General features: G+C 40.9%; 5 protein-coding genes and 1 pseudogene across 5 annotated transcripts; 3 read left to right on the forward strand and 3 right to left on the reverse strand.

The window, feature by feature from the left end:
• Window positions 1–2,402: 2,402 nt before the first annotated feature.
• On the reverse strand, window positions 2,403–43,954 carry LOC133009740 (calcium-dependent secretion activator 1-like). Its single transcript, XM_061077273.1, has 2 exons — window positions 43,469–43,954; window positions 2,403–2,552 (listed from the first exon to the last, which is right to left on the reverse strand). Exons 1-2 carry the CDS (start codon window positions 43,808–43,810, stop codon window positions 2,403–2,405), a joined length of 492 nt encoding a protein of 163 aa, XP_060933256.1. The 5' UTR covers window positions 43,811–43,954.
• Window positions 43,955–47,159: 3,205 nt separating this feature from the next.
• On the reverse strand, window positions 47,160–62,476 carry slc13a1 (solute carrier family 13 member 1). Its single transcript, XM_061076969.1, has 15 exons — window positions 62,372–62,476; window positions 61,547–61,675; window positions 60,631–60,767; window positions 59,391–59,557; window positions 57,421–57,460; window positions 57,197–57,278; window positions 56,372–56,529; window positions 56,079–56,198; window positions 55,462–55,560; window positions 52,974–53,075; window positions 52,065–52,156; window positions 51,838–51,932; window positions 50,900–51,061; window positions 47,458–47,595; window positions 47,160–47,303 (listed from the first exon to the last, which is right to left on the reverse strand). Exons 1-15 carry the CDS (start codon window positions 62,474–62,476, stop codon window positions 47,160–47,162), a joined length of 1,770 nt encoding a protein of 589 aa, XP_060932952.1.
• On the forward strand, window positions 48,607–50,083 carry LOC133008933 (E3 ubiquitin-protein ligase TRIM39-like; annotated as a pseudogene).
• Window positions 62,477–66,032: 3,556 nt separating the features above from the next.
• Window positions 66,033–78,848, reverse strand: iqub (IQ motif and ubiquitin domain containing). The gene is made up of 12 exons (XM_061077274.1): window positions 78,704–78,848; window positions 77,504–77,638; window positions 75,766–75,933; window positions 75,015–75,190; window positions 70,890–71,045; window positions 69,253–69,463; window positions 68,886–69,061; window positions 67,681–67,851; window positions 67,118–67,294; window positions 66,767–67,015; window positions 66,441–66,626; window positions 66,033–66,218 (listed from the first exon to the last, which is right to left on the reverse strand). The coding sequence occupies exons 1-12, from the start codon at window positions 78,846–78,848 to the stop codon at window positions 66,033–66,035; spliced, it is 2,136 nt and encodes a 711-aa protein (XP_060933257.1).
• Window positions 78,849–83,088: 4,240 nt separating this feature from the next.
• On the forward strand, window positions 83,089–91,668 carry asb15a (ankyrin repeat and SOCS box containing 15a). Its single transcript, XM_061077275.1, has 10 exons — window positions 83,089–83,102; window positions 83,722–83,829; window positions 83,908–83,960; window positions 84,651–84,782; window positions 86,692–86,856; window positions 87,202–87,447; window positions 88,019–88,190; window positions 88,693–89,218; window positions 90,284–90,437; window positions 91,493–91,668. Exons 1-10 carry the CDS (start codon window positions 83,089–83,091, stop codon window positions 91,666–91,668), a joined length of 1,746 nt encoding a protein of 581 aa, XP_060933258.1.
• Window positions 91,669–96,432: 4,764 nt separating this feature from the next.
• Window positions 96,433–106,605, forward strand: lmod2a (leiomodin 2 (cardiac) a). The gene is made up of 2 exons (XM_061077277.1): window positions 96,433–96,708; window positions 105,334–106,605. The coding sequence occupies exons 1-2, from the start codon at window positions 96,433–96,435 to the stop codon at window positions 106,603–106,605; spliced, it is 1,548 nt and encodes a 515-aa protein (XP_060933260.1).
• The last annotated feature ends 37,574 nt before the right edge of the window (window positions 106,606–144,179 follow it).

Here is a 144,179-nt window from a genome sequence, read left to right on the forward strand (position 1 = left end):
AAAAGTGTTGACAAAGATAATACATAAGAAATGTTGAATTATCTTTCTATAATGTTGAATTCTGTCGTTTACATGTATTTTTCAACATTATCATCTTTCTCTTTATCTATTGTTTACAGATATTGCTTTTCCACAGAAAAATATCCTGCTCAATAAATACATTTGTCTGACTTACGACCTGTTCACAATGAAAATGTATATTTTATTAAAGAAACTTTCCTCTGTTTAAGACCCTCTACTAACTAAAAATGTGGAACTCTTATCATTTAAATTAATAACTATAACCAAAATTACCATATGGATAGTTAGCTAATTTGAAGGATATAGAGTTCTTGACAGTAGAGGTTGGCAAAGTACACTTAATGAAAAAACATTTGTGAAAGAAAAACATTTATTATGAAGATAATAAAGTATAAAAACACAAATTACTAACGGTGTACTTAATATATAAAGATGTGTATGTGAGTGTGTGTGTGTGTGTGTGTGTATCTGTGTGTCTGTGTGAGGGAGCGTGCTTCCAAAATGGCGGTTGGCCACTCCAAAGATAACGAGCCCCCCTCCTCCTTTGGAATGTTTACGACATGTAGCGGGGATCAGAGAGATGGGTGCTGAGATATGCGGGTGTGTGTGTTGATGCCAAATTAGAGAAAGTTACTAGATGCATGCAATGAAAGACTTAAGAGCATGAATAGCCTAGCCTATAATTATTAAGCCCAGTTGAAAAGGAAAAAAGGTTGATGTGCTGTTCGTCCAGTGAAGTCCTCTTGCTGGTTTGCGGCTCCTGTCTTTGTGGTTCTGATGTGCAGTACATCTCAGTTGCTGTTCAAAGTTCTCAGGCAGGACCCCTGCTTGAAGGTTGGTAGAGCTTGGATTGGGAGGAGGTTTCCTTGGTGAGGTGAGCTACGGGCTGCACATCTCTTCCATTTGAAGTTGAGTAGAAAAAGAGGTGACCTCTCGGTTGAAGAGATGAGTCGAAAAGAGTGAGCTGGAGAAGCCGAGGAAGAGGAAGAAGAGGGGGAGACCTGGGCTTATATTGGCCTGGTGACCTCATAGGTCATGGGGCCCAGAGTGACCAATAGTGGTTGAAATTTGTGTCCCCAGTCGGTTTTCACACCTCTGTGGCGTTGACGGGCCCTGGGAGACTGAGTTCTGGAGTCTCTGGTTTTCTCCAGAACATTTGTGTGTAAGTACAAGTTTGCAGCTATATTTGGCAAAACTGCACCACCTTACTGACATTGCCAGGCGTCAGTCTCAGCCAATATCTCTGGTATTTGATGTATCACTGATGTAGGCCTATTGACCTTGCATGCTTGGGCATTTGTTGTCAGCTCTGTGTTCTCGTCTGGACAGAGATATTTTGTAAAATGCAGGTTGTGTGGACTGAAATTTCTTTTTAAAGAAGATGGCAGAGAAAATAACAGTTTAAAAACATATCTGCAGTGGTATAGAAAAGGCCTTGATTTTCTGTTAAAAATGTTTGTTGGATGTAAACTATCTAGCAAACACAGGATGGTGACAAGTTTATGTCAGTATTTACATGAACCATGTTCAAAGAAGTTTGACATGACACAAACATTTTTAGAAGATGTATTCGCTGTAGTGCAACAGCACGAGTGAACATGTTGCAAATTGCGCTGCAAACACCAAGATCTTTAATGCTATTAATGGAAGCGTAAAAAAATAAAATAGAATAGTTCATTATGCGTCCTCAGATGGTGCCAATAGGTGAGCCCAGAGATTTGTTCTAAGGCAGCTGCAACCGCACCTTTGATTGTTACTTACTAATAGTTTAAAAAGATATATTTTAGTTGACGAAATATTAAAAATAAACGTAAGAGCAGGTCGGACTTGAGGCGGACACAGAAACTGAAGCTCGGTACAAACCAACTGTAGCTTCTGCTCTGATCAAGAAGCTGCGGCGCGGATCTCTGAGCAGCTGTGACCAGAGAGACTGTGTTTTCACTGTTTCCACTGTTAGAGAGCAGCCCTCTCAGTGACTGAGCGACTTTATGTAAACGAGCTCTCATCTCACTGTGTGCGTCTCTCTGATCGAGTGAGTGGGGCCGGAGGGGCGGAGCCCCGTGGCCTCTGTCTGTGTGCGCTGTCTGGGAGAACACACAAGCACAGGTCTAGTGCATGCACGTGGCTGTGCGCAACATTACATACCACCTCCAGTGTCGTTGGGGGTCGCCAGTATCTGGCACCGTTATTTTGTGGGGTGCAGGCTGAAAAGTTTGGGAACCCCTGATCTACGGTGTAGAACCACAGATACTCCCACACATGGTTGTGATTGTCTTCTCAGGATGACTTTGCTTGCTAGTGTCCATGGTATCAAATACCATCGCATCCCCAATAGGAGAAGAGCTCCAACTCAAAAAGTGCCAGCTGAGGACTCAGACCATTTACACAGAAAGTACAGTAAACATGGAGTCCCTTGCCTCATAGTAGCTCCTCACAGCGTTGCAGAAAGCTTCATCTGCCACAATCTGAGTCTCTCCGTTGAGGAAGACCAGGAATCGCTCCTTCACCGCCTGCAGCTGCTGCTTGTTCACCTGAGAGAGACAGGAGGTGAAGAAGGAGATAAAGAATAGAGATGGAGAGTTTGAGAGGGAGGAGAAATGTTAACATGAGAGAAAGTCATCAATTAGAGACAGAGGGTGAGCAGATGATGGAGAGGAAGAGGAAGGCAGGGTAGAAGAGAAATAGAACAAAAGTACAAGATTAGACTCATATTTAAAGTTTGATAACGTCATTACAGAGAAGAGCCATTTTCAAACAGGATGTCTTTTTTCAACAAAAGCTAAAATCTGTTCTGTTTCTTGAAAGGGATGGAGATTCTAAAAAGAAAGACAATGACTATTTTAACATAACACAAATTGTATGTATTTTACTTAACTGTTAATCCTTTTCAAAGTCATCCATTTTAGCCTGTATTTACGTTGATTTTCTTTCTTGTAGACAGCCATTAGTTTCAGTTCTCCTTTATAAAAACGTTAATCCCTTATTTCTTTGGTAAATTTATATTATTTCTCCATTTTGCGGCGCAGGAATTGTTTAAGCGTTAGTATATATGTCTGTAAATTTATACTGGTTACACAGCATAATCTGCTTTCTTTGGCATTGGTGCATCCAATGAAATCAACACGTCTGCGAGTTGTCGATTAAGTGATTTTACACAAATACACTTTGTCAAATTCATCTGCCTTCCTCTATGGAGTGGTGTGAAGTGGCATTAGATAACGCCCATTGCCAATACTGTTTCAGAACCTAGCTACTGTTTGCCACTGGAAATGCTAACACAGCTATCACACAGGAAAAGATACCCACAATCATTTCCACAGTAGAGCTCGAAAACCTAAATGCTGAGGCCTCACAGACTACAGCAAACGAAATAATGAAGAAAATAAATTAGAACATAAAGTAAGGACAGGGCGAAGACGGGCATATAGACTTCAGTGAGATGTTTCGACGGGGGAGACACCACTGGCAGTTGGAAGGGATGAAGAGATTGCTCTGTTTCTGCTTGACAGGTAGATAGATATAACTGATCTTCTGCTCACAGTTGGTTAGTATCGTGTTGTTTATGGTGGCTTATTCCAACTTGTTTTGGTCCAGAGTTCAAATATGACAGTCATTCCCCAGAATTGCATACCCCATATTTAATGAATCCAATGTTGGGAAAGTGCTTTTGTGAAACCCAAGGCCTCCCTTTCGTCCTACGTGTGTAGTCAAAAGCCTGAAACCACGTGTTCCTTTGTTCCTGACAAAACCAGAGCACAGGGAACTCAGTCTCCTAGGATTCCTCAACTTCAAACAGAGGTGTGAAAAGCCACAAGGGTCAACACCTGATTGGTTACTCTGGACCCCATGATATGTGAGGTCCCAGGCAATATAAGGCCAGGTCTCCCCCGATTTTTTCTCTTTCTACAATCCCTACAAGGCGGAAGGCAGTCCAGCCCCTTCTCCTGCATCGCAGAGGGGGAAGCCTAGCTGCTCCCGCTCAAATCTTCTCTTTCCATCCAACTCTACAAGAGGAGCGCAAAGGTGCAGCTTCCAGCTCATCTCATCAAGGAAACCTCCTCTCAAATCAAGCTCTACCAAACTCCTAGCAGCGTCTCGATGTCCTGCAGGAAAACTTCAACCAGCATCTGAGCTGCACAGCTCAACAGAACTGCTAAGGCAGAAACCATACGATCAGCCAAAACACTTCACAGAACTGCGAACTGAACTGCAACTTAATGTTCCCTTTTCTTTGGATGGGTAACACAACTGGGCTTAGTAATTATACTAGGCTAAGCAAGACTGTTTATTCGATTCTGTATGACGTTTATAAGTTTGATATGTGTTGTGATATTGTGGTTACAAGTTATTTGAATGTAAATGTTAGTTATGCTCTTCACATGCATTCTTTGCATATCTCTCTGACTCTTTCAATCTCTGACTTAACATCCACACAGACACATGCATAGTCTTCACCTCATTAGCTCAGACTTCCGCTACATGTCGTAAACATTCCAATAGGGGGGAAAGGTGATATCTTTTTGGCCAGTCACCATTTTGGGAAGAACTCTGACTTACATAGACACACACGCTATCATACACATCTTGGTTTAGTTAGTACATTGTTAGTAATTTGTGTTTTTATACTTTATTATATTCATAATAAATGTATTTCTTTCCCAAATGTTCTTTCATTAATGTTGCATAAGTGAATTTTGCCAACCTCTACACGGTCAAGAACTCCATAAACTTCACTGTTCATTATATAATCTTTAATAGTAAATATTGAGTTTCTAATTGAACTAGATCTAAATGAGACTGATCTTTACATTTGATTGTTGGTCCCTGATACCAGGGTGGTGCCCCGTCTTTTATAAATAATAATTCCAAATTTTAGTGTTCTTAATTGATAATTGTACTGTTTTCATTAATTATTCCATTATTCTTAATTGATAACTTTATCGTTTTAATAAATAATTGTATTATTTTTAATAAATAACTGTATGATTTTAATAATCATATTTTATGATTACACCATCTACACCAATGACCACCGCATCAGGACATTCTGTAAGAACAAAGTACAGCAGAAATTGATGAAATCTTAGAAAACAAAGCAAAAGTTCTGCTGCTGCTTTATCTACTGTGATCTTAATCAGGGGAATAACTTGCAGCATCTGTCAAATCAGACCACCAACATCAACGCATCTGAAACCTGCAGCTGTAGGTTATGGATAAAATGGAATGTGAACAATATAGCTCATATCAATGATCTAAAATATAGAAAATATACATTTCAGCTTTTATGTTATGAAAGTCCGGAGTCTGAACAACACCAAATAACATGTACCGAGCAAATCTGTAACTGAAGTTGGTTGATAAAAGTAGATGGGTTTAGAGTAGATTGGGCTTGTCTTGCAGCTGATGAAGATAGCTGGTGCCAGGAAGAGAGATGGCGTCTCAGTTTGTGAGTTAGCATATCTCTAAGCTCCTCTGCCCCGTTTACATCCACTATCTCTCAGATCCTCTGACCAGCTGCTCCTGTCTGTCCCTCTGTCGAGGTGAGGGGGAGATTGTGCATTCACAGTAGCTATTGCTATGGAAAGGTTTAACATTAGATGTTCTCTCCGCAGACACTTAGAAGTCTAAAGACCTACATGTTTTCTCAAGCAGTGTCCTTAAAGTCTGTTTTTAAAGAGATACTCCACACTTTTGGATTTGGTAAATGGATTTGTATTTATATAGCGCTTTTCTAGTCTGATGAAGACCACTCAAAGCGCTTTACAGTACAGTTTCACATTCACCCATTCACACACACATTCATGCATCTACTTGCAGCACTTTGTTATTCTATGGGGGGCTATTGAGGGTCAGCATCTTGCCCAAGGACACTTCGGCATGCAGATGGTTCAGACTGGGGATCGAACCGCCGACCTTCAGGTTGGAGGACGACCACTCTACCGCTCAGCCACAGCCGCCCTTATGCCACTTATGCATGTTTTCGTTTCGAAACCCTGTGACGCAATGAAAGTGAGGGCTGGCGTGCGCCGCCCGGGGCTCCGTGCACACCACTGGCCCGTCGTCCCTGCACCGTCGGGGGAGGTGGAGCTTGTGCGATAGGACTTGAAAGATTGTGAACTATGCAAAACGCATATCAAATTTGAACCACTTCGCCTACCCCCAGGGGTACACGTACCAATGCTATAGAGTCTATGCTCTTGAGACTGTGCTGGGAGTCACAGCAAATCTTCCTGCGAAAGCACATATGGATGTGGCATCGTAGAGGAGCTGGACTACCTCTGCAACCTGATTGGGCCACCTCATGCTACCAGTACTGATAAGGACACTAGCAGAACAAAAGACTAGGGAAGAATCAGTCAAGAAGGATAAGGAGAGAGCAATGGCCACCTCAAGCAAAAACCCCTTTTAGGGCTTGTCTTGCTTTAGCCTCTCGCTTGCGCCTGTTTTTCGCTTTCATTTGATTCACAATCCCTTGCGCTTCCTAAATGGAGAGATTGATATCCCTTATGTTTAACTGACATGGTGTTATAATGTGATGATTAAGTGTTCCCTTAAGTTTTTGGGGAAGTGTATAAGGTAACTGTCAAGAAAAGGTGCCGTATTTTCCGCACTATAAGGCGCACTTAAAAGCCTTACATTTTCTCAAAAAACGACAGTGCGCCTTATCATCCGGAGCGCCTTATATATGGATTAATTCTGGTTGTGCTTACTGACCTCGAAGCGATTTTGTTTGGTACACGGCGCTCTGTCAAAATTTTTTAGTACAACTTTGGTAAACTACAAAGCCGCACTGCTTGCAGCATTACGGCTACCGTCAGGAGCGTCGCGGAGTAATAAATACTGTGGCTTTTCCTCTGGTGCGGCGGGCGCGGGGCTGAGTCGCCTCCGTGGCCGCTGTGTTCTCTGGGGGGCTGTTCAGTGCTGGCTTGTCCTGCTCGTGGTTCTCCCTGGGCGCTGTGTCCGGCGGCGAGGCCGTGGTGGCCTTGGGTGGGTGAGCTTTGGGGCGGATGTGGACGTGGTGGTGCTCGGCGTCCGCGCTGCATGAGCGCGCTTCCCGGTGCGGGCGCCCGGACGGAGGCTGTTGTTTCCCAGCGGGACCTAGGTGGTGGCGCTGGCGGACTGACTGACTTTTGTTTCGCTTAATGCGGCTTATAGTCAGGTGCGCCTTATATATGAAAAAAGATCGAAAATAGACCATTCATTGACAGTGCGCCCTATAGTGCGGAAAATACGGTATAACCGGTGTTTTATTGCGCTGCCAAAAGGCGGAGTGAGAAATTATGTGCTGGGCGCACTGGTGCTAATACCAATATAAAAAGTTGGTCTGGAGCCCTGAAGGTGAAGTTACACTTGTACTGTGCCTGCTTTTGCATGCCTATAGGCCTGTTTCTTTATTTATTATAATATATTTTAGATTTAGTACCATTTTGATACACTTAATGTAGTTGTAGTATTGTACAGAATACTGATGATTTTAAAATAATTTATCTAATACACTTCACCTCTAAGCTCTAAGGGAAAGTAGTGTGAATAAGAAGAACGTTAAAACGAGGAACTTTAAGTTATAGATCAGTGCTGACTCTAACCCATTGGTTGTTATAGCAACACCGAAAAACGGAGCTGTTCTGAATATATATTATACAACACTAAAATAATTATGTTTATATTGTTGAGTTCACCATCTTCCCCAACTGTTACTGCACTTCGGATACTACAGATGAAAGCTTGCTCTTATCAGGATAGGAAATATCAGAAACAGCCACTGTGTTAGAATTATGTGCAGCTCTGTTCTGTTACTTAAATACTTTTAAGTATTTTGGGGAATCGATGACCTTGGAATCATCAACTCTTTTCAGACTTGACAGCAAACTTCAAGTGGTGACTTTCTCTTTCAAAAGCAGATTCATAACTTTAATGGAGTTTGATCTGCGTGCCTGTTCAGTCTTGCTCTGACTAGAAATACTCCACAACTCCAAACTAATTTCCTGTTCTTGTCGCATTTTAGAGCCTCTCCTACTTTTATCATGATCTCTTCTCAGATGATTGCTGCAGTAACGGTTCCACTCACACAGATGAATCTCTTCCAACAAATGAGAAAAGAAGCTGGATATTCACAGTGAATAACTTTCTGTTGGGTTTCAGTTGGATTTCTGTTTGCGGCTCCCCATTTACGTGGCTTTGTGCAGGAAATTGATTTGTCCCAGAGGGGTTTAATAAGAAGACAAGGAGCACTTTTACTCTATATCAGTGACACAAACCATTCAGGTGGCACTTTCATTCTCCCTTCAGGGCTGTCATTCTCCATGCCGGACACAAATTGCCATTTTATAAAAACCTCCCTACTACTCTAGAGCTGCTATATTTGAACTGGCCAACCATCAGCAAGTGCTGATACTCTGAGCAGCTTTCAGTGAGTAGCTGCTGTTGCTGCTGATGGTTTTTCATTTCCCTGCAACCTAGAGAGCTCTCCAGCTGGAGGACACCACAGAAACTCTCTTTTTCCATTAGTGTGGATGGTGATGAATAAAAGGTCATATTTTTTAAACCATTGTAGTGCTGGGCGATATTGGAGAAAATTCTTATAATGATAATTTGTCATATATCGTGATATAAACCTGCTGAATTCATATTTATTATAATCGATGAATGGGGCGTCGCTTCTTCTGCAACAATGACGTTAAAACACTGCGTTGCGTTGTAATCTGCGGGAAGAACTTCTGACTGCATGAGTGTGTGTGTTCGTCTTAGTTACACTTAACACACAAACTGATACTCTCATATGATATTCACTATTGAGTCATATATTCTAAAATAGTTATTAATCGATGATGTCGGATCATGACCCTGGATCGTTCTGGTCACTTTAACCCGGATGTTCTGAGTGTGCACGTTATGTAACGTCTCGTGTAGCCCGTTGATACATGTGTCTCATAAACAAACAGACAGTAAACGCCATTCCTGTACGTAGCCTAATAACTTGTGATCAGTGATGGTGTTTATGGTTACAGTGTCATGTGAGTGAGGAGGGGGAGTGAGGAGGAAACAGACTCCGACAGAGACTCTGACACAGGACAAATGGACCTTTAATGAGCAGCCTGTCCTGAAACAGCTGTAGTTATAATTATTCAGCGATGGGAAATCACTAAAACAATAAACGTAGCGGAAAACATGAATCGATTATGTTCTGTTACTGCATCGATGCAGAGTCTTACACCTCTTGACTTCTTGACAACTATCACTGCACAGCATCAGAATAAGCACTCTGCAAATATTTTACCAGTATACATCTGGTAATTGGAACAAAAAGGGTAAACCTGCTGTAGGATAGAAAACCTGATGACATAGGATTTAGATGTTTAGAAATTAGATACAGACTTTGTTTTAAATCAGAGGGATTCCCATTACCTCTTATTCCAGGGGACAGGACGGTCAATCATAAAAAAATCCAAAGAAATTCAAACTGCTTCCAGTCAAACTGGCAAAACTGATGAAATGTGAAAACAGACCACACATATCAAAAAGTCTATAATTAAAACTAAATGCCATGGCAAATGACAATTGAATCAGTAACCATAAGAGTAATTAAAGGCAGAAAAAAATCTCCAGGTGGATGTGAAAGCTTTATGACAGCTATACAGAAATAGATAACAATTAACCTCTATTTAACGTTAATCATGAGAGTCCAACAGCAGTAAATAAACACAAGTGTATCAACTTATAGTGATCGCTGATATAGTGATCAATCGTTTATTTGGATCAAAAAGCTTAATTATAAAAAATAATTTGGTTCACACAGTGTTCACTTAGTGCCAAACTGAGTGCACCCCGCATTCTCCTCCAGCTCTATATTGTCTAAGTTTACAAATAGCATTTTTATTTACTTTAGTACGATTTACACCTGCTGCATCTCTCACAGCATAAACATGAAAATAGACTGGGACCAACTACAATAGTTTGTCTATTAAGTGTGTCTCTCTTTGGATTATATCCTGTTATGTTATAAATGTATCATCATTTTTGTAATACTATGTTAATCTGTTAAAATAATGTATATGGCTTAATTAGAACTGTTGTTTACAATGAAGGAACATGTCAGCTTATGTTACTATTTGGTTGCCAACACATCTAGAGATTAAATCTAAAAGAATTGTAAAAAAGAATATCCCCAAAACTGACAGATGTAGTTTTCAAATCATGAGATCGGAAAAGGGTTTATGATACTTCTTAATACTTGCTTTAATAAAAATCAAGTTAATTTCAGTTTATATATGTGGAGCAAAATCTAACAAACATTTAAGCTCTAGGCTAAACTCCTGCTGTGCTTGTGATGTCTTTCGATAACACCAGGCTTTTGTTGACGTCAGATATTTTACCAGTTCTGTGAACCTAAGAAATGTATTATCAGACTGACAGATTGTATGAAAAAAAAAAACATGTTCACCTCTCACACAGAAACTTGAGGATTAGCACCACCAACAGTTTCTCTGATTGCCCTGGTGGCGTCTTTTGCTGATGTTCAGAAAGGTTTGTTCGAGGCTACAAATCAGATGCAGCTCCTGATTTTATAGACTCAGATGAAGTACGTCAATTTGAACAGCACCATCATAATAATATGTGATTCATACTGGTGAGTCACAGGGACTCCAGGTGAAGTATAGCAAACGTACCAAAAAGGACCCAGGGACAATTTTATTGGTCAACAGCGTTATATAAATCATTCTTTTAGTTGGGCAATTTGTACAGTGTCATGTCAAAAAACTCCTAAGAGAAAGACAGATATTCTGAGAACAGAAGATTCATGAGCACATACAAGAAGCCTGAGCAAAATGGAATTCAATCACCAGCAGGCCTGAATCTAGACTGCTCACAAGCTATGGTATGATAATAACAATAATAATTCTTTCAATTAGAGATATGACTATGACTATAAGAACATAGCCTAATTTAGAGTTTGCAAATAGTTCAAACGTGAAATATGAAAATGCCTATCTGTGAAATTGTTCAAAGAATGCAATGTTCGCTTTATAAATCGTAGTCCACCTGGAAACGTTTGTACTTGGATCTGCCTCCAAATCCGCCCTCTCCACGGCCCATTTTAAACCGTAAATGGTCAATGTAAATCACCTCATGAATATTAAATTATGCTGCTGACCAATGGGTTTCCACCGTGAGTCATGACGTGAGTCATGGCATTAAAGGGATTCTTACCTTTGTTGCATTTGAGAATTACAGCACATTCAAATCATCCCGCCTTCCTCCAATGCCCCACCCCCTCGTTCCCATCCGCGGTGTTTTTTTGAAGAAACTTTATTTACAAGCAGACTTACGACCTACTGCCTCCGCGCACGCACGTGAGTTTTTGTTTACCAAAGAAATGGATTCGGTAAGTTATATACATTTACATTCACATGCCTTGATGACGCGGGCCCGAATGCGCCACAAGAAGCAGACGGAAAACCTGCATGTCCATGCAGCAAACAGACAGGTCTGTCGGCCAATAAGGTCCTTCGGTCCGAAGAATTTTATTGGTTGAAGTTTTCACTAAATATTATGAGAGTGAAATAATTGTTTGTTTTTACTCCTGGTGGGTCTGTCTTGCATTTTAGAGTGTCATTACCTTATTAATACCAATTTAACCTTATCCAAAAAAAGTGTAAAAATGCAACAAAGGTAAGAGTCCCTTTAAGCGATGAGAAGAGGAAGCAAAACTGTCTGACACTGACATCGAGGTGTTCGTTAGTGAGGTGAAGAGATTTTATGGGACAGCAGTGATGTCAATGATAAAGAAAATACACTGATACTATGCTGCTGCGGATAATACAGTGAGTGAGAGTGAAAACGATAGGGAGCGGAGCCTGAAATAAAAACAGATCCATTAAAAGGTGGAGGTGGAAAAAAATAACACACTGTCAGAATGTGAGGGAACTTGTTGTATCTCATGTTCGTGCTGTAATCATCCAAAACTGCAGGATTATTCAATCGATCTGTGCGATACCGGCCTGCAGGGCCAGAAACTTGGACTATGGGCAGAAAAGGTCTCTGGTTCGACTCCACGGAGAAACAACAAAAAGACGAACCTGGAACCCTAACCCTAACCCTGGTTCAAAAATCCAAGAGGATTCTCCCTACCCTGTCTAGTGCCCCTGAGCAAGGCACCTTACTCCCCCAAAATCTGCTCCCCGGGCGCCGTACATGGCTGCTCACTGCTCTGTGTGTCCTGCACCAGATGGGTTAAAAGCAGAGGTTAAATTTCCCTAGAATTGCATGAGTGTGCTTGTGCATGTCTGTGCATGTGTTTGGGACAAATAAATGCATCTTAATCTTAATCTTAAATGAGACCCCTGGTACCTTAACTTTATACTGAGTGAGCGTTGGCAAACTGTCAAATGTTAAATACTGTAAGCTGTGCTTTCTAGCTTTTTATCTATTCAAATAAAACAACGACACAATTTAATGAGAAAATTACTGATTAGAATAATAATAGGCTTCCACTGTCATGTGACAATGCTCTGCATGCATAGTAAAAACGGAGCAGCATCTTACATACTTATACCGTCCAACTAGGGCTGGGTATCGCCAAATTGATTAGACTATGATTAACAAGGTCTCACTTCAATTCTTTTTCTGATTTAATTTGCTTCAATATCAATTCATTGAATTATATTTCATTGTTCAACTTTGCAATGCAACTTCTTACTTGGATGATTATATATATTAAGGTAGGGCTGTGAGGATATGTTATCCCAGAAATTATTGTGATAGATCAGAATAGTGTCATCATTCTTTAACCATTTTATACCACTGATATAATTGAAAATATCATAGCATGATACAACTTAAAAAGAGCAATTAACTTTTAATTTTTGAGAATTCACAGTCTGAAATTTGAATTTGAATTAAAAATATTAAAATAGGGGTACAGCATGTCCACTGTTGATCAGATATAATAACTTTTTCTACGGTTTGAGTCTGGTTCGTCTTTGGATTTTTGTTAAATCATTCCTGGCTTCTTAAATGTAATGGTTTTTTTCAGTTTCTATGATTTTTGTGTTCACAAGGCACTGCAGTCTCATGCCTCTTTATGGGCATTGATCGGGCATTTACCCATGCTTATTAGAAAAAACTTGCACACACCTTCAACCTGAAAGTGTTTATCTGTGTGAATTGTTCACACAGATGTGAACAATTCTGCAGTTTAAGAAGAACACTTCTTAACAAACGGAGAAGATATTGGTGAATGAAGCCCGATGAGAAGAACTCACACTGAAGCACAAAACATTTGTGCAGTAACAGAAAAGGATAATTTCTTATCATTCAACTTTTGCGCAACACCTTAAAAGATTTAACAAAACTTTAGTCACATAAGAAACCAACGGCACAATAGCTGCATGTGTCTAAGATTGCTGTGCAGAGCAGAAACCTTCCCTTTATAACTGCAGTGTCAGATTAAGTATTTATTATAAGTGATAAGGGTGCCACCATTAACACACAAAAATGAAGCAAATAGGTTTTTTGTCATGATGTTGGCCGTTTTGCAAGCTGTGATTGGTATGTACCTTTATACCATGCAATGCCAGTAAGAAGACTACTGAGAAAACATTACCAAATTAAAGAACATATGAAGTTAACAATGTAGCATTTCATCCATCAACTCCACAGAAAATCACACTTGCATGTAAATTACATTGCCAGAAATAAACTGAACATAGGTGGGTAAAAAATCCTACTGTTATGTAGTGAAAGCGTTGATTGATGTGAGACAGATTTATGTCACAGTATAACTCTGAGTTTTACCACTGTGCAACTGAAGTTTCAATTGTTAAGAACACCATGAGGTCATATACATACACCTGTGATGTTTAAGCTTCAACAATCCTCAACGAACCAGACATAAAGTCTCCCTCCATCCCGCTGCCTGGATGTTTCCCTGTGTTCTCAAATCTGTCTTTCAAGGTTGAAATGTAATTTTTCTACATTCCTCCGCATCACATTCTTAATACCTGTGTATGAGTCATTTCTTAAAACTTCGTCTCTTTCTCTACTCCTGTCTACAGATATCAGTGCTTCCTACCTTTATAAACACCTCCAAGTAGGCCCGCTACTGTCTGTCTACTACTTGACCAACAACCTGGAGTGATACATTTACACAAGTACTGAAGCCTCTATGGCAGTCAGGTCAGGGAAGCTCTGTGAGCCAGAAAAGGAATTACAAATATCAGTGTTTCCAGGGAATACTGACATTGAAGATGACAGCTGACTGACAGAATCAGACATCGAGACGTTTTGAGACATTTCAGTTTGCTGCAACATACTGTTGACATGATAGCAAATTTCAGGCGTCACAAGCACAGATCCTGGCATATGGTCCCTTTCAGACACATATAGGAAATTATTTGTCCATGTGATCAATTCAGGAAGTATGCAACTGAATGCCAAAGTATGATTAGGTTTAAAAAAAAAAAACTAGGCATTGTGACGGAGCTGCTCCGTAATGCATTTGTTTTATTTTCTTGTAAATATGTCCCGATGCACTTTGGGAGGCCGGCTTTAAATATATTGAAACCACCCAAAATGTTCAACTACGCCTGCGTTTTAACACCTGTTTGAGAAGTTTGTAAGTGAGCCCCCCGACAGGCATATTGCCAAGATATGGAATCTGGAATTTGGAATCTAAATTAATGTGGTTACTTTTGATCCGATAGGTGAATTAAGTCATCATCACAAACATTTAGTTATGTCTTTGTGAACAAAGGAACTGTAATGTTAAGAGATAGAAGAAAGTAAACACAAAGTTGAAAGCACAGTATGATCTCTAATTAGGGCTTGCTTTTCAGCATACTTATTCTTTTATAATGAAGCAAACTTAAATCAAACTGAACATAAATTGTCCCACACATAACCATTTCAGATTTCTTGCTTAGCTCTAGATCTGTCTCTGCATCCTCCGTCATGACTGCCCCTGGCCGCTCATCTGCTGCCTTTTCAAACCAGGGACAGGTGATTGGCCAACTGATCTCAGCTGTGCCAATCACCTGTCCCTGGTTCACCTGGAGGTGCTCTCAGAGCAGACTCCACACAAGCAGTATGGAGGCATGTTGAGGTTTTTGGCTGTTTTATTACATCTGAAGAGGGGTCTAGTTTTCTTCAAATGTATTTGATTTGGCTAAAATGCTGTTTACCCCTGAGACTCCAAAAGTGACTCAAACACTTCACCTTCATTAGCATAGCGGTGAGTAGATAATGAGTTTATTTAAATTTTTCAGTGAACAATCAGTTTAATGTGGTTCTGTCCTGGTCCTGAAGCAGCCTTATTAAACTGCTAAATCTATGAACGAGCAGAAAAAAATAAATGATTATGTTGTGTCACTGCATTGATGCAGTCGGCCACCTCTGTGCAGGAGCCCAAACATTAGCACCTGTGCTGCTGCTCCTACACTCTGTGCTGTCTGCGTCAACCTAACCTGGCTGAAACTCTATTCCAGCCACATGATTGGTTTGGCGCATTTCTATTCTCATTATCATTGACTGTTTGCATTGTCTGTCAAAACAGGATGGGATGAGTTCTATGGACATTATTTTGACCATGTCTTATACTTCTATCAAGGAAAATGTATATTGCGATAATTATCTTTATCTTTTTATCGCCCAGCCCTAAACCATTGATACCTTTGTCTCTGCCCTGTTTTGAAATGGTAGTTTTAGAACTAGTTTGCAGAAAGGTAGATGTTACGTATAACAGCAAAGGAGTTGCTACATATAACTTTAAGTATAATGTTGTAATGTAGTGATTTAATCTGAAATTCAACTTGATTGTCAAATTCGCACAATGTATCTATCTCTTATGTTTTTTCTGGGTTCAAATACACTCCTCAAAAAAACTAAAGGAACACTTTTTTATCAGGGTATGGCATGAATTAAATTGCACTTTTTTGATAATTATCTGGTCAGTTAAGTAGCAGAGGGGGTTGTTAATCAGTTTCAGCTGCATTGGTGTTGATGGAATTAACAACAGGTGCACTAGAGGGGCAACAATGAGACGACCCCCAAAATAGGAGTGGTTTTGCATGTGGAGGCCATTTCAAGTTTCTCCCTCTTGATCACTTTGACTGGTTTTCCATTAGTGTTGGCTTTAGCTAGAGTCATTATCTCTACTGGGAGCATGAGGCGATTTCTTAACCCTACAGAAGTTGCACAGATTGTCCAACTCCTCCAGGATGGCACATCCATGCGTGCCATTGCAAGGAGGTTTGATGTGTCTCCCAGCATAATCTCCAGAACATGGAGGAGATTCCAGGAGACAGGCAGTTACTCTAGGAGAGCTGGACAGGGCCGTAGAAGGTCCTCAACCCATCAACAGGACCGATATCTGCTGCTTTGTGCAAGGAGGAACAGGTTGAGCACTGCCCAAGCCCTACAGAATGACCTCCAGCAAGCCACTGGTGTGAATGTCTCTGCCCAAACAGTCAGAAACAGACTTCATGAGGGTGGCCTCAGGGTGCGACGTCCTGTAGTGTGCCCTGTGCTCACTGCCCAGCACCGTGGAGCTCGATTGGCATTTGCTATAGAACACCAGAATGGGCATGTCCGCCAGTGGCGCCCTGTGCTTTTCACAGATGAGAGCAGGTTCACCCTGAGCACCTGTGATAGACGTGAAAGGGTCTGGAGAAGCCAAGGAGAACGCTATGCTGCCTGCAACATCGTTCAGCATGACTGGTTTGGTGGTGGGTCAGTGATGGTCTGGGGAGGCATATCCATGGAGGGATGACAGACCTCTACAGGCTAGAGAACGGCAGTCTTACTGCCATTAGGTATTGGGATGAAATCCTTGAACCCATGGTCAGACCCTACGTGGTGCAGTAGGTCATGGGTTCCTCCTGAAGCACGATAATGCCCGGCCTCATGTGGCAAGGGTATGCAGGCAGTACCTGGAGGATGAAGAAATTGATGCAATTGAATGGCCCTCACGATCACCTGACCTAAACCCTATAGAACACCTCTGGGACATTATGTTTCGGTCCATCAGACGCCGCCAGGATGCTCCTCAGACTTTACAGGAGCTCACTGATGCCCTTAGACAGATCTGGGAGGACATCCCACAAGACACCATCCGTTGTCTCATTAGGAGCATGCCGCAACGTTGTCAAGCATGCATACAAGCACGTGGGGGCCACACAAGATATTGAGAAGTATTTTGAGTTGCAGAAATTGAATTTTGGCATAATGGACAAGCCTGCCACATCACTTTTTCACTATGATTTTCGGGGTGTCTATAAAGTTGAGCCCTCTGTAGGCTGAAAACTTTTATTTCCATCAAAGATGTCGCATCCTTTTGTTACTCAGACATTAAACTGTCCATATCAGTATAAATATCCAACATAATTTTTTTTCACAATGAGATCTGATGTGTTTTCAAAGTGTTCCTTTAAATTTTTTGAGCAGTGTATATTCATACCAACTTGTTAAGAAGGAAAAAGAAGTATATCGAGTAGATGGCGGTAATGCACCTTGACATTGTTGCCACCCACCAATAAACCAAAAAAACATTTGTATCACAGGCTGCTTTTTCCTCACTGTGTAATTCATCATTACTACTTTTCTTCTAAAAATGTATTGGTGGATGGCTCATTTCCCCTTGACTCAGGCGCAGATATCATCCTGTCTGGTAAGTGAGATTTCACTATGTGAAGATGTGCTGTGATGAATCAGTCCTCACCTGCCTCTTACACCATAACAAGGTCGAATAAAGGGTATGCACTGACATCTACTATACGACAATATGTTGCTCCAAAATCCACCCATATGTTATTTGGTTGGGTTAAGATCTAAGGCAGTGCTTTCACATCCACTAGTCATCAAATCATTCGCAGAGTGAAATAGATGAAAAGTTGAGGGTTCACACTGATCAAAATACATCATCAGGGGAACATTAATGTCTGTGACAATTGTCATGGCAATCCATACAGTCAGTCGACAGTCAGCAAGACATTTCCCTCAACAACCAGAAATGTCAAACATTTTGAGAAGTTGTTAGACAGGTAAAAACTCTCTTCAGATGGTAGATCAGGAAAAGGCAGGAGATCACTGAACCTTGAGTTCTTTCTGAATTTGTTTCTGCGGCTCATTGAAAAATACTTTAACTAGTTGGTCATGGTATGTTTTGAATGAATAATGGCAGGAGCTGTGTGTCAGCCAGGCAGGCATGATTATAGTAACTACATTTCCAGGATTGTGTGTCTTGGAATTGGATTATTCTGTGATGGCTGCTTTCTCAGCGTTTTCCTGAAACCGTTGTACACCAACTGCTGAATCTCGGCCTGCAGATAAAAAGGAACACTTTCAATGACAAGAACAGATTTTCTGCATTCAGAATTCACTGTCCTGTGCTAAAGTGACATCCAGCAGAGACATGAAGAGAGAGTTGACCTACACTGACAAGCATCAGTTGTGACTGACAGGGCTTCAGAGTTTCACTTTCTTGATTAAATACAGAGTCAGTGCAGCATGACAGCAAAGTAAACAGTGCACACCATTCAGTAATGATGGAACTCTTTGTTTAGCCTCTGTTCAGCCAATCATAAACTTCTTTTGACAGCTGTGTAGGTCAACCAATTACTTTGGTAAAGAAAGTAAACAGATATTAAGGAAAACGATTCAGTTATAGCATTCAGTGTCATCTAGTGGTCTAGTTGCAGATTGCAATCACCTTAATACCAATCACCTTCAGGCATTGAACACTTGCCGACACTTGTAGAGGACAACTAACAAACATCAATTATTCTGTGTGATTATACAATAATTAAAATGGTGTTGTGAATGGAATCTGAATATTTACATTTTCAACCTACATAATTTTATTTTAAATTTAAGGTAGTGCACACATGGCCTGATAATTATTTGGCTAGTATTTCCAAATTGCTGCTGTGGCTCAGGCATTCTTGAGCAGGTTATTCACTGTGCTGGCTGTGTGTATGGAATAGGTGAATCACAAAAGCACTATTCATTCAGTGCTGAATGAATGTCAGCAAATTCCGTTATACAAAGTGCTTTGTTAAGAGAAGAAAAAGTGCTCTATAAATACAGTCCATTCATCATAAATGTATTGGAAAAGCATCTACAGTAAGTTTGGAACATGTCCTTTGCTTGTTCAGTAAGTCCTGTTGGAGGGAAAAATCAAGAGCGTCAATGTGGGGAACACTTAAGCCCAGAGTTTGCCTTTCACACATACACAACACAGCACAGTTCACAACGGCATCAAATCTTACACATTCAGGCGAGAGATGGAGAAGCTGGGTGCAGCAGGCAGAGGCAGGAGCTGACGTATTAACTCCGCTGCGTAGATCACATGATTTTGTTTACAGCACCCTGGCAATGGAAAATATGGAGGTACTGCATATCCAGTGCATATCTGAAAGCAGCTTTAGAAACTCCAGTGGATAAAGATACAGATTTTGTCTACCTTCAAGACAGAATCAGCAACTGTGGTGTTGGTTTTATCAAAGGGTTACAGGATAAAAATTTTGGTAGATCTAAAGCTTCATTTATATTGTTTCTGCTTGGATGACAGTGCCAACAGCTGTTTGACATGAAAACCTGCATGTTTGAGTGGTAAACAGATGTTACTTGAGTAGTGGAATATGTCTAAAGCAACTTATTTTGAATGAGTGCCAGTGAACTGAGCCAATGATGTGGAAAAGCTTTCCACTGGGTCACAGCAGGTTACTAGAGCACAGCGAGGAGAAGGAAGGACGACAAAATAGGAGGATAGCAGGGGTAATGGAGGAGACCCAGCTAGAAGAAAAAAAACAGAGAAGAGGGGTGGGGGGGAGGAGAGTCAGAACTGCAGAGAGGGGAGGATGAGATTGAAAAGAGTGGACTGGAGAGAAGCGAGATGACGGCTGTGACTTCACTATTGCAGGGATAAAAATAGATATGAAGTGCTGCCATTTGAATCGATTGATCATTACTGTGTAGGGTCCATCAAGTCTGTTATTAGGTAAAAGCATCCAGAGAGCCGCAGCCTTGGTAACACAATTTAATTCAAACAACTTCATAACCAGCACATTACGCCCCAGTGTCACCTGTCGAGGCCTGAGAAGAGGCTGAGGAGATGTTATTTTATAAACCATCACACCAAATGAGTAGAGTACATTCCACACATCACCACTGAGGATGGTTTAATAAAGTGACTTTGCAGCTCCAGGCATTCGCTGCTACACTTATTTTAGCTGCTGTCATGTCCTTAGCATCAGCATCAGAAACCCAACAAAGAGAGAAGCTCATCTGTAATGCTGCTAAGTTTAGTTTCTGCATTGGTATGACAACAGGGCAATATTTTTTTCTGAAAACTATCTATGGAAAATACTTAACGGGAGTATATCAATCACAGCCTCAACAGAATTTCTTCCCCTCCAGTAAGAAAAGTAAAAAAAAACGAATTCATTCCAAGTCAGGCTCGCATTTGTGACAAGGTTGAGAACTAAATATCACCCTACAGTCAGTTGCTTGGTTCATTCAAAACATCTTCTGGTGAACAAACAATTCTGCTCCTCTGGCCTTTCTTATCACTCAAATGTCCAGCTGATCTTGATAAGCGCTTCTTCTCCAACAAGGAAATTAAAAGGAACAACACATTATATCAAAATCTGAGGGACCTCTTCTGTCTGTAACCTGCTTCTCCACACTCAAACTGGCAATGACATTATTAAGTTATTAATTGATGGTGTCCAATCATGAATCTGGATCATTCCTGTCCAGTGTCCATTTTAAGCCTGATGTCCTCCTGGCTGTGCAAAAACATGTTGGACTTATTTTTAATGTATTCAAATGAGTTTCTCATTAATTCTAGAGTATCACACAAAGTAATCCCTTCAGTACTGTATGGGTCACATTAATTCCTGATTAGTGTTTATCGTTAAAATGTAAAGTGAGGGCACGCCAGCAGGGGAGAGAAGATACTCTGGCATGGTACAAAGCAACTGAGCCTTAAGTATGTCTGCCTTAAGAGCTGCCTCTGCAAAATAAATAAGAGTATTAGTAAAAATAGCATTTTTGTGTGAGCTGTCGTTTATTAAATGCATTTTCTCTGACTATAAGACAGCTGAACAAAAAAAGAAAGAAAATAAAACCACAGAAATGGATCAGAGACCAACTCATACACATAAAATGACAGCTGCCACAGAATTTCATGATGATGAGCTGGAAAGGAACACCTACAAAATATAGACAGCCAGAGGAAATTATTCTGACCACATAAAGTTTAAATGCATTAATCAGGTTTAAATGATTAAGATCAGAAAATAAAGTCAAAGCTTGATAACTTGAATTACCGCTTGCGGTTTTTTGCCTCTGCCATCCAGTGCAGTTTCAGTCTACACATTTTCCACATTTATTATGAGGTCACCATGGTCTTTGACATTTACTTTTAAGTCCAAGAATGGTCAAAATATAGAAGCAATGCCCTAAATGTCACCAATTCACGTCACTATCATGATATATGTTCAAGAGGCAAAAATCATGCTTCGACCAAGTGAACAAGTGGGCCAACTTCAAAGGATATGAGTTCACAGTGATTTTGACCTTTGACCATGAAAGTATCATCATTTTGCCCTAAAAAAAAAGTGAACGTTTTACCAAAATTGAAAGGATTCCCTGGAGACTAGGGGTGTCATGATACCAAAAATTCAGTAGTCGGTGCCAATATCAGTAAAATAACACGATTCTCGATGCCAATTTCGATACCACGGTAAAAAAAAAGTGCATTATTTGGATGTTGTTAATGTCATATACGGTAATTCAATGTGCTTGCGCTGCGCATATACTGAGGGTTATACGGTAGTTGCGGTCGCATGTGAGTGACGCTTTGTTGTGAGACACGTTATGCATTAAATGATACATCTGCCTCACGCCGGGTTTACACCGGACGCTGAAGCGACGCCAAAGCGACTCGTAAGCGCAGCACCAAGCCTTAACCCCTTAAGGACGTATGTCGCGAATTCGCCTCAAACCCCTTCCGGTCTGAGTGCCGCCGAGGTGATGATTGTATCCCACTAATGCCTGATGGTGCAGATACTACACATACCTAGGAAGGTATTGGAACCACTCTGCCGCTCTCTAGTGGTCGGAGTGGATAATACATCCGGTGGAGGAAACCGGAAGTGCAGCTCCGGAGACTGTGTAGATTTAGCCTGCTACATGTGGGGATTTGAGCAAATTTGAGTAAGTTGTGCTAAAATAAAAAATACATACCAGCTCATTGGTTGCTTCTTATGCTAATATATATTGAAATAGACTGCATGTGATGAAAATTGATGATGTAATTAGCAGATTTCGGTTTGTAGCGAATTCGCTACATCAGGCACTTGGGGCTAAAAATAGACTTTTTAGGTGAAATATCGTATAAAATATAATTCCTGTGCATATACTTCACATTTTTTGAAGAATATAAGCATAAGTATTCGTATATGACTGTAAATCTGATGTTTCGTTCATCGAATATATATAATATATATAATAATGTATAATACCCAGGGACTACAGATGAAAATTGGATTATAGCTTACTCTGGTACTGCTAAGGAGCTGTGCATTGTTCTTATCAAACCAAAATAAATATAACTTTGCAGATATACAGACTATGTACAACTGTTTGTGCAGAGTAAGTGTGCAATATTGAATTATGTGCAAAACAGAATACAAATATAATGCTAGGATATAAATGCAATTTCTGCCCTTTATTGTCGGCAGAACTAAATGGACGCATCAACGTTCTACGGGAAGCGAGGGTTAGGGTTATATGATGGAACAGCAATGATTGTACAGAAACATGTTGTTATTCAATTTCAACCAAAAGCAGGATCAATATAATAATCTACATACCAGAGACTGGAAAATTTGTTAGCGACATTATGCCTAATGTCGCTTATTTGCCTCATACCTAAATTTATATCTATTGTATATGCTATATTAAAATTAACAATCTCCACTTAATTTAGCATCTCTATGACAGCCAAAAACACAAGTAATAATTTTTTTATATAATTGGAAATTAATTCAGGCAATAAGTGGTTAAATAACAGCTGGCTCCCATCCACTCCCATGCGCCGCTTCAGCTTCCGGTGTAAACAACTATGTGCCGGCGCGCTAAGGATTAGCGCGGAGCGGCGGCGTTGCTTCCGTGTCCGGTGTAAACCCGGCGTCAAACGCAAAGTACTCCCATACACGACTCTTTTTGCCTTTTTAATAAACAAGTCGAGGTGGGGCGAACGCTGCAGCCGCAGTTGCCGTCTTGGTTTTCAGAATGTAAACGTCGACTGGCGCAGCACTGATGTTAATGCTAAGTTGCTAACAGCTGCTGGGATCGAAGCTGACGGTGCCTACGGTACTTCAAAAACTTGGGCATCGGCATCGTTTTTTGTTATTTTAGTATCGAAAGGTATCGTAGGTATCGGTTCTCGTGACATCCCTACTGGAGACTTTACTGAGATAAGTTTTCACAAGGTAAATAATACATTTTATTAAGTCGCTGAGACCTTGACTGTTGACTACCAAAGTATAATCACTTTATGTAGGTGTCTAACTGAAAGTTATGATACCAAATAGGGCTGGGTGGTATATCAACTTTTTACACTGTCAATTTATTTTCAAAAGAAGGTTTAGGATAACTAAATAACGTTTATATTACAATAGAGCCGTTGCAGCCCAGACGCCGGTCTTCACAACAATCAACAATGACCTGGTTTGTAAAAGTAAAAAAAACATGGACAACAAAAGTGCTAAGTGGCGGAACATAACTAATGCGACTGTGCTCATGACAGCAGTCATCTGTAACTTGTCAAATCAGCCACCCATATAAATTTAGAGTATGTGCCTATTCAGACATTCATGGTTCAAATTGAAAGACCGAGAGCAGCTGACAAGAGCGTCTTCATTTGTCCTTTTTCTCACTCTGTCAAGACACTTATATCAGAATCATACCTGAATAGACGCTTTAAAATACGTATGGTCCCTGAGAACATACAATACAAGACAGTGTATATTTCAAACAGGGAAAGAAACCCAGTCTCGGTTTCAATAGAAGTTCTTGTGATATGACACATGGTTGACGTATGGTTGACACTTTGGTGACACGTGGTTGACATACAATGGAAAATTTTGGAATATAAAATACCAAGTAATATGTGTATCGCCATTCAGCCATAAAATAACAGTAATGTGATTTTGGGTCAATATTACCCAGGCCTAATACAAAATAAAAAATTTAAAAATCCCACACGGACTTCTTTATAAATTGTGTTCACAAGAATGCAGATTGAACACCTGAAAACAAAATGTCTCCCTGCCACTTGCTGTCGTCTGTGTGAAGGCATAAAAATCATTGTGAATATGATTTTAACCGAGAATCAAAGTGCTAAAAATGTTATTTCACTGCAGTTTGGAAAGTATACTTCAAAGTGTGCAATTTCTGATTTAATTCTGACTCAAGGGCTAACTGATTATAATTAAAATGAAATACAAGAGGGATGGGAAAAAATTTAACAAGACTGCTGTCATCGAAGAAGAAGAAAAATGTGTCACAGCAAACACAAAGAAATTAGTGGATCTAGAAATGATCAGAGAGAGAGAGTAGCTCTGATGACTGCACTGCTGAAAGATGATTCATGAGGACATGATGGCTTTTTTGCTGACAATGGCAATATGTTGAAGGTATTCTTCATGTGAGAATCGTAATGATAGACTCCAGGGCCTTTGACTCTCTGCCATAAAGATGAAAGATAAGGAAAGATGTCTGATAGCCCACAAAGGAGAGAAGTGTCACATGAAACAAGAAAGTGTTTCTATTCACATGCAAATTGGTTTTTATTAGATTTCTACATGTCTGCTTCATTTTAGTGCATTATGCACTTACACGGTTTATACATGAGCATAAAGGCAGGAAACAACACCTTTATTTATTCGCTTAAAACTACACTCAAGCAAGCATACTAAACAACTAAGTAGAGATGTTCCGGGTCGGGCATTATCAAGTACACAAATAGTGTTTTAAGCTCTCTCTTAGGACGACTTCAACTACAAATTTAAGTTTAATTGAGCAGTTGTTTTAAGTCAGCAGCTGCTATGTTGCATATGTATCTTGGTTCAAATCTACATACAGATGGGAAACAAATTAAAGGAAAAGAAACCAGTCCTGTCAGTTTTATCTACAGAATTTTATTGAAACGTCTCGTTTCGTACTTCCTCCCCCGTATGATGTTATTCGGGATCACACTCATCTCTCAGCCCCACCTAGCCGGTACCAGTCCAGCCTCCGAACCCGACACCCCCTCTCCCCACCACCACACCGAACGTGACACAAATAAACAACAATGAAGAAACACTTCAGCGTGGAGGGATGCAAGGAAGAGAATGTGTTCGTGCACATTCCTCCTACGAACGTTACATTCGAGACCAGCGGTTACGCTTTATTTCTTCTGACGTGCCGTGTCGCTGTGCTCAGTACAGAGTAACGTAAATGTTACTCAGGACTGAAACTCCATTTTGAATCTTCGTACTGTAACTCAAGACTTACTCCTACATTAGCCGACTGTCCTGCTAAAACTTGAATAAACATGAGGACAAAATTCGATTCTGAAAGATGCATCTCCATGAATTTCAATGAATCACATTCACGATTTTCTATATAACTGCACATGGCTGCTTTTTCATCAATTAATACAATCAGTCAGATAAACACATACTCAATTTTTATTTAGAAAGTGCTATAAAAAGTGTTATAGATTGTAGCTGTTACTACAATTGTGCCATAATTTGCAAAATAAGGTTTTTTTAAAATAAATCTGACTACAACAGTAAGTCTATGACGTTGGTCAGTGGTCTCCACACTGATATCACATTCATTCAGTTTAGACTTATGTGCTGCACCTAAGGCTTAAGAGGATAAACTCTGATTCTAGCCTTTACTGTATCAAGGTGGACACCCCTGGCCCCCCTTAACAGCGCCACTGCAATGAGACGCATTACTCCGCTGGTGAAAAAGTAACTCTGCTCCTCTGATGTTTAATCACTCACACTTGGTCCTGATCTTTATTAAAAACCTGCTGAATTCATATTTATGTTCCTGGATATGTATAAATGTTCCTGTGCTCATCACGTTACATCTTGTGTGAAGCAGGGGAATGCATGCGCGGTGTCTCTCAAACTCTAGAGAGAATAAAACAAATAAAGTATACGTCAGTCCTGTACATGTCGTAACAACTTGTGATCAGTGATGTTGTTTATTGTTAAAGTGTAAAGTGAACGCAAGGCAGATTTAGTTCTCCCATCCTGCTGGCTTCACATGTTCACACACTTTTGGACAAATAATGAGTTTTCAGATCAGGCAGGTGGCTCTGAATCCTAATGAGAATGTCAACTATTTCCACAACATATAATTGTACTGCTACTCTGCTCCACAGACAACTAACAACATTAAACAGAGGCAAAATAGCTGAAGGTATCCAAGTGTTTGGTGTCAACAAGGCCAATGTGGGCAGCTGCGACCTCAAGTTATATACTCTCTCGGTCTGTGTGTGAATGTGAAGCACTATTTTAGCTGTGTGCATACGTGTGTGTCGTTATCATCTGAGAGCAGAGGCGCTGTGGGGGATGAATTAGCTGTGACAAGCTGAGAGACAGTTTCCCTCAACAACCAAAATGAAGTCTCTTATGCTCACAATTTCAGTTCTCGTTCAGTGCTGTCAGTTAAATGGCAAGCTGTGTCATTCACTTCAGTAAATACTTATGTACTACCATAATACTTTTGAAAATAAACTCATTCACTCTTAGTTAGATTTTTTAATGAATCTAATTTTTGCTTAAGACAAAGATTTGAGGTAGGTGGCAGCATGTTGCTCTATGTTAAGTTGACACAGCCCAACTCGTCAAAGGCTCACTATAAAATTTTTGTATCTTCTCTACCAACTCTGTGAACAAACACAAATAACAAACCACAGTTTAGGTGGAAGTGTATCTTCTGTCACCTCCATATACCTGAGGTCTTGTGGTCAGAGGGTGATTGTTTTCTTGGTTCTGAGGAATTTTTGTTGAACTTTCCACATCAACCACCGTAACAAACCCTAGAATGTATATAAAGATGGACGACATGACATGATGGTTTACAGAATTTTATTGAAAATATAGTGTGTTTTAGTAAACATACAGCAGTATTTAAAGATGAGCATCCCCTCTATAAAAGGTAGTGTCCAACGACAACCTGTACCACATAAGATTAAAGGACGTGTCTCCTCATTCCTTTATTAGTATGGACTTAGTTTCATGCAATACTCTATCTCACTGCATGGAGAGCATATGAAATAATCCTTGTTTCCGGGGGTGATAATTATATTTGCATGGTGGAGGGATGGAGGGAAGAAAAAATTAACTGTTTGCTGCACAGACCCTAAAACTAACATTCAGCCAGATCTGACTTGGATCGATTGCTGGGTGATATGACTTCAGATCAATATCGCGATTATTTTAAACTTATCTAGATTATTGAACGATTATTTCACGCCAGCCCCCCATCGTGATCTGAAGCCATGAGAAAGATTAAGTTAGTGAGAGGCTATAAATGTGGCTTTCTGTTAATAGCACAGCCCTACTTGGATCTGAGGAATTCAGCTATGAAAGGCAAACTGTTGCTCATTCAAAAGGCATACATTTCTATTTCACAGACAGATGTCTGCAGTTTCTTTGTCCTTTACCTCTACTCAGTTAATAGTTCATGAAACACAACAATGCAAACACTGTGTGTTATTATTGCCAAAAATTATCATCTTGAAATTAATTCCAATACTATGTACTAATTTCAATACAATCCAATATCTCCAAACATTAGACCTGCAATGGACCCATTTGGTTAAAAAAAATCCTATGTTTTGGTTGGGGCTAAAATCTGCTCATCTGGGGGTTGGTGATAAATGAGCATTTAAGAGAAAAAATTAGATTAAAAGAAAAGCTGTGACCCAGCTGGAGCTTCACTTTTAGACTCAACATGATAGAGAAGCATCCTGTAATAAACAAAAAGAATAATTAAATAAAAGAATCACACTGTAATGATGCACAACAGCATAAACATGTGACTTGGTAAGTGCTCACGCTCCACTGCTTTAGATAGTACAATGAAACTCTGAAAGAGAACTGGTTGAGAGAACAGAATGTGTATGTGACGTGAATTTTACAGTTGCAGATTAAAAGTGACAATGTATTTGTTGGGGGAAAACACCCCTATTACTACCAGTACTACCTACTTATTTCACTGTGTGTCTGTCTGTATGCGGAACGGATTTTTTGTAAACCGCTATTATAACAAAGGGTTAATCTGAAATAGGTTTTTATGGCTTTACCACAGGCCAAGCAAACAGCTCACAGAACACTACTAAACACAACTTATCCTTTTATTTTTCTCAATGAAATGATTGGTCGTTTGGACCTTTCTAACCCTAACCGACCGAATGGCCTGAGCGAACACTGCCCGTGCTCTCATTGCAAATAGCCAGAGTTTTCGGCCTGGGAGACTTACACTTACATGTCTCGTGTTTTGATTAGCAGGTGAACTGCGTTTGTGACTTTTTTTAACGTGTTTAAATTAAGGCTGTCAATGTTAACGGGTTAACGCGTGTGATTAATCTGGAAACCTTAACGCGTTATTATTTTTTTTACGCAAATTAATCACATCACCAAGTCTGACCACAATCTCCTGCTGTAGTCCTCCAGCGCGGATGTTTACCTGCCAGCGGGTGAAGAAGGAGCGAAGTGATGAGTGAGGAGACGGACCCCGGTGTGCTTAACGGCAAATTTAGATTTAAAAAGCTTCCGAATGGGAGTGAAGATAAAACCAGAGTTGTTTGTACATTCTGCAGTGATGAACTGTCTTTCCACCGTAGTACAACGAGTCTGAAGTACCATCTCCGTGCAAAGCACATCTTTGCTAACACAAATGCTAACACCGAGACGAGTTCAAGCCGTGCTCGTCAAGCTACGCTGGTGGAGTGCAGCAGAGCCGGCTCTGTCAACAAGACGACAACAGCTAAGCTAACTAATGCTATCGCTAAATGGGTCGCAACAGACTGCAGACCCATCAACATCGTTGAAGACAAGGGGCTTCGAGACATTATCCAGATCGCCTCAGGGGACCCATCCTACAAAATGCCTTCGAGGGGAACTATTGTCACAAGAATCCATGAACTCTATGGAGGTGAAAAGGCAACGAAAGTGGAGCAGCTGGCACGAGCTTCTTTATTGCACTGACAGGAGACCAATGGACATCAGTAAGCAACCATAACTACCTCGGCATAACAGCTCATCTAATAGATGATAATTGGCAGCTGCACTCGTTTGCGTTAGGTGTAGTGAAAACAGAGGAGAGGCATTTCGCCGAAGCATGCGCTCGCCAGTTTCTTGACGTTCCTAAAGAGTGGGAGATAACGAACAGGGTCATCACTATTGGAACAGATAGTGCTTGTAATATGGTAGCGGCAGCCAGGAGTCTACCATTCGAGCATATGCCTGTGTAGGGCACATTATACAGTGGACGATCACAGTGTCTCTCCGTGACAGCGGGTTTGATGGTGCATTAGCCAAGTGCCGTAAAATAGTCGGACATTTTAAACACAGTCCTGCAAACAAAGCAGAGCTGAAAGTTCAGCAAGCTTCCCATGGACAGACAGAGGAGTCACTCATCCAGGATGTAGCCATACGCTGGAATTCAACACTGGAGATGATAAAGCGTATCCAGCACAACAAAGAGCCACTGAAGGCAACACTTGCCCAGCAGAGGCACAACTTGGCCACACTAACCTCAGCTGAATATGACAGGCTATCAAATTTGGAAACACTGCTGGAGCCATGCAGGTAAAGTGATTTTCCTAGTCTCAACTCATTTATTTTCTCCAATATATTTTCTTTTAGAAATAATTTTAGGCCTGTCCACTATATGGGTGTTATGAATGAAAAAAGTAGTCTATAATTCTGTCTTGTTTGTGTGTTTGAAGGTATGTTACTGAGCTCTTGGGGGGTGACAAATATGTGTCCTGCTCTGTGGTCCTGCCTGCACTCTGCCCCCTTCTGCGTACAATGGAGATTTCAGATGTTGACCCTGCCTACATAGTGCGCTTCAAGGCTGCATTCAAAGGGGACCTGAACACACGAAAGGAGAACACAAACCTGTCATGGTTAAAGCTAGCAACAGCTCTAGATCCCAGATTCAAGGACCTCAGGTGTGTGCCAAAAGCAGAGAGGGAAGAGGTGTGGCAAAAGCTGAGTCAGATGCTGAAGGACAGAGAAACTGAATCACATCCCTGCAGCGATGAAATGGAACCAGAACCACCAAAGAAGAAAGTGGCTCTCCTACTGTTGGGGTCAGAGTCAGAGTCTGATGAGGATGCAGATTCTAATGACAAAACTCTGGACAGGTATAGGGCAGAGCCCAGTGTCAGCATAGACACATGTCCACTTCAGTGGTGGTCAGCGCACACTGGTGCCCATGGTAGGATGGCACATCTTGCACAAAAGTACTTGGCCACACCTGCCTCAACAGTGCCATGTGAGAGACTATTTTCTTTGGCAGGACACATTGTACAGAAGAAGAGGTCAGCTTTGTCATCTGAAAATGTCAACAAGCTAGTTTTCCTGAGTAACTGGTTAAAAGAAAAGTAGACGATTAATTGGTTGACTGAAGTCATGTCACACAACACCTTTGCGCACAGTTATTGTTATTGAAATAAGTGTGTAAAAAGGACTGTTCACTTTGTTTCTTTTAAGACACTTATGACATTCAGTTTATAATTCAGCTTACAGCCCACTCAATGTAATGTTGACTTTATTTGGGTGAAATGTTAACTCAAAGTTTACAGACAAGCTGGTTAGGGTCAGTTTCTCATATGCTTGTCTTCTATTTAAGTTGGCAGCTCGTTATGGATGTTGTTGGCAAGGCCAAGCACTCCATGAGACTTTGTATTCATTCTAATGATGAGGCCCTTTAATCAGTCAAACCTCTATGCAGTCATAGAGTAGAGCCCAAATTCAGAGGCGTGTTTACTACAGTGGCACACAGGTGCCCGTGATGAGCAGGTTAAAAAAAAGACTGTTTGCATTGTATGGTGTTGTTGCTCTGTGAATTAAGATATTGTAATTGGCTGAGATGTAAAATAAAGTTTTAAAAAGCCCTAACCACTTTGTCATACATTTCTTTATTCAAACACCGTAATTGTAAATAGTATTATTTTAATTGTGTGATTAATCATGATTAATCAAAGCCTATTGACTTGATTAATTTTTTTAATCTATTAACAGCCCTAGTTTAAATACATGTCTCATAACTTGAACTGGCACATGCAAACATCAGCATCGCCTTTTTTCTCCTCAGTAGAAAGTGTCCATTTTCTGTGGTGTTTTTTCAAGCTTCCCTGTCAAATTAATATATTGATTGAATGAAAAAATCGAAATATCAGGTCGAGAAACTAGACTAAGCCCGAATCCGAATTACATGGTATTAAACTAAGATATTACAATTATTATCGTAATTTTTAAATCTGTATTAATTGCTAAAATTGTGGGTCTCTCTTCCAGCTTGCCGGTGATTCGCTAGGCATTCTGGGAAATCTCCATACCCTTTGGTTTAAAGTGAGGGTGTGAAAAATCTTTGTTTCTAAGGCTATACAGCCCTTGCATCTGTACATACCCCTTCATTAGGTATTGGGACAGCCTACCCCTACACGGGAACGTGTAAAACGAAGGGGACAGGCTAAAGCTTAGGGCCTCAGTCTCTACCCTCCCTCCACGTCTTCTCTCAGTGGTGAGCACACAGTCATCACAGTGATGTCAGACAGATGCTCCTATCCCAGCTTTGGTGGTTTTTCTTTGCTTCTCTGGAGGTGAGTGGTGATGATCAAAGGACTAAGCTACCAGTACCTTGAGTTTATAGCTAATTAGCCAAAAGACAAAAACAAATATAGTTAACATGTCTTGCTAATGTAAAGCTTGCGCTACTAGCTAATGTAATAAGTTTGGGCAAAACAGGCTAATGTGCTAAATAAAGTAACAGCAATGTACATGAAGTTGCTTTTCGAATAAACTGCTGGAAAGGGTCAAACGTAGCTATTGTCTTTTTACCCGATTTATAATCAATTAATCAAAAAAATGAATGAGGGATAATCGATGATTAAAATAATTGTTAGTTGCAGCCCTAATCCTGTTTGTTCTGTTCATCCCTTTACACTGATTTTGCTGCATGTCCTTGTGTCTGAAACATTTAATGTGAAATACAGCCACACTTTTGCCCACCAGCTTTTGTCATTCTCTTGTAGCAACTGGAGTTTGAGGTAGCTACTAGCTTACTGTAGGAGCCATATCAAAAGCTACCAAAGTTGAGAATTAAGGTGGCATGTGTGGCGATGTTTATGTTACCTGTACGCAGGAAAACTGTTTCCATAAAATCTCAGGTTTTATATATGAGGCACCGAAATCTGCGTTACAATTCGTATTAGTACGTCCCACCCAACCCTAGTATAATGACAGGTTTAAAATGGTATGTGGCCAAAAACCATGTAGTGGACAAAGTGATATGTGGACCTGAGTGTGGCACCTGACCTTAGCTGAGCATGAAAAAGGGTCAATTTTATATTTCATTTTAAATGAGTAAAATGTAATGAACTGAAAAGAATAAATAGTAGACTCAGAAATCAAACATTACAAATAATTATGTATCTGCTGAAGCCTTTATGGCTCCCAACCTCATTCACATGAGGTGCATGTTAAAAATGTTGTCAGACCAGGGTCAATCGATGGTCAGTGAAGCTCTTAGAGTTTGATAATGTGATCAAAACATTTCTTCAGATGATGAACTACCTCAAGCATAACCTTGTACTACTGAAGTGATTTCTTCAGTTTCTCATATCTGTCTCTTTTTCAAATTGATAGTGCAGATTTTGACAATTTTCAGGGTATGCTGATATACAGGATGACATCTGACTGAAAGAAACAGACACTGTAGTTTCTTAACTCAAACACTAAACTGCGCAATCTTTTTCATTCTGATAAATAAGTGCAACAATGTTAATCAAAGAATAAAGATATAGTTAAACATTCCAATGAAAGGCATACTTGACTATTATATAACAATGTAAACAAACTCCTTCCCTTTCCTCTCTTCCTCTGGAAGGAAACTAGCAGGAAGCAAAATAAACAACACACGGCTTTTCTCTCTATCTTTCCTGCCAGGCGTTTCCTGGTTGTTACTCCTGAGAGCTCTTTAGCTCTTCTCACCACAGAAACACACACATTGAGCGCTGACAATAACAGGCTGTCTTAATCTGTTAGTTTGTGTTGAATTTGTGTCAGAGAAAAGGATTCATCCCGGTGGTCAGACTAAGGGTGTAAGATAATAAACAAATACATTATATCTAGATATTTTTTCCGGGATTTTGTTGATAGCAACAAGATATCTGATCTATGCATTCCTCAAAAATTTGGAAAAGTGTTATATTGTTCTAGCGTGCAATTGCTGCAGCATTGATAATTTAATTTCAGCAAAGCTTTCTGATTGAAAACAGTGTATCTTGGATCAAATTAAAGATGCATAGTGTGAACACAGCTAAACTGATTGGGCTCAGAATTAATTACCACTCAACAGTACAGAGGGCACAGTTGCTCATCATAAGTTACATAGTGTTGTTTTAAAATGTGAGGCTGCCTTTGTTTCATTCATAAATTATAAGCTTCACTCATACAACAGATCAGAGTGAATTTTTTTATGTATCCACTCATACTTGTTAATTAATTGACAAGTGTGTTAAGAAGCTGGGTGTAAAACATGTTGCTTGCTCTTTCTAACTCTTTCACAATCATTTCCAGAGGCTTCACAGTGAGCCTGAGTCAACACCCGACAGACATTTCTCTGTTGTACAGATTGTAGTAGGAAGCTCGCCTTTCGTTGTTTTGTTTTTAGTTTTCAAAAAAACTACAGTAAAAACTTTGTTTCCTTCCGTCTTCTTTAAAATATCATGTAATCATTTTCTTACTCCCCTCTAATCCCCTGGACTTTATTTTGAGGACATAGCATCCGATCTCTCAATAACTTCTTTCAAATTAAAAAAAGGTCTAGGTTAACCTTTTCAAATATCTTGTTTTGTTACCAAAACCATCCAAGCTATTAGTTTATTTTTGTATCAAACAAAGAAGAGCAGAATATTCATTAATGAAAAAATAACTTTGTCAATTATGTTGGTTTTTCATAAAATTCCTGCAAGACTGGTGACATTCAATCATTAGCATGCTAACATACATTCAACTCAGAATATTGCTGGAACCAAATACGGACAAGTGGATTGATGACTTCAAAGGCTGATTGATATTACCAATTTTTCATTGATTAAATCAACCAACTGCTTCAGCACTAGAACTTTTTATGTGATAACCTCCACCATGAGGGTTATATTTTCATCATTGTTAGTTTGTTATTTCATAGAATTATGCAAAAACTATTGAACTTATATCCCTGAAATTTAGTGGAGAGGTAGGACAGACCTTAAGAAGAACCCATACAATTTTGGAGCGGATTACATAATTAATGAAAATACTTCTTCCATGATGAGATACGGTAATAGCCTTGGCAGAGGTACTCTCAGACCGACCCTCTAGTTATGTAAACATATTCTTTGATAAAGTCGTGATGGAAAATAACTGCAGCAAACATTCTATTCATTTTTCATCACCCTTCCCATCACTTGCAACACAACATAATAAAATTACATTTGATAAAATCACATCAAGTTATAAAACAAATAATTATTTACTCGACGCTTTGCCCGTTTTTAAACATCTAGACTGCAAAAACAACTTGGAGAAAAGCACAAAAAAAAATCAAGTACAGTGTTGAACTCAGTATATTGTAGTGTAACTCTACTGTCAGTGAGAGTTTGAGCAGAGTGAGGGCTGTCTTCGACCCCCAGGGCAGGGCTGACTCGCTGTCTGATGCTCTTCACGGAGAACCCTGCTTTGTGAGAGCCCTGCTGAGACATCCTTTCACATCTCCAAGAGGAAGAGGAGGAGGAGGAGGATAGGTTACATAACGCTCTGAGAAGAGCTCCATCTCAAGGAATCTGACGAGGGAAGGAGAGATGACAAAGGAGGACGGAAGTTGCCTCCAGCCTGTCTGTGGCCAAAACTTGCGCCCACTAACCACCGGAAAAAAAATAAGCCCTCACATCAGCAGAAGTGGCTTCTTATAGCAGAGAAGCAGGAGGAGATGCTGTTTATCTTGTTTGTGTAATAAACAGCTGCCAGGGGATTAGACATGTGCAGGGAGAGATGCGTGGGTCTCCATCAGGAGGGGGTTTCTGCAGTCATGGTTTCCCTGCTTGGTTTGTCAGGCTGCAGGCATGCTTGGAAACAGGACAAAAACAGAAATACCGGGGAAGACTGGAAGCCTCCGATGTTTGAGAGACGAGAAAACCCAACAGGTGGGCGTCTCTGCATTATGTCATGAAAAAACAGCTCGTGAATAAATAAATAAATGTCTTCACTTCACTTCCCTAATTGGCTACTTATTTATGACTTCTTTCACCTGATGCAACATCTATCTGCTATTTAAAACAGACGTCTCAAGGCTGCAGCACAGACTGAAGAATATTCAGAGATGCTGCTGAGCAGGACAAGTCTGCAAGGTGAGGGTTCTTCACTCAACTGGAGATTCAATGCTCCATAGGTTTGCTCGTCCACCTCTGAAGACAAACAAAAGCTGGGCGGGAAATTCTGCAGAACTTGTGCCTTGAAGTAACCTTATAGCATCAGGCTGCTGTCCAGGCATAACGCAAATTATTTACTAGAAATAGAAGTGAACCTCACTTGGCTCTATGAAAAATGCACATCTGTAAATGTATTTAGATCAGATCAAACTGTTTCCTCCCTCATCTGATTCACAACATGTTTGATCTGCTCCTGGAAGATTTTATTGACTACCTGTGTTTTTTCACCTTTACAAAACAGAAATCAAACATCCTACTGAGTCACAAGACAGAATATTGTATAGTTATACATATTTTATAAGTTTCTTGATCTCTTAAAACTCAAACAAGCTGTAACTGAGCTTTGACTCCAACTCTTCAAAGTGGTTCCGTCACTGAAACAGACAAACTACACAATTATTTGCACAATGAGCTCACGAAAAGTTGCAATAGCTCATTCAGTCCAATCAGCCTATGTAAACAAGGAAAGACTAGATGTTGCACAGCTGGTTTCTCTGCTTCCGTTTCTCTGGAAAACTTCCCACAAAAGGTGTCAGGCGGTCAGTCTGATAAATACCTGTAGTGGCTCTTCAGACCTTGGCTGTACATGTTTTATTTATTCCTTCAAAATATGGATTTGGAATTTGGGTTCTGGAATTTCCAGTAATGACCCGTCCAGCTCAATTATTTTTTTCAACAGAACTGGTTATGATCACAGTTGGAAGCCAATTGGGGATAATATCTATGCACTATTTGACAATTTGATTGGTTGAAATAATTCTTGACTTTTTCCTTGCTGTAACAATTCAAATAGTATATTGTGTAGCGCCGGGCAATTAACCAAAAATGTATTGCAACTAGGGATGGGCATTCGATTAAATTGTCTTAATCGATCGTCGGGAGAATTAAGAACCAATTTCGACTAATCATTAATATTTTTATATTCAAAAATTCACTATTTATAGGCTGTATTAAAATGCAGTGAAAATAAAAAAAACAAAGCGTGTTTCCTCATTCAGATCTTTATTACTAGATGAACAAAATATGCGCTGCGGTAATCTTAAGCAGCAGAGCCGACAGCTAGAAGCCGGTGCTACTAAACACAACTGACCCTCGTTTTTGTTTTTTTTCTCCAGGCTAGCCTGGGGAACCTTATTCCATTCACTTTCCACCTGTTGAGTAATTTTCTCTGCTCGTTGTGCATCGCAGCTACTCCGTGCTAACACCGAGTTGGTGCTAGGTTGAGAGTGAGACCGAGAGCAGGATGCGCCGCCATTAACCAGGGTTGGATGTGCGTTCTTCAAGTGGTACATCATTTGAGTCGTTGCCGAGTTGTACTTAAACACAGCTTTGCAGTGAAGTCATTTTTTAACTCAAAATTGTCCCAAGCTACATTTTGCCGTGACTTCATGTTTACTTTGGAAATGGAAATATACGGTAACTCGCAGGTAACTGAGTAGGTCTGTGGCGTTTTTTTCAAACACTGCCCCCCGTGGTCAGATGTGTAATTACCGAATTTATCGATGAAAAAATGATTTCATCGATGAAATTCTTAATGATCAATTAATCGATCGTCGATTAATTATGCCCATCCTAAATCGTAACCAACATTTATAACCTCTCACCAACTATATCTTGCCCATGTCGGTAAATTTGGATAATACTCCTACCTCCACACAATCATGCTGACCTGCGGTCACTTTACAGGATAACAATTCCAACATTTATCATGCGTTATTAGGACAAGTCCAGTACTTGAAGTTTACTTTGTGTTTAACTGTTTCTCTCTAGAGTTTAGAGACACGTATTTAAAGGTTCAATGTGGAGAATTTAGTGACATCTAGTGGTGAAGTTGCATGATGCATCTGAACACACTGCAATGCACCTCACCCTCCCCTTCCAAACATGAAAGTCAACCTGTAGTAGCATTCAGTTGTAAAAACTGGATAGGTGTGTATTCATTGCTTTTTTTCAAGGTATACCCTGCTCTTGCTTACTTTTCCAGGATTACCAACATCTCAGTTTCAAACACTGAAATACTCCATACTCACGGTTTATAAACTATTGGATTTGTAATCAGTGTACACTGTTGCATAGACTTCTTTGACCCTGCTTACTCTATGAAAGCTCTGTAGATTGTGTTTCCAATTTACAGATTCAGACTAGAGGTTTCCAGTCTAGTGCCAAACCTAACTCTGCTGGCTATAGACTCATTATTAAGGGATGTATCCTAATAGGAATCTAATTAGAATCAGTTTGCATGAATGAAAATTCGACAATTGGTTACTTTTATTTATCTTCCTTTATTTTTGAAAAGGGTTCAGATGGATATCAGGATTACAGCAACTTTCAAATAATGTAATAAATAAACCAAATTATTCCACACAACTAATGTTCGCCAACCACAGATCAGAAATGTGCAATTTTTTTTCCCCTGAGACTATATTGCACAACAGACAGATAATACATTGTATAAAGGTCTGCAGTTGCCTGCGCCCATTGCAAACATCTTCACCAAGCTGACAGGAAGAAAAAGAAAAGCTTTAAAAGCACAATCTTTCATCACAATACATTGTACTTTTATCTGTTGACCATCAACACCAACTAAACCAGAATGAAATATAAGCAATAAGGTACTTACCCCCTACCATCAGACTACAACATGGTCAGACCAGCCAGCAGCCCAACAATCATAAAATATAACCTGCCCTCGAGGTAAGTTTATGTTGTATCAGTGCTCTCCACAGTTGGACTTTGCTGGTTTCATCAACATTTTTAGAAAAAGCTCCATTTAGTAGTAGGGGTGTCACGATACCAAAAATTCAGTAGTCGGTGCCAATACCAGTAAAATAACACGATTCTCGATGCCAATTTCGGTACCACGGTAAAAAAAAAGTGCATTATTTGGATGCTGTTAATGTCATATACGGTAATTCAATGTGCTTGCGCTGCGCATATACTGAGGGTTATACGGTAGTTGCGGTCGCATGTGAGTGACGCTTTGTTGTGAGACACGTTATGCATTAAATGATACATCTGCCTCACGCCGGGTTTACACCGGACGCTGAAGCGACGCCAAAGCGACTCGTAAGCGCAGGACCAAGCCTTAAATAACAGCTGGCTCCCATCCACTCCCATGCGCCGCTTCAGCTTCCGGTGTAAACAACCATGTGCCGGCGCGTTAAGGATTAGCGCGGAGCGGCGGCGTTGCTTTCGTGTCCGGTGAAAACCCGGCGTCAAACGCAAAATACTTCCATACACGACTCTTTGTGCCTTTTTAATAAACAAGTCGAGGTGGGGCGAACGCTGCAGCCGCAGTTGCCGTCTTGGTTTTCAGAATGTAAACGTCGACTGGAGCAGCACCGATGCTAATGCTAGGTTGCTAACAGCTGCTGGCATCGAAGCTGACGGTGCCTACGGTACTCCAAAAACTTGGGCATCGGCATCGTTTTGTTATGTTAGTATCGAAAGGTATCGTAGGTATCGGTTCTCGTGACATCCCTATTTAGTAGCATGATGTTCATCAGCAGATAGACTTTACCTAGTTGTCGTGAAAATGTTGACTTCTTGGCCTTGTTGGCACAAACCTTTTTGCAACTTCTGATCAATAGCTACAGATTAAATGCTGGATAGAACCTGTGGTGGGATTATTTACTCAAATCACTCAAATTTATAAATAAAATGTGTTCGCATCTAGAAGGCATGTACATCCTTATTTTTTAACTTAAGGAGGATTCAAATTGATAGATAGGATTAATCTGCTTCCAAAATACAGAAAAAAACAATCAAAAGAATTTACAGCACATCCGTTTTTTCCTGACATTTCTTTCAGCAAACATGATTTCTCACTCCACAGCAAACAACTAATGTTGTCATTAATGTGGCTCCTGGGAGGTGAAACCCAGCGGACTGAGAATCATGGAGGCCCACAGTGAATCCACTGAAGGCTGGTATGTGCGTGGGCCGACACTAAGCATCATTTTGCATCATTAACTCCACCTCCAGAGCCACAGTGAGCAGCAGGAAACTGACAGGATTCAAGAGAACGGAAATTGCTATGTTAAGTGTTTAGTCTTCTATTACTTTTCTTCTCCAAGTCTTCAAACTTCATTTAGATTAGTCAGAGTTTTCATCAGTCACGGTGGTGCTCAACACTAAAGGCCTGAGCATTTTCTATCCTTGGCTTGAGCTACTTGTGTTACTTCAATTGTATTGGATTTGGTTACAACGCTGTTTTTACCCCTAAAATTCCAAAAGTGTTTTGTGGACTAAAACACTTCACCCAACCCTCCATCGGCATAGCTCTGAGTAGATGGAGTGAATTTTTGGTGAACAATCCCTATAATCATCTGTCCTTTCTATCACATTAAGAAAATTAAAATAAATAGTGAGATTTTATTGCAGCAGTAGGCTCTGTTGGTCTGTGGCTTGCATATCTCGAGTATCGTTCATCTCATCAGCTTCACACTTGACAGAAATTTAATATAAAAAAATCCTAGTGATGTTTTAACTAGTGTGTTGTAACTAAATTGTACTAATATTGGTTTTCTTTACCCTAGAATAGGCCCTTTGTATTTAAATACTTTAAAATACAGGAGCGGGTCCTCTGTACAAAGGCTGCCATGTTTTTTAAACTAAACACCCTTAGAGTTTTTATGACAACTGATGGCTACCACAGCTTCTTTCATGTTTGGAGGGGGGGTGGGCTATTCAGCTGCAACATGCAATTTAACCACTAGATGTCATCATTAAATTCTACACACTGAACCTTTAAGTGAATTTGGCGTGACTTGGACATGCAATACTTTCAATATTAATTTGAACAAACAGCTGTCCAGCATTCTGTACCAGTCAATCAATATGGGTTATTACTAGAATAAATATTACACATTATCACAGATATTTGCTCCCGAGTAAAGGCTAATGATTAGGATTGTAACAATTCTAAATCTGAATCTAAAACTGTGATTCAAAAACTGTATAACAGTATGACCTTGATTTCTAAACCTGCCTCTACCTCTGTAGATGTGGCCTATTTGTTGCCAAACTGCATTTGGATTCATTGCTTCGCTCGTTTTGTGTGCATGAAGAGATGATCGAAGCTTGTCTTTTCAGCAGCAGCGTAGGCACCAGCCAAGCAAGAAATGTTCTGACCAAACATCAAAATGAACCTGGATATGCGTTTACCTAGTTGTAGATTTTATTTTGTGTGCACTTCCTCTCCAGCTAGACAGCTAGCATGGCATGCTAGCACAAAAGACAGCAATATTGTGCATTCCATGCATGTTTTTATGATATTCACACCAGCTCCACAGGTTTCATAAACAGACAGTTATATGTGAGTCCTCTGAATCTGTCTTAGACATAGACATACAGACACACACAGACACACATGGTGCTTGAGCTTTGAGCTGGTTAGGTTCAGTGGACAATCACAATAATCAGCACTTATCAACTGGCCAGGTCTACCAGAGTCCTGTGCCTAGTGGATATCTTGTCTACTGGTTGTCGACATGCTTAACTATGAGACCTACGGTAGAGAACAGACAGTACTGATGTTTTCAACAGTTTAACTAATTGCTTTAATCAGTCAAAATTGTTGGTTCAATGATTAATGGGCATCCCTACTCAATATAATTAATAACCTTGAGAATACAGACCCCCACAGGCAAATTCATACCAACTGGGATCATTTGGGTTTTCACAAGCTATAATTTATGTATTATGAGCATCGCTGGTACTGGATGGGAGTTACATTTCTATCTAATCTAATGTTCATGTTGTAGCTTGTGTGTATACTGGAAAATACTGTCGTTTACATTGTTTAGATCAGGTTTTACAGTGAGAGCCTATACCAGCCATTAACAAAGTAGAAGATAAATCAGGCCAATACCTGATCAGCTCAGGTAAATAACACTGTTAATACTGATTCAGTGAAGCAGAGTGTTCCTCATCACAACTGTGCAGAATTACAATGGAGACATGGGCTGTTCTCTGATCTGATACCTATTAATGTCACACTACTACCTCAGTTCTCCTTCTGTGGCCTCAGCATAACGTCTTATTCTGCAGATAAATCCACTCCTCTGCCAGTGGTCCTTCATTCAGAGTGTTCTATTGACTTTTCCCTCCTGCAGTGATCAAGAGCAGTCTGCTTGGCAGGAAAACCAGGATTCAAACTGGCAACCCACCACATAAAGACATGCCTGCTGCTGCCTCCCACCATGGACTATACTGCAACTTTAGAAAATAAATCGTTAAAAATGTTAAATATTCTTCACACTTTTTAGGAACTCACATTGTATATTTATGAATCCAAACAGGGAGAAGCAGGACTTCCAGAATTGGGAGAAATGAAAAAACTCGAGAAGTTAAATAAACTGAATAAATTACCATGTCTGCCTTCTTTCAGAGCAGATTCATTGCTCACACAAACATCTTTGGTGAATGAGAATGCCTTGTCTGCATATTGAAATCAAACACCATGAGAGACTCATTAGCAAGTTTCCCAGCGGGATGATATACACACAGGGGTTCTTCAGTCATAACTGGCTTCCCCGCTTGCTTTATTAGTGCGAGCTTGCAGGTCCAGGCTGCCCTGCAGCTCAGCAGAAATGCATTCTTCTGTATCTAACACAGTCAAACCAGTGGAGAGCTATTCACCAAATCAGCGGAATGGCCACTGAATGTGTTGCAGCCAAGGATGACACTTCATTGTCTCTTACAAAGCAAACACTCCCCCAAAAATTGAAGCAATTCAGAAGGAGCACAAACGTGTCAGCCTTGTGTTGACCACAGAATGAAGGCTATTTTATAGATCTACCCTCATAGCATTTAGTTACTCTCAATCAATCTAATGTTATATTTACCCCAGGGAAACAACTTTTATGTTGGTGGGCATTTATAATCCCAAGTGTTTACTTGTGCGGAGGCCTCCAGATTATCTTAAATTAAGAAAAGGTAAAGGGGATTTTAGCAAATATGCTCAAATGTTTGTTTTCTGTGATGGTTTACTGAGCTGGTGATTTATCCCAATGTCTGATCAAATAGGAGCCACATGTGTTGATAAAATGACTTGATGTACTGATGCTGGTGTTACAGAGTTTGGATCTTCTTTTGCAGGTCCGTAACACAAAATGCAAAGAGCTACAAAGCTAAAAACAAACAAACGGACACTTCCCTAGAACGTCTTTACCACTATGTCGGACTCCATTTGGATTTCTTTCAATTTAAGGTTGACATTAGAATTTCCAATAGGAGTACACTGCACAAATGAGTGCAAAGCCTAACAATAAAAAGGTTCAGAATAGGTGGTGTTCGGCTTTAAGTTTACACACTGTGCTAATCTATTTTAATAAATATTGACAGTTGTTACAATGGGCTCGTGATGATGGACGTCGCCGGTCCAGCAGTGTTTCGGCGCAACAACAATGTGGAAGCAACAGGAGACTAGATTAGATAAGTAAATATTTGGTTGAAACAAGTGATTCCTGATGATAAAATATGAGCCAAATTAATTGATGGAACCTACGATTGTCAGAACCCTAAAACGATTGTTGTTTGTTCACAACATGTTTGGCAGGTCGGACCTTTACCTTTAAATTGACATATTTTCAATAACAGTTCGCTAGCGGAGCCCTCCACAGAAGACAACAGGTGCACAAGTTCCAGTAGTGTGCTGCATTTGCTCACCTTCTGCTGCCGCCGGGCCATGTCGGTGGGCTGCTTGGCGTTGAACGGGTAGGCTATGCACCGCAGGACGAGCACATAAATTTGCAGTTTAGTTTTCCTCTCCTCTTCCTCTCTCTGGATCCGCTCCCGCTCCTTCCTCTCCTCATCTTCAGCTGCATCGGCGCCGTCTCTCGCAGCCTTACCGGCGGCGCCTCCAGGTGCGGCTGACTCTCTCTGCTGGCCGCCCGCCCGGCTGCTGTTCGCCCGTTTCCCCGTCGAGGAGGCAGGTTTCCTCGCAGCCTCCTCGACAACTTCTGGGTCGGACTCCCCGCCCGTGTCCTCGCTGGAGGACGGGTCCAGCATGGCTCACGGCGGAAAACGAGACAAAAAGAAAAACCCCTGCCGGTGCAATAGAGGGAAACAAGTGTTTGAGCCTTAGTTTGTTTGTTTTAGTCGACGTGGCGTTAACAGCTGCACTCCGCGGACCGGGAGCGCTGCCCCGCTGCTGTGAGCCGAGTGGTGAGGCGCGACCCCGGAGCTGAGGCGGAGTTTCTCCGGGTTCATGTCCGCGGCGCGTCCGTCACCGGGATCAATGTGTCGGAATGAAGGCGCGCGCCCGCCGCCGCTGGCTGCTGCTGTACTGAGCTGACGCGCTGTGAGTGCGCGCTCCTGCACACAGGTGAGCAACCTGTAGCTGCACACACAGATAATACACGGCCCGGGGAGAGGTCTCACTCTGTGTGTGTTTCAGAGCATCCTTCACTGTCTGAGAGGCGAACTCGACATATGGGAAATGTTAGGAATCACAAAAGTAATGAAAATATACAGGCTGTACCTTTTTTGCTGTCAAGCTGAGATGGGTTTATCAATATCATAATCCCGCATTTGATTACATGTCACTGACTTTTTCTATTCCTACAGTTTGTGTTCTCCATATATCTCTCTCCCATTCTGCAGGTATCTCTAACTCCAGACCTTACTCCTCTATTATTATTTTGTATTAGTAGTATTAGTATTAGTGTTGTTGTTTTTGTAACTATTGTTGATGTTGTTTTTGTTTTTGTTAAATGGTGCTGCTACTGTTCCTGCTCTCTCTCTCTCTCTCTCTCTCTCTCTCTCTCTCTCTCTCTCTCTCTCTCTCTCTCTCTCTCTCTCTCTCTCTCTCTCTCTCTCTCTCTCTCTCTCTCTCTCTCCTTTCTTCCCCCTTCCTCACTCCCTTCTCTTACCTCTTTTACACCCTCCTCTCCTCTCGTCTGCATTTGTCTCTGCTCACCCCAACCGGTCCAGTCAGATGGCCGCCCACAAAAGGGAGTTGTTTTTATTTCTCTATAACTATGTAAGGTCTCAACTATACTATGTAAAGTGCCATTTTGGGATTTGGTACTGTGCAAATTAAATTGAATTGAAAACATGAAGTTGACTCATTGACTTGGGTTCAGGACCTGGGCCACTCCTCAATCACATCTCTCATCACATCAACCTGCTCAACCCGTCATGGTCTGTTTGTCTCAGATTCTTTGACCCACCCTTTCCATAGCCTTCATCCATCCGCCCTTCTACCTCATTCCTAGCCACGTCCCTTCATCCTCTCTTACCTCCTTCCTTCCGTCTCCCTCCCTCATCCCTACCTCTACTCATTCCTACCCACATCCCTTTATTTTTGCTTAAAAGTGATGTAAAATGTCAATAAAGTTTGAATGTGTGAAATCACAGTATTCTGCTGCTTTTTAATCAGATTTCCATCATGTCCCCCCAGGCATAGACTCTGTCATGGACACCTTTGTTATTATGTTGTTAATGCGTGATTACATCAAGATTTCTGAGGAAAGCACAAATAGGGTGTATACTGTGTGATACATCTACTTTACAGACAATCTTTGAAAGGAATGAAACCAGCTGCCACAGAAAAACATTTAAAGATAAAGTGTGAATAATCTACATAAATCACCATATATAATTAAGAAAAATGAGGCTTTAAAATTAACAAGGCTTTGAAATCATTATAAAATAAACAAAATATAAAGGTGTATAACGACGTGTCTATTGGCGATAATGAGAGTGAATTAGTAGAAACACGGCCGAAGAGAAGTTAACTCTAAAATACAAATGCAAAACAGAAAAACCTATTTTGAAAAGGATTGAAAATGGATTAAATAAATATATATGGAAAGTGTGTCTGTGTGTGTGTGTTTGTTTGTGTGTGTGTTTGTATGTTTGTGTGTGTGTTTGAGAAGCTTGTGTTTAAGGATGTAATTCAGGAATGTTAGGCCACTAGAGGTCAGTGTTTCTCTGAAGAAATTTAGCACAGATAAGAACCTTAAAGATAGAAGATGTTTGTAACGCAACAAGGACGATTATTGTCTGTGTGTGTGTGTGTGCGCGTGTGTGTTTCGGAGAGAGAGAGAGAAAATACTCAATCTTTTTAACGACATGATGTTTTATTTTCAGTTCAAGTCAGGTTTTAACATTTATAATTATATCATTAAATATTGTATAATGATTGAACCATACAAAGAAGCAAATACAAAACAGAAAGAAAGTTAACTGACTGATACTAACTAATCAGGTTTTGACCTGAGTGAATCAGCAATACAATCCTAAATCTGAAAGAAAAAACGTTGTTGTTAAAATTGTTTCATTTGAAGTCTTCTTCTTCTTCTATATCTATTATATATACACACACAAACACAAACATATATATCCAGGCACATGCAAGAACACACACAAACACATGCTGTGAAGGTTGACTTCAGTCCAGGCAGTCACAATGCACACATACACGCTTTCTCTCTCTCTCTGTTTTCTCTCTCTCTCTCTCTTTCTTGAAGAGTTTTCAATTTGTCAGTATAAGTCATTTGGTTTAAATTCAGCCATTACTACCTTTTCTTAAAAAATATATAATAATGTTATTTGGCCAAAAGGGGTCAGAAAAACTGTTCAACAAACTAGAGTAGTATGTATGATGACCTGATGACTCTACAGTACATACAATTCACTCTCCTTTCAGCTCTGCTTTGGTGTCCACCAAATCTTTTAAAAAATCAGTTTCCTTCGCTTATGTATGTTTTGCTTTATTTACCAGCTGGTCTCTAACTGTGGCTGTCTGCTGTTTGGTGGTCAGCAGGTAGTGGACAGTTTGATTATCAGAGGTTGTTTGCTGGCACCCGGGCCTGAAATGTACATTAAATGTGCTACATAAAATTACAACTCCCACATTACATCACATCAGCTCTTCCATTGTTGCTAAAGTAACTTTAACTAAAGTAACTTTAGCAACAATAGTAACTTTAGCAACAACTAAAGTAACTTTAGCAAAATAAGCTACAGTGTGTGTTCTTTGAACAGCAGTAACAGCATTTATGGCACAGAAAAATGTAATATCTCAGGTTTTTGACACATAATTCTTGGATCTACACATTGGATTTGTGCCAATATCTAAAAATTACAACAGAATAATACTTTAATTATAGTTCTTAGGTCTCGAGGATTAATATGTACAGAGAATACTTGGGATTTAAATTAGCAGTGCTATTTCCAAATACTGGTCTTAAAATCGAGGCTCCTAAATGTTAGCATGTGCTGTTGGTGGAAATAAACCACCACATACAAATAAAAACTCTCATCTTTGGGTGAGTGAAAGCACATGAAACTTGTCCTCCCTCAAGAATCCCCTGGAAGCCTCTCATTCAGAACCAGATCATGGGACCAGTCTTCAAGGTGTTGTTGAGTTAAAACCAGGGTGGACCGGCGCCCAGTCAGGGTACGTATCCAGAGTGAATAGTGGAACACCCCATGTCACTACAGCGAACACCACAGCAAGGACACCAATTACGTTAACGCCAACCCCCGCCTTCACCTGCAGCGAGGATCATTCAGTTGACATGTTTGAAAGGTCTGTTTTCAAAATTAAATTTTACGTTACATTTATTAACCTTGCTGCCAGCATAGATTTGATGAAACAGTATATTACAGTTTTTTAGCTAACAACCCTGTTTCTGTGTTGGACTCACCATGTCCATGATGTTGATGTGTCCGTAAGTGAACACAACGGCGTTGGGTGGGTTGGACACTGGCAGCAGGAAGGAGAAGGATGTACAAAGAGTAGTGGGGATCAGGACGTACAGTGGGTTGACGTGGATGGCCTCAGCCTGAAGAAATAACTCTGGCTCAGTGGAAGGCAAAAATCTGATGGTGAACCACTAATCATGTGCTTTATCACTGAACAGAGACAGTGTTAAAAGTGGGATTGTCATTTCCATCCATTTCATTTCATCTTCCATCCATTCTTTCCACCTATAATTAATAAAGAAAAACTGTACCAGCTGATTAGGGTTGATGGGTTGTTTCAAGATTTTGGGTTGAGTTGGTTTAATTACAACTTTCGAACATATTTTCAAAATGCAAACATCTCAAACTCAGAGAAAAGTCTTGAAGTAACTTCCATTATTGTTCCTGGTGAAATCAGCATCCTTAGCTAATTAGCTTATAAACATTAGCCAGCTCCGCCATTACCTATGTGCTTAAAGGACATCATCCAAAACAGGCTGAGGACATAATCCTATTAAAGTTCTGTGTGTTTCAATTAGAGTGTGGATAGAGACACATTTAGGAAGTGTATTTGAGTTTGAGTTGGTAAATCAACATGACAGCGGGCCGAACTTTGGTCTCATACAAAAAGTGAAGGACGATTATAAAAGCACAGTGACCCAAGACAAAGGCAGAATTCATCATTTTTTCTCTGACCTTTTTTATTGGCTTGTGTAATGGTGTTGTCTGCAGGTCGTTCGTGCCAGAATAAATTAATCTTTTACTCAAAGTGATGTCACTGTTATCAAGTCACTGTAATCACCCAAAAAAAGCCAGAGCAGAACTTAGAGGAGGGGCTTCTGGAGAAGGAGAAGTGAAGGAAAAGCGTCAGGTTGAGAGCAGAGGTGCAGTTAAAGTCAGGGCTCTCTGATTCTAACTAAAGAAAATTGAACTGACTTCATCAAGTTGGTCCATCAACACAGATTCTCTGCTGCCCTGGTGAGCAAATTAGTTAATATCCACTGTGTTTAAACCAGCGTTTGTTTATTTATAATTTGTTTTTTGTAATCATGCAATGGCATTATAATGCAAGTGCAGCATGATAACTCTTTGACTTTTCTCCTCCATGTGTAGACATGTCTGCTGCCAGCTGTCTGCTGACTAAGGATCAGTTCCTGTGCTCCATATGTCTGGATGTGTTCACTGATCCAGTTACTTTACCATGTGGACACAACTTCTGTAGCAAATGCATCACTGGACACTGAGATATTAAGGTCCCGTGTTATTGTCCCAACTGTAAAGAGCGTTTCTACAAGAATCCTGAGCTGCGGGTCAACACCTTCATCTCTGAGATGACTGCTCGGTTCAGACGGTCGTCTCAACAGAAAAGCTCAGAGCAACAAGCTGCCAAACCAGGAGAGGTTCCCTGTGACGCCTGCACAGGAACCAAAGTGAAGGCCCTGAAGTCCTGCCTGGTGTGTCTAGCCTCCTACTGCGACACTCACCTGGAGCCGCACCTGACAGTATCAGGCCTGAAAAAGAATCAGCTGATCGGCCCTGTGGAGAACCTGGAAGGCAGGATGTGTACGAAGCACGATAAACTGCTGGAGCTGTTCTGTAAGACCCACCAGGTGTGTGTCTGCCTGCTCTGCACCATTTCAGACCACAAGACACATGATGTTGTTCATCTGAAAGAAGAATATGAAGAGAAGAAGGCTGAGCTGAGCATGAGAGAGGCTGAACTTCAGCAATGACCCAAGAGAGACGACATAAGATTGTGTAGATCAAACGTTCAGTGGAGCTCTGTAAGACAAGTGCAGAGAGAAATAGAAGGTGTTCAGGTCTTCACGGCTCTGAGAAAGTCCGTTGAGAGATGCCAGGCTGAGCTCATCGAGACGATCAAGGAGGAGCAGAGAATAAAGGAGAAAAAGGCTGAAGGCTTCATCTATGATCTGGAACAAGAAATCTTGTTGAAGATGTTGAAGAGGAGCAGCTCGCACACTCTGAAGACCACGTCCACCAAAGTTTCTCGTCCCTTAACACTGGTCACCCCACCAAGGACTGGACAGGAGTCAGTCTCCATTCTCCGTCATATGTGGGGATTGTAAGGAGAGCAGTGATTCGGCTGGAGGAGACGCTCATTGAAAAGATAATGAAGATACTTGAGATTGAGCTGGAGAGAGCCCAGGGGCACACAGTGGATGTGACACTGGATCCTGACACAGCACATTCCAAGCTTATTCTATCTGATGATGGGAACAAGTAAAACATGATGAGACAATCCACAGAGATTTGGTTGTTGACTCTGTGTCTAGGGAAAACAGGGCTTCTCCTCAGGAAGATTTTACTACAAGGTTGATGTTCGTAATAAGAATGATTGGTATTTAGGAATGGTCACTAAGACGATTAACAGAAATCAAGGTTGTCTCCTGAGATGGGTTTCTGGACAGTATGTTTCAGAGACCCAAATCAGTTTCATCCTGTTTTCCCATTCTGTCTATACCTCCACAGTCAAAGCCTGAGAAAGTGGATGTGTTTGTGGATTATGAGGAGGGTCTGGTCTCCTTTTATGATGTTGATCATTTGGATCATATCTACTCTTTTATTTGAATGTCCTTCAATGAGAAAATCTATCCTTTCTTCTCTCCGTATCCGAGGTACGGTGGCATAAACTCTGCACCCCTGATCATCTCTCCTGCCAATGACACTGAGTAGTAATGTGAACATTATCAGATGATGAAGTAGCTGCTTAAATTATTTTCCTTAACTTTTTTTTGCTGTTTCCTTAATTGAATCACATAAAAAAAAAATTGTGCTTGAACACAGTTATATTAATTCCTCTTATAAATAAGAAGTTATCTACCTCTAATTCCACAAATATGTGGAACACATATCTCACGAACAGTGCAACTTGTCAACTTCACAATTGGCATGTGTATTCTTAGTGGTCATGAAGGGCAGGGCAGAATTTGGTCCGATTCGGACACTTGATACGTTCAATATCAATATAATATCTCCCCTGCACATCTGTGGGACAGTTTGTCTGTTATAAAATGAGAACCCAATTCATGGGAGGTATGGCAGGAATTTATTACTACTATGAATATTATAACTGGTTCTGTGCATAAAGACTGTTGAATAGATATTGTTATGGAAACTGCAGAGATGATGCTGTGCTTCTGTCCAATATGCTGTTTGAGTTCTCATTTTGTCTTAATCCTCTACTAAAACAGAATTATTCAATATTGAATATCTAGGCTGAAAAACATCTATCATCAGTTAACTTAGTTTCTGATCACAAGGTGGCAACGTCTTACATTTGGAAATCCCACTGTCAACCGGTGGGTGGGTGAAATTAAGAAAACTATAACCACAGTTTGTGTTGAAGAGCTTGTCTGTGCAGAAGATAACACCGTGATAACCTACCAGAGGTGAGAGGATGGGGAGGAAGATGGTGATAGTGGCCGCGTTGCTGGCCACCTCTGTTACCGTGGTGACGATAATGCAAGCGACGACAATCGTGGCCAAGATTGGCAGATCACCCAGAGGTGTTAGCAATTTCGCCACCCACAGGGACAGGCCTGATTCCTGCAGACATATGTGCGCGCAAACACACACATACACACACACACACACACGCACACACACACACGAAGGTGCATTAGAACTTCTAAGCAAGTTTTAATGTATGTTTATGGTGGGTTTTAGCCCATTTAGGGTCAATTATTCCAAAATAACAAGAAACTGTGTTTCCTCTTTCAGGCCACCAAAAGAAGCGAAAATGAAAATAGTCATGCAGGTCGTTGATTTTGATTTGCTCAGATCTGTCAGTGAGATAGATAGATAGATAGATAGATAGATAGATAGATAGATAGATAGATAGATAGATAGATAGATAGATAGATAGATAGATAGATAGATAGATAGATAGATAGATAGATAGATAGATAGATAGATAGATAGATAGATAGATAGATAGATAGATAGATAGATAGATAGATAGATAGATAGATAGATAGATAGATAGATAGATAGATAGAGAGATAGATAGATAGAGAGATAGATTTATCTCAGTCCTGTGAGGGCCACAAATTAAGCTTTTTCCCCCTTTTATTATTTATTGATGGCTACGAGGAATTTAAAGTGATTAAAAACAAAAAAGATACAAAGTGTTGTAGATATAACTTACCAACCCTACCCCCTTTGTTTCCAGTCTTTGTGCAAAACTAAGTTAGTCAGCAAGTTGTAGAGATTCAAACAATAGCAGTTTTTCCATCATACACTTAGACATCAGTCACCTCATTGCGGATGTCGAACCCATGGTGGATGTATTTTCATGTTTGACACAAACAGATGCACCTCACCTTTGTGCCTTCAGCGAGTGCGAAGCCTCCACCAACCAGCAAGGCCACTTTCCACGGCATCGAGGCCTGAAACTCTTTCCAGGAGATCATGGCCTCTGGGTTGAGACAGATTCAAATTTCTTGCTCACATGAGCAGAAAATAACAGGTAGAAAACCTCTAAGTAGGCATGTTTTTTTTTACAGTACACTGAAGTGACAAGCTGGATTGTTAAATTTCATGAAATTACCATATTTTTTGTAGGGTCCATTGGCAGGTAAGATGAAAAAAGAGAGGCCCAGCAGAAGAGCTACGGTGGCGTCAGTGATATAGCCTGAGTGACTGCTCAAGACAAGAACAGGGGAAAGAAGATCATCATGTTTCCAAAATCATCAGTCAGGTGTTCGACACATCCCCTGAAAAGACCAATACCAATAACCTGTTTATCTCTAAATACTTTTTGGACTTCCCCTGCAAGTGTGTTGCTCTAAGTCCTAAGCCCATTGCGTCCTGCTGAACAAGTAAATCCAAACACCTCCCAAATATACTATTGTTAGAACCTGCAGGTTTATTTCCCTCAACTTCTTAAAGCTTCAGGAAGTATACTGGTGGTCCTCTTTGTTCTCCAAACATATCAGCTACACTGAGTTTTTGGTGGTGATGCTGATGTTTCTTTTGTTTTACCTTCACTGCAAGTTGCAGTTTATTTATATTCATTTGGAATTTGATGTGTTAACATGAAGAATATTAACACCTAACCATTCATCTAATTTGTTTAATAGTGTTCAGCTAATCATCATTTGAAATATTAATTGTATCATTGTTTGTATTTACTGTATTTGACTTAAGGTTGAATTTATGGTTTGTTTGAACAGTATTTTGTCTTTCTTATCTTTAAGAACCATGGCAGTTATCATTTGAATCATTGTAAGATTCATCATTCAGATAGTTCAGGACAAAATAAAATGAAAGTTTGATTGCAACCCCTGTTTCCTTGGGGATCCAGATAGATCATCGTTCATGATGAAAACAAACAGATCGCCTCTCAAGTTTTTATCATATCGAACAGGTGGAATCAGTGCTTTCAGCAGTGGTTTAATCTGCTGCTCCACTGAGTCAAAATGAACTCCAGCGTGATATACACATGGATGAGACTCACTGGGGGAAGAGTGAAGCCCAGCAAGGCATGAACCCTGGAGATCTGGTCAGCCACAACAGCACCATCAGCAGGAAAACCACAGCAGTGACGATCTCCTGAGAGCTGGACGGAATCAAATGATAAATTATTAATCTATTAACGTATGTATCAACATATTATTGGCTGATAAAATCAATCAGTAAATTAATGAACATTCCAATGAATAATTGCATGAATAAATGATCTTACAACTGCCTCAAAAGGTGAATAAGTGAGTACATGAATGACTGATGGAATACATGTGTGAAATTACCATATAAATGAATTAAAGGTTCAGAGCTTAAGATTTAGGTGAAGTGTATATAAAATAATCCTTGTGTTGTTCTCACTAGTGTGTTTCATCTAAATTGTACGAAACTTTTTATTTATGTCAGGAGCGGGTCCTTTTTACGGAGGCCGCCATGTTTTTGTTACAGTTGTCTTAACTATACAAACTAAAAAACATTAACGTTTTTATGATAACTGAAGGCTACCAAAGGTTCTTTCATGTGTCAAAGGGGAGGATGAGGGGGATTCAGCTTTAACATGCTACTTTACCACTAGATGTCACTAAATTCCACACACTGAACCTTTAATCGATGCATGAAAGAACATGCACACTCCAAGTATGAGTTCATATAGGTGTAATGACTTGAAGCCCATATATTTGCTAATTTGCTGTTCAGTTGACTGCTGACTGTGAAGACCACAGGGGATGATTCATTAGATTTTCATTATTGTCAAAACATTCAATGAAACCTGTGCACTCTGGATTGTCACTCTGTAGGAGCCAAGCATTCAGACCTCTACCATTCTCTTTATGCACGTCGCGTGTCGCTCCCTTGTCGAGAACATGACGAAGGATGACTCACCTAACCACATACCGTTTGCCACCCATGTGTACACACACCAGTGCCTATGTTTCTGCACCACTGAGCTCTAAAATGTGCATTCATCTTTCGTCATGAGGTATCAATCCACCGCAGCTCTATGGAACTGTGGATGGACTGTTCTCTCTGACACGCTGTGGATTGCCAGGGCCAACCTGCCTGCCTTATCTCCAGCTCACTGGATCACAGACTCAGTCTCAGCAAGCACCCAGCTTGTTACCTGCCTGCCTCTGTGCTCGATTAGAGAAATCTTTGTTAACTCACCAACCCATTTCTCTCTGTGTCTGCTTTCGGGTCCAGTTTAAAAACAGAACCTCACAGAAGCTCCTGCCATCCGTGCCCGAACAATGACCACCTCTTCCAAAGTCTCTTCAATCCTTTTCCTCTTGCTGTGTTGCAGGTGCAGATACAGGGCCGAGGCTAGGGGGGCTTTGGTTTGAGGGCCCCCACCGCCTTTGTACTGCTAATATGCTTGCTCATTCACAATCTGGAAATCCGACACAACCATTGTCAATTGTGTCAGTTGTAGCTGTGTGGCTTATTCCCATGCTTCTATGGATTTTAACCTTTATAAGTATACGCAAATGTAAATACATGACTTCTGTCAGACAGATGGGAAAAAATAAGTAGTGTCGATCCTAAATGACCAAATCAGCCTTATATGACTTTAATGGTACAAGCAATCACTCTCTCTCTCTACCCATAGTCATAAAAGTTGATGAAATATAAATAGCCATTTTTAATAAACATCCAATGGCTATGCTTCAAGATAGTGCTTTGATTGCTGCGGCTATAAGGAATCCAAAATGACATAAAAACTGCGCTCAGTGAAAGCAGTGAACTGGTGGAAAAATTTGAATAATTTGAATAATGCAGAAAGCAGACGTGAGGAGACAGGCGTGAGGAGGAGTCGGGCTTTAGTGTTGAGTGCACGACCAAATTGCTTTAATCACTCCAAGACTCTGCCATAGATAATATAATAATAATAATAATAATTGCAAAAAGCAGATGTGAGGAGGAGTCAGGCTTTAGTGTTAAGTACACGACCAAATTGCTTCAGTCAATCAGTAACTCTAAAATAAAATAATAATAATAGTGTAACCCAGGATACCTTTCGTTGTATACCCAGTTACAGATTAAATGCATTGCCTGAAGCTATTGGTAGCTACGTTGCTTCCTTAAGTCCCCTGAATGCATCACCTGCAAACTATTGGCAGGTGCTGTTAACTGGCTGTACACATTAACACACAGTAACACACACTATCACACAGTATCACACTACTAACTACTAACACTACTGCAGAGCACGTATATAGTGGTTGCACAGTGCATAATAATGTATCGTTACAGTGCGACACAATGCAAATTGCTGCTCCCATTTTGCTCTACTTCTACAAACTACAGCACAAGTCAAGCAAAGCTACAGAACCACCATGTAAGATGACATCACATTCGAAATTAATGAGAGTTTCGGTTGAATGTGCAAATGTCAGTAATTGACAGGAACAGAAATGTGAACATAAATTAATTAATAATGAAACTGATTGCATGAATGAATGAATAAATAAATTAATGATCACCTCATGGGTCCCAGCAACTTGTACTCGTCTTCTATAACTTTTCTTGCGGCCTTCTCTTTCTCAGAATGCTCCCCTCCACATCGCCACAGGAACCTGAAACTGTGTGTATGAGACGGTTTGTGTGGGTGTGTGATATAAATGACAATATGTGATTGGTTAAAGCCGCACTGAGAGCACACAGTGTTTAGCAGCTAATGGGGAGAATACTGATCATGTGCGAGGTCAGCTGCGCTCATCATTAACCTTTCTCACACCATCCCAAGGCTATGGTAACATTAGCTTCACACTCATGTTTCAGCTTTCGGTTGTGTTGAAATGGTATCAATCATAGAATTGTGAGATTTGATCGAATATTTAAACAGTTGCTGACATATAAAAAATGTGAAAAATTTAATAAATATTGCATAGATAGCATATCTAAGTTGTTCATGTTTTATTTTCTATCTACACCTAGCAAGAACTAAAACCAGTGAAATGATGGTTTTAAAACGACTAAACATACAAGAAAAGTTTGAATAAAAGCTTGGAAACACCACTGTTGGGTCACAACACACAGAAGTTGTAATAAAACACAGATAGGAAGTGATTAGTGTTGCAGAAGGTGCGTTGACACTCACTCTGAGCCAATGAAGAGCCAGTAGAGCCATATCCATGTGAGCAGCAGCATGATCACACTGATGGGCAGGCACAACAAGAGCCAGTTCCCGAAGTTAATGCAGTTGCAGTTTGGGTAAATCCTGAATGTAAAGAGGTTTACTGCTATTTTTTAAAAAAACACAAAAGCTCTTAATCTTCAAGTAACATAGAACAAGTTACTTTTAATTTGTTTTGTAATTTGTTTCAAATGCTTACAGATCTGTTATCTTTCTCTGTTTAATTTACATACAAACAAGTTTAATGAACCACTCACTGGTTGAGGTATTCAGAGAAGATGAGGTTGGGGGACGTTCCAGGCAGCGTGGCAATACCACCGATGTTGGAGGAGTAGGCGATGCCGATACACATGGCTTTACATATCATGAGGTCCTGCTTGGTCCTACTGGGAGCTGCAGGTAGACACACTGAAGCCTGCGGCTACATCACAGAGAGACAAATTACCCATGAAAAGGAGCATTAGGTGAATGTAGTCATCCCACAAGCAATAGTGGTAGTAGTAGTGATGGCATTAAAGAAGAAAGTATACAGGTATATCTAAATATAAAGATTGTAGTAGCAGATAAACTACTATTGTATAAATAATAATTGGCGCGAAAATTGAATAATAAAAAAATGACATTCTTCTTACCTATTTTATTTGCTTATATTCTCATTTATATTTTTATATTTTAGGTCTTTCATTCATTAATTTCAAAATGATATATATATTATAACGTTATATTTGAAGTTCATCATTTCGTTTTGCAAAAACTTTGAAACTTTATGTTTTATCCTGCTGCATAAACAAAGGATCTAATATAAAATAAGAATAGGAGTAATAGTAAATATTAGGATTCATAACAATAATAATAATAATTAGGATATTTATTATTTTTAGTTTTAGTATTAATAATAATAGGAGTGACAGCAGAAGTAGTGATAGTATTGATGGTGGTAGAAGTAGTAGTAGTAAAGACAGTACCAAAAGTAGCAGTAGCTGTAGTAGCAGCAGTAGTAGTATCACTATAATTTATTACTAGCAGCAGTAGTAACAATAATATGACAAACTGTGATTTAATTTGTGCAGTGGTTTTTGTACCTGAGCTCCTTCAAGCTTTTGCAGCGAATGTATCTGAACACCCGTGAAGGATTTTTCAGGACTTTCCAGATCCTTCCTGTTACTGACAAACAGAGGATTGAGCATGAATATGAACAAGATGAATCGTAATCCCAGGAACCTTGAACAACCAGAACCTAGAGGGGCAGTGAAGGCAACAGAGCATTGCAATAGTGAACGTCAAACAAACATGAGGTGTCACATACCTCACAATTTCTTTAATCTTGTCAATGTGGTCGTCATTATCTGCAAAAATAAATGACAGACTGTGGCTAAAATCTCCTGTCTCTTATTAAATTTTGTTGCGAGAGATGATTTAATGTGGTAACAATGATGCTTGGATTTTTTTCAGACTGTTTCTTTCCCTGTACTGTAGTCTGACATCCTTTGGATTTAGACAGGAGGTGCTCTCACAAGAGAACTAGATCCTAGCAAGTTCTTTCCTTGAGACCTTCTTAAAGATAGAGAGAAATGCCCCTGCACCAGGCAGGAATGATGGTCATGGTTGCAGGTCGTCAGCATAGAAGTTATATGACAAACAATGTGTTGGATATGCAAAGAGAAGGGACTCTAGCACTAAGCCTTGGGGCACCCCCTTTCGGAGAGGATGTTTTTCCCAATATCAATGAGTACAAATGGAAGGATGCTGGGGTCCCCTGTGTTAAAAGGCTACTAAATGGTCCAGCAAGATAAACAAAAGATGACTGACTTGTAGCTCCAGCTGTTCTCAGGGTTTCTGTCACAGCCGTTTCAGTGGAGTAGCCATGATTAAAGTCAAGTAATTTGGTTAAAAGAGTTCATTCTCTTAGAGGACTACTGGAACCTGTATAAAACAAATCTTGATAGTCATAGATAAGAGAGTAGGTCATGATGGTTCTGTATTTGAACAGGTTTTGAGTAAAGACTTATTGAGCAGAAGCTATACCGGTTGAATGCAGTTTGAAATGTTCAGTGAATATGGCTTGGCAGAGGCTGGTGGTAATGGAGTCCAGTGTTTATGTAGTAGGATGACTATCAGTCAATTTTGATTTCTCAGTCTCAGTGAGAGTGGTGAACGACATAAGGGATGCACCATTGAACTGGGGAGAAAGAGCAGTTGATGCAGGAGGATGGCTGCATGTTTGTTTTTTGGAAGTTTGTGTTGAGCAGAGAAAGCAAGAAAGGGGACGAGAGCACATACTGGGGCAACCAATCAATTTACTGTAACTGCATTTTTTCCTAATAGTTTTAAATGCTCTGTATTAATGTAGCGCTTTTCTAGTCTTGATGAACACTCAAAGTGCTTTACAATACAGTTTATCATCCACATCCACATTGTACAGTGTACAATATTTATTTTATGAGGGGCAATTTTGGGTTCTGTATTTTCAGAGCACTTCGGTTTGCAGATGGGGCAAACTGGGATCAAACCGCAGACCTTCTGGTTAGCTGACAATCACTCTACTTTATAACTGCTTCCCTAAACTGTGAGTATTTTTGAGGGTTCCTTTTTTGTTCCCTTGCAATATGTTTTGTGTTCTCTCACATTGATCTCTTTTTGCAGTACCTCAGGATACATTTTTAATTTCCTTGTGAGAGTGTGGATACCCGATATGAGCCTGTCCAGACCTACAAACCTAAAGCTAGCAAAGATTTTGAAATGAAATCTATTAATGTTAATAAAAATAATTATAAAATACATAGTGGTATTATTAAAGGGATAATTCACCCACAAATTTAAATTCACTCGTTATCTACTCACTACTAATGGAGGGGTGGGTGATGTGTTTGAAAACGCAGGGGTGCTCACGGGGGTAATTTGCTTTGCAGTCAAATCCAATTCAATTGAAGTAAATAGAGCCCCGACATTCATATCTGTCTTCAAACTAGATAATTTACATCAATTTACACATAATTTTTTGAAACATGGTGAAAATGATGCAACTTTGGATTTGGCTGCAATGCTGTTTACCCCTGAAACTCCAAAAGTGATTTGTGGATTCAAACACTTCACCCACCCCTCCATCGGCATAGTTTTGAGTAGATAATAAGGGAATTTTCATTTTGGGTGAACTATCCCTTTAAATTCTATCATATGTGTACTAGTATTTGTTACTGTTATAATAGTAGCTATTTTTGTTGTGTCTCCATATATATTATTCTGTATAAGAAAGAGAATCAACTGTAAATCCGATACCATCCAGCTGTAAGTTGGGGTTATCTTCACCGACACATCCCTGCTCCTTGGCTTCCAGGATCTGCTGGAGAACCGCCTCCACGATGGGCATCATCATCATAACGGCTGAGGTGTTTTGGACCCACATGGAGAGGAAGGCACAGCCGGACATGAAGCCTAACAACAACCTGCAGATGATAGGTAAAATAAGAAGTCCTTTATTATACCCACAAGTCAAAAAGACATCAGCAAGTAATAAGTATCATGCAACTTAAGTGTAAGGAATATAAAAAAATAAATAGAACTATACAAAATATGAATGTAATTAAAGTAGTATATAAGTGTAAAGACAGTAGGAAATATATGCAGTTTGAGAATATGTACATTGAATGGATTGCACATGAACCATTTATATTGCACAGACAGATGAATATATCACAGTGAATATTGCACAGTTGAGACTTAAAGTGTTAAAGTGCAGTCCGTAATAAGTGCGGAGAATGTAGTTTTTAATTTGTAGAGCTGGTTGTACAGTCTCACTGCTGCAGGAAGGAACAACCTATGATGAGACACTTAGGGTGAATCAGTCTATCGCCGAAGGAGCTACCCAGTGCTGTGATGGGGTCCTGCAGAGGGTGGGACTGATTTCCCATCAGAGAAGACAGCTCTGCCATCATCCTCCTCTGTCCCAACACCTCCACTGAGTCAAGCGAGTATCCCCGGACCAAGCTGAATACATTGTGCGATACAATACAAAACATCCTCAAACTATATACTGGGAAGACACAAGAGACACCCATTGAGTGGACCTATGAGGCAAAGTATATAGATTTTTCTTCTTCTGTTAGACATGCGAGTTAGTTAATTCAGTAACTCAGTAAAGCGCTGTTCCTTTGATTAAAATGGTTCGGCCCTGTGTCTATATCACAGATCGATCTGGATTTGGTTGGTCATAACACATTTCTTTGCCAGTGTGTAATTAGCATTTTACTTTTGCTTGTTTTGTCTAGTAATTTGTCCAACACTGTTGACATATGCTTCCCTCCACATAATTAAAACCCATCCTATAGATCTTTTTATATAGTGTTCCAGGGAGACATGACAGTGAGCCAGCATGGACCTTAATTACCAGGACCCTGAAACAGTAGAGGTATAATGGAATACTGCCTTTGTAAATTGATGTTTTTACACCTGTGCTTTTCCTTCCGTCACAGTGTATATTCTGTGAAAAGGGCCTTCAGCAGAGATGGGTGGTGCTCACCATGCAGGGTTGACCCCCACCATGGTGACAAGCCTCAGGGCGATTCTGCGGTGAAGACCCCAATTCTCAATCGATGTGGCGAGGCAGATGACGCCTACCAGCAAGAAGTGGAAGTCTTTAAAGTACTCTTTTGCCACCTGGAGGAGAAACAGAGACAGAGTAATGATATATTAAGGCTATGTATAATAATAAAGGGAGAACTATAACCCAGTAATTTAAATGAAAATAACACATTATAATAAAGCGATAAAGAGAGTAAATAAATGAACAATGCACAAATTCAATAATGAAACTAAATTAAACAAACACAACAGTTAGTTCATTGTTAAACTACGTAATGAGACTGCCTCCCTAACTTTTTAACCACAGTTAGTTCTTCTTCTGTGAGTGTGAATCTGGAAAAGTGCTTTCTTTTTCAAATCTATGCTGAAACTAAACCACTAATCCCCAACACTGTCAACTGTTCAGAAACGTCTATAATTCTCTCCTGCCCCTCGGCTCTCTCACTTACAAAAGGACCATTTGAGTCTATGAGACCTGTGACAGCAGTTCAACCTGTTGGGGACCTACCGCCTTCCTCGCATACAGTTTTGCCCCGACTGTCTCAGCACAGAACAACTCTGGTCGTGGGCCTCAGTAAACTGGAGGCTAGTATATCGGGAACTGGACTCCTGGCTCATTGCTAGACAACATGGATGATTCAGCTTTAGCAAGCAATTTGGTATTGCCTGTGAGTTTGTACATTTATGATTTCTGTGTGTGTAGCAGGAGATGTCTCAGCCCTGCCTCCCAGCATTGTGTTTTAAAGGTAGGTTTTAAATTCCAGGGTGAGGATCTTCAGCCACAACCTAGCGGTGAAAATGCATGTTCAGTCGAAAACAAATAAATTGCTCAGCTAACAAGGAGATACACTCACGCCTGTAGAAGTCATGATGCCAAACAGAGGAAAGAGGATGGCGGGGAGCATGGCGGTCATGGACAGTGGAATCACCTCTGTCACCCAGTATGTCGCCATCAGCAGCAACACAAAAGCACATTCTGCCTCCTACAGAATCAAAACACACAGATAATGTTGAATTAATGTGGAATATAAGACTTTAAGAAAGAACGATGGTGTATGGATTCATCATTCTGACATGAATAGAAATACATATCCAGAGACAAACCAATCAGCCACATATAGCTGAGTTTTGTGCATTTGTCTGTAGTCCCTCTAACTTCCTCTGTCAAAGTTACATATGACTTTTTATTTATTTAATTCCCTCTTGTTACAAATTGTTTGTCTATATATTTAATCACAATTTTGAGTTCTGTCTTTGGTCTCCACCAGTGAGAAAAACATGTTGCTTTAAAACATTCCACTTTCTGCAGCTTTTTGTCAAATTTGTCAAAGAGTGTTTCTCTTGTATTTGTATCCACTGTTGGTTTAGTTGATTCATTTATGCATCTATACAAAAAAAGAGAAAGAAACGTCACCTCCCACACTTCAGAGGGACTGGCAGCTTAGATGCAATGCGGAGAGGATATTGAGGTGTATATGTGCACTGTGCCGTGGCAGCAAAGGTGAATAAAGATAAAAGATGACCTCAGTGTTACCAAAGTGATTACCACTGTTTGAAATAAATGAAAAGAGCTGCCATGTTATTTTATCCCTTCAGTTCAGTTTGCTTTGATTAAAAGACTTAATCTGATAGATTTTTCTAAATTATTGTCCAGTTTTTGAAATTTAAAGGAGACTCACCTTCGATCCGACAACAACAGGAAGAGGTAGCAGCAGCCCTGGTGTGAGGACAATCAGGGTGAAGTTGCGATAGTTCCACAATCCTTTCCTTAACCTCTTCAGCATTTTTCGATGTTTCTTTTTTTCTCTCGTTGTCTTCTTTTCCCTCTTTTCTCCCACTGGTTCCAGTTGTAACTTCAGGGCTGCTTAGTTAGAAGAGTTTAAAGCAGATGATGATTAACCTGTTGCTGGGTGGAGTGGAATGTACGTCAGGTTGGCCTCCTTTTCAGACGCTCAAGCCTCAAAGAGGTCACAGGTTAGGTGCCCATATCTGTTGAGCAAGACACCAAACCTGCACTACAATTGCTGGATATCTCTGTACCTGCACAAAGGTGAGATAGTAATGCTACACAGCCTTTCATTTATGGCACTTAAGCAGGGCAATATGAGAAGGTGTCACATTTAAATCTATTTGTGCAATTTTAATTATGGTAACGGCTAAGGTCCTTGCAGGTGCGGGTTTGCAAAAACGGACCCATCCTGAAAGGTCACATTTACATCTGATCATTTATCACTTTTATCTAAAATTAATTACTACTGGGGATTGCGTATTCTGCTCAGTTACACATATTGCTGCTGTATAATTACATTGTTACACTAGGCTAAAAATGTCTTGGAACCATCTCTGAGTTGAACCTGATCTTGTTACCTGACTATAAGCTGAGGACATCTTGTTTGAGGATGGTTGAAAATGTGAGCGTCTGTGTTGTTTTCTGCTGCTGTAACATTGCAAATTTTCCCATTGCAGGACTAATAAAGGACTTCTTCTTCTTCTTCTTCTTCTTCTTCTTCTTCTTCTTCTTCTTCTTCTTCTTCTTCTTCTTCTTCTTCTTCTTCTTCTTATTGCTGCTTTTATTCCTTTGAGACATGTAGAGTGTTACCGATACAGGCTGTCACCTACTGGGACACACTAATGAAGGATGGAGGACGCAAGAACTTCTTATTTAAATAAGTGAAAATACCATTCACTTCTATCTTTGTTTTCTATGTTTCTGTTTTATGGACTTTTGATTTATCTTTGTTTGCATTTTGAGTTAATTATTCTCTGTTTTACTTTGAAACTTCCTTCTTGGCTGTGATCACCCACTAATCATTATATAGTGGGTTTGCCATTTTTGAGTTTTTAAAGTCTCTAAGTAGATTGCAGCCTACAGTTTTATAGTCCCTAATAAACATGGTCATTCAATTCGTCTTTTACCTAAAAGTGTAGCGTAAATACTTAAACTTTGTTGTGGGATTTTTGACTGGCCAACATATCTCCATATCACCAGTGCAGAGAAAATGTAGTGCCTGAAAGTGTGTCTTCGTCTGAACCAAGAGCTCACTATATAGTCATCTTTATAGACATCCCTACATAGCGAGTAGGGGTGTCAAATTATAAAGATGGATACATCTGGAGATATCTGAAACAGGATGTTTTACTTTTTGCTCTGATGACACACACACACACACACACACACACACACACACACACACACACACACACACACACATCATCAAGTCATATATTCATTGAATCCGAACAAATCATTTTTTTGCTCAGAGCATGTATTAGCTTTCTATGAGACCTGTTATCATGAAGACAATACTATACGTGTAGGCAAATGTAAACATGCCGAAACTGAGAATTATGGCCTGATAATAACAGAGGGATACAACTCACCTTGCAGCCTCAGACTCTCCGTGGGTGTGAAACCATCTGCATACATCAGTGCTGTTAAACCTCCTATAATGGGCCTTATTGCTCACTAGACATTCAGTGGAACAGGGATACAATAGAGAGAAATAATGAAAGTGTTGTTTCTTATTTGCACAGACACAAAAGATAAACATGGTTATCTCAAAGACATTCCTTGTACATGTGGTTTCCTTTAACTTCTTATCTTGTTATCTAGAGCTGTAAACAAGTTTCTAACTATATAATTGACCTTTGACCCTTGGCTCCTACCTCAGTCCTTAAAATGCATGAGGTTAATTTTCACTGAAACATACCAGAGGGGGAATAGAGTCAGGATGACCTGGAAATGTATTAGTCCCTGATTTATTTGAAGATTTCATCAAGGTTAAATCAACCAAATACAATAATACAGAGATTTTATGTTAATCAATTAATAAACAATTTCATTGTGAAAATGATCAGTAAAAGATTGTACGTAAAATATAAATACCACAAATCAAATAAGTATCATCACTAAAATACATATACTAATTATATGCAATCCGGTGCTTTACAATATAATAATTTAAAGAACAGAATAGATGTAACAACAGAACAGGTGACATAGCGCAGCAATAAACACAAAAAGTTCAAGCTAAATAACAAATACCAAATATTGGGAAAATAGCTGAGGGCATAGTTTTAGGTAGTGACACCATCATTGAGTTGTAAAAACATTACATTTGAGAGGGGTCTAATGGTTAAGTATAGTTGTGCTCTAGAGAAGTTCATACTCTCTAATGAAATTAAAATAGGTCCAAGATTTGGTAAGCTATCAGAATTGTGTGTTCAGAAGTGTCAAAGGCTGCACTAAATCTAAATGAACTAAAAATGACATTTGACAATAACAAGATAAAAAATCTTCTAATTTGCCCATACAATGCATGTCCTTTTTTTGTCTTTTAATAACCATTTAAAGTAGTCAATTTCAAAAGTAATTCATTCATTTATATCGAATTTTTTCCTGTTTCTTAAATTAAGTCTGAACCCAATGAAGCGTTGAGAGGTCTGACTGGTGATGTTCAGACTCCTGAGTGATTCTCTGCTGAAACTTTTGTAAACAGGCTGTCGTCTCTGCACAAAGGTAATTGACAGTATGTGTTATCCTGCTATCATATATATATATTTAGAAACATATTTTACATCTTTTTAAAATTACCCTGATCTAAGATGTCTGGATCCTCAGGGATGTTGGGTACAGTAGAAGTTATGCAAATATCCTCACATTTTCTTCAGTCCATTGAAGAAAGATTTTACACTAAAATGTTACATTTTGGTGGACTTTAAGTTGTTGTTGTAACTTGAAATGTTGCTATTCGTGTGATTAACAGTTTGATATGGTCTGAATGTACAGAACCTAAAGTTAACCATGTGTAAATGTGTGAATTCAAAGTGAGTCTTCTACTTAGAATTACTCATCTTCCAGTGTAGTCAGATACTGGTTTAAATTTCAGTTGTAATCATTTTGTTCTTCTCATCACTTCTTCTTACTGTTGCAACCACTTCACAATTCATTTATTTTTTAATGGTCAAACTGTCCTGTGGGTACAAATGGCAAAGATTGTAAACACTGATGACTTTAAAAATAACAAGGGCTTCGTTTCATTGAAGTTCAAACACTGTTATGGTTGTGTGTTTGGACAAATATCCCAAAAGGTTAAAATGTTAGTGAGATGGACTGCAAGATTATAAGTTTCTTATGTTTTTGGTGGCATTTAAAGTTCACTGCATCCTATCTCAAAATAACAGCGCCCAGACTGAAATGAAAAGTACATGAGTCAAAACCAGGAATAAAAAAATTTAGACCTTTATTTTCAGATTGAGACAGAACGTTTTAGAAAGTGACAGACAGCATTATGGAATGAGGAAACAATGGCGAATGAAAAGAAAACCACAGGGTGTTTTTCAAGGAGCTGAGGCCGGTGCGGGTTTGGTGACGTGCTTGACTTTCATGGTGATTGACTTGGAGATGAGGTTGTTGCCAAGGGTAGCAGTGACCAGGTACCCGGCCATGATTGGGCAGCTGCTGAAGTGACGTTGAGCCAGCATGTGTTTGTGCTCAATCCCTTGGATGAACTCTGCCTCGTATGTCTGACCACACGCACACACACACGCACACACACACGCACACACACACACGCACACACACACACACACATACACAAAGTGCAACAGCTGGAGTTAAAATAGCATTACCAGATGGTTTCACTGTTTGCTCAGACAAACATAATAAAAACCCTCCAAACAGTGCCACAGAGGCTGAGAGATGAGTCTACATTTGTGAAGTGAGTGTAAATGTTTCTTGAGACCAACCTTGTGAACGTCTTGAACCTCCAGGTGAGCTGACGTCTCTTCTTTGGACAGAAGGATGCAGTTCCAGGGGCTCCAGTCTCTTTTATGGTCCCAGCGGGTAAACACCAGGTGGTACAGTTCACTACTGGTTTGGAGGGCGGAGCAGGACGACCAGACCACCTCCACCAGGTACTGTAAGTCCTCCACCTGTGAAGATACACACACATAGGTTACAGAGTTGGTCTATCCACATTATAATAAGTGTGCGGAGATAAAAAATGATCTGCTAAAGCACTAACTAAAAGAGTGAGATCAATCATCACTCAAAGGTACATATTTAAGACGACCTGAAGCAAGAAGGGGATCTTGGCGTCGTCACTGAGCCGCTGCTCATTGTCTCTCAGCCTCATCAGCATATTTTTATAGCAGGAGAGATCATCACGGGCTCCAGATACGTTGTTTAGCCTGGCACAGTCTCGGCACTGACCACTCAGATTGGACCTGGCAGCCGGGCTGAATTTTGCAGAGATTCGGTAGCAACGACAGCTGCGACAGAGGAACAGGTCGTTCTTCATCTGGGAGGGATTCTGAGGAACCTGGGATTGATTTTAGATTGTATTTAGATTGTGTATTTATACTCAATTTATATTTAGGGGTGTCCAAAGCATGATCTCACACCAGCAGGGGTCTCTACTGACCTTGAGCAGTTTTGCCACTTCAGGATTAAATGCTGGTGTTCTGATGTATTGGAGGAACAGAGTGGTGATCCTCTTCCTTAGCCCCTCTAGATTGTGTTTTTTAACACCCAAAGTCATCAGGTTCACTTCCCTGTCAATCAAATCCACGATGTCCTTGGTCAGCTGACACTCGTGCTCCTGCACATTAAGGACATGAAAAAACAAGAGCTGAAGTACAGGGATTTCCAACAGGCCATTACAAAACCAAAGCAATAAAAGACAGTGTAAGCGCACAGTAAGAGCACAAGCAGGGTGTATTTAAGTGCAAGTGCAGGGTTTTGAGGGAAAACATCACAAAATTGGAATGTGAAATCAATAAGTCCTGCTCTCAAACTGAAAAACCATGCTCTTGAAGAAAGATTGGGAAAAACTCTTAGAGTCAGGCATCCAGCCCAATTAATGTTCTCTTATTAATTTGAGCTCAGAGTCTGTACTGCAGTAGTTTGTGTCAGCCCCTCATTGTGGGCTTTCCTCCAGAAGGCACAGGTGTAATGTTGGTTGTTGAACAGCAGAGTCTGTGGTACCTTGACGGTGTGTTTGAGTGTCATCAGGACTTGCAGTCTCTGCTCCTCGCTCACAGCGGGCAGGTTGACGTTGTTGTACAGTTCTTGCAGCGCTCTGGCTCTGATGGTAAATTGACTGTCCATCTCGATTAGTCGACCGTCTGCCGCTAGCCACTGATGAGGAGCCCCTGACTGAAAAGCACAACTGTTGATTGTACTGACAATATCACTAATAATATAGCTTGTGTCAAAACTGCAACTACTTCTGCTACAGCTACTGAAGATACCATTACTATCATTATCATTACTGTTTGGTTGGCTTGTGCTGATGCTTGTTGCAGCTTTCTTTTGTGAAAGGTTTCTCTTCTGACACTGCAGTAATTGAGCTGACCTGCTGCACAAAGGCTGTTCAGCTGTTTATTCAAAGTTCAGTGAAAAACTGGAAAAGCTGTTGTTGTGATTGAAAATGTCACCTGCTATGATGATAAGTACCAGCACCCGCTGCTACAATGTGCTGGTCGCTTTATTGAACGATTTACTTGTCCAAATCCCACCAAATTTGACACTGCACTTCTATGGGCCCTTGCAGATGAATGTTATTTGTTCCACAGACAGAAGAAGATTTCTGGATGCAGTAGAGAGACAATAATGTCATTTATTGGTGATTACTGCTACTGTACTACTACTGGCATTCACTACTTGGGCTGCTCCTCCTATTTTTCTCCTGATACAATTGCTAACAGTCTGTGACTACTTGTCTTATAATTCAATTTGTGATAGTGTTAGTAAGCCAGAACTACTTCTGGTACTGGTATTACTACATTTTTTACTACTAGTAACTGCACTGAAATGCTTCTACTCCTTCTCTCACTCCTTATATTTTACAACGTCTTATATTTCTCCAACTACACACAATGCAAATTTCTGAAATTCTATGTTGCAAAATGTATTAATGTAGAAATAAAAGTTGTTTTTCTGCTTTTTGCTTTAAATCTTAATCAAAATTTGCATATCTTAACCAGAGGACAGTGGCCATCCTACTCTACAAGCCATACCCCCCCCCAAATTAAGTATCTTAATTTCAATATTTAATATTTTACTCATTTTAGTTGAACGACACTCAGAAAGTGAAACAAAGATTTGAGTGCATATCTAACTACACATAAAAACTTCTCTAGTTTGATTGAAATAGTCAAGACGGGAGGAAAAGAGCAGTGACCTCTGACCTTGTTCAGGAATTCCCTGATGGTTCTGTCATAGTTGTTTTCCTGGACGGCGACATGATGGCGTCCGATGGCTGCGATGAGGTGGGTCTCCTTGTCCAGCAGCAAGCAGAGAGCTGCCTTCCTCTCAGCACCTTGCATGGACGAATTGATCTTCTGCTCCTCCTCAGACCTCCACTCTGAAACACACATGTGCACACACACACACACACACACACACACACACACACACACACACACACACACACACACACACACACACACACACACACACACACACACACACACAAGCACACAAAACACAACATTCTTCATTAACATCACTTTCTCCCACCTCACACACAGTGCATCCTCCCTTTTCCCCACGTACTCTCCAGGGCGTGGTACAGAAGATTTAAGTCTTCCTTCCTCTGTGGGTTCATCCAGCGTCGTTGGCGGTCTATCAGCTGCTCCTCCTTCTCCTCTGTCCGCCTCCTCTCCTGCAGCTCCAGCCAGTCCAGTCGCAATTTCCGCCCCCTCCTCAGCTGGTCCACTACCTTCCAGGCCATCCAGCGCCGAACGTACGACTGCAGACAGATCACCTGTGTGGGTGACGGAAAGGGAGTCATGACATGAACCACATGAAACTTCACCACCAGATGACACTAAATCCTGAACACTGAGCCTTTAAGCGTCACATATTCATTATTAAAATGTATATCTACATTTTCATTGAATGTGTGTAAAGTGCACATACTATGGATTCATATTTTTGTAGGACTGTTATGTGTTACTTTACTACCTCAAATCTACAATTCATGCAAAAAATAAAAAAAATAATCGGACCCTTGAAACTGACTTGAAAAAGATTATTTATGTAGTGGGCAGCTGTGGCTCGGGAGGTCAGTGGTTTGAGTTCTGCTTGCTGAAGTGTCCTTGGGTAAGATACTGAATCCCTGATTGCCCCTGATATCTGTGCCAGCAGTATGTGATTGATGTATGATGCACTGTATGACTGTGTATGTAAAAGGGTGATTGGCAAAACTGTTCTGTAAGGAGCTGAGAGGTCATCAAGTCTAGAAAAGCTCTATATTATTATAGACCATTTACCATTTTTACAAAGATGTGAACATTGAATTTCCGACTCAACCTTCATGATTAGACTGTGCAAACTCTGTATTTATCCACATTAAAATCAGTGTGGAGGTGGGAAATCATTTTAACATAACGAATCATTTTTATGTGAAAATGACTGAAGGTTGAAAAAAACCTTTACCCTCAAATGGTCAACTTTTACAGAGCTAAGGAAAGTAGCTTTATTTCTGATTTAGTTTGTGTCACATCAGTGTATGTCTGTTAGGTTTGTGTTTGTCATTGGGATCAAGACATTTCCAAGAATTACCTTATGTAACCACCAGACGGGGGTGGGAACTAATAATGTACAAACACTTTGTAACTGTACTTAATTAGATTTTGTAGTTATTTGTACTCTGTACATTTCAGCACAAATATCTATACTTTCTACTCATTATATTTTCAAAGCAAGCTTGTTAATTTTATTTTAAGGCCTTTTGGGGAATTCATTATTTTACATTTACTTGAATAAAGAGGTTGAATCAGTGCTTTTACTTTTACAGGTGTCATCTATGAAGCAAGTATAATTACTTCTACTCAAGTAAATAATGTGTGTACTTTTAATAATAATAATATTTATTTATTTGTATAGAAATTATTTAAACAAGTTTACAAAGTGCTTCACACAAAAGTCCAAGACAAAATTAAGATTTGATTGTAACATCTGCTGCCGAAACTAAAACAGGACTAGATTTATATATTTTGCTCTAGTGGCAGTGACAGGAATTGCTTGTCCATTTTCTACAAAAGTTTAGTCCAGAACATGGTATCTCTAAATCAATAGTACTGAATACTCATGACGATGTACAGGAGGAAACATTTCTCACAATTTCCATGCTCTTTTTTCTCCATTATGTGGAAAATAAAACACAATGTATTATGTATAAAACCTACAGCTCTCAGTCTCTCATTGTGCATCTCAGCAGCAGTGATGTAGTTGCCAGGGGTGACCAGCTTGTCGTTGGTACAGGAGACGTAGCAGCCGATCCCACTCATCTGGGTTGAGACACTGACTGGACACTGCTGTACCCGAGAACTCAGCTCCGCTGTCTTGACAGAGAGAAAGAAACACACAAGAAAGATGAGTTTCATCTAATACAGGTAACCATTGCAGGTAAAAACATTTTAAATTCTCACCATGTAAAACTGTGGAAATATTGATTGAATCTTGTGGTTTGGCCTGAGGAGAGATTAACTGTCTTCCTTGCAAACAGACTTCAATGGAAGCTGCTGATATGGATGAGCGGTGTAATGCAGGGAAGCAGGGCGGCGGTGAGCAGCCTGAGGCCAGAGATTAGGTCAAAGGCTTCAGGCTGTTAATTAAGGTTCACTGCAGACGAGCTCCTGGGTAACATTTAGCATTTTTCAGGCCTGTGGCACAGATTGATGATGCTTGAATAACACGATAAAAGCAGTATGGAGTTAGTCGAATATTTAATTATCGATGACCTTTTAAAGTCTCATCTCAGAAAGGAAGAGTGTATGTTACATGCACTAGGCTGATTGATAAGGGATAGGGTTAAGTGCCACTTTATAACATTGCTAGGATACAAAAACTGCTAAAAAGTAAAATAAATCTCAGTAAGCAGAGATTCATTGACATGTGTCCAACTGTGATCAACATAAACCTCTTGTGTTTGAATCGTCAGAGTAAATGGGAAAAACTGAGCAGAGTCCCCCCCCCCACAAATAAATAAATAAAATTAAAGGTCAGGGAGGGCTGGATTTGAGCGATCTACATACATAATCTAAAGACGTCCGGATTCTCTTTCACCAGTTTGACTGCAGAAGAGGGATCCCGTGCCAGGTGCAAGGTCCACAAAGGTTCATTGGTATTTTGAGAGTAAGATGGGATAAAAAGATGCTGCACACTTAAATGTGTTTTTTAGGCTGCAAACTAAATAACATGACTGTTCTCTGATGAAACACTTTAATGCTGATTTTAATATCTCATTAATTAACTAATTTATTTTAATACATTTATGAGTTGAGTTGATTGTGTCCAGAGTTTGAAACTGTCTTGGATCTTTCAGGGCCAATGCTTATGTACAGTCACTTGTGTTGGACGTCTCTACATCATGACATATATTTGAAAATGTTAACACTGTCTGATCAACGATGGGCGGCTCCCCACCACCAGCTAACCACTCGTGAAATGGAATCTTTTTTAAATCAGTTTTGAAACTAAACCCCTAAACCACTGCAACGTCTTCCATTCAGACGTCCCCCATCCTCTCCTGCCCATCCCTATCAAAACGGTGTGTGGGAGAACTGGTGACTGACATAGCCACTTGTATAAGATGCTCAAAGAACTCAGGATCACCAGGCTCCTTAGACTTTTCTAGTCTTGATGACCACTCAAAGGGCTAAACAGTGCAGTTTTTTACCATTCATCTATTCACACAATACATTCATGAAGTCCATATATGACCGGCACTTTTTTTCTATGAGGGGGAATATGGGGTTCAGTATTTTGCCCAAGGACACTTCGGCATGCAGATGAGGAAGACTGGGATTGAGCCATCTAGTTGGAGGGCGATCGCTCTACCCCTGTGCCTTTGTGGTCTGACTGATTGACAAAAAACTGTACAGACGCCCAAATATAAATATATTTTCTCACAGTAATTGTTTTTGTTATGTTTGATGTTTTTGTTCTGTATTTCAGGGTATTTGATTGGGTATTAGAACAATTCTAAGAAAAACATGTAAATGTGACCTGATTTTCTAAAAATTCTAAAATAATTCCTCAAACAACCGTGGTTTGTATTTCATGTGCTGATAAAAAAGAGAAAAGAGAAGAAAGAGAGGAGGCGGCATCATGAGGGCAACAGGCTGCTGTTCTGTGATGTGTAAAGAGAGCAACAAACAGACAGAGGTCTCTGTGGTGTGTGTCTTTGCTGATCTGGAACGAGCCCACCAGCATCATTAGAGAGACAGAGGGTGTATGACAGTGAGATACCTGCAGGAGGGTGAAGGTTAGTTAGTCATACACTACCTCCACATGATGAAGGCACACACACACACACACACACACGCACACACGCACGCACGCACACAAGCACGCACGCACGCACGCACGCACGCACACACATACACACACACACACACACACAAACACAGAGAGCTGGTGTCAAAACAATAAAGAAATACACACGCTTTCTGATTAAATCACCAGGGTTTCATTCCCTGACTAAACTGCAGAGAAATTATTATAACATTATATTTATTTGAATTGTTAATTTTCCTAATTCTGGCATAATGTGTATCTTTGAGGTGGACAAAGGGATTGATAAGAGCCCAGGTGACTTTAAAGATAGAGGGCGCAGCTTTAAAAATAGAGGAAGGAGTAAACAGAGCTTGGAGTAGAACTGCTGCTCCTTCATGTCAAAAGAGGACAGTTAATGATAATCTCATTATAACGCCTCCTATGTGCCTTCCTTTGGAAGATACTGGGAACGACAAACCAGGAGCACTACCGAGGTTAGACCTAGAGCTTGCTGGAGGGACTACATATCCCATCCTACCTGGGAACACCTCAGGATCCCCCAAGAAGAGCAAGAAACCATCCTGTACTAGTTGCCTCTGCCCGAGCCCGAATGAGAAGAAGACAATGAATGGAAGGTCAGGAGACTTAAATAAGTCTTTGATGCTGTGCGAAGGGATGAGAGTAAGATGTGTACAACCCCTCTGCTCTACCACGCTGTCATGCTACCGCCCACTCGTACCATGGTCCATAACGTTTTTACACAGACAGTCAGACCTCATAGTTCCAGCGGCCCTGTTACTGCTATGTATCCAATTAATTCTATTTAAAATTTGCAGATCATTTCTTTGGACTTTTGCGTTCAACAAGTACTGGTTATGATCACATTTTAATTTGGGGTTGAGCTGATTGCCAAGATGTGGGAGACCAGATACTATGACCTACAGGTTGATCACCATCCAATCTTCACACCGTATAACCTCCATTTCGGACAGTAAACCAAAATCAATTGTTTCTCTTCATCCAAAGATATAACTGGCTCTGTGGATTATTCTGATGGAACTAGCTGAAGGGGGTCAGCAGGCAACTCATTAACGTTGGTTACTCTGCCTCCCTCAAATTACCCTTCAAAGATTAGTTCACTCTCCTATGGATTAGTTGCCGCTAACGTTACCACACTTGTCATCTTCCACCATCACCCAAACGATCGCCATTCAATTCCTGTAAATCCCGATTTTCCATATCTATTATTCATTGTCTTTAATATTCAAGTTTTTTCCTTCCTCGTAGTTATTAGTCAATAAATCTCATATTTTTGTATCTTTTGTTGCCTTCTGTGTTCTTTTGAAGTAGAGAATGGATGGAGAATTTATGGCTATCAAAATGACGGACAGATGATAACATGTTTCTTTACAGGTTGAGTGTGGAGGATCTAGTGGCATCTAGTGGTGAGGTTTCAAATTGCAACCCCTTACATACCCCCTTCCCTCACCCTCTTCTGTAGAAACATGTTGGAGCAGCATGACGGACTCTGTGGAAGAGGATCTGCTCCCGCTATAGACAATGAGCGCTAATTTGAATAATTGACTATTATAATTATTATATAACATGTCTGCTAATAGATCCTCCTAAATCCTACCCACTGGAGCTTTTAAATAGATAAAGCAGAATCAAACTAATTACTGTAAAATTAATTCTTGCAGAGGTGTTGCTGTGACCATCCGTCTTGTTCAAGAATCTCATTTCCACATGCTCTGGCTCTCTCTCTGTCTATAATAGGATTGTTTAATTTGCACTTGAGTATCATGTTCTGTCTCATGCCTGAATGTGAATGCAGTTTTGCAGTAATTAGTGACCTTTCAAAACACCACACAAATCACAATTAAGTCTCCCCAGCTGATGTGGCTGTGTTTGGTTTCATGTATTTTTAGTGAGATTTTAACAACATTTTTCTATTTTTACTGCGTATTTCCTTCTTTTAAAGTTTGACACTGGTATTATTAAAAATTGTTTTTTCTCTGAGGCCTTTTCTTTACCTGTGTATCCCGGCTGAAGACGACCACTCTTCTCTCAGGTATCCTCTTGGGCAGGGTCTGGATGGCAGCGTGATGGTACTCCACCCCCGTCAGCCGGTGTCTGTAGCCACCCACGAAGGACTTCTGCTGGCGAGGACGCTGGATCTCCACCACCACCTCCTGGAACCCTCCGTCATCTGGTAGTGTTGTTTGTTAGACTAATTTATTGCTTTAATGATGAAAACCTTTGTATAAACTATCACAAAATGGACTCATTCAGGATACTGGATTTTATGTTGTGATAAACTATGATGTGACCTGCTTCATTTACTGTGAAGTATTGTTGTGTGAAAAGATTGAATTAACATAAAATTTGTCTGGCTGCCACTGATTTGTATCTCAAAAACAAATCAGTGATCATTATTAGTTGTTTTGAGGTCAGTTATTGTGATAAATAATCGAGTAGACGTTTTGATGCAAACTATTAAAGGAAGACTTGGGGACCAAACATTTTGTTAAAGGGCTGGAATTGGCCCATGGGTGACTATTTAACTACCACTGTTGCACAATAATTCAATAAACACACACACACACACACACACACACACACACACACACACACACTTACACAAACACACACACACACACACACACACACACACACACACACACACACACACACACACACACACTTACACAAACACACACACACACACACACACACACAACACACACTCTGTGAAGGACGGTGCAGAGGGTAGGGTATTCGTACCGGTTTGGACTCGGACACTGATGACGTCCGGCATACTGTCATGCTCTGGAGGACGAAGGGGGCGGAGTGGATGAGTGGTCGGGTCGGTGGAGCTCATCTCCAGCCGAGTAGAGCTGTGAGGCCGGACCCCAAGCTCCATCAGGCTCTGCTTGTCCTCCACCGCCCTGCCTAGAAAACAACATCAGACCATCTAGTTACAGATTTAGTAAGAAACCAGACCAAAAAAAAAATACATAAAACATGATAGGAATAAACAAAAGTTTGTAACTGGTATATTAAATTGCAGCTCCTCTATTGGTCATAACAATCTGAGTCAAAGTCTCTGGAAAAACTAGGAGTTGAGTTCACTGACAGTGTACAAGGAGAATTTAGCATCTTTTGAGCATTAAGACTAAGTAACTTTTTTCCATTTGCAGAAACAAAAACTAATGAAAAACATCCATTAGGACGTCCGAACCATTAGGTTCTTCCAGAATGCAGCAGCTCCACTGGTCTTCAACAGTTCACTCACACAACACTGTCCCTTCACTGGTTACCAGTGGCTGCCTGTATTCGCTTCAAGACACTAGTACTTGCATACCGTGTTGCAAATTGATCGCTTTCGATCCCAAAAGAGGGGCTACAAGAGACTTATCGAGTTTTAATCTTATTCTTTTCAATGGCTCTATGCTAAGATTGAAGGCAGAAGAGTAATAGGCTACTTGAGCAGTTTCTTATAAAACTAGACAAAATTGTATATAGATAATAGACAATGAGTGACTTTTTGACTGTAATAAAAGTAATTTAATGCTTTGGAAAATAGTCCACACATGCAAAGAGAAGGTGGTTAAGTTCAATTCTGATCCAAATCCTACCCCATCATATCATCATACTGCTGATAAATTCTCACATTAAGCTACTTTCCCCCATCCCCTAAAATTTAGGGGATTTAGGGGAACATTTAAGAACAGCTCATTGTTCTTTTCTTTCATTTAGGGCCTAAATGAAAGAAAAGAACAATGAGTTGTTCTTTTGAGCGACTCATTGAAAGGAACAGAGCCATAAGATCCAGCTCAGTGTTTTTGTAAAATATTCTGATGTTACAGTGAAATTTGACTCACCCTAACCCTAACCTGTTGGATAGAAAATGTTATCACTTCATCATGTGATCCTCTGTAGATATTTGTGTGAGATGTTCTAATTGTTAGCAGGAGAACTCTTTGAGGTCACAATGAACTTAATAATTTACCTTTTACATGAGCATACAATATACATTGTGACTGACAGCCATGAGATAAACATTTTTGTAAGAGTGCTGGTTCTGGCTCATGGGTGTCTATTTAAATACCACTGCTACAAATTAATTCATTATACACATACACACACGCACACACAGACATATTGGCTGTGTGCTGTCTCCAACAGTTATGTTGTATTAAGTCTCTCTTCCTGTTAGTTTAAGATAAAGGCTGGTAAAGTATTTTTGTAGAATATGATGACGTTTCATGAAGCTGACCTTTGATGCGTTGGATCGAAAATGTCACCACGTCATCATTTTATCCCAACAGACCTTTGTGCTAAATCTTGTCACAGTTAGCATTCTTAGAATTCGTGAGGTCACAGAAAATATAATGTCTTGTGTTTTACCATCAAAATCTAGTCAGTTGTGTCTTGAGTCCAGCTTGTATGACATTTAAAGAAATCCCCAAAAGGTGAGAGGGATACTGCATTGAACAGGAGAGACCGCCAGGTGACTTACCGTCCAAAGAGATCTGCAGCACCTCTACAGGAACCCTGAGCTCTGAGGAGAGGTGACACTTCAGCTCCTGAATGCTGAGACCGATGGCGAACGCCACCGTCATCACATGACCGTCTGGCACCAGCACCACCTTCACTGCAATTGCATACAGAGACATACGTCACAGTCTGTGGCTTGACCTCTGAACTCTCCCAATACCTTTGGGGTTTGGATTCTAATTATATTAGTTTAATGAGATTAACCCAAAGGCCAAACTTTTTATAATGGATTTGTACACTTTAATCTCCAGTGCCCAGCTAATTGTTAAAGCTATTGCAAGATATATTGTCGTGCTGGATGAATCTTCGTCAGTTTACTAATATTGTGGAATTTATCTTCACTAGGGATACACTATCAAATATAAATGAATGAACTGAGGCAGCATCAGGACCAGTGTGATGATGAATGTTTAAGCCTCTTTCTTTTCTTTCTTTTCCTTTTTATCTTGGATGCGTATGATGCATAAGAACTTGCTATTTCAATCACATTTTGTAGGATTTTCCTTTTCTAGAATTGTTTTCCTACACATTCCGTTATGTAGAACCTCATCATTTGTTACCTTGGTAACAACTGCATTTTGTAATATCACCTTCGCCATGCAGGTGAGTTTTCATCACCTTTTGTTTGTTAGTTAGCTTGATTAAACCACAACTACTGGAAAGATTTTCATGACACAATGGTGGAAGGATGCAGTATGGGTTGGGAGAGAATCAATAACAATTTGGTGTGAATCAAGCTCAGGGGCGAATCTACATTTGTTTTGTACTTTCTGTAAGATTGTGACCTGGGACATTTTCAACATTTTAATTTATTTCTTAAAAAATAATTCATGGAACTTGATGACTTTTTTTGTGGACTGATATTTATGAGTGTGTGGAATTTGGTGCAAACCCAAATAAAAATCTGGATTTAGTGAATTTAATGTGGTTTCATATAAGGGGACTGTCCTCTATAATAGAGATAGTAAATCAGAGTCTCACCTTCAGGGTCCTGTTCTCTGAGGCTCTATGAGTATGTGCAGTGTGTAGATGATGGGATCGTGACAGTTGTATCAATATTAAAACAACATGTATTCGTATTGCTAATGATGACAGGTGCGTTGACACATGTATTCATCACAGTTTGCTCAGACGGATCGAACACAGAACAGCGTGCACTCACCTGTGGCCCAGCTGTCAGACTCTTCTCTATCAGTCCCTAGGTGTCTGTCGCCCCCTGGCGGCTCATCTGCGGCTCTTCCACCTGGTAGTGGGCTGGTTTCCGTGATGTTTTCCTCTCGGTCTCCGTCCGCTCTCTGCTCAGACATGGCGAAGTGTTAACTGAACACTTGTCAGCCTCCTCACGACGCTGAAATTGAATAAAGAGTGAGTGACAGGTGACACGGTGACACGGTGAGAAACTGCTGCTCTGCCAGTCAGACTGAGTGTTTCCTGTAATCTTGTGCTTGTTTTATTTCCTTTATTTAACGCGACTTTGACCTTCAGCATCAGGCAGGTTACTGTGTCCCCTAACCTTACCTTAGTTCGACCGCAACGGCCGTAGTTTACACGTCGCCATAGCAACCGCCACTCCCCCTGCTTGCGGACAGGGGCGTAACACAAACATATTTGTGGCCTGTAAATGTTCCATCAACCCCCCCCCCCCAACTCAACAAGCTACTGTCACGCTTTTACCAGTAACCATCTCTTCTCTCAGCTTGACATTATCACTGTTTATAGAATACGACAAACTGTTATCTGTGTCACTCTTTTTTAAAGTCTTCATTATACTCTGAGGATAAAGGTGGAAATCCACCTGACTCGGAGAGGACGTCTCTTTTACTGTATATCATGATAAAAACAGAAATCAAGTAATAAATAACTTGAAAAATAAGCAGCACTATGAAACTGTAAAATCCTATATACATAAGTGCTATCTGCTATCATCCTCTAACTGACTGACAAATCTTGATATCTATTGTCATGGGCAATAATAACTTAAAATAAAATTAAAATACTATCGGAAACTAATTGAGTTGCAAAATTATAGAAAAAGTGCCGGCCAGAGCACTTGTGAACCTGGGACCTAATGCGGCAGCAGAGGAGGTCGGACAGGGACCGGGCGAAACGGCTCCGTGCACCACGTCCACTAATCACACATTATGGTTTACGCCAACATGTGTAGAACACATAATGAATATTTCATGTAAAATTGATTTAAAGTTGTAAAACAAGGCTTACTTCCCGTTGCCAGTAGGTGGCACTTTCATTATCACTACATGCAGTGTCTTAATAGATTGGTTCAGGTCAGGGCTCTGATGAAGCTATTTAGAGCCGATGGGAAAATGTACAGTGGAGTTACAACAACTTCATTTTCAAGCTGATCAGTATGTGGCACTATGACCCTGAGTTAATATTAACATATGGAGCTATTCAGGTCGGGAATCTTATCATAGGTTTTAATAAAATGCACAGTGCAGTTAAAAAACACTTCCTGTTAAAGGTGAATCAGTAAGGGACCCTGAGCAAATATTGACATATGAAGCTGTTCATTACGGGACTCTGATCATAGGTGAGCATTTTGGTGCTGACTGGACATTGCACAGTGGAGTCCTTCTCACAAACAAAAAGCAATAGGGCTTATAAGCGATATCAGACACAAGTCAATTGCTCAACACAGACCTTAACTTAATTTCACAAATATTGTATAATTCTTTTCGTTTATCACTTCATTAGTTTTCCTCCTCTATTAACTCATTATGTATTTTCCGCAAAAGTCCTACTTCCCTTTTCAATTGCATCACCTCTTTTCAAATTGTTGTAAAGAGGTGGTTTTTGTAGACGTTTTCTGGCGTGTTTTTATGTAATATTGGCTACTTTTTTTTTGCATTATCTACAACCACGGATTTTGTTGCTCTTCATGTGTCCCTGTGCCTTACTACTCCTCAAAAGACTCTCATAGTCGTCAAGTGCCTCAAGTGCTTATCTAACTGATTGTACCAATGGTGTTGTGCGTTTTCTCTTACATTGAGTAGCAGGTTGTCTCTCTGCCACCAAAAGAAAATCGCTCTGTCCAAGTTTCCTTGAAGGTCCAGGATAGATTCAATGAGATTGTGTCCTGGGGACTCTTTTTTCCTTCCAGGGATTTATATTATTCTTTAAATTACCATTAAATGGACCATGTCATATTGAGATTGATTATAGTGATACAATGACTGTGGACAGGGTTTGTACTGTTCTTACAGTAATAAGCTGTAGGCTGCAAGCTTTTTACTTTGAAGTTCGGCAGTGCATGCCATTCACTAGCAAATTAATGATCAAAGGCAATATAAATACCAAATTAAGATCAATGACATGCCTCTGAACTTGGCTGTGTAATAGCCTTTAACTTATTTATATTATCATACATGTAAAGTAGAAGAACGGTCACTGATTTATCGACTAAGTCTGAAGAAAGTACTAACTACAAATTTGGAACTCTGATTCATGTTTAAATGAATAACTATAAGCAAAGTAACCACCACCTTTAGTTAGCAAAATTGAAGGATATGTGGTTCTTGACAGTGTAGAGGTTGGCAAAATCCACACTTATGCAACATTAATGAAGACAACATGTGTGTTAAAGAGAAACATTTATAGTGAAAATAATAAAAGTATCAACACACAAACTAACTAAAGGTGTACTTACTTTATACAGATGTGCAGATTTGTATGTGAGTATTCGTGTGTATGTGTGTGATTGTATTTTTCTAAATGGTGGCTGGCCACTATGAAGACAAAAGACCCCCTGGAATGGTGGGGCACCGTGGCTAACATCACATATATGTGTTAAGTGTCAAACCAACCGATGTTACTGCCATGATCATATAACAGCAGCTGAATTTAGTGGAAACCCTCTATTTTCATTTTTTTGTTGCCACTGTTCTTCAACAAAGTTATTTAACGGCTAGTTCACGTTAACAGGCTCTGCTCCTCACATCTCATCTCGGCCTCACTGTGTCACGTGCGTCGCCCAATTTTTCTAACTAGACGGCAAAGCTCTGCAAGCCTCACGCAGCCTGCAAGGCTGTGATTGGTCTGCTAACTACATCCTTTCCGGAGTCGCATTTCCGGGTTCATGCCCCATAATACCGTCAGAAACCACAGAAGATTTAGAAGAAAGAATATGGACCAAATAGAAGAGCGTTTGGCAGAAGAGATTCGAAAGTATGACCACTTGTATAACCCGTCACTGACTGGCGGATTTGCCCGCCAGAAAAAGGCTATGAGGTGCTGCCGTGGCGATGTAAATAAACAGTCGCAACGACTGCCACACACGAAGAAGAGCCGACTTTGACAAAAAACATTACTCCGCCAAATGGTCTGGCGGTGAATTGCTTTGCATCAAGCGCAACCCTTGGGGAACCATAAATTAGCCGCAGACGCAGTTAAGATAGTGGGGGGCGGGGCCTGTGTGTCTGAGGAGTATGGGAGCACACATACAAATAATTCTCACTCGCGCGCATATTTGCAGGTTGCACTGGTGGATCTTGTTATAAAATTGAGTTGCACTGTCTCCGAAAATGGTCGCAGTCTGGAGCCCTGTCTTTTAGTCATTTCCCAGTCTCCCTATATGGACAGTGACAGTATAAGAGCTTTATGTTGAGCTCCATGCTGCTATTTCAGTCTATGAGCCAGAGGAGGCGACTTGGTGGCCCCTGTAAAACTCCACTAATCTGCTGCTGGACATGTGCTGGACCCCAGAGATCACACAGCAAGCAGCAGAGCAGGAGTACAGGGCCTGTGTTAACCTGTCACACAGGTCAACACCACTGCCAGAACATTTGGATAATCAATTCGGACTGACTGTTCTCCATAATGGCACCAACATTCACAGAATCACCTATTGTCTTCCAAGTAAAAGCACATCTTGTTTGTTATTGTTTTGTTGGTGCAATGCTTTATATCGAGCTGAATTAAAGAGCTTTTATTTTGAAAAGCGGTGCTCTTTACTGTGAAGATTGTATTGATGCTTAAAAGACCTCTGAAATAAATAAATAGCACCAGCAATCACAAAACTGTTGCCTCATGAAAGGCATGAATGGACCACTGCTGTGGGCTGCTCGCCAAGTTTTCCTGCAGCTCTCAATTAAACTCGATCGATATTAAACAAGACAATCATCAGCTCATATTTCTTAAACAAAGAAGAGTAGGAAAAATAGACCTGATTGATTTTGCCTGCCACGAAACCTGTAGGCAGCACGTTGGCATGAGTCCATAGTCTAAGCCCCAGATGCTTGTGGGATTTTGAATGTGGGATTCCCGCCAAACACGGCAAAGACACAGCTTAGCTCACACAATAGAATACAAAAACCGTCTATATTTAAGTGGCCAGGTGTCGCCCCACATGCCCGCTCACTTTCTTTCTGCAGGCACACACCTACATACAGAAACACGAGAACAGTCTCTTCCATCAGAGAGTGCTGCTGACACACCTCACAGGTGAGAATCTGTTGCTTTTTCTGCAAAGACATTCAGGCATTTGTTTCAACAGATACATTTTGGCTGGATGCTTGTGTCGGAAGGAAAATGAATGGCTGGAGGTCAGTTGAGTTAATTTATTTTTAAGGATTTATGCTATTTTTCCTATCTGCTAACAGTAACATAAACACTTGGAGGTGTGGAAGCTCGTGCTACTCGTTTTGTTGCCATCCATTATCCTTGTTTTTTTTCTTAGTGTTTATAATATTTACCTTAACTAGGTTCTACTTTATTTTATAAGTGTAAAAAATGTCATTTGGCATTCATTTTTGAAAAAAACGGATTTTAAAAGTAGAAGAGTTTAGAAGAACAGAAGTTTAAAGCCGATAAAAGGTAACTTGGGCTTGATTAGTGGACACTTTATTCGTCGGTTGTCCTGCTTACTCCTGGACAAATTTAACATTCTTGCATGCCTGGGTGACCTGCTGTGCAAAAACTACACGATGAACAATGTAATTTAAATTCATGCATTTGAGGTGAATGGATGAACATAGTTTTGATTTTCTGTTTTGATTTATCACCATGAGTTTATTTAAGGACTTGGATTGTTGTGGGTCAATGTCTTTCTCTTGATTTGTCCACCCTCTGCAAAAAATATAATGATTTCACAGAATTTAAACAAGAATTTTGCTAATAGACCTCAATTGAGTTATGTATGATCATTTTGTTTACGTCCTGCAGAATGATAAACACTTATGAAGATTATGGTGAAGAGGAGCTGAATGACTACATCGTCCAGCTGAGTATTCAAAACTCCTGCCAGGATGCCTTTCTGAAATCTGCTGCCAGGTATGGTAGCCACATCCAAACCACCACACTCCTTAAAAAACATCAAAACAAACTATCTTGTGCTCCGTCTGCTTTTAGTTTAGCAGCGGCGACAGAGGAAAATCTGAGAGTCCTGGCTGCTATCGAACAAGGTAGGCCGGACATTACACTCACATTTACCATCACAACAGAGAGTTGTACATTTGAGCTGTTGGCTGAATATATAGGTGCATTATGAAAGAATGTGAAAGGTTGACACTTGACCTGCAGAAAAAGGGAAAGTGAAGAAGAGATAGATAGATAGATAGATAGATAGATAGATAGATAGATAGATAGATAGATAGATAGATAGATAGATAGATAGATAGATAGATAGATAGATAGATAGATAGATAGATAGATAGATAGATAGATAGATAGATAGATAGATAGATATATAGATAGATAGATAGATAGATAGATAGATAGATAGATAGATAGATAGATAGATAGATAGATAGATAGATAGATAGATAGATAGATAGATAGATAGATAGATAGATAGATAGATAGATAGATAGATAGATAGATAGATAGATAGATCCCAGATTAACACAGCAAAGAAGATTTTGCTTGCACAACAGGTTCATAAAACATCTTGATAATCTTATTGCAGACACTGAAGGAACTGAGCCTCCTCAGTTAGTAGAGCCAGCTCATGCCCTTCTTGCCTTGGTGTTGTTAGTCAAGCTTATTATCCGTTTGTAACTGGATTACTGATCAACATGTTTGGAAGTTTCTGTTTCTTGCTTCTTCTCTCTCCGGAAATCCCTGTGATGTGTTCTCATTGCCGTGGTAACCAGGTGAGGTGTCGGTGCTTAGGGAGATGCTGAGTCACACCTCTGCCTTCAGCGAGCCGGACTGTCACGGCTGGCTTCCCCTCCACCGGGCTGCATCCCAGCCACTTCTGGAGGTTCTGGAGACTGTCCTGACATGTAAGTACATTTGTTCAGTAGATGCTCAGATTTGATTCATTTATTGGACCATTTTATTAATTTCTAAAAGTAACTATTTAAAAATGTATATAAATGCTTCTTTGTATGGCCTAATACAGATGGCACTTTTATTAGTGTTGAACAGTACAATCAACCTACTCTTTCAACATCTGTCCATCTTGTGATGCCAATAAAAACAATGTAGTGTATTGAAATCTCTCTACTTATAACAGAAATTTCTGTTTGTGGAATGTATATCTTGTGAACCATTCAGTCATGACTTGTTTAAGCTGTAAATGTTTGCGTGTAATGTAAAATACATCTCTGTTAGCTCTATTATCATAAAGGCATCCGACCTATCATTGTGGGCTACGAAGCAGTTCGTGTGCGTTTCCCCTGATATGTAGCTTCACCACATACCAGGATTAGCTGCAGATCAGCTGAACCTGTGATCATTGTGTCAGAGCACTGACATCCAATCGGCTTTATGAGGCCTCTAGACTTCCTCTGAAATGCCTGCCATATGGTTAAATAACTTTGATGAAATGTGAGAGAGAGACGGTGTTATTGTCGTGACATCTTCAGGCTATAAAAAATGGAAAGCAACAGAACATTTCTGTACAGCCCCATCAAAGAGGTTTCTTTAGAAGTGGACGACTTTTCCCATCGAGATTCCCCTGAATTGCATATGTGTCCCAAGTCACACCAGTTCCACCTATTAGCCACCTCAGCTACGCCTGAAACACTCTGAGCCAAGGATGTTTGACCCAAAGATGTTAAACCCATTGATGTTTGATCTCAGTACATTCATATTATTTAGTTTTCAGCTCAAAAACACTTGATTTAACCAAAATTGAATAGCTATTCTCCTGGGCTTTCTCCCATCCCATGCACCACCAAGTTTGATGTGAATGGGTTCAGTACTTTTTGTGTTTAAAAACATAAATTACCTCTTTGGCAGAAGAAAGATGACAAGCAAAGATAACATATAAGTCACATAAGGTTGAATGCAGTTGAGACAATTGGCATCACCAAAACAATGGCTGCCCGAAATAACATTAACCCACAGAGTGCTTCAAACAATGCAGGCATCCAGCAAATGACAGCTGATTATAATAGTCCTACTGGTCACAAATAACCTTTGATGTCACTTCCACTCCCTTACCCTGGAGGTCAGACAGCAGTGACGTGTCCACAGCTCACTGGCTCATCTGCCAGGTAAACACAGCTGTCAGTCGGACAGCAACACTAGGAATGAACATGTTGAAGATGTCCTCTGTGTGCTGGGTTGTGATTCATTCTTTATTGGATTTTTGAAAGATAACTGATAAATAAATATTTGACAAAGTAAACAGTAATAACCACATAAAACTGTTAAGCACATATGTAGCACATATACAAACTTTTACAAGAATCAAATTCAACCAGAAAAAATGAAATCATAATGAATATTGTCATATGAATAAATGGAATGAAATAAAGACACACTACTGGATCCAAGGATGGTAAATGTATGCGCATGGTGTGACAGCTTGGTCAATAATTGCTTGAATGGTCGTGGATAGTTAATCAGAGCCATCACACCTCCCACTCTGACAAATGCGTAGGGTCCAATAAACTCTATTTAGAATTTAATTGAATATCTCTCGTTTACATTTTTCCCCCAAATTCCTAAGAATTAAGCTCCATTCCTCTTCTGTAAACCCAACAGTGTGATTGGCTTCCCACACCAATCTGAGAGAAAATTCATCCCCATCAAATAAGGATCAGCATAGAGTAGTAGGCTACGACTTCATTACCCTTGCTTTTATGTGATGTTGTGAGATTGTGTTGGAGTTGTGTTATATTTGTGTTGTATTTATGTTGTGATGTGTTTTTTTTTTATTTGTGTTGTGATTGTGTTGTGTTGTGGCAGCTCAGGGGCTCAGCCTGGAGGAGAGGACTGCAGTTGGCGGAGAGACGCCACTGATACTGGCAGTTAAAGCCGGGCTGGTGCGGAATGTGAAGAGTCTGCTGGAGCACCGATCCTTGCCTCACAACACCAACCACAAGAATGAGTCACCACTGCTACTGGGTAACACTGTAGACAAGCGTTGACAGGACGAGAAATGCAGATACATCTTTACCACCAGTGGGATAATTATGTAAAGTTTGTCCTAAGTGTAGTAACGGCTGTGTTGACCTAATTCAAAATGGTGTGTGGGGTGTAGTTCTAAGTTGGATAGCAACAAAATATATTTAGCTCAGTTTTTAACAACACTTTCACATTAAAAGTGCATCTTCAAACTAAAACTAAGAGTTACGTGAGAGTGAAAGGTTTTAAAGAGCTGCAGGGTTGATGACAATTCTCTGAAGGTTGGTCACCTGATATATTAACATTGCTGATCAAAACTTTCTCTACTTTCTCGTCAACTTGCAGCGGTGAGGGTTGGCTCATATGAGATGACACACGCTCTGGTGGCTCATGGTGCATGGGTGGAGCAGGTTTGCCGGAAGAGGTGGACGGCTGTGCATGAAGCAGCCAAAGTCGGCAACGCTGACATCCTGATGCTGCTGCTCAGGAACGGCGGGCGGGTAAACCAGAAAGACGTTTCGGGGGTGACACCGCTCGCTGTGGCTGCAGAGCACGGACATTTCCACATCGCTGAGATTCTGCTGAACTGCGGTCAGTGTGAAGACACTTATAAATGCAGTTTCGTGACTGAATGAATGAATGAATATACAACTCAAAACATGAGGATGAAAAGTTGTGAACTTGGGTCTGAAGATTGTCTTGAAGCTTGACAGTCCTCTGAAATAGCGACATGTAATATATGAAAAAACAACATTCAAACTTGTTCAGTTTCATTTTATGAAAAATATTGACTATGAAGTGAAACCAGGTAGGATAAAGGTAGGAAAAACACACAGTTTTCTATCTTTATTCTGCACCATAGACTATTTATTAAAAGCTCTCTACACCCGATCCACACACAAACAACATCATCACTCACTAATGACAAGAAATGATTCAGAAGTAGCTCCGAAAAGAGACCAGAGGCCAAGAGAACAGGACATTCCAAACAGGCAGGTTTAGAATGGTCACTGGAGTTGTACATTAACAGTGAATAATCTGCTTGACAAATGTCTTCGTACCAAAGAGTTTTGCCAAATAATTATCATCTTCCTCTCTTTAAACCTGTCTCCAGTTTTAGATAAAAATGTCCTGTCCTGTTTAATCTGGCTTCCCTGTTCAGGCAGCACAGTGAACTCTCAGGCCCTAAACGGTGAAAGTGTCCTTTTGGATGCAGCCGGATCAGGAAACACTGTCTGTATTCAGCTGCTGCTGGACAACGGAGCCAACCCAAACCTGCCCAGCATCACCGGACACCTGCCCATCCACAAGGCAGCATATGCCGGACACTATGAGTGAGCATCTTCTGTCAAACTTTGTCAGACTTTGGGCTATAATGAACAAAGCCGCCTGGAGGGGACACAAGTTGGGCTTTAAAGGGTTGGTCATACTATAAAGTGTAACAGAGAAAACCTTCTGCAGATCTTCACAATACATTAGATTTACTCATTAGACAGATGCTTTTATCCAAAAGGACTTACAACTGGGGAAAATACTTAAGCATTTTGAAAATTGCAAAACTTCAATTAAGAATAAAGTGAGGTAGGTCAGGTAAAGAAGTGCACCAAAAAAAGTGTTGGTCGGACATGTTGAGGTGTTACAAGGGAGGAGCTGTTCTCATAAGAGATGAATCTTCAAGAGCTCCTCGAAGGTGGAGATGGACGTTTCGATGATCCTACTGACTGGCGGATTTCTTCCAATAAACTCTGCCATTTGAAATGCTGCTCACTTCAGGCCTTTAAATACTCTTATAGTTTGGCTCTTATTGCTTAATTCAACCTTTGTTTTCTTCTACAGTGCTCTGAAAATGCTGATACCTCTGACCACTAAGAAAGCCATCAAGGAAGCAGGCCAGAGCCCAGTCCACTCAGCAGCGGAGGGTGGCCAGAGACACTGCCTGCAGCTCCTGCTGGCCTGTGGCTTTGATGTCAACTACCGTATGAGCGCCAGAAACTCTGAAAACTACCGGGACATGAGGAGGAGTGCCTTGTACTGTGCCGTTTCCAACGGGGACGTTGACTCCACCAAAGTCCTTCTGGTGGCCGGAGCAAGGACTAACCTTGACCCGCTGTGCTGCCTTCTGGTGGCAGTCAGGTCCGGGCGCTGTGAGATTGTCAAGCTGCTGCTGGCAGCCAAAGCAGACGTGAACTGCTACTTCACGGTGGTGAGCAACACAGTGTTTCCTACGGCATTACAGTACTGCCTGAAGGATGAGGTGATGATGAGGATGCTGCTCAACAATGGTTACAAGGTGGAGAGGTGCTTTCACTGTCACCACGACACCAGGTTTGAGGCTACTGACGAAGTGGATGGGAAAATACCAGTGAGTGAAAGACATTACTTGTAGTTTGATATTTTGGGGGAATACAATTACCTGCTTTCCTATGAGATTAATCTCATATGCATTAGCTGGTTAGCTTAGCTTAGCACAAAGACTGGAAACAGATAAAGAGCTAGTCTTGCCTCAACAAACATCAGAAAAGATTGTATGTGCTTTACGATAATAATACCTTCATCAGCTGAAACACCAGATGATATGACATTTTACCAGAAGCATGAAACAATTCATGTCTGACAGTACAGTAGAAATAACGCAGTTTAAGGACAGCCTAAACTAATACAATCTGAATAATATGAGATTGAAGTTGTAATTTTACGAGAATTAAGTTCTAATATTATGAAAATAAAGTTGTTCAATACAAAAAAGGTCAAAATGTATGAGAACAAAGTCAATTTTTTTTGACTACATGTCATTTAAGAGGGGGATTATCAGAAAAAAACACCTTTCGCCTTTGTAACAATAAATGTTGTTATACTTTAATATAAGTCTCACTTTATATTTTTGCTCATCAGTACCTCTTAATCATAAGTATCAGGACTTTGAAAAGATTGTGCAAGTAACTGTCTATTCTGAAGAAAAAAACACACAGACTTAAAGGAATTTGCTTGCTGAGAAGGACATTTTTGTAGGTTATCATTGGTTAAATGTAATGTTGTCCAAGGGTGTTTTATAGTTTCTCAGGAAACAATGAAAGTCCAGTTTTTGTTCCAGATGGAGTGAAACTCCGGGAGTTGCACTTGCAGCTTATTTCCTAAAAATGTTTTTTATTAATTCTTAAAATATGATGACTTTTTCACATTAGGTTACAACATTGTTCCCATAATAATACATTATTCTCATAATTTTACAACATTAATTTCGTAATATTACAACATTATTCTCAAAATCTAAAATGTCCCTCTTTATTAGGCCCTAGTCTAGTACTCAGTCATAGCTAAAGAGTGGGCATGTCATTTGTCGTAAAATCCACCAAGTCTGAAATGTGGAATGAAGGATTATACCAACAATCTTTGATCGCAACAAATTTGAATGTCTGATTTTCTCCAGTTCTGTGAATTCATGAGTCTCTGCTGTCTCATGCATCTGTCTGGGAACGTAGTCCGGATTCTGCTCGACTACGTAAGCCACATCCACATCTGCTCCAAGCTCACACTCATCCTGGAGAAACAGAGAGAGTGGCCTGAAATATGTGAAATCCTCAGTGAGTTCACTCATGATGTTATGACATAAAGTATCATGAAATGCAAACTAACCTGCTGAAAAAACAAGCAGATGCAGCACCACACTGTGAAAACTAACTTAATTAATCACAAGAGGCCTTTTCCTGATCCTCAGAGGATGAACTCTTGAGAGTTTACTGCTAGCTTGTCACTCTCTGTACATTTTAGCATCAACACTGGTAAGACTCTAAGAATAGATCATATGATCCGTTTGTTGCTTGCTCTCTCTAGCACTTTGCTATTGAAGCAATAATGATTAATGCAACCTGAAGGGGGCAGTAGCAGACCTGTAGGCCCCCGTACATAGTAGTGATGTTCAGTGGCAGCAGGTGATACAATATATTTGGGGGGGGGGGGGGCAAACAAACTAAAGCCAGACTCAACAAAAACAACACAACACACATTATGCCAATCCTGTAGCCTTCATTGAGCTGCTGAGCAATGCTAGGCAAGCCGCAATAATGTAGCCTCATTATGTCTAAGTGACTGAGGCAACTTTCATGCCGTTTGCATTTTTCTTTTCTTTTTTCAGTACCTCTGAACAGCAAACAGGGGAAGCACTAAAAGGCTTGCACAACATCCAGTTAGCCATTTTTGTTTCTCTGGGGCACAGAGAGCTGTGTACAGTGCAAAATCTGCAACAACCAATTAAAGAAAAGCCTCAGTCTCATGGTTACCAAAAGTTTAAGGATCTACATTCACCGTCATTTACCAGGCGCCCTGCACCAGGAAGTACTTATACACTATTTAGACAGAAATTAGCCACATACAATTTAAAAACAATTTATATTGAATGCTCACAAGTGCTTACAGTCTACCAGGAGCATTGTACAAGTAAATTATTATCACCTAATAAATTTATATCAAAACATTTTAAATAGGCTTTCTTTTCTCAGTATGTTGAAGGGGGCAGCGCCCCAGTGCCCTTTACAAGCCACTAATGATGTTATCATTCAGTTTGATACTCTCACTTGTGTGTTTCATGACAGTATTAATTAAAGAGAGTGAAATGATTTTCTGTAACCTTGCTCTCCAGGCAGTCCTCGCTTCCTCAGGCACCTCTGCAGACTCGTGATTAGGAGGTGTTTGACACTGAAGAGACTCAATAATCCGGAAATCATGAACTCACAGGTTTTCCCTCCCCGACTGAAGAGCTTCATACTGTATCAGGAACTTGATCTCTACAACCAGGACCCTGAACACATCATATAAGATCGGATTATTTTCAGAGGATGTAACTATTTTACTTGTATACGATATATATACTATATTTTACTTTGTATATTTGAAATGTGAGTATTGTGACAGAGTTATCTGTGACGTTTTTACAGAAAATGTAAATATCAAAAGCAAGCTGGTGTTTGTTTTTGAAACATTTTAGGTCATGTGCTGCATGTGCCCATATTATTGATTTCAAATGGATTTGTGATATAACACTGATCAAAACATGTGGTACTTACATGTGGCAAATAAACTGCAAAGATCAGCTGTGTCATAAAACAATGTAGATGTTATCTATTTTAATAAAACAATATACTGTATTTGTGAGTGTTTTTTAAATATTTAGTTCTCTTTAGGGCCCAGTGAGCCACACACTTTTTCAAGGAGGTCAGGAAGTTTTGAGAAGCAAATAAAACCTTTGATGGTTTTCATGGGATTCGTTGACAAGAAAAACATTGAATAACAACAGCCTTTAAAAGTTGTGTTTCACTTCATTAGCCATGTGAATGAAGGTTTCATATGTAAGTTTATGTCAGTCTCTCTGTCTATGACCTTTCCGTTCAATGCTCATCAGCACTGATTGTTGATCATGGAAATCTGAAGCTTTTAATTCAGTGAAAATTTTGTCCAACAGCTTAAGGCTTAGTGTATTTTTTAATATATAAAGTACTTTCTATGGAGTGCAGCTCTGACATTTTAATTGTTACACATTCTGTCAGTCAAGCCGTCAGTCATTTCATTCCTCAGGACTTTATTATTTCAACTGCTTCTCATTGACTTGTTGTCTAACAGCATGTGGACTAATTTCTGTACTGAAAACATTGTTGTTATCAGATGAATTATAATTACACATTAAATATTCATACAACTGCTTGGCTCATTGTTGTTTGTCATTAGCTGTGGATAATTTGAGCAGAGTGACACAACTCTCCATTAGGTGCAGTGGAATGGTCTGCATGTTAAATACACTGGAACAGATGACACCTATAAATAGCATGGTGGTCTGTGTGTGTGTGTGTGTGTGTGTGAGTATGTGCGTGGGTTTAGGGGGGGGACACTAAGTTAAGATATAAACACTGTGTATCTTTTAGATTCCAATTCACACAATGATGTAAAATTCTTCAGAGTGTGTGGTCATTGAGGTGTCTGTGTTACCAAGTTTGTTTCTGATCAACAGTAACGAGGGCATGGGTCAAAGTGTCCTGAAAATAGAATTAAAGGATAAACATGATATGATAAAAACCGATAAAATAAAGACAGAAGAGCTCAGGAAGAAGGACACCTGTAGGCTAAATCCATGCTACTTTGTTTTCATGGGAAAAAAAAATCTCTGTCCACACCAGTGTTTTGGCTCTGTATCAGTTTTAATCCCTGTTCATACTAACACTCCTGAAAAGGCACATCATGTAACCACTAGTACACTGGGTCTGCACATGACGGCATACACAGGCAGCATTTGGTTGTAAGTTGCAAAATCGTCACAGATGCTTGAATAGTAGCTCGTCTCCTACACATGTGAACAGTTGTATCATTGTAAAATACTTAATTTAACTGCACAACAGCTGTTGGCAAAGACAACAGGGTCAGCAGCACTCGTAATTGATTTTCCATGTTGCATTCTCTACATAGACTGTGGTTCTATACACTGGTAAGTGAGTCTAATGCCGGTTGTTTTAATCTTCGAGGAGGATCATTTGATATGAGCCTGACAAATCATCATTGATCAGCAAAGATCAGCAGCATGATTTTCAAACTAAAACAGGGCCTGCACAGTTTCCAAACATGGCTTTAGCAGTTCTAAATCTTGTTGTGTGGATAGGCAGTGAGTCTGTAGCAGAGTTGATGTGTTGGCAAATGAAAACGTAATAGTGTGGATTTGGCCTTAGTCTAAGTCTCAGAGTTTATTCCAAATCAAACTGACTATTTGTCAATGGTGGAAAATACTTTCACACCGGAACTGATATTAAGTGCAAATTTGAGGTACTTATTTGAGTAATTGAATGTTCTACTAATTTGAATTTCCTGTACATTTCACAGGAAAGTTCTGCTCAGCATTATTTACCTCATTAGAATTATCTATAGATCTACATGATCAGTCTACAGTATATTACCAGATCAATTAATCGTGTAGACAGACAGACAGTATCATTCTCTCTCTCTCTCTCTCTCTCTCTCTCTCTCTCTCTCTCTCTCTCTCTCTCTCTCTCTCTCTCTCTCTCTCTCTCTCTCTCTCTCTCTCTCTCTCTCTCTCTCTCTCTCTCTCTCTCTCTCTCTCTCTCTCTCTCTCATCCTCCCCTCCTGCTTACGACTCTCTCTCTCTAAGCGTTACTTAGATCGGTGTGACAGCTGTGGTGGGCTGCAGTCCAAATATATATTATATCCATTTTCAAGTTTTTGAAATGGGAGGACTTTCAAATGTATCAATGAATTGAGAAGGTAACCAGCACAGTGCTTTACTCAAGTGACATTTTCAATAGATGTCTTATATGTGTAAAGTGGTATATAGACCTTATATAATATTATACAGTAAGGTCAGTTAATTTCAGTGGATCTGTTGTGGACTGTTTCCAGATCATTACTTTGAAAGTTTAAACATGAGTCCATGTAGATCCCTGATTGGTGTTAATCTGCCCCCCGACTTTTTTCGCTCACCACCTACTACCTATTTGAAGCTCTGATAATTACCTCCATCGCCATGGTGAACGCTAGTGGGGAGATAGTGCAGCTAGTTATGAAGCCTATTCCTTGACGCTGCCATATGTTGGTATAATCTGTTGTGGTGAAGCAGAATTGCAGATCTTTGAAGTAGGCTTTAACCATATTTATGATGGGCTCTGGTAATTTGAAGAAGTCAAAAGCAGCCCGGAGGACACTATATGGTACTGAACCAAATGCATTAGTGAATTTTAGGAAGATGACATGTGGCTCTCTCTCTACTGACTCTTGGTTGAGATCCTGTTACTGTGTTATAAATATCCAGACAACCCGGGAAATCCAGCTTTCTGGACCGTTTTATCCACCAGCTTGTTTTTCACTAGATAGCTTGTCAGCCTTTGGGCTATGACACTAAAGAAGATCTTGCCTTCTACATTGAGGAGACGGATGGGCCGGAAATTGGCTGATTTGAGGATTCAGCTATGACCAAAGCTTTGGGTATAATTTGATTCACCCATGACACTCTTATTAATTTCCACAAGAAATGATATGGGACACTGTCCATGTCTTGGGCTGATGATGCTCTTGCCATCCCTTTGCACCCATTTCGGAGGGCATTTGGCTGCTCAATAGGTGGGTGATCGGAGGGAATTGCTATCGGATCATGTCTCTTTGGATCAGAGTGTGTTCTGTCCAGGTGCTTCTCTAAGTTTAAATAAAATTTAAAAAAATGGTTTGTATTTAAAGTCTTGATGATCACTCTAAGGGCTTTACAGTACAGTTTATTTCCATTCACACAGACATTCATACAGTGCTTCTATGAGCAGTATGAGGGACAACCCAGGGTTCACACTCTCGAACATGGATTTCAACATGCAGATGACGTGGACAGAGTTATCCGATTTGTTAGATTTTTTAGCTGCATGGTCAGCCAATGCATTGTCTCGTGAAACAGAATCATTGGAGCTGGTGTGGACATCACATGGTACAATAACAATACATGTTTGTAATAAAATCCATATAGACTCTGTCTCAGGACATTTAGTTGATGGTCAGATTAATTTGCACTGAAACATTATATTATAAATAAAATAAAAAATCAATGTGGACTGCCACACATTGCTCCACCAGATTAAAATGGAAGTTCTTTATTTACCAGTTTCCATAGTGATTAATAGTATCTGAGCACTCTTCATCTATGAGGTAATAAACTGAGTTGATTGAAGTAGCTCAGATCAGCTGTTTTGGTGCTGAAAACCCATCTCGTTTTCACTGAGTCACTGATCAGGGTTAAAATTCAGTTTGTTAAACCTGCCACACTTCCCACTCTCTTTAGTTATAGCGGACATCAAAATCGGTCAGTGTCTCTTTTCTTCCACCACAAGAAAGATGAGGATTATTACTGCAGTCTGTCCCGTCTGATTTGATGTTGTTGTGTCCTGGTGTTATCAACAGTCCTCGTCAGCACCGGGCTGAGCTGCACTGTACCTAATCCCATCCTCCTCTGGGAGAACAAGGGTTTCCCTGACAACACCACAACCGTGTTTTTGTGCCCTGACATGTTACATAAAGCCCCACAGCTTCATCTCCGATGTCTCCCCGCAGAGTTTTGCTCCTTTCATTTCCTTGGCATACGAGTCACTGATGAGCTCTCACTGCAGGCCATAGGGCTCACATTCCTGCAGTAAGCCTATCTCATCAACCCCCCCACCAACATACACACACACAAACACGCACACGCACACGCACAGGCACACGCACACGCACACACACACGCACACACACACACACACACACACACACACACACACACACACACACACACACACACACACACACTATAAAAAGACAGACATCAGAGGCATGGAAGCCCTCCCCTTTCTCCCTGTCAGGGTCTAAAGAGACCAGTAGATGAACACGGAGTCACCACTCATCCCAGAGCATCCCTCATCTAAAGTAATCTTATGGAGGATGTGCCAATGAACAAAATCCTGAGAGAGCTAACAATTTAAGGAATATTTACTTAAGTATAGGAAGTACAAGGGTGAGACAGAGTTCGAGATTTAGGGCTTGAGAAGGTCCTAAAACCAGAACTGAACCATGAGCACCTTTGGGTACCGAAGTGAGCTGAAGAAGTACGAGGAGGTAGATGAAGAGGAGCTGCTCGCCACGCTGTCCTCTGCGGAGCTCCAGGAGCTGGAGAGGGAGCTGGCTGACCTTGACCCTGATGATAATGTGCCAATCGGCCTGAGGCAGAAAGACCAGACTGCCAAAACCCCAATGGGCAACTTTGACAGGGAGGCCCTGTTGAAATACTGGGAGGACGAGAACAAGAAGCTGCTGGAGGATGAGAAGGTGGAGTCCATCCCTGGACAGGTGAGAGGGGGGAAATCAATACTCCACTCAAGTTTTCTGTATCACATCAAAGAACCATGCCAGCATGTTTTGACAGAGGGAGTTTGAACTGCAGCATCCCTGCTGAAAACCAGCATGCTGAGTCTTAAAACTTTGTTTTTGTTATGGTTGTGTTATTGCTAAGAGGAAATACATTTAAGATGCGACTCAACGTTTGGAGGTCAGCAGCCAGATAAAGTCCAGCTGCTGATCAGCAACACAATTCACATAATCTTCTCTCAGTATCCACGTTCTTTGTTTGATGTTCAAAAAATAAAGCTATTCTTCAGCTGAATCTCTGTTCATGGACACAGTTCGTGTCACAGATGTGTTGACAGATGTAATAGATATTAACTGAAACCAGCGGCGTCGTTAGGTCTGTTTTAGGGGGGCTGAAGCCCCCCTAAAATGTTCTTCAGCCCCCCCAAATAATTTTTCGGATTTAAAAAAAAAAAATATTTAATTTTTTTTTTTTTTTTAATTAAACTATTGTTTTACACATGGACAAGTTATTTATAACTCCAACATGCTACATATGTGAGTGCTTTTCTGCTTTGAATGTTTTCTCCCACTTCAAATTACAATCCAACAGCCTCTCATCATACTTAACAATAAAAGACAGGGCACTAGGACCTTGGGGAGTCTGCATTGCTGCTGCGCTGGCTTTCTCACTCTGTCAAGTAACGTCTCTCATCAAGACAGCAGGATTACAGCCAAGGAGTATAGCTCATAGTAAATGATGCACAGAGTGAAATTGTAAGTACAGGTGGTTACAGAATGTGGCTATCTGTAGTTGTTAACGATTGTTACCTGCTTAAATTTAGGTTTACTTGAGGCAAATGAAAGGGAATATTGTAATGAGCTATGTTTACACTAAGCTAGCTATTTTGTTAGAAAATGTCTCCAGTGAGCAAGAGTGTGAACGAGCAAATTTGAAATGTAAGAAATAACTATCGACAGCTCTCTATTCTTTGCATTAATATCTATCTCTAGTATTTTAAAACAATAATAATATAATAATAAAAAAAAGCTGTGGTACTTACTAAACAAGCAGACAGAATGTTTAAAGTTGCATCAATAACCAATAAAAAAAATATATATAGTCTGAAAATCTGTAATCTGGTTCAGCAGCTGTTCCATCAACCCCCTGTGACCAGCACTGAACTGTGGACAGACGCGGTCAGATTAAATACCCAGAGTGAACATATTTAGGTGACATTACCAAACAGCCCAACCCTGCCAAAATTAGACTCATGTAAAGCAACAATGTTTTCATATTTAGATCAGTTGATATGGTGATGGTTAGTCCTACTCAGCCTGTAAAAACAGTTTCAAACAGAATGTGTACGTATGTCCTCTGTGGCTCTAGAGGATCATAAGAATAGTGATCTTATCAATTTTCTCTCAGCTCGGGCTTGGAGACTATGACACTACTACTGGAGGTCTGACCGGAAGAGTAGGTTTTCACCAGGCAGCAAAGGTTTAATAACACACTGTCCAATTCTATTTTGAAAAATGTGGGGTCTAAGAACTTGACCTTTACAAGACTGACAATCTGGATTTCCCTTTTTGTAATTCAGTGGAAGGCTCAAATACACATCTCATGCTAAACCTTACATCTTCCTGATTCATATCAGTGTTATCTTGTGCAAAAACCAAATGTGGTTTTGCGTTTGGTTTGGTTTTGGTTGAGCTTTTTACTTTTTACCACTACTTGGAATGGGCTGTTTGCTCGTCAAGTGTTGATGCTCTGGAGCTACTTCAGAATTGTTCCTTGTCATTAATGAGTCCTCCTCAAACAGTTCTTCAATCAACTAAATAAAGTCACTTTTTATTGTTTTAATTTATGTTTTACATAAAGAGAAACTGCTTTATTACAGTTCATGTGTGTGGTTTATATATAAGTTTCAATGCTTTACTGAACTGATGAATTGCATGTTGCTCCATCAGGTGTGTTAAGGAATCAACACGATCTTCAGACCAAAGTTCACAACTTTATAAAATAAAATCTTGATATAAAGAATTAAAGGAACAAAACAAATGTGCTTTTCTTTGAAGACAAAATGCCAAACAGGAAGTGATTCTATGAAATTGTTGCCATGACAGAGCTCAGCACCTCTGCTGTTAGTGTGTGTCTGTGTGACAGTCTGATAGGGTGAAATTGTCACGGGTATGGTGAGGACCCAAATGCAGCACAGGCAGACGAGATCTTAATTGGTAATGAACTTTATTTTTCACTGCAGTCTAAAACAGTTCTTAACAGTGGCAGGGTGAAAAGTCTTTGTTCCCAGTGATCTTCAGCGAGATCCGGCAAGGAGTGAGTCTGGTGTTGCTGAGTGGAGGCAAGGTCCACAGCAGGAGGATTACCTAGATGCAGACAGGTTCAGTGGTGAGCTGTGTAGCAGGCCGGAGCAGGTAGCAAGCAGGTAGCAAGCAGGTAGCAAGCAGGTGGCAGGCAGGTAGCAGGCAGATAGCAGGCAGATAGCAGGCAGATAGCAGGTAGCAGGCCGGAGCAGGTAGCAGGCAGGTAGCAGGCAGATAGCAGATAGCAGGCCGGAGCAGGTAGCAGGCAGGTAGCAGGCAGGTAGCAGGCAGGTAGCAGGCAGGTAGCAGGTAGCAGGCCGGAGCAGGTAGCAGGCAGATAACAGGTAGCAGGCCGGAGAGAGAAATGCTGGAGGTCAGGCATTTACGCAAGACAATCTGGCACTGAAGCAGAGACAGGAGCAGGCTTATATGCAGCCAGGGCTGTCACAGGTGTGGAGAGTTGGCCTGATGAGGGGGCGTGGCTAACAGGTAGAGTGGAGCAGAGACAGAGGAGTGGAAAAATACCAGCAGACAGGAGATGAGCAGACTGTGACAGAACCCCCCCCTCAAGGGACGGCTCTCGACGTCCCAAGACGAATGGACCAAACCGGGTGGGAGGCGGGGGCCTGGAGGAGGGCTAATACTCGTCCGAGAGCCCAGTGTCCATCTCCAAGACCCTGGTCCCGGGGCGACTGTCGTCGCTGTCGTTTGGGTACTCCGACGGAGGATGTGGTCTGGGAGGTGGCCTGGTTCTGGACGTCTGGGTGGGGTTGCGTCGATGGAAATCCCTGATGATGGTGCGGTCCAAGATGTTCCTCCCAGGAACCCAGAACCTTTCTTCAGGGCCGTAACCCTCCCAGTCCACCAAGTACTGGAATCCCCTCCCACGCCGGCGAGACTGCAGGATACGACGGACAGTGTAGGCGGGACCTCCATCGATGAGGCGAGGAGGCGGTGGAGGTGGTGTGGCAGGAACCAGGGCGCTCTCTTGGACCGGTTTAACCTTGGAGACATGAAACGTGGGATGAACCCGCATGGATCTAGGGAGTTTGAGCCTCACTGCCACTGGGTTGACGATCTCCTGGATCTCGAACGGGCCGATGAAGCGAGGAGCCAGTTTCTTGGATTCCACCCGGAGGGGAAGATCACGGGTGGAAAGCCAAACTTTCTGACCCGGCTGGTAGTCTGGGGCCTTGGAGCGGTGGCGATTGGCGGCCGCGGTGTAGCGGTCAGCGGCCCGGAGTAGAGCCGCCCTGGCTCGGGTCCAAGTCCTGCGACAACGGTGGATGAAGTCCTGGACAGAGGGGCAGGATGTTTCTTTCTCAAGTGCCGGAAAAAGCGGCGGTTGGAACCCATAGGTGCACTCAAAGGGGGAGAGACCGGTGGCGGAGCTGGTCAAGGTGTTGTGGGCGTATTCTACCCATAGAAGCTGTTCGGACCAAGAAGTAGGGTCTTGAGACGTCATGCAGCGTAGTGCCGTTTCCATCTCCTGATTCTTGCGTTCGGTCTGGCCGTTGGACTGGGGGTGGTACCCCGAGGACAGGCTGACGGTGGCTCCCAGGAGCGAGCAGAACTCCCTCCAGAATACTGAGGCGAACTGGGGACCCCGATCAGAGACCACATCCACTGGGATGCCATGGAGACGGACGACGTGGAGGAGGAGTAGTTTAGCCGTCTCTTTGGCAGATGGGAGTTTGGGCAGGGGCACGAAATGTGCCATCTTGCTGAACCTATCTACCACCGTCAGGATAGTAGTGTTGCCGCTGGATGGTGGTAGACCGGTGACAAAGTCCAAAGAAATGTGCGACCAGGGACGATGAGGCACAGGCAGAGGATGTAGAAGACCGGCAGGGGCATGATGAGCCGGCTTGTGCTGGTTGCAGGTGGGACAGGCATTGACGAACCCCCGAATGTCCTCATCCAGTGACGTCCACCAGAACCGGCGCCGCACCACGTCCTTGGTCCGTTGGATCCCTGGATGACAGGTAAGTTGAGAGCTGTGGGCCCATTGTAGAACCTCGGACCGGAGGTCAGGCGGGACGAACAGGCAGTTGGGAGGGCAAGCACTTGGTCCGGGCTGGTCTTGGGCGGCGACCCTGACCTTCTCCTCTATCTCCCAGGTGAGTGTGGCCACCAGACGGGAAGAAGGCAGGATAGTGTCTGGGTCGGTCCTGTCCCCCTCCTTTTCCGAGAACTGACGGGACAGGGCATCGGGCTTGACGTTGCGGGACCCCGGTCGATAGGAGAGGGAAAAGTTGAAGCGGGTCAGGAAGAGTGCCCATCGAGCCTGGCGGGAGTTCAGTCTTTTGGCGGACTGGAGGTACTCAAGGTTTTTATGGTCAGTCCATACCAGAAACGGCAGTTTAGTCCCCTCGAGCCAGTGTCGCCACTCTTCTAAAGCCAACTTGACGGCGAGGAGCTCTCGGTTTCCAATGTCATAATTCCTCTCTGCCGGGGTCAAACGTCGGGAATAGAATGCGCAGGGGTGCAACCTCTGGTCGGAGGCTGCTCTCTGGGACAAGACAGCCCCCACTCCCGAGTCGGAAGCGTCCACCTCGACCACAAACTGCCGTTCAGGGTCCGGTATTTGGAGGATGGGGGCCGAGGAGAATCGTGTCTTCAGGGCCAGAAAAGAGTCATTGGCGGCCGTGGACCAGAGAAACGGAACCTTGGAGGAGGTAAGAGCTGTGAGGGGGGCCGCCACCGAACTGTAGCCCCTGATGAACTTCCGGTAGAAGTTGGCGAAGCCCAGGAAACGTTGCAGCTGCTTGCGGGAATCAGGGGCGGCAGAAACCTTGGCTGAGTCCATCTCCACGGTCCCTCTCCCTACAACGTACCCCAGGAAGGAGACAGACGAGACGTGAAACTCACACTTCTCGGCCTTGATGAACAGGGAGTTTTCCAGCAGACGTTGGAGGACCTTCTGGACGTGATGTACATGTTCCTCTCTGGAGCGGGAGAAGATCAGAATGTCATCAAGGTACACGAAGACGACCTTGTTGAGCATGTCCCTGAGCACGTCGTTGACCAGAGCCTGGAAGACAGCAGGAGCGTTGGTGAGGCCGAAGGGCATCACCAGGTACTCGTAGTGACCAGTGGGGGTATTGAACGCCGTCTTCCACTCGTCCCCCTCGCGGATCCGGACCAGGTGGTAGGCGTTGCGCAGGTCAAGCTTGGTGAATATGGTGGCCCCCTCTAGGAGCTCGTAAGCTGAGGAGATGAGAGGCAGGGGGTACCGGTTCTTGATGGTAATGTCATTCAATCCACGATAATCAATGCAGGGGCGGAGTGTCTTGTCTTTCTTATCCACGAAGAAGAAACCTGCTCCAGCCGGAGACGAGGAAGGACGGATGATGCCTGCCGCTAGACCGTCATTGATATATGTCTCCATCGCCCCCCTCTCAGGAACGGACAGGGAATACAGGCGTCCTCTGGGCGGCGTGGCACCGGGCTGGAGGTTGATGGCACAGTCATAGGGCCGATGTGGGGGCAGGGAGGTTGCCTTGGCCTTACTGAAGACCTCCCTGAAGTCCAGATACTCAGCCGGGACCCCCAGCACATCGGTAGAAGAACTGGTCGTGGCAGAAGGTCGTGGTGTGGCGGCTTGCTTGAGGCAGACCTGGTGACACGATGAACTCCACCCCAGGATCGCCCCTGTGGTCCAATCAAGGTGTGGATTGTGACGTCGGAGCCATGGGAACCCCAGAAGGAGAGGATGACGAGGAGAGTGCAGGATGTGAAACTGGAGTGTTTCATGGTGGTTCCCGGAAATTAACATCCGTATAGGCACTGTCAGGTGGGTCACAGTTCCCAGAAGTCGGCCATCCAGAGCGTTGGTGGAAACTGGAGCTGGCAGGGGAATCTGACCAACACCCAGCTGCAGAGCTAGGTTAGAGTCCATAATGTTGGCATCAGAGCCAGAGTCAATGAGGGTGGCGAGGGTCTGGGATCCCTCAGGCAGTAGCAGGCGGACCTGGCACAGGGATCGTGGGCTGGAGGAGGAGCTAGATGTATGACTCACCAGGAACTCCTTCCTTCCTGATGAGCCCGACCTTTTAGCGGGCACCTGGAAATAAAGTGTCCCGCTTGGCCACAATACAGGCAGAGGCTCCCCTCGCGGCGTCTCCTCCTCTCTTCTGGAGTTAGACTGGCCCGACCCACCTGCATGGGTTCAGGCTCCCCTGAATACCGGCAGCCAGAAAGCATCGATACGTCGGAAGCCGCTGGTGAAGGGGCGGGCTGGCGTCGTCCTGCGAGCCCCTGATGTTTCTCCCGCTGTCTCGCTTGAATGCGACGGTCGATGCGGGACGCCAGCTCAATGATGCCGTCGACAGTGGTGGGAAGGTCGTATGAAATCAGTTCGTCTTTAATGTAGTCAGCGAGCCCCATCAGGAATGCGTCGCACTGGGCAGCCTGGTTCCACTCACTGGAGCTAGCCTGGGTGCGGAAGTGGATGGAGTAATCGGCCACTGAACGAGACCCTTGCTTCAGACCCAGAAGCCCTCCAGAAGCGTCCGGACCTCGGGAAGCTTCTCCGAACACTTTGCGGAGCTCAGCGGCGAAGGCTTGGAAAGTGGAGCACGCTGGAGTGCGACGCTCCCACTCGGCTGTTCCCCACAGCCGAGCGCGCCCCGTCAGATGATTCACGGTGAACGCCACCCTGGCGTCTTCTGAAGCGAAGGCGTGGGGCTGGAGGGCAAACAGGATGGAACAGTTCGTGAGGAACGGGCGGCAGCCCTCCGCGTCTCCGGCGTAGCGTTCAGGAACCCCCACACGAGGCTCCGAGGCGGAAGCAGAGGCAGCCGGGACTGGTAGAGGCTGGACTGGTTCTGGAGGCAGAGGGACAGCTTGAGCAAAAGCTGCGGCGAGTTGTTGGACCTGCGAGGCTAGCAAGGTAAACGCCTGCTCCTGCTTAGTCACCGCCAGTCGAACATCTGCTGAGTTCGAAAGCAGCAGCGCCTCGTGGTGCTGGAGCATCGCCTCTACCTTCTCCAGGCGATCCATCGGCGTGTGCGCTGGGTCCATGTCTGGCCAGATTGTACTGTCACGGGTATGGTGAGGACCCAAATGCAGCACAGGCAGACGAGATCTTAATTGGTAATGAACTTTATTTTTCACTGCAGTCTAAAACAGTTCTTAACAGTGGCAGGGTGAAAAGTCTTTGTTCCCAGTGATCTTCAGCGAGATCCGGCAAGGAGTGAGTCTGGTGTTGCTGAGTGGAGGCAAGGTCCACAGCAGGAGGATTACCTAGATGCAGACAGGTTCAGTGGTGAGCTGTGTAGCAGGCCGGAGCAGGTAGCAAGCAGGTAGCAAGCAGGTAGCAAGCAGGTAGCAAGCAGGTAGCAAGCAGGTGGCAGGCAGGTAGCAGGCAGATAGCAGGCAGATAGCAGGCAGATAGCAGGTAGCAGGCCGGAGCAGGTAGCAGGCAGGTAGCAGGCAGATAGCAGATAGCAGGCCGGAGCAGGTAGCAGGCAGGTAGCAGGCAGGTAGCAGGTAGCAGGCCGGAGCAGGTAGCAGGCAGATAACAGGTAGCAGGCCGGAGAGAGAAATGCTGGAGGTCAGGCATTTACGCAAGACAATCTGGCACTGAAGCAGAGACAGGAGCAGGCTTATATGCAGCCAGGGCTGTCACAGGTGTGGAGAGTTGGCCTGATGAGGGGGCGTGGCTAACAGGTAGAGTGGAGCAGAGACAGAGGAGTGGAAAAATACCAGCAGACAGGAGATGAGCAGACTGTGACAGAAATACATGTTGACCGTCAGCCAGTGCTGTAGTTTATCTGAGGATGTAGAGAGAGATATGTTCACACCTAGTCTACAGATTGAGGTCCCACTGCCCCACTCACACTGACTGCTACAGAGCACTGGTGGCCTGTTTATTTATTAATTGTATTAATATTGAACGTATAACATGTTAAATTTGCAAAAAAGATTGACATTGCACTTCCCAGGACCACTAATAATAGACATGCCAAGTATGAAGTTGACAATTAACGGTTCACAAAATATGTGTTCCACAAACAGTATGACATAGTTGTTTGTGGAATTAGTAGGTCGATGATAATTTTACACTCAACATAAACGCACCGATATTTCATTTATAATAATTTGTGTATAATGTCACACGTCCAGTTTAATTAAATGAGTTGCTGGAAAAATTGTCTAAAAATATACATAGCCTATCTGAGAAATGCCAACTTTAATGACTGTCTGCCAATATTGGAGAGGGTTCCTACAGTAATTAAGAGCCAGAGGCTCGAGAATGTCAGAGTTCGAACTAATTACCTGTCTTGTTATCATTTGCAGGAGGGCTACCCAGATGAGAGCAGGGGAAAGCGAGTGTCAGAGACCAGTAGCAACTGTGGCAAGACTCAGAATGATGACTGGAATAAGATTTCAAATAAAAAAGGCCACTGCAGTGATGTTGGAACAAATTATACAAAGGCAGATGAGGTGGAAAAGAAAGATGAGTGTAAAAAGGAGGCTCCAATCAAGAGTAAATTTACTCAAAAGAACAGTCTTTCAAAAGGCTCAAGGGGTGAACTAAGGTCTGAAACCACAGACCTAAACCTGGACATGCCTTCTGACAGACCAAGTGGGAACCCCACCATACTCGACAAAGCTTTGGAGCAGATTCTGGGAGACAATCCTACCATGTATGAAGTCAACCTCAACAACATCGAAGATATCTCCCAGGAGACATTGCTTCGCTTTGCTGAAGCACTGTGCACAAACACTCATGTGCATGTATTCAGTCTCGCCAACACTCACGCTGATGATCGGGTTGCTTTCGCCATCTCCAAGATGCTTAGAGAGAACTGCTCCATCAAAAACCTAAACATCGAGTCCAACTTTGTGTCGGGTCAAGGCATCCTGTCTCTGCTTGCAGCACTGCAGGACAACGGGACACTAGTGGAGCTTCGCTTTCACAACCAGAGGCACATCTGTGGGGGTAAGGTGGAGATGGATATGGTCCAGTTGCTGAGGGAGAACACCACGCTGCTGAAGCTGGGCTACCAGTTTGACCTCCCAGGCCCTAGGATGACGGCAACCAGTATCCTGACACGCAACCAGGACCAACAGCGACAGAAGAGGCTTCAACAGAAGAAGGAACAAAGTCCTCCAGAGGTGTTTGGACAGGTTTCTGGTTCATCTACTGATAACAGACCACTAAAAATGCAGTCAGAATCCTCGAAGACTGTTGAAACTCAGAAAAGAAAACCTCCTCCTACATCCCTTGACCCATCAACAAGGAAGATTGCCGAAATGGTCAAACAGCACGAAGGTTCCAACAGCCCAAAGGGTCAGTCAAATCAGAGGAAGCCCAAGTCAAAGAAGCTCAAGAATGGTGCCAATGAAAAGGAGAGTGCTGATATTCTCAAAGACCTGAAGAACGCTTTGAAGCCATCACTGCACAAGACACAAGTTGAACCATCACAACTGATGCCGCCGCAGAGGTCAAGCCGTGACAACCTGATGGCAGCGATTCGTGGAAGCAGGATCGGGTCCTTAAGAAGGGTAAGACTTCCTGCTGCTTACTTATCCATTATCCATTTGAAGGGATTTTGTTTTGCTTGAGTAAAAGCATCACAGGCATAATTTAGCCTCCAAAAGCCTCTAGACTCCTTCAGTGTGAGTGCCGGCTGTCAGCAGACAGTCTCTGTCACTTTGTGAATTCCTTGACACTCAGGTTATAAATAGCTTGACTTCTTCACTGCTGTCTGATAAGACAAATCACTCAGAGAGCTTCTGGGAAGAGAGCAGATGAGATAAAAGTGTTGGCCAAATTTCTACCTAGAGAATAAGTCACAATTTGTGAAAGTAGTTAACTTTATTCATTTGGTAATTTATTGAAATGGGTATGATAATTGTTTATTATCAAATGTGTTTGTAGGGACAAACCTGTCTCATTACGGCAACTGGGCTCAGATAGTTCTTGATAATAGTAAGTTGGGAATTCTTGCAATATCCTATTGAGTAACAAAAGCGTCAGCTAAATTACATGTAATATAATGTAATGTAATATAATAAAAGGTTTAAAATGTATCAGTTTCAAATAAGGCCAGAGCTCCCATAACTTTGTGTTTTTTGTTTAAAGATCTGCTGTACCTGGTTAACGTGTGTTTGATGTCTGTCGTTTCAGGTGGATCTGTCACAGGCCTGAACTCACAGACTCATCACAACTCACTTTCTCACTTTATGCTGAAATATTAGATTTTTAATTTCACATGAAATGTCACTTTTTAACAATATCTTATTGAACTTGTCACACATCACTTATCTGTTTCAGGCAGTGCAAATCCTACTATGAATAATAATGCACGGAGAAATAAAAGTTTATGTTCATCAACACTGAACTCATGAATGCTTCTCTAACTGATACAGAAACAGTTCAGGTAAGATTGTGGAGACATAAAGGCCTCCACTTCCATAGTTTTCAGTTTTCCTTCTACCTCAGGATCACAAGCATGTCATTTTTACAAGTTTGTACACACAATATACATATTATACTGTGTTTCATGAACAGTTTCATGAGAAAAATCCTTTTACATGGCAAATTTCAACACATTTCATCCGAAGAAACCCAATGTGCTTCACAATAGATTAAAACAACCAAAAAACATATAAATAAATAAAGTCATTCATTACAAACTCACAATCAAAAGACACAATCACACAGCAGCTGAACAGGAAATATGCCATATTTTGGTAAACCGGCATATAAAGTGTTGCAGTAATCAATTTTCAACCTGGTCTAGATGCATGCACGAACCAATATTTGTAAGTCAGATGCACTTTTGGGCACTTCTCTTCAAGGTGCAGTGGCATCTTTAATTGTAAGCCCTAAGAGGGAGAGCTATGAAATACATAGTACTGTGAAGTTGCTTTCAGATGCACTGAACCGGTTGTATGTGAGAACACAATGTTCAAATGAGAGCCTCCAGATATTCTCCAGAGTTTCCCCTGCCAGCCACCGTCTAAAAACTCTGGAGATTTCCGAATAAGGAGATGTATGAAATCAGCAGGAGGGGCTCCGCAGACTTCATCGCGAGCAGAAAAAAAATAAAAATAAAATAATAACACATATCTCAGGTTGAAAAGGTGGTGCCAAACACTAAAAGGCACCTACAAAGATGTCAAGAGAGTTTTTAGTAATAAGGGCCGACACAGTTGTTGATGTGCAAAAACTAAAAAACGTGATCTCCACAGCGGAATTAATGCATACGTCCTCCCTCTGTCTGCTGCACCACCTCTTACATGAAAACTACAGAGATTCTTGGTTGTTGTGAAAACGTCTGAGCAGAAAATGTTCTGCCTGCATTGTTCAGGTGAGGTAAACTGTGGAGAACGTATGAACCCAAACAGCCTGCAATTCTGAAAACGGCTTATGAGTCATTTCTACGAGGCTAACACAACAACTTATATTTTGTGCGAAACCTTTTCAGTTATAAAACCACCTGTGTAACTCTTATAGTTGCACACAGCACCTCTTAAAGGCATCGCTACTTCGGCTATTGCAAAGGATTCTTGTTATTGACCCGAGATGAGGATCCAGCCACTATGTTCTCTGATAAAGGAAGCTTAAAGAGGGATTAAACTCAAATACAAACTCACACAGAGTAATATGATCAGAGTGGAGCAGCTGGTTCTTACTGTCCATCAACGCTCACACACATGCACACATGTGCACACACATACATACACACACGCACACACACTCCCATGCAGACACACACAGACGCACATACACAAGCAGACTTTATTACAGATCAAAGTTTACACTGTACATTGTTTGCTTTTCACTGAGTCTACCACAGCATGAAATACAGACACAATATCTCCTCCTGCGTCCAAAAGGTTTTTTAGAACATCGTAACATTAGTGTGAAGCTGATCTTGGCCATGATTTTTTAGCGAAGAAAATATCATTGTGAAAACGTTGTGCTGTTTAGCTGTTTTCAGACATGAAATGTGGAGAATGTCAACAAAACTTGGTCCGGACTTTCTCCATAGCCTTTCAAACAACCCACCAGGTAATTCTCTGCTTGGATACAGTATGGTCACAACAACAGGATCCCCTGGGGTATTCAGGTGAGTTGTCGTGCTGCAGAGGGAGGACATCATCAACCCCACACTCACTCACAGTGAAACCTGCAGAGGAACTCCTGCTGTGTGTGGACTGTATACCAGGACGCCACCCTGAGGAAGACTGCAGAAACTCTGGAGGCTCTCAATCGGAAACATGTGTTTGCACATTCATGTCCTCCGGAGAAACTCTGGAGGATCTCCGGAGTTCAGTGCATGTCTAAAAGCAGCTTAAGAGATATTTGAAAGAGGATTAAGTGTTTGCCAGATGGATTTCCTCAGGGACATTGTTCCAAAGGGTGAAGGTACTGACAGAAAAGTCCTCAAGAGGGACCGTGGAATGGCGAGTAGGGCCTTTGCTCAGGACCTCAGTTTACAACCGGGCACAGATTGTGTCAAAAGACCTGGAATGTACTTAGGTGCAAATCCAGAGTGGGCCTTAAATGTCGGCAATAAAATCAATTAAAAAATGTACTGTAAGCCAATGATAAGAACCTAAAATTATAATATGCCCTCTTTTAGAAGATTTGGTTTGAGTTCTGGCTGCTTTGTTTTGGACGAGCTGCAATGTATGTTCAGGCAGATGATAAGAGAGTTAATGTAACCCAAACAGAGCAAACAAAGGAGCGAATGACAGTCTCTCAATTTCTTCTTGATAAAAACACGCTGATCTTTGAATGATTCCTGAGCTTAAAAAAACACGACTGGATAGCTGTGATGCTTATTCAAGGTTAGGTCTTCGAAGGTGACGCAAAGCTTATCTTATTATTTGTACGCAATGTGCTGGGACAGAGAACCTAGGTGCTTCAAGGTGTTGGTATGGACTGTGTCAGGGCCAGTAGTCACTTCCGTAGTCGTGTCAATACTAAGTTGCAAGAAGTTATGGGCCAACCGGCATTTTATATCCAGGATACAGTCATTAAAAATATTGATTTGATCAGAGTCAGTGGGTTTAAAAGGGAACTACAGATGTGTGCCATCTACATATGAATGGAGGTTGACGTTATGTTTGTGGATGATACACCCCAAGAGTAAAATATATAATATAATGAATACTTCATCGCTACACTTAAAAGATCTGTCTTGGAAATATGATTAAAAACATTTTAAATTTGACCAGGCGAGGGGAGTCCCAAAGTTGAGTAGACTGTTCGATAAAATAGTCAACAGTGTCAAATGCACTGATTAAATCGAATAAAAGTAAAACTGAGCAGCAACCAGCAGAATGTTCATGACTTTAAGGAGGACTGTCTCTATCAAGGCATTGTGACCTGTACAGGAGGCGGACATTTTCATCCCTATGTTGAAGATTTTACTGGTTAAAAAGCTATAAAAAGCTTCACATTTCAGGGGACAGACTCTATGTTGACATTTGGTGAAGCCTCTGGTGCAGAGTTAACAAAGTCCTGGATTTTTGCCTGTTTGTCTCTACTGTTCTACTCTTGCTTCTTAACTTGAGCAATATGGTCTAATATTTTGTAACAGGTATTGGCAAAAAACATACAAAATATTTCCACATTTTGATCGACTCAGTTCAACTGAGGAGAGCAGGAGAGCATCTTTAAAATAGGATGCTTACGAGAGTATGCTTTCTGTCTCTGATTAAGTGAAAAGAACCAATGACTGAACACTGGCTCAAAGGTTTTCTGACTGAAATGAGGAAAACTGTAAAGAAGCTCGTAATCAATTTGATGCTAATACTGTGGTTACAGTGTAAATATGGTTACAACTCCACCCGCCACAGTGATCCAATTTCATGGCAGAGAAACAGCTTTAGGGCTCCAGGCTCATCTGTCTGTATATAAATCAGTTTCTAATCCAGTCACTAAAGTTCATGAAACAGCTGCTTAGAGTAAATATGGACCCCCTCAGAGATATGTGGGGGTTTACTGTGACAACCTCAATAAAAAATGTCACACCTTTAATGAAGTGCCTCTTGAATGTTGCAACTCAGGGTCAGCAGAGACTCAACTTCAGCGGAACATGAAAAAAAATGCCTAGAAATGTCTAACTCTTTGTGTTATGGAAAAATACAATACATGGGACACTTCTAGGCACTTTAAATTATAGCAAAAATGCCTAGAATTGTCCCACACGTTTGGCTAGGGAAAAATCCCATTTCTTTACACTCACAAACCTTAAATAGATCTGTGTGTTTGGCAAAGTCTTGGAATTCTCACAGTGTCTTTATTTCACAGATAGGACTTATGGTTTCTGAATTATAGTTGTTTGAGTGCTGCACTCAGAGTTTAGATTTGTCTGTTCCCAGTGGGGAGAGAACAGGTGCATTCAGTTAGTGAGCTTTAAAGAGTTTTTAAAGCTCTCTCTCTCTCTCTCTCTCTCTCTCTCTCTCTCTCTCTCTCTCTCTCTCTCTCTCTCTCTCTCTCTCTCTCTCTCTCTCTCTCTCTCTCTCTCTCTCTCTCTCTCTCTCTCTGCTAATTATTTTGTATTGAATGTCTGTCAATACATCAATTTCACCTAAATCTTAAACACTATTTCATTTTGTCACCTGCAGACAATCGTTTTCCAGAGATCCAGATCCAGACGACAGCAGAATATTCTTCCGAGAACAAATCCTCTTCAATACTTTTACAACTATTATTCAATAAGAAGTCAATCGTTTTCCAGAGACGACAGCAGAATATTCTTGTGAGAACAAATCCTCTTCAATACTACTACAACTATTATTCGATAAGAAGTCAATCGTTTTCCAGAGACGACAGCAGAATATTCTTGCAAGAACGAATCCTCTTCAATACTACTTCATCTACTATTCAATAAGAAGTCAACAACCAACAAAACAGACGAAAGGAAACTTTGATTCAACTCTTTGCACTCGAGTTTCTTCCGTGCATACGTAGTTCATGTGTCCGTTGGGAAATATGCAACAACAAGACACTGTGACGAGCCTGAAAGCCGAACTCATCCGAGCCATGGATGAGATAAAGGCTCTCAAAGATGGAACCTCGTCTCTGCAGAAGCAGCTGAGTGAAAAGGATGGTCTGCTGAAAAAAGAGACCAGGAAACGACGTCATCGCTTCCGAGCCTACGTGGACTGCCTGTATGAGCTCACTGCGTGTCAAGCCAAGTGTGAGAGACTTGAGGCAAGTCTGCACCAGGAGCAACCTCAGCCCGAGACGAGCTGGGGCAGACAGATGGAGGTGGAGGAGGAGAACCAGGTTCTAAAGGAGGAGGTCGACCTGCTGAAGGTTGGACAGAGAAGGCTGGAGGATGAGCTGCTACAAAAGAACCAGCTCATCGTGAGTGCCAATGAGAAAAAAAGAGCTCAAACCAGCGCTCATATTGACTGCCTGGCCTTACTCACGGCTAAAGAAATGGAGCTGAAGAAGAGTCAGGCAGAGACACTCCAGTTGAAGCTGCAGCAGACACCTCTTGAGAGACTGAGCTTCAGAGAGGAGGAGGTGGACAACCAGGCTCTGAAGGAGCAGGACAACCTGCCGAAGGTCGGCCCGAGGAGGCAGGAGGTGAAGCTGCAGCAGACACCTCTTGAGAGACTGAGCTTCAGAGAGGAGGAGGTGGACAATCAGAACCAGGCTCTGAAGGAGCAGGACAACCTGCCGAAGGTCGGCCAGAGGAGGCAGGAGGTGAAGCTGCAGCAGACTAGATCTGAGAGACTGAGCTGCAGAATGGTGGAGGCAGAGACGAGGACCTGGAGCAGAGAGGTGGAGGTGGACAAGGAGAACCGGTTTCTCAAGGAGCAGCTCAACCTGCCGAAGGTCAGAAAGAGACGTTCGAGGTGAAGCTTCAGCAGACTTGATCTGAGAGACTGAACTGCAGAGAGGTGGAGCCAGAGACGAGCTGGAGTAGAGGAGGAGGTGGACAAGGAGAACTAGGCTCCCAAGAAATTGGTCAACCTGCCGAAGGCCGAACTGAGGAGGCAGGAGGTGAAGCTGCAGCAGACTCGATCTGAAAGACTGAGCTGCAGAAAGGTGGAGGCAGAGACGAGCTTTAAAAAGCTCAGTGAGACAGAGAACGAGCTGAAGTTTGTTGAGAGGATGTGGAGGAGAGAGGAGCAGCAGCTGGGGACAGTGAAGGTCTAGAAGAAAGACAAACTCCTGAACCAGCAGACAAGCATTGTACAAAGAAGAGAGGGATGTGAAGATAATGGTTTGTCCAAAATATTTTAATGACCATTATAGGTTTAGGTTGAAGGTGTGGCCGAGCTTACCTGTAAAAGATGTGTGGTCCATATGCATTAGTCTTATTTTACTTAAGTAACTGTGATACTAAACCGTTTAATTTATGTTCATAGTATTTATTCAAACTCAGACGCTATTATAGATGTATTAGTGACTGCATTGTTATGTAAATGTGCACATTCAGGCCTGCTAACACTGAATATTGTCTTGATTGACTAATCTGCTGAATACTTTCTTAAATTCATAAAAACAGTGAATGATATAAGATAGAGTGAAGCATCAATTTCTCTTATTTTGAATGTAAGAACTGCGATGTTTGAAGTGTTTGTTGGAGAAGAAGGGCTTAAACGATTTATAGTTGATGTAAAAAGTTGTCATTGTCTTTGAATCGATTGTTTCAGACCTACAGACCGACATGAATATTTTAATGATGTAAATATGTTTAATTTTGTAAATAAATATAACAAGTAAGATAACATCTACCTGTGTATGTCTTTCTGAACGTAGATACAGGATTCATGGCTCTGATCAATTAACACAGTGTTGGAGTTACACACATCAGTGTGAATGGTTTAGTGTGCTACTGTTCACAACAACACAGCAACACAAGACCAACAATGTTTCTTACATTTTTTACAATTGGTTTTATTTATATATTAAAGACTTGTAGAATGATATATTTGAGAGTCTGAAATGTGACAAGTGTATTTTGTATATTGAGGTTACAACCCCAAAAGACAGGGCCTATGAACGACTTGGTCAAATTAACACCACAAACAAGCACAAAGCCAATAATCCCAGTGAAGTTTGTTCTAGGGAAGGAACTGGGGACAATGGCTGACATTCCCACTTTCTAACACTGCTCCAATAACCCTGCCACACACGGTAATCCCATCACCACACACACACCAACAGAGAACGTAGACCCCACACACACTCACACATCCAGGACTTTTTAGCTCAGTGCAGTCCCTATAAGCTACATGCTAAGCCCTCTGCCATACAAGCCAGATCCTCTCGACTCGGCGCTGAGTCTTCTTGAAAAGAATCTTAGCACTGGCAGTCAGCCCGTACACTGCACTGCCTTTTCATACCACAGGGCTCAGTGTATGAGTGTGAGAGAGAGGACTGCTATCTGCAGAAAGTCCACTTTTCAGGAACAGAAGGGGAAAGGGTTTATTCTCAAAGAAAATTAAAAACTTATTAAAAACTTCAAATCTGTCCATCCTCCAGTCGAAGGTAAAGCATCGACTAATCAGCAAACAAAAGTTATCGCCTTCGCCTCGGTAATTGCACGTAGAAAAACTTTCTTTTTGTGGGACTCCCCTCTGCCACTATGATTTAAAGATCTGCTGCATGACACTTTATGTCTCTTGAAATTGGAATAGAAATAAAGTTCCCCTCCGATAAGTTCTATTCCTGATGGGAACTGCTGATCGACTTTGCGGCTCGCCTTCCCCCAAGCGATATGCTGCCATAGCATCTCATCTCTTGGCTCTCTACCCCAGGTCCACGCCTCGCTACCTGTGCACAACACTTACAGCCAGACCCCCACATTTAGACTGTGCATGTGTGGTGTCGCCTGGAGTAAGCATCCCATATGTCAATTTATTTATTTTCCTTTTCTCAAATATATCTCTGTGTCCGGCATATTCTTGGAGTTCTCACTGTGTCTTTATTTCACAGATAGGACTTATGGTTTCTGAATTATAGTTGTTTGAGTGCTGCACTCAGAGTTTAGATTTGTCTGTTCCCAGTGGGGAGAGAACAGGTGCATTCAGTTAGTGAGCTTTAAAGAGTCTTAATAATATAATTAAATAGCATTAAATAACATTAGATAATATTTTATTATCAGTCATAACATTATTATTTCAAATGTAAATCAAATATAGTCATCAAAATATCTTAGTAAGAAAAAAAGTATTGTTGTTGTGACAACAGGATGAATCTAATTGGTCTATTTGGAATGGAGCCCTCTGATTGGCTGTTGATTTCTTTAAATACGGTTAAAGTGTAAGACAGTTGCTGTTGCACTCTGACCTTGACTGAGGTAAGTCATGTCTCACTCTCTCTCAGTATTTACCCAGCATGCTAACCTATACAATTCAGGCTCATAATTTAAGTTTGAAATGAAACCACTGTATAATATGAAGTTGCTGCTGTTGCCCGCTGCTGTTACATATTGATAATGTGCTGTGTTCTGTTGGTTTTATGACAAATGTGGGAATGTTGTTGCTGGCTTGTTTTGTATTTTTTGCTGCTTATATTAATGAGTGATACGTGATAACGTGATGCTAAGTAGGGTTAGGTCGCCTAGGCCAGGCAGAGTGAGGCATTGTGGAAAAAACACCTGTAGCACCAGGATATTTTCACATTTCACATCTTATTCTACCAAACGATGTGATTTTTGTAACATTGGGAAGATTAACCTTTGTGTTTAACTTTGGTATGTAAGACAAAGTAAAAAAAAAAAAAACTGCCATTATTGCCAATCAAATTCACATTCAAATTCAAATCAAAGCATCTGGTTGCCATGGTGATTGACGAGGGAGATTTCCCAGTCATTTATTTCAAAAAATGCTTTTTTTACTAGTGATCTCACAAATCTATCTGTGTGTCCGGCATATTCTTGGAGTTCTCACTGTGTCTTTATTTCACAGATAGGACTTATGGTTTCTGAATTATAGTTGTTTGAGTGCTGCACTCAGAGTTTAGATTTGTCTGTTCCCAGTGGGGAGAGAACAGGTGCATTCAGTTAGTGAGCTTTAAAGAGTCTTAATAATATAATTAAATAGCATTAAATAACATTAGATAATATTTTATTATCAGTCATAACATTATTATTTCAAATGTAAATCAAATATAGTCATCAAAATATCTTAGTAAGAAAAAAAGTATTGTTGTTGTGACAACAGGATGAATCTGATTGGTCTATTTGGAATGGAGCCCTCTGATTGGCTGTTGATTTCTTTAATTACGGTTAAAGTGTAAGACAGTTGCTGTTGCACTCTGACCTTGACTGAGGTAAGTCATGTCTCACTCTCTCTCAGTATTTACCCAGCATGCTAACCTATACAATTCAGGCTCATAATTTAAGTTTGAAATGAAACCACTGTATAATATGAAGTTGCTGCTGTTGCCCGCTGCTGTTACATATTGATAATGTGCTGTGTTCTGTTGGTTTTATGACAAATGTGGGAATGTTGTTGCTGGCTTGTTTTGTATTTTGTGCTGCTTATATTAATGAGTGATACGTGATAACGTGATGCTAAGTAAGGTTAGGTCGCCTAGGCCAGGCAGAGTGAGGCATTGTGGAAAAAACACCTGTAGCACCAGAATATTTTCACATTTCACATCTTATTCTACCAAACGATGTGATTTTTGTAACATTGGGAAGATTAACCTTTGTGTTTAACTTTGGTATGTAATACAAAGTAAAAAAAAAAAAAACTGCCATTACTGCCAATCGAATTCACATTCAAATTCAAATCAAAGCATCTGGTTGCCATGGTGATTGATGAGGGATGCTTTCCCAGTCATTTATTTCAAAAAATGTTTTTTTTACTAGTGATCTCACAAATCTATCTGTGTGTCCGGCATATTCTTGGAGTTCTCACTGTGTCTTTATTTCACAGATAGGACTCATGGTTTCTGAATTATAGTTGTTTGAGTGCTGCACTCAGAGTTTAGATTTGTCTGTTCCCAGTGGGGAGAGAACAGGTGCATTCAGTTAGTGAGCTTTAAAGAGTCTTAATAATATAATTAAATAGCATTAAATAACATTAGATAATATTTTGTTATCAGTCATAACATTATTATTTCAAATGTAAATCAAGTAGTCATCAAAATATCTTAGTAAGAAAAAAGTATTGTTGTTGTGACAACAGGATGAATCTGATTGGTCTATTTGGAATGGAGCCCTCTGATTGGCTGTTGATTTCTTTAAATACGGTTAAAGTGTAAGACAGTTGCTGTTGCACTCTGACCTTGACTGAGGTAAGTCATGTCTCACTGTCTCTCAGTATTTACCCAGCATGCTAACCAATACAATTCAGGCTCATAATTTAAGTTTGAAATGAAACCACTGTATAATATGAAGTTGCTGCTGTTGCCCGCTGCTGTTACATATTGATAATGTGCTGTGTTCTGTTGGTTTTATGACAAATGTGGGAATGTTGTTGCTGGCTTGTTTTGTATTTTGTGCTGCTTATATTAATGAGTGATACGTGATAACGTGATGCTAAGTAAGGTTAGGTCGCCTAGGCCAGGCAGAGTGAGGCATTGTGGAAAAAACACCTGTAGCACCAGGATATTTTCACATTTCACATCTTATTCTACCAAACGATGTGATTTTTGTAACATTGGGAAGATTAACCTTTGTGTTTAACTTTGGTATGTAATACAAAGTAAAAAAAAAAAAAACTGCCATTACTGCCAATCGAATTCACATTCAAATTCAAATCAAAGCATCTGGTTGCCATGGTGATTGATGAGGGATGCTTTCCCAGTCATTTATTTCAAAAAATGTTTTTTTTACTAGTGATCTCACAAATCTATCTGTGTGTCCGGCATATTCTTGGAGTTCTCACTGTGTCTTTATTTCACAGATAGGACTCATGGTTTCTGAATTATAGTTGTTTGAGTGATGCACTCAGAGTTTAGATTTGTCTGTTCCCAGTGGGGAGAGAACAGGTGCATTCAGTTAGTGAGCTTTAAAGAGTCTTAATAATATAATTAAATAGCATTAAATAACATTAGATAATATTTTGTTATCAGTCATAACATTATTATTTCAAATGTAAATCAAGTAGTCATCAAAATATCTTAGTAAGAAAAAAGTATTGTTGTTGTGACAACAGGATGAATCTGATTGGTCTATTTGGAATGGAGCCCTCTGATTGGCTGTTGATTTCTTTAAATACTGTTAAAGTGTAAGACAGTTGCTGTTGCACTCTGACCTTGACTGAGGTAAGTCATGTCTCACTCTCTCTCAGTATTTACCCAGCATGCTAACCAATACAATTCAGGCTCATAATTTAAGTTTGAAATGAAACCACTGTATAATATGAAGTTGCTGCTGTTGCCCGCTGCTGTTACATATTGATAATGTGCTGTGTTCTGTTGGTTTTATGACAAATGTGGGAATGTTGTTGCTGGCTTGTTTTGTATTTTGTGCTGCTTATATTAATTTGTGATACGTGATAACGTGATGCTAAGTAAGGTTAGGTCGCCTAGGCCAGGCAGAGTGAGGCATTGTGGAAAAAACACCTGTAGCACCAGGATATTTTCACATTTCACATCTTATTCTACCAAACGATGTGATTTTTGTAACATTGGGAAGATTAACCTTTGTGTTTAACTTTGGTATGTAATACAAAGTAAAAAACAAAAAAAACTGCCATTACTGCCAATCGAATTCACATTCAAATTCAAATCAAAGCATCTGGTTGCCATGGTGATTGATGAGGGATGCTTTCCCAGTCATTTACTTCAAAAAATGTTTTTTTTACTAGTGATCTCACAAATCTATCTGTGTGTCCGGCATATTCTTGGAGTTCTCACTGTGTCTTTATTTCACAGATAGGACTCATGGTTTCTGAATTATAGTTGTTTGAGTGCTGCACTCAGAGTTTAGATTTGTCTGTTCCCAGTGGGGAGAGAACAGGTGCATTCAGTTAGTGAGCTTTAAAGAGTTTTTAAAGCTCTCTCTCTCTCTCTCTCTCTCTCTCTCTCTCTCTCTCTCTCTCTCTCTCTCTCTCTCTCTCTCTCTCTCTCTCTCTCTCTCTCTTTCTCTCTGCTAATTATTTTGTATTGAATGTCTGTCAATACATCAATTTCACCTAAATCTTAAACACTATTTCATTTTGTCACCTGCAGACAATCGTTTTCCAGAGATCCAGATCCAGACGACAGCAGAATATTCTTCCGAGAACAAATCCTCTTCAATACTACTACAACTATTATTCAATAAGAAGTCAATCGTTTTCCAGAGACGACAGCAGAATATTCTTGTGAGAACAAATCCTCTTCAATACTACTACAACTATTATTCGATAAGAAGTCAATCGTTTTCCAGAGACGACAGCAAAATATTCTTGCGAGAACAAATCCTCTTCAATACTACTACAACTATTATTCAATAAGAAGTCAATCGTTTTCCAGAGACGACAGCAGAATATTCTTGCAAGAAAGAATCCTCTTCAATACTACTTCATCTACTATTCAATAAGAAGTCAACAACCAACAAAACAGACGAAAGGAAACTTTGATTCAACTCTTTGCACTCGAGTTTCTTCCGTGCATAGTTCATGTGTCCGTTGGGAAATATGCAACAACAAGACACTGTGACGAGCCTGAAAGCCGAACTCATCCGAGCCATGGATGAGATAAAGGCTCTCAAAGATGGAACCTCGTCTCTGCAGAAGCAGCTGAGTGAAAAGGATGGTCTGCTGAAAAAAGAGACCAGGAAACGACGTCATCGCTTCCGAGCCTACGTGGACTGCCTGTATGAGCTCACTGCGTGTCAAGCCAAGTGTGAGAGACTTGAGGCAAGTCTGCACCAGGAGCAACCTCAGCCCGAGACGGGCTGGGGCAGACAGATGGAGGTGGAGGAGGAGAACCAGGTTCTAAAGGAGGAGGTCGACCTGCTGAAGGTTGGACAGAGAAGGCTGGAGGATGAGCTGCTACAAAAGAACCAGCTCATCGTGAGTGCCAATGAGAAAAAAAGAGCTCAAACCAGCGCTCATATTGACTGCCTGGCCTTACTCACGGCTAAAGAAATGGAGCTGAAGAAGAGTCAGGCAGAGACACTCCAGTTGAAGCTGCAGCAGACACCTCTTGAGAGACTGAGCTTCAGAGAGGAGGAGGTGGACAACCAGGCTCTGAAGGAGCAGGACAACCTGCCGAAGGTCGGCCCGAGGAGGCAGGAGGTGAAGCTGCAGCAGACACCTCTTGAGAGACTGAGCTTCAGAGAGGAGGAGGTGGACAATCAGAACCAGGCTCTAAAGGAGCAGGACAACCTGCCGAAGGTCGGCCAGAGGATGCAGGAGGTGAAGCTGCAGCAGACTAGATCTGAGAGACTGAGCTGCAGAATGGTGGAGGCAGAGACGACCTGGAGCAGAGAGGTGGAGGTGGACAAGGAGAACCGGTTTCTCAAGGAGCAGCTCAACCTGCCGAAGGTCAGAAAGAGACGTTCGAGATGAAGCTTCAGCAGACTTGATCTGAGAGACTGAACTGCAGAGAGGTGGAGCCAGAGACGAGCTGGAGTAGAGGAGGAGGTGGACAAGGAGAACTAGGCTCCCAAGAAATTGGTCAACCTGCCGAAGGCCGAACTGAGGAGGCAGGAGGTGAAGCTGCAGCAGACTCGATCTGAAAGACTGAGCTGCAGAAAGGTGGAGGCAGAGACGAGCTTTAAAAAGCTCAGTGAGACAGAGAACGAGCTGAAGTTTGTTGAGAGGATGTGGAGGAGAGAGGAGCAGCAGCTGGGGACAGTGAAGGTCTAGAAGAAAGACAAACTCCTGAACCAGCAGACAAGCATTGTACAAAGAAGAAAGGGATGTGAAGATAATGGTTTGTCCAAAATATTTTAATGACCATTTTAGGTTTAGGTTGAAGGTGTGGCCGAGCTTACCTGTAAAAGATGTGTGGTCCATATGCATTAGTCTTATTTTACTTAAGTAACTGTGATACTAAACCGTTTAATTTATGTTCATAGTATTTATTCAAACTCAGACGCTATTATAGATGTATTAGTGACTGCATTGTTATGTAAATATGCACATTCAGGCCTGCTAACACTGAATATTGTCTTGATTGACTAATCTGCTGAATACTTTCTTAAATTCATAAAAACAGTGAATGATATAAGATAGAGTGAAGCATCAATTTCTCTTATTTTGAATGTTAGAACTGCGATGTTTGAAGTGTTTGTTGAAGAAGAAGGGCTTAAACGATTTATAGTTGATGTAAAAAGTTGTCATTGTCTTTGAATCGATTGTTTCAGACCTACAGACCGACATGAATATTTTAATGATGTAAATATGTTTAATTTTGTAAATAAATATAACAAGTAAGATAACATCTACCTGTGTATGTCTTTCTGAACGTAGATACAGGATTCATGGCTCTGATCAATTAACACAGTGTTGGAGTTACACACATCAGTGTGAATGGTTTAGTGTGCTACTGTCCACAACAACACAGCAACACAAGACCAACAATGTTTCTTACATTTTTTACAATTGGTTTTATTTATATATTAAAGACTTGTAGAATGATATATTTGAGAGTCTGAAATGTGACAAGTGTATTTTGTATATTGAGGTTACAACCCCAAAAGACAGGGCCTATGAACGACTTGGTCAAATTAACACCACAAACAAGCACAAAGCCAATAATCCCAGTGAAGTTTGTTCTAGGGAAGGAACTGGGGACAATGGCTGACATTCCCACTTTCTAACACTGCTCCAATAACCCTGCCACACACGGTAATCCCATCACCACACACACACCAACAGAGAACGTAGACCCCACACACACTCACACATCCAGGACTTTTTAGCTCAGTGCAGTCCCTATAAGCTACATGCTAAGCCCTCTGCCATAAAAGCCAGATCCTCTCGACTCGGCGCTGAGTCTTCTTGAAAAGAATCTTAGCACTGGCAGTCAGCCCGTACACTGCACTGCCTTTTCAGACCACAGGGCTCAGTGTGTGAGTGTGAGAGAGAGGACTGCTATCTGCAGAAAGTCCACTTTTCAGGAACAGAAGGGGAAAGGGTTTATTCTCAAAGAAAATTAAAAACTTATTAAAAACTTCAAATCTGTCCATCCTCCAGTCGAAGGTAAAGCATCGACTAATCAGCAAACAAAAGTTATCGCCTTCGCCTCGGTAATTGCACGTAGAAAAACTTTCTTTTTGTGGGACTCCCCTCTGCCACTATGATTTAAAGATCTGCTGCATGACACTTTATGTCTCTTGAAATTGGAATAGAAATAAAGTTCCCCTCCGATAAGTTCTATTCCTGATGGGAACTGCTGATCGACTTTGCGGCTCGCCTTCCCCCAAGCGATATGTCGCCATAGCATCTCATCTCTTGGCTCTCTACCCCAGGTCCACGCCTCGCTACCTGTGCACAACACTTACAGCCAGACCCCCACATTTAGACTGTGCATGTGTGGTGTCGCCTGGAGTAAGCATCCCATATGTCAATTTATTTATTTTCCTTTTCTCAAATAGATCTCTGTGTCCGGCACATTCTTGGAGTTCTCACTGTGTCTTTATTTCACAGATAGGACTTATGGTTTCTGAATTATAGTTGTTTGAGTGCTGCACTCAGAGTTTAGATTTGTCTGTTCCCAGTGGGGAGAGAACGGGTACATTCAGTTAGTGAGCTTTAAAGAGTCTTAATAATATAATTAAATAGCATTAAATAACATTAGATAATATTTTATTATCAGTCATAACATTATTATTTCAAATGTAAATCAAATATAGTCATCAAAATATCTTAGTAAGAAAAAAAGTATTGTTGTTGTGACAACAGGATGAATCTGATTGGTCTATTTGGAATGGAGCCCTCTGATTGGCTGTTGATTTTTTTAAATACGGTTAAAGTGTAAGACAGTTGCTGTTGCACTCTGACCTTGACTGAGGTAAGTCATGTCTCACTCTCTCTCAGTATTTACCCAGCATGCTAACCTATACAATTCAGGCTCATAATTTAAGTTTGAAATGAAACCACTGTATAATATGAAGTTGCTGCTGTTGCCCGCTGCTGTTACATATTGATAATGTGCTGTGTTCTGTTGGTTTTATGACAAATGTGGGAATGTTGTTGCTGGCTTGTTTTGTATTTTTTGCTGCTTATATTAATGAGTGATACGTGATAACGTGATGCTAAGTAGGGTTAGGTCGCCTAGGCCAGGCAGAGTGAGGCATTGTGGAAAAAACACCTGTAGCACCAGGATATTTTCACATTTCACATCTTATTCTACCAAACGATGTGATTTTTGTAACATTGGGAAGATTAACCTTTGTGTTTAACTTTGGTATGTAAGACAAAGTAAAAAAAAAAACAACTGCCATTATTGCCAATCAAATTCACATTCAAATTCAAATCAAAGCATCTGGTTGCCATGGTGATTGATGAGGGAGATTTCCCAGTCATTTATTTCAAAAAATGCTTTTTTTACTAGTGATCTCACAAATCTATCTGTGTGTCCGGCATATTCTTGGAGTTCTCACTGTGTCTTTATTTCACAGATAGGACTCATGGTTTCTGAATTATAGTTGTTTGAGTGATGCACTCAGAGTTTAGATTTGTCTGTTCCCAGTGGGGAGAGAACAGGTGCATTCAGTTAGTGAGCTTTAAAGAGTCTTAATAATATAATTAAATAGCATTAAATAACATTAGATAATATTTTGTTATCAGTCATAACATTATTATTTCAAATGTAAATCAAGTAGTCATCAAAATATCTTAGTAAGAAAAAAGTATTGTTGTTGTGACAACAGGATGAATCTGATTGGTCTATTTGGAATGGAGCCCTCTGATTGGCTGTTGATTTCTTTAAATACGGTTAAAGTGTAAGACAGTTGCTGTTGCACTCTGACCTTGACTGAGGTAAGTCATGTCTCACTGTCTCTCAGTATTTACCCAGCATGCTAACCAATACAATTCAGGCTCATAATTTAAGTTTGAAATGAAACCACTGTATAATATGAAGTTGCTGCTGTTGCCCGCTGCTGTTACATATTGATAATGTGCTGTGTTCTGTTGGTTTTATGACAAATGTGGGAATGTTGTTGCTGGCTTGTTTTGTATTTTGTGCTGCTTATATTAATGAGTGATACGTGATAACGTGATGCTAAGTAAGGTTAGGTCGCCTAGGCCAGGCAGAGTGAGGCATTGTGGAAAAAACACCTGTAGCACCAGGATATTTTCACATTTCACATCTTATTCTACCAAACGATGTGATTTTTGTAACATTGGGAAGATTAACCTTTGTGTTTAACTTTGGTATGTAATACAAAGTAAAAAAAAAAAAAACTGCCATTACTGCCAATCGAATTCACATTCAAATTCAAATCAAAGCATCTGGTTGCCATGGTGATTGATGAGGGATGCTTTCCCAGTCATTTATTTCAAAAAATGTTTTTTTTACTAGTGATCTCACAAATCTATCTGTGTGTCCGGCATATTCTTGGAGTTCTCACTGTGTCTTTATTTCACAGATAGGACTCATGGTTTCTGAATTATAGTTGTTTGAGTGATGCACTCAGAGTTTAGATTTGTCTGTTCCCAGTGGGGAGAGAACAGGTGCATTCAGTTAGTGAGCTTTAAAGAGTCTTAATAATATAATTAAATAGCATTAAATAACATTAGATAATATTTTGTTATCAGTCATAACATTATTATTTCAAATGTAAATCAAGTAGTCATCAAAATATCTTAGTAAGAAAAAAGTATTGTTGTTGTGACAACAGGATGAATCTGATTGGTCTATTTGGAATGGAGCCCTCTGATTGGCTGTTGATTTCTTTAAATACTGTTAAAGTGTAAGACAGTTGCTGTTGCACTCTGACCTTGACTGAGGTAAGTCATGTCTCACTCTCTCTCAGTATTTACCCAGCATGCTAACCAATACAATTCAGGCTCATAATTTAAGTTTGAAATGAAACCACTGTATAATATGAAGTTGCTGCTGTTGCCCGCTGCTGTTACATATTGATAATGTGCTGTGTTCTGTTGGTTTTATGACAAATGTGGGAATGTTGTTGCTGGCTTGTTTTGTATTTTGTGCTGCTTATATTAATGAGTGATACGTGATAACGTGATGCTAAGTAAGGTTAGGTCGCCTAGGCCAGGCAGAGTGAGGCATTGTGGAAAAAACACCTGTAGCACCAGGATATTTTCACATTTCACATCTTATTCTACCAAACGATGTGATTTTTGTAACATTGGGAAGATTAACCTTTGTGTTTAACTTTGGTATGTAATACAAAGTAAAAAACAAAAAAAACTGCCATTACTGCCAATCGAATTCACATTCAAATTCAAATCAAAGCATCTGGTTGCCATGGTGATTGATGAGGGATGCTTTCCCAGTCATTTACTTCAAAAAATGTTTTTTTTACTAGTGATCTCACAAATCTATCTGTGTGTCCGGCATATTCTTGGAGTTCTCACTGTGTCTTTATTTCACAGATAGGACTCATGGTTTCTGAATTATAGTTGTTTGAGTGATGCACTCAGAGTTTAGATTTGTCTGTTCCCAGTGGGGAGAGAACAGGTGCATTCAGTTAGTGAGCTTTAAAGAGTTTTTAAAGCTCTCTCTCTCTCTCTCTCTCTCTCTCTCTCTCTCTCTCTCTCTCTCTCTCTCTCTCTCTCTCTCTCTCTCTCTCTCTCTCTCTCTCTCTCTCTCTCTGCTTATTATTTTGTATTGAATGTCTGTCAATACATCAATTTCACCTAAATCTTAAACACTATTTCATTTTGTCACCTGCAGACAATCGTTTTCCAGAGATCCAGATCCAGACGACAACAGAATATTCTTCCGAGAACAAATCCTCTTCAATACTACTACAACTATTATTCAATAAGAAGTCAATCGTTTTCCAGAGACGACAGCAGAATATTCTTGTGAGAACAAATCCTCTTCAATACTACTACAACTATTATTCGATAAGAAGTCAATCGTTTTCCAGAGACGACAGCAGAATATTCTTGCAAGAACGAATCCTCTTCAATACTACTTCATCTACTATTCAATAAGAAGTCAACAACCAACAAAACAGACGAAAGGAAACTTTGATTCAACTCTTTGCACTCGAGTTTCTTCCGTGCATAGTTCATGTGTCCGTTGGGAAATATGCAACAACAAGACACTGTGACGAGCCTGAAAGCCGAACTCATCCGAGCCATGGATGAGATAAAGGCTCTCAAAGATGGAACCTCGTCTCTGCAGAAGCAGCTGAGTGAAAAGGATGGTCTGCTGAAAAAAGAGACCAGGAAACGACGTCATCGCTTCCGAGCCTACGTGGACTGCCTGTATGAGCTCACTGCGTGTCAAGCCAAGTGTGAGAGACTTGAGGCAAGTCTGCACCAGGAGCAACCTCAGCCCGAGACGGGCTGGGGCAGACAGATGGAGGTGGAGGAGGAGAACCAGGTTCTAAAGGAGGAGGTCGACCTGCTGAAGGTTGGACAGAGAAGGCTGGAGGATGAGCTGCTACAAAAGAACCAGCTCATCGTGAGTGCCAATGAGAAAAAAAGAGCTCAAACCAGCGCTCATATTGACTGCCTGGCCTTACTCACGGCTAAAGAAATGGAGCTGAAGAAGAGTCAGGCAGAGACACTCCAGTTGAAGCTGCAGCAGACACCTCTTGAGAGACTGAGCTTCAGAGAGGAGGAGGTGGACAACCAGGCTCTGAAGGAGCAGGACAACCTGCCGAAGGTCGGCCCGAGGAGGCAGGAGGTGAAGCTGCAGCAGACACCTCTTGAGAGACTGAGCTTCAGAGAGGAGGAGGTGGACAATCAGAACCAGGCTCTGAAGGAGCAGGACAACCTGCCGAAGGTCGGCCAGAGGAGGCAGGAGGTGAAGCTGCAGCAGACTAGATCTGAGAGACTGAGCTGCAGAATGGTGGAGGCAGAGAGGACCTGGAGCAGAGAGGTGGAGGTGGACAAGGAGAACCGGTTTCTCAAGGAGCAGCTCAACCTGCCGAAGGTCAGAAAGAGACGTTCGAGGTGAAGCTTCAGCAGACTTGATCTGAGAGACTGAACTGCAGAGAGGTGGAGCCAGAGACGAGCTGGAGTAGAGGAGGAGGTGGACAAGGAGAACTAGGCTCCCAAGAAATTGGTCAACCTGCCGAAGGCCGAACTGAGGAGGCAGGAGGTGAAGCTGCAGCAGACTCGATCTGAAAGACTGAGCTGCAGAAAGGTGGAGGCAGAGACGAGCTTTAAAAAGCTCAGTGAGACAGAGAACGAGCTGAAGTTTGTTGAGAGGATGTGGAGGAGAGAGGAGCAGCAGCTGGGGACAGTGAAGGTCTAGAAGAAAGACAAACTCCTGAACCAGCAGACAAGCATTGTACAAAGAAGAGAGGGATGTGAAGATAATGGTTTGTCCAAAATATTTTAATGACCATTATAGGTTTAGATTGAAGGTGTGGCCGAGCTTACCTGTAAAAGATGTGTGGTCCATATGCATTAGTCTTATTTTACTTAAGTAACTGTGATACTAAACCGTTTAATTTATGTTCATAGTATTTATTCAAACTCAGACGCTATTAAAGATGTATTAGTGACTGCATTGTTATGTAAATGTGCACATTCAGGCCTGCTAACACTGAATATTGTCTTGATTGACTAATCTTCTGAATACTTTCTTAAATTCATAAAAACAGTGAATGATATAAGATAGAGTGAAGCATCAATTTCTCTTATTTTGAATGTTAGAACTGCGATGTTTGAAGTGTTTGTTGGAGAAGAAGGGCTTAAACGATTTATAGTTGATGTAAAAAGTTGTCATTGTCTTTGAATCGATTGTTTCAGACCTACAGACCGACATGAATATTTTAATGATGTAAATATGTTTAATTTTGTAAATAAATATAACAAGTAAGATAACATCTACCTGTGTATGTCTTTCTGAACGTAGATACAGGATTCATGGCTCTGATCAATTAACACAGTGTTGGAGTTACACACATCAGTGTGAATGGTTTAGTGTGCTACTGTCCACAACAACACAGCAACACAAGACCAACAATGTTTCTTACATTTTTTACAATTGGTTTTATTTATATATTAAAGACTTGTAGAATGATATATTTGAGAGTCTGAAATGTGACAAGTGTATTTTGTATATTGAGGTTACAACCCCAAAAGACAGGGCCTATGAACGACTTGGTCAAATTAACACCACAAACAAGCACAAAGCCAATAATCCCAGTGAAGTTTGTTCTAGGGAAGGAACTGGGGACAATGGCTGACATTCCCACTTTCTAACACTGCTCCAATAACCCTGCCACACACGGTAATCCCATCACCACACACACACCAACAGAGAACGTAGACCCCACACACACTCACACATCCAGGACTTTTTAGCTCAGTGCAGTCCCTATAAGCTACATGCTAAGCCCTCTGCCATACAGGCCAGATCCTCTCGACTCGGCGCTGAGTCTTCTTGAAAAGAATCTTAGCACTGGCAGTCAGCCCGTACACTGCACTGCCTTTTCAGACAAAGGGCTCAGTGTGTGAGTGTGAGAGAGAGGACTGCTATCTGCAGAAAGTCCACTTTTCAGGAACAGAAGGGGAAAGGGTTTATTCTCAAAGAAAATTAAAAACTTATTAAAAACTTCAAATCTGTCCATCCTCCAGTCGAAGGTAAAGCATCGACTAATCAGCAAACAAAAGTTATCGCCTTCGCCTCGGTAATTGCACGTAGAAAAACTTTCTTTTTGTGGGACTCCCCTCTGCCACTATGATTTAAAGATCTGCTGCATGACACTTTATGTCTCTTGAAATTGGAATAGAAATAAAGTTCCCCTCCGATAAGTTCTATTCCTGATGGGAACTGCTGATCGACTTTGCGGCTCGCCTTCCCCCAAGCGATATGCCGCCATAGCATCTCATCTCTTGGCTCTCTACCCCAGGTCCACGCCTCGCTACCTGTGCACAACACTTACAGCCAGACCCCCACATTTAGACTGTGCATGTGTGGTGTCGCCTGGAGTAAGCATCCCATATGTCAATTTATTTATTTTCCTTTTCTCAAATAGATCTCTGTGTCCGGCATATTCTTGGAGTTCTCACTGTGTCTTTATTTCACAGATAGGACTTATGGTTTCTGAATTATAGTTGTTTGAGTGCTGCACTCAGAGTTTAGATTTGTCTGTTCCCAGTGGGGAGAGAACAGGTACATTCAGTTAGTGAGCTTTAAAGAGTCTTAATAATATAATTAAATAGCATTAAATAACATTAGATAATATTTTATTATCAGTCATAACATTATTATTTCAAATGTAAATCAAATATAGTCATCAAAATATCTTAGTAAGAAAAAAAGTATTGTTGTTGTGACAACAGGATGAATCTGATTGGTCTATTTGGAATGGAGCCCTCTGATTGGCTGTTGATTTCTTTAAATACGGTTAAAGTGTAAGACAGTTGCTGTTGCACTCTGACCTTGACTGAGGTAAGTCATGTCTCACTGTCTCTCAGTATTTACCCAGCATGCTAACCTATATAATTCAGGCTCATAATTTAAGTTTGAAATGAAACCACTGTATAATATGAAGTTGCTGCTGTTGCCCGCTGCTGTTACATATTGATAATGTGCTGTGTTCTGTTGGTTTTATGACAAATGTGGGAATGTTTTTGCTGGCTTGTTTTGTATTTTGTGCTGCTTATATTAATGAGTGATACGTGATAACGTGATGCTAAGTAAGGTTAGGTCGCCTAGGCCAGGCAGAGTGAGGCATTGTGGAAAAAACACCTGTAGCACCAGGATATTTTCACATTTCACATCTTATTCTACCAAACGATGTGATTTTTGTAACATTGGGAAGATTAACCTTTGTGTTTAACTATGGTATGTAATACAATGTAAAAAAAAAAAAAACTGCCATTACTGCCAATCGAATTCACATTCAAATACAAATCAAAGCATCTGGTTGCCATGGTGATTGATGAGGGATGCTTTCCCAGTCATTTATTTCAAAAAATGTTTTTTTTTACTAGTGATCTCACAAATCTATCTGTGTGTCCGGCATATTCTTGGAGTTCTCACTGTGTCTTTATTTCACAGATAGGACTCATGGTTTCTGAATTATAGTTGTTTGAGTGATGCACTCAGAGTTTAGATTTGTCTGTTCCCAGTGGGGAGAGAACAGGTGCATTCATTTAGTGAGCTTTAAAGAGTCTTAATAATATAATTAAATAGCATTAAATAACATTAGATAATATTTTGTTATCAGTCATAACATTATTATTTCAAATGTAAATCAAGTAGTCATCAAAATATCTTAGTAAGAAAAAAGTATTGTTGTTGTGACAACAGGATGAATCTGATTGGTCTATTTGGAATGGAGCCCTCTGATTGGCTGTTGATTTCTTTAAATACTGTTAAAGTGTAAGACAGTTACTGTTGCACTCTGACCTTGACTGAGGTAAGTCATGTCTCACTCTCTCTCAGTATTTACCCAGCATGCTAACCAATACAATTCAGGCTCATAATTTAAGTTTGAAATGAAACCACTGTATAATATGAAGTTGCTGCTGTTGCCCGCTGCTGTTACATATTGATAATGTGCTGTGTTCTGTTGGTTTTATGACAAATGTGGGAATGTTGTTGCTGGCTTGTTTTGTATTTTGTGCTGCTTATATTAATTTGTGATACGTGATAACGTGATGCTAAGTAAGGTTAGGTCGCCTAGGCCAGGCAGAGTGAGGCATTGTGGAAAAAACACCTGTAGCACCAGGATATTTTCACATTTCACATCTTATTCTACCAAACGATGTGATTTTTGTAACATTGGGAAGATTAACCTTTGTGTTTAACTTTGGTATGTAATACAAAGTAAAAAAAAAAAAACTGCCATTACTGCCAATCGAATTCACATTCAAATTCAAATCAAAGCATCTGGTTGCCATGGTGATTGATGAGGGATGCTTTCCCAGTCATTTATTTCAAAAAATGTTTTTTTTACTAGTGATCTCACAAATCTATCTGTGTGTCCGGCATATTCTTGGAGTTCTCACTGTGTCTTTATTTCACAGATAGGACTCATGGTTTCTGAATTATAGTTGATTGAGTGCTGCACTCAGAGTTTAGATTTGTCTGTTCCCAGTGGGGAGAGAACAGGTGCATTCAGTTAGTGAGCTTTAAAGAGTTTTTAAAGCTCTCTCTCTCTCTCTCTCTCTCTCTCTCTCTCTCTCTCTCTCTCTCTCTCTCTCTCTCTCTCTCTCTCTCTCTCTCTCTCTCTCTCTCTGCTAATTATTTTGTATTGAATGTCTGTCAATACATCAATTTCACCTAAATCTTAAACACTATTTCATTTTGTCACCTGCAGACAATCGTTTTCCAGAGATCCAGATCCAGACGACAGCAGAATATTCTTCCGAGAACAAATCCTCTTCAATACTACTACAACTATTATTCAATAAGAAGTCAATCGTTTTCCAGAGACGACAGCAGAATATTCTTGTGAGAACAAATCCTCTTCAATACTACTACAACTATTATTCGATAAGAAGTCAATCGTTTTCCAGAGACGACAGCAGAATATTCTTGCGAGAACAAATCCTCTTCAATACTACTACAACTATTATTCAATAAGAAGTCAATCGTTTTCCAGAGACGACAGCAGAATATTCTTGCAAGAAAGAATCCTCTTCAATACTACTTCATCTACTATTCAATAAGAAGTCAACAACCAACAAAACAGACGAAAGGAAACTTTGATTCAACTCTTTGCACTCGAGTTTCTTCCGTGCATAGTTCATGTGTCCGTTGGGAAATATGCAACAACAAGACACTGTGACGAGCCTGAAAGCCGAACTCATCCGAGCCATGGATGAGATAAAGGCTCTCAAAGATGGAACCTCGTCTCTGCAGAAGCAGCTGAGTGAAAAGGATGGTCTGCTGAAAAAAGAGACCAGGAAACGACGTCATCGCTTCCGAGCCTACGTGGACTGCCTGTATGAGCTCACTGCGTGTCAAGCCAAGTGTGAGAGACTTGAGGCAAGTCTGCACCAGGAGCAACCTCAGCCCGAGACGGGCTGGGGCAGACAGATGGAGGTGGAGGAGGAGAACCAGGTTCTAAAGGAGGAGGTCGACCTGCTGAAGGTTGGACAGAGAAGGCTGGAGGATGAGCTGCTACAAAAGACCCAGCTCATCGTGAGTGCCAATGAGAAAAAAAGAGCTCAAACCAGCGCTCATATTGACTGCCTGGCCTTACTCACGGCTAAAGAAATGGAGAGTCAGGCAGAGACTCTCCAGTTGAAGCTGCAGCAGACACCTCTTGAGAGACTGAGCTTCGGAGAGGAGGAGGTGGACAACCAGGCTCTGAAGGAGCAGGACAACCTGCCGAAGGTCGGCCCGAGGAGGCAGGAGGTGAAGCTGCAGCAGACACCTCTTGAGAGACTGAGCTTCAGAGAGGAGGAGGTGGACAATCAGAACCAGGCTCTGAAGGAGCAGGACAACCTGCCGAAGGTCGGCCAGAGGAGGCAGGAGGTGAAGCTGCAGCAGACTAGATCTGAGAGACTGAGCTGCAGAATGGTGGAGGCAGAGAGGACCTGGAGCAGAGAGGTGGAGGTGGACAAGGAGAACCGGTTTCTCAAGGAGCAGCTCAACCTGCCGAAGGTCAGAAAGAGACGTTCGAGGTGAAGCTTCAGCAGACTTGATCTGAGAGACTGAACTGCAGAGAGGTGGAGCCAGAGACGAGCTGGAGTAGAGGAGGAGGTGGACAAGGAGAACTAGGCTCCCAAGAAATTGGTCAACCTGCCGAAGGCCGAACTGAGGAGGCAGGAGGTGAAGCTGCAGCAGACTCGATCTGAAAGACTGAGCTGCAGAAAGGTGGAGGCAGAGACGAGCTTTAAAAAGCTCAGTGAGACAGAGAACGAGCTGAAGTTTGTTGAGAGGATGTGGAGGAGAGAGGAGCAGCAGCTGGGGACAGTGAAGGTCTAGAAGAAAGACAAACTCCTGAACCAGCAGACAAGCATTGTACAAAGAAGAGAGGGATGTGAAGATAATGGTTTGTCCAAAATATTTTAATGACCATTATAGGTTTAGGTTGAAGGTGTGGCCGAGCTTACCTGTAAAAGATGTGTGGTCCATATGCATTAGTCTTATTTTACTTAAGTAACTGTGATACTAAACCGTTTAATTTATGTTCATAGTATTTATTCAAACTCAGACGCTATTATAGATGTATTAGTGACTGCATTGTTATGTAAATGTGCACATTCAGGCCTGCTAACACTGAATATTGTCTTGATTGACTAATCTGCTGAATACTTTCTTAAATTCATCAAAACAGTGAATGATATAAGATAGAGTGAAGCATCAATTTCTCTTATTTTGAATGTTAGAACTGCGATGTTTGAAGTGTTTGTTGGAGAAGAAGGGCTTAAACGATTTATAGTTGATGTAAAAACTTGTCATTGTCTTTGAATCGATTGTTTCAGACCTACAGACCGACATGAATATTTTAATGATGTAAATATGTTTAATTTTGTAAATAAATATAACAAGTAAGATAACATCTACCTGTGTATGTCTTTCTGAACGTAGATACAGGATTCATGGCTCTGATCAATTAACACAGTGTTGGAGTTACACACATCAGTGTGAATGGTTTAGTGTGCTACTGTTCACAACAACACAGCAACACAAGACCAACAATGTTTCTTACATTTTTTACAATTGGTTTTATTTATATATTTGTTGCGGGTGGAAATCAAAGGCAGGAGGCGTCGTTCTCAAGTTAAAATTAAGCAGGTTTATTCAGAGGTCACAGGTCAGGAAACTGCGGTGTCTGAGAAATGATCATGCATGGTCCACTGATCCTGAACAGGAAAAATGGCAGTGAGGCAGAGTACGCAGAAAGCTTATATATTGATACTGGGCATGATAGAGGTCCTTCTTCGATTGGGATTGGTCGGATCTCGTCGGGTCGTCCTCCTGGCGTCGTTTGGTCCTCCTCCTGGCGTTGCGTGATGACGTGCAAGCCGTGTTGCGGTTACTAAAGTTCATGAGCATATTGCCTCGCGTGTGCGCTTATTTTATGTGTGTGTGAAGTGAAGTGAGGTCATAGAAAACTGTGAGAAAGGCATGAAAACCTCTAGTCTAATCTGTCCGCTGTGTGTGTGTGAGGGAGTCTCAGAACTAATATAATGAAGTGATTCATGAAGCCAGAGGTTTGAAAACCTGTTATCTGTCCGCTATGCCAGACTACCTTTTTAAGGAGTATGAAACATTCTGAGGTTGAGAAGCAGGAGAAGAACTATGTGTTATGTTTGTGTGTTTACGCTATGTGTATCTGACTACACGTTAAAGTGTGTGTATGTGTGTGAACAGTGCTGTATTGTCAACAAATCCCCCTTTCCGCACCTGATAGGTGCGGACAACACTGGGAAGGCAAAGGGCAGAAAAGGGCAAGGCAGAAAAACAAACCCAACTTAATACTCAGTAAAACACAAAAACAAAAACGTCAAAACATAGCTGTGATTCTTTGAATCACAGCCAGCAAACAAAAAATCTCAAAACAAACCTGACTGTAAACATTCGGAACAAACTGAACCCAAACAATGTCAGACTGACTTTGCCCCAGGAGAGGCAGCTCCTGTAACTCTGTTTGATGTCTAATGTAGCCAAGGAAATTATGCTTTAATACAGAACGAGAAGTGAGAACAGGTGAAAGATTCATTATTATCACTAAGCAGCAACAGTTATTGAAATCATTTGTATGAAGTATAATATCTAGCTAAAACTGTTTCTATCTTTATTGCTTAAGAGTTCAATCAGACACAGACTATTGTTAAAAAGTTGAAATCCCTCCAGACTCTCTTTTAATCCCCCTTTAGGGTGTGACCACTTACTGGCGAGTTCATGTTCCCCTCAACCTTTATCCCATCCAGTGCAAACCCGTCCCCCTCCTCATGATCATCGTCGCGTCGTCATCTCCATCTTCCTCAGCTTCAGCTTCACAGCATCAGTTTCCCCTTCAGCATCCACAGCAACCACAGCATCCACAGCAACCACAGCATCCACAGCACCCATAGCACCCATCCCCAGTTCAGCATCCACAGAACAGCTGGGGATGAGGCACGTTTTCCTTCATCAGTGCAGAGTCTACAGCTATGTCATGTCATGGTGCATAGAGGTGGAGAGGGCACTGGTCACCCAGCCATCAGGGGCAGTTTGGAAAAAATGTCTTTCAATCACTTCCTATCAGTACACACATAACCCTCCCTGCCAGTAGAAGGGGCCAGAGCCATTCGTTTCTGTGTGACCATAGGAGCAGGAGCGAACTGTTCAGATATCAGCTTTTTTCAGATCTGCTCCAAGAACAAAATTATCAAGAATTGTCAGTGAGGCTTTTTCAGTCTTTAAGAGTCAATGATCTGGATCTTAGCCTTGTAAAGATCCTTTCGTGGAATTAATACTTGCCAACAGGCCATGTGTTTGAGCTTGCACTGTACCAAGCCAGGCGCAGGGCGTATTGTCGGTCGTGGTGGAGGAGGTGGAGTTAACACCGGATGGGAGTGAGTTGTGGAATTCATGAAGCCCAGTTCCCAGAGTTTGAAAGGAAGACAAACAGAAAATTATTAATTTACTGCGATGCGTAATTGAGATTAAAGTAGATTATATAACTTTATAATTAAAAGAAACAAACAAAATAATCGAATCAAAACATACATACCCTCTTTTGGTATTCAACAATTTCATAAAACCTTTGAGGTGTGGTCGGCCAAATCAGTGGACATTAAAAATAAAAGGTTAAACAAGTTGAATTTCAATGAGCAGCAGATATGACAGCGTTTGAGTATTTGAGTTCAAACCATTTTCCAAAATTCATTTGACTGCTCCATAACACGATAATTCAGAAGCTTTGACGTCAAACTGTCCTGTGATAAAACAGGAATCACATACAAAATACAAATGTGTGAGAGATTAGATTCAATCAAACGTCTCAGAGTTGACAGCTGAAACAATTCAAAACAATTTAAAAGTTATTCTGCCACAATTTCCTTCATGATGAAATAAAAACAATAATTGGAGCTTAACATCACCTTTCAAATTAAGAGCCTTAGATGTTAAGATAACTGGTGAAACAAAACAACAAAATAAAAACCTTCTTTCCAGAGTTTGAAAGTTAAAGGGTCCAAAATAAATTGAAATCTAATTAAAGATATGACATTCTATAAACTGTGTAAACAGAGGGGCTTGTATTATGGCTTGTGCTTTTCATTTAAGATGAAACCGGCTATGAGTTAAAGTGTATTTGACCTTTAACTGGATTTTAATTTATTCTTCTTCAATGGTGAAACATATTTATTTTCGGACTCTCCAGCGTTACATGGGGGTTGAATCAAACTTCTAGTTTAAATTCCAACTGTAAATAGATTTGACATGTCTTGACTATTGAATTCTTAATGGATGATTTGAATATGGAATTAAAGCAACTACAGGTGAAAACAAAGAAATATCTAATTCTAGGCAGCACAGAATTTAGTTTAAAGTTAAGTTAGAATTTCTCATCCTAATATGATTGAGACAGCTCATATAGAAAGCACATTATTCAGCTCTAAGAAAATAAAAGTCAATGAAACAGCATTTCAACAACCAACTACCTGTGTCAGGTAGAAACTAAATAAGATATTTAAATGATTGGATTTCATGTAGAACTTTAGAGGCCAAAACCTTTCTCCTTTCCTCTTATAGATATATTGGAAATATCTGAAAGAACAAATTTGTGCCAAAAAGTGTAATTTTAACAATTCCCTCTGGAATTCTTTACTTCTGAATGAAGCAATAGTAAAAACCAAACAAACAAACAACATAGAAACAAACAACCAAGACTCTTTGTGATCTTAACGCCAGTTGTAAGCTGTAAGGCTGCTGGCCTTCCACAGATGGTTTACCCGACTCCCAAACATTCTTATCTCCCCCTTTTCATCCTCTGCTGTGCACATACTAAATCTTTCTATTCCCACTTCTCTTCCCTACTTTCTTAACCACTCAAGCTTTACATTCTATTATCCATCTCAGAGCAAGATATCACTGGCCAGATTCAGCTCACTCCTAAAGATCTTTCTTCCTCCTAAACTTTAACTTTCTTGTCTTACTTCATCTCTCAAACCTTCAGTCAACATCCTTAATCTTTCTTTGGCAAGTCCTAAACACATTTACCCCTCCCACCCATACATACAACATATATCAGATGGCAAGCGTAAATACCACCTCTAGTTAAGGAAAAAAGTCGTTTTTCAGTCAGTTTGTCGCTCCGTCAGTTTTTTCTGTGTCTTCAGTCAGCCAGCTGACCTTGACACATATTTTCTCTCGTTTCCACACACACAAACACTCCTACTCCCACACACATCTTGGAGTTATCTCCCTGCACACAAGCACACGAACATTCACAGCCAAGCGTGCTGTCTGCCACGTTTTTTTTTAAATTTCGGGCAGAGACCGCACTCCCTCTTTTGAGATACAACGGGCCGCGACCCAACGTTTTCTACCAGTCACTCAGTCCAACAGCCACACACTTCCATTCATACTAGTTACTTCACATCCTCTCTATATTATATAATCTAAAGTAGTATAATAATTTTTATATATGTAATTTCCTCTTTCAAATCCTTATTCGTAACAGCCTTCCGTTATTTGTGCGCAATTGAAACAATGGTGTGTCTGGTTTGTAAAGCTCCTGTTGCATTATTCAAATCAGTTCTTATTTCAGCCAATGGGCGGGAAGGTGAAGGTGCTGGGGTACAATGTGTCAGGTGGTGCCAAGGTGCGCCTGATTTACCTTTGACCTGGGCCGAGTGTGAAGTAACCTCCTTCACTTCGTACGGTCCAGTCCACCTGGGTTCTGGCCACTTTCTCTTTATCGTGAACCTTGACTCTTACCCAGTCACCAACTTTTACCTTCGGTTCTGCAGCTTCCTCCGGATCAGTCGCCAGGGCCCTGGTGACCTGATTGCAGAGAGCTGCAGTAAGAGCAGTTAAAATCTTCATATAACTTGACATTTCAATCTCAAAACATCCACAGGTGGCACGTGACCTCCATCCCTGGGTGGTGTCAGGGCTCCAACACTGATTGTCATATATATTGTCTTTTTAAGTGGGATACCGAATTTGAGTTAGCTACTGCTCACACAACAAACCTGCAGATCAGGCATAGTTATTTACAGTGTTTGTGTAAAATTTTATTTTAGAGTGAGAGACCTTATTGGTGTGAAAATTGAAACTAGTACTCAAACACAGACCTGAAGATCAGGCACAGATATTTACAGTGTTTGTGTAAAATTTGAACTACTACTCAAACACAGACCTGAAGATCAGGCATATGTATTTACAGTGTTTGTGTAAAATTTTATTTTAGAGTGAGAGACCTTATTGGTGTGAAAATTGAAACTAGTACTCAAACACAGACCTGGAGATCAGGCACAGTTATTTACAGTGTTTGTGTAAAATTTGAACTACTACTCAAACACAGACCTGAATATCAGGCACAGTTATTTACAGTGTTTGTGTAAAATTTTATTTTAGAGTGAGAGACCTTATTGGTGTGAAAATTGAAACTAGTACTCAAACACAGACCTGAAGATCAGGCACAGATATTTACAGTGTTTGTGTAAAATTTGAACTACTACTCAAACACAGACCTGAAGATCAGGCACAGATATTTACAGTGTTTGTGTAAAATTTTATTTTAGAGTGAGAGACCTTATTGGTGTGAAAATTGAAACTAGTACTCAAACACAGACCTGAAGATCAGGCACAGATATTTACAGTGTTTGTGTAAAATTTGAACTACTACTCAAACACAGACCTGAAGATCAGGCACAGATATTTACAGTGTTTGTGTAAAATTTTATTTTAGAGTGAGAGACCTTATTGGTGTGAAAATTGAAACTAGTACTCAAACACAGACCTGAAGATCAGGCACAGATATTTACAGTGTTTGTGTAAAATTTTATTTTAGAGTGAGAGACCTTATTGGTGTGAAAATTGAAACTAGTACTCAAACACAGACCTGAAGATCAGGCACAGTTATTTACAGTGTTTGTGTAAAATTTGAACTACTACTCAAACACAGACCTGAAGATCAGGCACAGATATTTACAGTGTTTGTGTAAAATTTTATTTTAGAGTGAGAGACCTTATTGGTGTGAAAATTGAAACTAGTACTCAAACACAGACCTGAAGATCAGGCACAGATATTTACAGTGTTTGTGTAAAATTTGAACTACTACTCAAACACAGACCTGAAGATCAGGCACAGATATTTACAGTGTTTGTGTAAAATTTTATTTTAGAGTGAGAGACCTTATTGGTGTGAAAATTGAAACTAGTACTCAAACACAGACCTGAAGATCAGGCACAGATATTTACAGTGTTTGTGTAAAATTTGAACTACTACTCAAACACAGACCTGAAGATCAGGCACAGATATTTACAGTGTTTGTGTAAAATTTTATTTTAGAGTGAGAGACCTTATTGGTGTGAAAATTGAAACTAGTACTCAAACACAGACCTGAAGATCAGGCACAGATATTTACAGTGTTTGTGTAAAATTTGAACTACTACTCAAACACAGACCTGAAGATCAGGCACAGATATTTACAGTGTTTGTGTAAAATTTTATTTTAGAGTGAGAGACCTTATTGGTGTGAAAATTGAAAGTAGTACTCAAACACAGACCTGAAGATCAGGCACAGATATTTACAGTGTTTGTGTAAAATTTTATTTTAGAGTGAGAGACCTTATTGGTGTGAAAATTGAAACTAGTACTCAAACACAGACCTGAAGATCAAGCACAGTTATTTACAGTGTTTGTGTAAAATTTGAACTACTACTCAAACACAGACCTGAAGATCAGGCACAGATATTTACAGTGTTTGTGTAAAATTTTATTTTATAGTGAGAGACCTTATTGGTGTGAAAATTGAAACTAGTACTCAAACACAGACCTGAAGATCAGGCACAGTTATTTACAGTGTTTGTGTAAAATTTGAACTAAAATACAACCGTCACCATTGCATAATACACAGCATTTTCAGGCCATTTTAATTACTTTGTTAAATTTATCATATGTACTTGTATACACCTCAGTACTACTGATCAAAAATTTGGGTTTTCTATCACGACAATATGCAGATTTCAATTAAATAGGCTCTGCTCACCTTTTAATAGTACAGCGCTGTTTGATCAGTTTCCCAAGGCGATACAAGTCACTTCAGGACGGTTCTTTCCCGTCCCAGAGACGGCCTCCTCCCCGACCTGTTGTTTCCACTCCGCTCTTCCAATCGTCTTAAACCATCCTCTGCTACCATTTTGTTGCGGGTGGAAATCAAAGGCAGGAGGCGTCGTTCTCAAGTTAAAATTAAGCAGGTTTATTCAGAGGTCACAGGTCAGGAAACTGCGGTGTCTGAGAAATGATCATGCATGGTCCACTGATCCTGAACAGGAAAAATGGCAGTGAGGCAGAGTACGCAGAAAGCTTATATATTGATACTGGGCATGATAGAGGTCCTTCTTCGATTGGGATTGGTCGGATCTCGTCGGGTCGTCCTCCTGGCGTCGTTTGGTCCTCCTCCTGGCGTTGCGTGATGACGTGCAAGCCGTGTTGCGGTTACTAAAGTTCATGAGCATATTGCCTCGCGTGTGCGCTTATTTTATGTGTGTGTGAAGTGAAGTGAGGTCATAGAAAACTGTGAGAAAGGCATGAAAACCTCTAGTCTAATCTGTCCGCTGTGTGTGTGTGTGAGGGAGTCTCAGAACTAATATAATGAAGTGATTCATGAAGCCAGAGGTTTGAAAACCTGTTATCTGTCCGCTATGCCAGACTCCCTTTTTAAGGAGTATGAAACATTCTGAGGTTGAGAAGCAGGAGAAAAACTATGTGTTATGTTTGTGTGTTTACGCTATGTGTATCTGACTACACGTAAAAGTGTGTGTATGTGTGTGAACAGTGCTGTATTGTCAACATATTAAAGACTTGTAGAATGATATATTTGAGAGTCTGAAATGTGACAAGTGTATTTTGTATATTGAGGTTACAACCCCAAAAGACAGGGCCTATGAACGACTTGGTCAAATGAACACCACAAACAAGCACAAAGCCAATAATCCCAGTGAAGTTTGTTCTAGGGAAGGAACTGGGGACAATGGCTGACATTCCCACTTTCTAACACTGCTCCAATAACCCTGCCACACACGGTAATCCCATCACCACACACACACCAACAGAGAACGCAGACCCCACACACACTCACACATCCAGGACTTTTTAGCTCAGTGCAGTCCCTATAAGCTACATGCTAAGCCCTCTGCCATACAAGCCAGATCCTCTCGACTCGGCGCTGAGTCTTCTTGAAAAGAATCTTAGCACTGGCAGTCAGCCCGTACACTGCACTGCCTTTTCAGACCACAGGGCTCAGTGTGTGAGTGTGAGAGAGAGGACTGCTATCTGCAGAAAGTCCACTTTTCAGGAACAGAAGGGGAAAGGGTTTATTCTCAAAGAAAATTAAAAACTTATTAAAAACTTCAAATCTGTCCATCCTCCAGTCGAAGGTAAAGCATCGACTAATCAGCAAACAAAAGTTATCGCCTTCGCCTCGGTAATTGCACGTAGAAAAACTTTCTTTTTGTGGGACTCCCCTCTGCCACTATGATTTAAAGATCTGCTGCATGACACTTTATGTCTCTTGAAATTGGAATAGAAATAAAGTTCCCCTCCGATAAGTTCTATTCCTGATGGGGACTGCTGATCGACTTTGCGGCTCGCCTTCCCCCAAGCGATATGCCGCCATAGCACCTCATCTCGTGGCTCTCTACCCCAGGTCCACGCCTCGCTACCTGTGCACAACACTTACAGCCAGACCCCCACATTTAGACTGTGCATGTGTGGTGTCGCCTGGAGTAAGCATCCCATATGTCAATTTATTTATTTTCCTTTTCTCAAATAGATCTCTGTGTCCGGCATATTCTTGGAGTTCTCACTGTGTCTTTATTTCACAGATAGGACTTATGGTTTCTGAATTATAGTTGTTTGAGTGCTGTACTCAGAGTTTAGATTTGTCTGTTCCCAGTGGGGAGAGAACAGGTGCATTCAGTTAGTGAGCTTTAAAGAGTCTTAATAATATAATTAAATAGCATTAAATAACATTAGATAATATTTTATTATCAGTCATAACATTATTATTTCAAATGTAAATCAAATATAGTCATCAAAATATCTTAGTAAGAAAAAAAGTATTGTTGTTGTGACAACAGGATGAATCTGATTGGTCTATTTGGAATGGAGCCCTCTGATTGGCTGTTGATTTCTTTAAATACGGTTAAAGTGTAAGACAGTTGCTGTTGCACTCTGACCTTGACTGAGGTAAGTCATGTCTCACTGTCTCTCAGTATTTACCCAGCATGCTAACCTATACAATTCAGGCTCATAATTTAAGTTTGAAATGAAACCACTGTATAATATGAAGTTGCTGCTGTTGCCCGCTGCTGTTACATATTGATAATGTGCTGTGTTCTGTTGGTTTTATGACAAATGTGGGAATGTTGTTGCTGGCTTGTTTTGTATTTTTTGCTGCTTATATTAATGAGTGATACGTGATAACGTGATGCTAAGTAGGGTTAGGTCGCCTAGGCCAGGCAGAGTGAGGCATTGTGGAAAAAACACCTGTAGCACCAGGATATTTTCACATTTCACATCTTATTCTACCAAACGATGTCATTTTTGTAACATTGGGAAGATTAACCTTTGTGTTTAACTTTGGTATGTAAGACAAAGTAAAAAAAAAAACAACTGCCATTATTGCCAATCAAATTCACATTCAAATTCAAATCAAAGCATCTGGTTGCCATGGTGATTGATGAGGGAGATTTCCCAGTCATTTATTTCAAAAAATGCTTTTTTTACTAGTGATCTCACAAATCTATCTGTGTGTCCGGCATATTCTTGGAGTTCTCACTGTGTCTTTATTTCACAGATAGGACTCATGGTTTCTGAATTATAGTTGTTTGAGTGATGCACTCAGAGTTTAGATTTGTCTGTTCCCAGTGGGGAGAGAACAGGTGCATTCAGTTAGTGAGCTTTAAAGAGTCTTAATAATATAATTAAATAGCATTAAATAACATTAGATAATATTTTGTTATCTGTCATAACATTATTATTTCAAATGTAAATCAAGTAGTCATCAAAATATCTTAGTAAGAAAAAAGTATTGTTGTTGTGACAACAAGATGAATCTGATTGGTCTATTTGGAATGGAGCCCTCTGATTGGCTATTGATTTCTTTAAGTACGGTTAAAGTGTAAGACAGTTGCTGTTGCACTCTGACCTTGACTGAGGTAAGTCATGTCTCACTCTCTCTCAGTATTTACCCAGCATGCTAACCAATACAATTCAGGCTCATAATTTAAGTTTGAAATGAAACCACTGTATAATATGAAGTTGCTGCTGTTGCCCGCTGCTGTTACATATTGATAATGTGCTGTGTTCTGTTGGTTTTATGACAAATGTGGGAATGTTGTTGCTGGCTTGTTTTGTATTTTGTGCTGCTTATATTAATGAGTGATACGTGATAACGTGATGCTAAGTAAGGTTAGGTCGCCTAGGCCAGGCAGAGTGAGGCATTGTGGAAAAAACACCTGTAGCACCAGGATATTTTCACATTTCACATCTTATTCTACCAAACGATGTGATTTTTGTAACATTGTGAAGATTAACCTTTGTGTTTAACTTTGGTATGTAATACAATGTAAAAAAAAACAAAACTGCCATTACTGCCTATCGAATTCACATTCAAATTCAAATCAAAGCATCTGGTTGCCATGGTGATTGATGAGGGATGCTTTCCCAGTCATTTATTTCAAAAAATGTTTTTTTTACTAGTGATCTCACAAATCTATCTGTGTGTCCGGCATATTCTTGGAGTTCTCACTATGTCTTTATTTCACAGATAGGACTCATGGTTTCTGAGTTATAGTTGTTTGAGTGATGCACTCAGAGTTTAGATTTGTCTGTTCCCAGTGGGGAGAGAACAGGTGCATTCAGTTAGTGAGCTTTAAAGAGTCTTAATAATATAATTAAATAGCATTAAATAACATTAGATAATATTTTGTTATCAGTCATAACATTATTATTTCAAATGTAAATCAAGTAGTCATCAAA

The sequence above is a fragment of the Limanda limanda genome, chromosome 8 (genome assembly GCF_963576545.1).
Source record: "Limanda limanda chromosome 8, fLimLim1.1, whole genome shotgun sequence".
NCBI classification, from domain to species: domain Eukaryota; kingdom Metazoa; phylum Chordata; class Actinopteri; order Pleuronectiformes; family Pleuronectidae; genus Limanda; species Limanda limanda.

Bases quoted from the DNA above. Each gene is read 5' to 3' on its own strand.
- slc13a1 (XM_061076969.1), bottom strand. From the start codon at position 62,476: ATGCTGAAGAGGTTAAGGAAAGGATTGTGGAACTATCGCAACTTCACC. The intron at 59,558-60,630 runs GTGAGCACCACC...TATCATCTGCAG, and splicing joins GTGGGGGTCAACCCTGCATG to GTTGTTGTTAGGCTTCATGT. The intron at 56,199-56,371 runs GTGAGTGGTTCA...CTTTACATTCAG, and splicing joins TTCTCTGAATACCTCAACCA to GATTTACCCAAACTGCAACT.
- LOC133009740 (XM_061077273.1), bottom strand. From the start codon at position 43,810: ATGCTGGACCCGTCCTCCAGCGAGGACACGGGCGGGGAGTCCGACCCA. The intron at 2,553-43,468 runs GTGAGCAAATGC...TGTCTCTCTCAG, and splicing joins TGGCCCGGCGGCAGCAGAAG to GTGAACAAGCAGCAGCTGCA.
- asb15a (XM_061077275.1), top strand. The intron at 84,783-86,691 runs GTAAGTACATTT...TGTGTTGTGTTG, and splicing joins TCTGGAGACTGTCCTGACAT to TGGCAGCTCAGGGGCTCAGC. The intron at 87,448-88,018 runs GTCAGTGTGAAG...TTCCCTGTTCAG, and splicing joins TGAGATTCTGCTGAACTGCG to GCAGCACAGTGAACTCTCAG.
- iqub (XM_061077274.1), bottom strand. From the start codon at position 78,848: ATGTCTGAGCAGAGAGCGGACGGAGACCGAGAGGAAAACATCACGGAA. The intron at 77,639-78,703 runs GTGAGTGCACGC...ATGCAATTGCAG, and splicing joins GTCTGACAGCTGGGCCACAG to TGAAGGTGGTGCTGGTGCCA. The intron at 69,062-69,252 runs GTACGTGGGGAA...TGTGTGTTTCAG, and splicing joins TCTGTACCACGCCCTGGAGA to AGTGGAGGTCTGAGGAGGAG.
- lmod2a (XM_061077277.1), top strand. From the start codon at position 96,433: ATGAGCACCTTTGGGTACCGAAGTGAGCTGAAGAAGTACGAGGAGGTA. The intron at 96,709-105,333 runs GTGAGAGGGGGG...TATCATTTGCAG, and splicing joins TGGAGTCCATCCCTGGACAG to GAGGGCTACCCAGATGAGAG.